Raw genomic sequence first — 144,179 nt, forward strand, 5'->3', positions numbered from 1 at the left:
GGAGAAAGGGCTCAAAGAAATTTAAAAGCCCAAATTCAAACACAAAAAGGATGTATTTTCAGTCACTTTCTAACTGAATAAGACCCAATAAGTTTTTCATTTCGGGTCAAGATTTTGCTTCTTTTTTTGAAGATACCAGAAATCCATGGAATAAAACCAAAGTCATCAAGCATTTCCAAAGAAAACCAGCCCAGAGAGAGGAGTAAGCAGATGTCTGTACAGAACCAACCACAGCACAACACAGAGGCCTGACACCAGAAAAAAACAACAGATGAACAAACAAGGCAAAGCCATTGACTTAGGGACAGGTCTAATGCACTATCCACACAGAAAAATTTTTACTGAGAAGCAGTTTACCTACAGAAGAATATCATTAATTTGCTTAAAGACAATCTATTCTAAAAGTATATGCGTATTTGTTGTAAGATCAATTCTTCTCATGTACCTGAAGACTTCAAATGATATTTGTACAATATGTAACTTGCAATTATTTTATTGGAATTGTTCCATGTTACCCAAATTTGATAAAAAAAAAACCCATTGTACAATTGTAAATGTTATAACAGTACATTAGATACTGTTCAATTACAAAATAAATTGTTTATATTATCCAAAATGTATGTATGATAATTTTCTTAAATGGTTAATTTTATATTTGCAAAAAAAAAGGATATCTTTATTAGAATTAGACTTATTTAAAAACCAATTTAGCTGGAAATTGGATTTAAGCTTTTAAATGAAAAATGGGATGTAATGGTACTCCTAAACATCAATCACTTCTCCATCCCAGAAGGGCTATAGGCTACTCCTATGCAATAACATTTCGAGTGTAATGATAAGGATTATAGTAGCCCTGGATTTTGTTGAAAATTAACAAGAAATAAGGACTATAGGGAACCCAACAGGATGATAACATTGGGTCGAGGGTTTGCTTGTATTTCTACAGATAATGGAAACATCTGGACACCCACAAAGCATATCACACCATATGACACAGGACCAGAAAGAGAAGCAGACAAACAACACAGATAATATCAATCACCAACAGACCAGATGCACTCAAGACACACTTGATAAGATGCTCACTGGTGACTACACACATGTCAAAGACTGACATTACATTTCTCTTAATTATGTTCACTATCATTACCCTGAAGGACACTTGTCATGCTGAAATCTATTGATCTAGTATACCTAAACCCCAATATTAAGAATGTTAACTTGTATGGACAAGCCCCCACTTATATATGTTAATGACACCAGATAGATCCCATACCCAATTTTATCCAAAGACATTATCATGGAATCAGAAGGGACTAGCTACAATTATTCAGGCACTACTGTATAATCTTCATTTTGTATGTCTACATTATGTACTGACCAAAGGAATTTATTTTGTATACATTGTAAAATTCAAACTTGGATTGTAAGAAATGCTACTGCTAACAATTATATAGCATTGGTATGGCTCTCATAGGAAAAGGGGATAGAATTTACCAACGACAACATAGGCCTAGTATCCTTGACAACAACAAAACAACAAACTGTGTTTAAATCAGGTAGAGACACAGCACAGGGATTTATCATGGACAGATTGTCCTGGTCAAACTCCTAGAAAGGTTGAGATGTCAGGTAGAATAAACTTTGAGATTTTTAATTGGGGACCTAAATTACTTAAATTGTCATCTACATCAATACCTATATAGCAATTATGTACCAACTATCATTAGTGTGGTTACCTGTAAACCTTACAGACATGGGCATCTACTCCAACTGTCCATTTTGTTCACAAAGCATTTACTATCATTATGCATCGCTCCAAATGCTTTATATTGACAATTATAGGAGCAATAGTTTCAATTATTGATATAATTACAGCAACAATTGTGTTGTCTAACTATACAAAACCAAGGTTTTCTACAAGAGGTTGTATCTAATTTCATCTGAACTTTGACACACACAACAAAGTCTTGACCTTGCTTTTAAGGATGAATTAGAAATTTTGAAAGATGCTGTATTTTGGCTAAGAAAAGAGGTTAAAGCTTTGCACACTAGAATTACTTATCCATGTCATTCATTTCAACCAAACAGGATATTGTATTACATCTTTAAAAATATAATAATGTTTAATATGGATGACAATCCATAGTAAAGCACATTAAAGGTGCTTGGGGACATCACAAAAGCACAATCGATATTATACATTTACGACAAGAAATTAATAAGTTAGACCAAATTGTATATGAGCAGGAAGCTGTAGAAATTGCTTCTAAATGGAAAGAAACTCAAGTTTCTATTAACCCCCCTGGCAGAATTAATTTTACAAACACTGGCAATGTCATATTCTTGGTTGTTATATTGATTGATTGATTTATACAGAAGAGGAGGTTTAAATAAGGCTTATATCAGAAATATGCAGCCAGAAGTTACAATATCACTTCATTCTCAATATTCTTGTTTAAAAAATGATATAGAGCAACAACCAATCAGAATGTAATATTTATGGGAATATTGGTACTTTTTATAATTCACATTAATTATAGTATTAATGTTTTTGTAAAGTTTTTCATGATGAAAAAATTTTGTACACTTATAATGTGAATCTTGGTCAACTTAAATTAGGGAAATAGAAATAATTTTTGAATGAAAATTCTTGTATTACATATTGGCTTAGCTAAAACAATGCCACATGAAATGTGAGCCATGAGTTTAAAATTTTGTATTAATTTTATTTTTATTTTCCTTGATTATTTTTTCAGATTATTTTCCCATACATTTTCTTTGAAGTACTAGAAGTACATTGAAAGCAGTATTAATATTATGATGCTGGAATATGAATTAACGATATCTATAAGCTTTACTATACATACTTACCAAAAATCTTGAGACTATAGGAACCTGCAAGAATTTGTTAAACCTCATGAGACTGATGTGAGTTATTGTGTCTGATTGCAGAAGAAGGGATTGCAATGGATACATTACACTTTGCCAGGAAGGCTAAGACATAGAGAGGCCTATAATCCATATGAGATGGATAAATATTGGTTGCTAAGGTTTGAGGTAAAAGGACACCATGTTTTGACACCATCAAACACAGCTGACCTGGTACCAAAGTTCCAATCAAATATCTATGTGGCCTGGCTTCAATATCCCAAAGAATATGCATGATCAGACCAAGGGAAAGGAGGGACTTCTCTTTCATCTCAAACTATAGGTCCTTTCTTTAGATTTTTTAAAAGTCTGGCAACTTCTTATAGTCCTGGCTGAACATGGGTAAAATGTTATACTAATGTATCTGTCCTAGAGGACTATGGGATTGATCATATTAATTCAGGATGACTAGTGAGTTAAGGTCAGTCATTTTTATTTTTATTATTGGTCTTACATGAATTTTTTTAAATTTAATTTTGCTATTTGATTTAGAATTCATTTTTACTTGATATTTTTGCTATAATTATTATTTTTGATATTTTGTTTAGTTTATAATTTCCTTTTACCATCATAAACTCTCATCTTAATTTTTAAACAAAAAAGGGGATATGTAGCATACCAGATATATTAACATCATGGAAGTATTATTAATGTATTGATCTTGTATCCTATGTATTCATTTACCAGACTCATGGTCATGTTACTTATTGATTATTGTATTGCCAAATCTTCAGTCCAAAGGACAAAAAGTATTCCTGAAAAGGACATTATTTGCCACAGGATCCTAGCTCATATGTTGTTAAACCACATTCCTTTTCAAGTCACATGTTTGATTAATCTCCTCCTCTTTTGATTATGTGATTGTCAATTGAGCCAATGTTAAAGACTATGCCCTGTCACTTGTTCCCACTCCACATTCCTAAACTCTCCAATAAAAGTTTGAGGGCATGTGTGGAGTCCTCTCTCAATTCCATCAGTGGAACATGGCAACAGGTAGCCTATATTTTTTAACTCCTTGTCTCTGCATCTTTATTCCTTTGTCTTTCTCTTTCTCTCCTCTATCCATTTTCCCTCAGTTTCCAAACTCCTTCTCAAGTGTCCACCCATGAGAATTTTAAGATGCAACTACAGGAGGTTACATTAATAATTACCCCCCAAAATTCAAAACAAACCTCAATGCTCAGAGGAAGAGAATCCATTGGGGGAAAAAAAACAACAGAAATTTCAAATTTAAATCTCTAAGAAACATTACAGTAGAGATTCAGAAAAATAGCAAAAAAGATTAAGTCTTTGAGGGAACAAAAGGAAAATATTATTGAATGCAGAGGAAAGAACAATTAGAAGACTTCTGAGAAATGAATGGGGAGTCACAGGCAGTATGCTAACTACTAGGGATACAAAGAAAGATAAAAGGTAGCCCCTGCATTTAAAAAATTTATAATTGAATAGAATAGAATATTAAATATAAATAAAAAATGAAATAAATAAGATAAAAATATTTTTTTTAAAAAAACAAGGTAAAAGAGGGGAGAGTGGGAAAGTGTCACCAGCTGCGAGGTATTTTATCAAAGGCGGAAACGGGGCAGATTTATAATAAAGGAACAAAGGGTGAAAAGGAATGGAGTCTTCTTTCTTCTATGCAGAGATGGTGCTGTTTAGCCAGAGGAGAGGAGGATGGATTTTGTCTTTTCCCCCTCAGTCCTGTCTGACTAGACCCCCCCTCACTATGGCTGCCTTCAACTTCTACTGCCAGGTTCTCTCAGATCTTTCTTCTGGAGGGAGAGAGACCACTTCTCTCCCCCCTCAATTCAGGCTGTCTTCTAATGAAACTGGAATCAGTTCTGGGTCCTAATAACTGAGTTTATTCAAGGGAGGCAAGAAAGGGACAGGGCTGATGAATGGTAAGGATTGAGAATCAGGAAAGAAAGGGGGAGAGGGGGTCCTATCTAATTAACACTCTCCACTCCCAAAGTTAAACAGCTCAGGTCTGATAAACTGAATGGGGTTCAGTAGAGAAACCCTGGTTTCTTGAGGGCATCCCCTCATTTTCCAATTTTTTGCCAACACAAAGAGCGCAGCTATGAACATTTTTGTACATGCCCTTTTCCTTAATATCTCTTTGGGGTACAAACCCAACAGTGCTATGGCTGGATAAAAGGGCAGACAATCTTTTATTGCCCTTTGGGCATAGTTCCAAATTGAACTCCAGAATGGTAGGATGAACTCACAACTCCACAAGCAATGAATTAATGTCTCAACTTTGCCACATCCCCTCCAGCATTCATTACTTTCCTTTGCTGTCATGTTAGCCAATGTGCTAGGTTTGAGGTGATACCTCAGAGTTGTTTTGATTTGCATTTCTCTGATTATAAGAGATTTAGAACACTTTAGCATGTGCTTTTTAATGGTTTTGATTTCATTAACTGAAAATTGCCTATTCATGTCCCTTGCTCATTTATCAGTTGGAGAATGGCTTGATTTTTTTGTACAACTCTTCATAATTTTGAGTAATTAGAACTTTGTCAGAGGTTTTTGTAATGTAGATTGTTTCCCAATTTGTTGCTTCCCTTCTAATTTTAGATGCATTAGTTTTGTTTGCACAAAAAAATTTTAATTTGATATAATCAAAATTATTTATTTTACATTTTGTGATTTTTTCCTACCTCTTGCTTGGTTTTAAAGTCTTTTCTTTCCCATAGATCTCACAAGTATACTATTCTGTGTTCGCCTTATACTTACTTATAGTTTCCTTCTTTATGTTCAGGTCATTCACCCATTCTGAGTTTATATTGGTGTAGTGTGTGAAATTTTGATCCAAACCTAATTTCTCCCATACTAACTTCCAATTTTCCCAGCAGTTTTTGTCAAATAGTGACTTTTGGTCCCAAAAACTAGGATCCTTGGGCTTATCATAGATTGTCTTGCTGAGGTCATTTACCCCAAGTCTATTCCACTGATCCTCCTTTCTGTCTCTTAGTCAGTACCAAATTGTTTTGATGACCACTGCCTTATAGTATAGTTTGAGATCTGGGACTACAAGTCCTCCTTCTTTTGCATTTTTTTCATTATTTCCTTGGATATCCTTGATCTTTTGTTCTTCCAAATGAACTTCGATAACAAAGTTCATTTGGAAGTTTTTTGCTAATTCAGTAAAAATGTTTTTTGGTAGTTGAAAGGGTATGGCACTAAATAGGTAAATTAATTTGGTTAGAATTGTCATTTTTATGATGTTATCTCGTCCCACCCATGAGCAATCATTGTTTTTCCAATTGTTTAGATCTAGTTTTAATTGTGTGGAGAGTGTCTTGTAGTTGTGTTCATTTAGTTCCTATGTTTGTCTCAGCAGATAGATTCCTAAGCATTTTATTTTGTCTAGGGTGATTTTAAATGGAATTTCTCTATCTAATTCTTGCTTCTGAAATGGTTTGGAGATATATAGAAATGCTAATGACTTATGCGAGTTTATTTTGTATGCTGCTACTTTGCTAAAATTGTTGACTGTTTCGACAAGCTTTTTGGTTGATTCTCTAGGATTCTTTAAGTAGACCATCATGTCATCCTCAAAGGGTGATAACTCAGTCTCCTACTTGCCTATTTTAAGGCCTTCAATTCCTTTTTCTTCTCTAGTTGCTATTGCTAGTGTTTCTAGTACAATGTTAAATAATCTGATCTTATTGGGAAGACTTATAGTTTATCCCCATTGCAGATGATGTTGGTTGATGGTTTTAGATATATACTGCTTTTTATTTTTAGGAAAGGCCCTTCTATTCCTATACTTTCTAGTGTTTTCAATAGGAATGAGTGTTGTATTTTGTCAAAGGCTTTTTCTGCATCTATTGACATAATCATGTGATTTTTGTCAGTTGGCTTGTTAATATGGTCAATTATGTGGATGGTTTTCCTAATGTTGAACCATCCTTGCATTCCTGGTATGAATCCTACCTCATCATAGTGAATAATACTTGTGATGACTTGCTGGAGTCTTTTTACTTGTATCCTGTTTAAGATTTTTGCAGCTATATACATTAAGGAGATTGGTCTATAGTTTTCTTTCTCTGTTGTTGACCCGACTGGCTTTGGGATCAGTACCAAATTTGTGTCTCAAAATGAATTTGGTAGAACTCTTTTTTGGCTTCTGTCAAATAGTTTGGGATTAGTTGTTCTTTGAATGTTTTATCAAATTTAATTTTGAATCCATCTGGATCTGGGGATTTTTTCTTAGGGAGTTCTTTGATGACTTGTTCAATTTCTTTTTCTGATATGGGGTTCTTTAGGCAATCTATTTCTTCCTCTGTTAGTCTAGGCAATTTTTATTTTTGTAAGTATTCATCCCTATCACCTAGATTGCCATATTTGTTGCCATATAATTGGGCATAACAGTTTTTAATGATTGCCTTAATTTCCTCTTCATTAGAGGTGTGCTTTTCATCTTGGATACTGTCAATATGGTTTTCTTCTTTCCTTTTTTTAGTTAGACTGACCAGTACTTTGTCTATTTTATTTGTTTTTTTTCAAAGTACCAGCTTCTAGTCTTATTTATTAAATGAATAGTTCTTTGACTTTCAATTTTGTTAATTTCTCCTTTGATTTTTAGGATCTCTAATTTAGTCTTCATCTGATGATTTTTAATTTGTTCACTTCCTAGTTTTTTAATTTGCATGTCCAATTCATTGACCTCTGTCCTCCCTTATTTATTAAAACACGAACTCAAGGATATGAATTTCCCCCTGAGTACTGCTTTGGCTGCATCTCATAGTTTTCAAAAGGATGTCTCATCATTGTCATTTTCTTCAATGAAGTTATTAATTGTTTCTATGATTTGTTCTTTGATTAACTGGTTTTGGAGAATCATATTGTTTAATTTCCATTTAATTTTTTATTTACCTCTCCATGTGCCCTTACTAATTATTATTTTCATTGCATTGTGATCTGAGAAGGTTGCATTTATTATTTCAGATCTTTTGCACTTGTTTGCAATGTTTTATGCACTAATACATGGTCAATTTTTGTAAATGTACCATGTGCTCCTGAAAAGAAGGTATATTCCTTTTTGTTCCTGTTTATTTTTCTCCATATATCTACTAACTCTAATTTTTCTAAGATTTCATCTACGTCTCTTACCTCTTTCTTATTTATTTTTTGGTTTGATTTATCTAGTTCAGATAGAGGAAGGTTCAAGTCTCCCACTAGTATAGTTTTTCTATCTATTTCATCCTTGAGCTCTCCTACTTTCTCCTTTAGAAATTTGGATGCTATGCCATTTGGTGCATATGTGTTGAGTACTGATATTTCCTCATTTTCTATACTGCCATTTATCAGAATGTAATTACCTTCTCTATCTCTTTTAACTAGATTTATTTTTACTTTGGCTTTGTCAGATATCATGATTGCGACTCCTGCCTTCTTTTCATGAGTTGATTCCCAATAGGTTTGGCTCCATCCTATTACTTTCACCCTATGAGTATCTACCTTCCTCATGTCTGTTTCTTGTAGACAGCATATAGTAGGGTTTTGGATTCTAATCCACTCTGTTATTCGCTTGCATTTTATAGGTGAGTTCATTCCATTCACATTCAGAGTTATGATTACTAACTGTGTATTTCCCAGTATTTTGATTTCTACTCCAAATCCGGCCTTTTCTTCTTTCACTTTTTCCTTCTACATCAATGTTTGATTTTAGTCAATCCCCCTGGTTCCCACCCTTATTTTACTTCCCTTTCTACCCCCCTCCCTTCTTATTCCCCCTCTTATTATCCCCTTATTCTGCAAAAGATTGCCTTGCAGTCTTTCTAAAACTACCCCCACCCTCTCCCTCCCTTGTATTGATTCCCTCTCCTCCATTCTATGTTTTACCCTTCTACTCCCCTATGAGGCACAAATCTATTCTCTGCCCCAGTGGATTGGATTGTTTTTCCCTCTTTGGGTCAATTTCAATGCACGTAACAGTTGAGTATTTACTATCTCCAACCTCTTTACCCTTATAGTATATTGATGTTATCCCCCCTCCCTCCATGAGCTCCATTGTTATATATAAATTTGCCCCCTTTGTTTTCTTTTCCCATTCCTTTTAGTATTAACCTCTTTTTTTAGCTCTAGTTGTATATATATACATATATATATATACATGTATATGTATTTATGCATACATATATCTATATACCTATTTATGTCTTGTCATTTCATCCTATATAGTTTGTCACTGTTCCCTTTAAGTGTAATTCTTCTAGCTGTCCAGGTGATAACTACAGTTTTTAAGAGTTACCAATGAACTCTTTTCTTATAGGGATATATATAATTTTAATTTGTTGAGTCTCTTTAAAAAGTGGGTTTTTTTTGTTTTGTTATGTTTTGTTTTATTTTGTTTTTTCTCTTTTTTCCCCTCTTTTTTAATTACCTTTTGATGATTCTATTGAATTCTGTGTTTGGCATCAAATTTTCTCTTCAGGTCTGGACTTTTCTTTACAAATTCTTGGAATTCTTCTATTTTGTTGAATGACCATACTTTCCCCTGTAAGAATATAATCAGTTTTGCTGGATAGTTGATTCTTGGTTGTAGACCTAGTCCCCTTGCTTTCTGAATTATCATGTTCCATGCCTTTCAGTCCTTCAGTGTGGATGCAGCCAGATTCTGTGTTATCCTCACTTTCATTCTGTGGTATCTGAATGACTTCTTAGCAGCTTGTAATATTTTTTTCCTTGCTCTGATAGTTCTTGAATTTGGCTATACCATTCCTGGGTGTTGTCAGTTTGGGATTAAGTACAGAAGGTGATCTATGCATTCTTTCAGGCTTCACTTTTCCCTCTTGTTCTTGAATACTGGGGCAGTTTTCTTGAATAATTTCCTTTAGTATTTTGTCCAGGCTTTTTCTTTTGTCATTGTCTTCTGGTAGACCAGTGATTCTTAAATTGTCTCTCCTCAAAAGATTTTCTAAATCCTCTGTTTTGTGAATGAGATGCTTCATATTATCCTCAATTTTTTCATTCTTTTGGTTTTGTTTTATAGTATCCTGCTGCCCTGTGAGGTCACTTAATTCTAATTGTTGTATTCTGGTTCTTAAAGACTGGATTTCATCCCTGGCTTTTTGGTCATCCCTCTCCTTCTGGTCTGATTTTCTTTGGAGGTCATCTTTCATTCTCTTTACCTCATCTCTCATCTCCTTTGCCTCATCTTTCATCTTCTTTTCCTCATATTTCATCTCCTTTGCCTCATTTTCAATCTGGTTGGTTTTGGCTTTCAAAACACTATTTTCTGTTTCCAGATGACTTATCTTAGTTTTTAAATTCTTTTCCCAATTGTCTTCAGCCTCTCTTAATTGTGTTTTGAATTGCATTTTGAGTTCTTCCAAAACCTGTATCCAATTTGCTGAGTTTTCTGTTTTATTACTTGCTTCCTCCTGTGTTTTGTTTGTTCTTGGTTTGTTTCCTGTGCAAAAGCTGTCAATTGTAATTTCTTTCTTCTTTTTCTGTTGTTTACTCATAATTACCCCCTTCTTTGCTCCCTGTATTTGTCTATGCTCTTGCTCCTCTCAATTTTTTGGTTTGGGGCTTTCTGTCAGTCTCCCCTCTTGGAACTTTGTCAGATCTCTCATTGCAGTCTCTGGTGGAGGAGTGTTAGAGTTTGAGCTTCCCTGTCCTCTGGAGACTTTTGATTGGGTTAAGTTCAGCTGGATTGGGCTGGCTATTCCCTGAGGCCAAAATCTCATGGAAGACTGGATCAATATGGAGGGTGTCAGCCATTCTTACCAGGCTGCCAGCTCTTCGCCTTTGTTCGAAGCTCTGAGCCCAGCACAGCCCCGCCCATAAGGTATACCCTCAAGGCCAGTGCCTTTGCCTTCCCAGAGGTTCCAGCTTCCACTGGAGGCTTAGCACTCTTGGCGGGGGGGGGGGTGTGTGAGGGGGGGTCCTGGGACCTTCCCTCTGCCTCCCCCCTAAGACTGAGTGTTCTCAGATTCTGGCTTTTGTGGGGCATACCTTTTGAAGTGAGTCTAGCAGGAGTGTTTCCCAGCTCTGTCTTATTGTTAGGTTTGATTTTCAGTTCCCTAGGAGCATTTTGTTTGTGATCGGTAAGGAAGGGTTTTCAGAGGACTGAACTATTGCTGCTCCTAAGCGGCCATCTTGACTCCACCTTTTCAGAGATCTTCTTTATGGACTGCTCGTCTCTCAAAGTACTTGTCCACTGGCTGGCTTTTGAGAGGATCTGGGATCAGGAATTCAGGGACAGAAAGATCACTGACTCTGAGATTCAGTCAGAGTCCAAAACCCTCTCCTTATGTAACCCCAGCTAGGAGTCAGTTTCAACTGCTGGGATCGGCTTTTCTTTTCTCTCTGCAAGGTTCCATGTTCCTTTCTACCCATACCCCCTTTACTGCTTGCAGGATTCTTATAGCTCTTCCAGGCTTATTCCTAAAGTTTCCTGATTTCTTTATCTTACAGCATAATGAATTCCAGGGCAGAGCAGTTAGGTAGAAATGTTAAGATGAGTTGCTTGATGCCCTCTTTAAATAAAGAATCTGAGAGGAACTACATCATTTCAACTTCTGTTTTTTTTCTTTTTCTCAGTCATACTAACAGGTTTCCTTAAAATAAAAATTTTATGTTTATGGCAACTCCTTTCCTAGTAACCTGAAATTGAAAACTTAGGCAGTTCCCACTTATTGGGGAATGACTAAATACACTATGGTACATGAATATAAGGGAACATCATTGTGCCAAGAGAAATGTTGAAATGACCAGTTTCAGAAGCACTATAAACAGATGCAGAACAAATTAAACAGAACTGGAAGAGCAATTTATACAATAAAAACAAAATTATAAAGAATAACAACTTCAAAAGGCTTTAAGAATTCTGATCAATGCAATGATAAATCAAGATTCCAAAGGACTAATGATGAAAAATACATCCTCTTTCTACAATAGAGGTGATGAATTTAAAGTTTAGAATGAGACTTAGAGAATTAGAGGTGGCCAATGTGGAAATTTGTTTTTCTAGACTCAGCATATTTGTTTGCTTGTTTTTTTTTTTTAATTGTTCAGTTGGTCAGGGGGAGAGGAGAGTGGAAATAAATTAAATAAACTAAATAAATTAAAAATACTTGTAATTTGTTTTAATAAATTTTTAAATTTCTGCATGTGAGGTTTGCTTTGCTGCTTTTCTTACTTCCCAAAATTTCATAGTTCTGGCATATTGTCTATAATACGGCTGAGGAGATTTCACTGCTCCGATCTTGGATATACCTGCAAGAGACCTACGATATTCATATTGCCTTTCCTGATGCTTCATTACAGGAGATGAAGTATAAACATATATCAAAAAAGAGGGGTAATCAAATCCCCCCGAGCTAATGTCTCTCCAGTGATCAATATATTTGGTCAACTATTAACTTAAACTATGTTTGCTTTCACTATAATCAAGTTTTCCCTTTTTCTAATACCTTGAGGCAGGGTAAGCAGCATTGTGATTAGCCCATTAGTATTGAATGTTGAAGGGTTATTAATAGTATAATGATTATCTATATGCGTATCTAGGGGCTAATTTCTGAGCACATTAACTATCTGGATAATTAAAAATATCTATCACTTGCTAGATAAATGAGTTGTTAGAAAGTAGAAATCATACAATTTATAATTTGTACCTAATCAAAGGGGTATCTATATATGAAAGCACTATTCTTTCATTCTCCACCATCATACACCTTTTTCCCCTTTCCTTTACATAGTTTCTTTTAATTTCTCATTCCCTTTATATATTCTCTTTCCATCTCTAACTCTCTTTTTAGTGGCATATCTAAATCTATCATTTCTATCACATTAAACTTTGAACATATATAACATAGAGTGCCCAATAATTTTGGAAGAAGAACTGTTTAGTAAATTTAGAAAAAAGATTCTTTGTGAATTTTTCTGTGTGATACAAACCTTTCCTGGATAATAGTCAAAAGTTCAAACTCTCAACCAAAAAAACAAAAAAAAACCTTTGAGATAATTGTCTTTTGAACAAAGTAGAGGAAAGAAAATTACATGCTTTTCCTCGCTACCTTATAACTGCTGAAATTTAAACTACTTTTGCACCAAATAGTGAATTCTCTCTCTCTCTCTCTCTCTCTCTCTCTCTCTCTCTCTCTCTCTCTCTCTCTCTCTCTCTCTCTCTCTCTCTCTTGATCTATCTATCTGTTTCTCTATCTATCTATCCATCCATCCATCTAGCTAGCTATCTGGGATTAGACAAAGCACAAGGACTTTGGTTATCTTATTTCAGGGAGAGACTGTGATAGTTGGTATGATATAAGCCAGCAGCAGGTAGAAACCAAAATCAGTCTGATGTCTTCGGATTAAAAGGGGTGGGTGGTTTCCATGGTTACCTCTGCCAGGCTGTTACTTTTAAAGACAATTTCTTCAAGTTATGCTGGGTCCTAAAGTCAGTCGTTTTCTCCAAATCACTCTGAGTCCCAAGTCAATAACTATAATTAGGCAAGGGCATTCATTTTTTTCCACTTAGAGGAGAGAATTATTTTTTAATGTTCCAAAGGGTGAAAGGATATTAAAGAAAAGATTGTAGACCAAGTGAGAAAAGACTGACAGTGTCTTCATTAAAGGAGAAAAGATTTGCCTTCATAGGTAGTGGTCTTCAATTTGATCAATTAATCAAGAAGAATTTAAGCACCTGTATGTATCAGGCACTGTGCTAAGTGCTGGAGATACAAATGCAAAAATCAAACAGACCTTGCCCTTGACATAAATGAGATATTTGTAAAGTATTTGGTATGGCGCCTGGTACAGTTAGTCTTACACATTCTCATCACCCACATAGTATGGCAAATCTAGCATATCAGTAATAGTTAGCAAGATAATTTACATAACTACATGTGCATTATACTATATGGTTGAGATAATTACCAGTGATTATGTTTTATATCAATTTATGTTGCTTGTGGCATGGGATTACAGAGGGAGAAATGCACATTGCATAATTTGAAGAAGCTTCAAATTGTTTCATTAAGGGGAAAATGTAGTATTCACATTTATAACTACTGCAAGGAGGTAAGTAAACTTGTTCTATTCTCTTGATGGGAATTTAACTGAGCTTGTGGCACTTTCTAAAATCACTTGAGATGGAGAAAATCCTAATTGTTAGACTCTTTTCCTTAAAAGGTAAAAAGAGTTAGAAATAAAGATCAAGAATCTTTCTGAGAGAGAAAAGTTATCTAAAAATACTGAGACATGAATTAGTATTAATCTATATCTAGTAATTGTTAGCAGTATGGAAACAGGCCCATTCCCAGATTTCACTATTTCAAGTTATAAAGCAGCTCAGGGGAGCTACTCTGATCTTTTGAGTATCACTTGAGTCCAAGATAGTGCATTCCACTAAACTATTACCTCAGTACCCAGCTAATAATAGAGAAAAATGGACCAGAATAAAAGAAAGTCCCAAAGAGCTCTTCTCATAATGTGCTTTAAAAATGGAAGACCAGAAGGCTGGAATGTTTTCAAAGACATCAGAAGCAATTAGTAATGCATAAAATCCATGTAGGAAAGCTAGGTGGCATGATGAATGGAAAAAAGGATTTGAAATCAGGAAGACTCATCTTCCTGAGTTCAAATCTGGACACAGATACTTAGTATCTGTATATGTGACCTTAGACACGTTATTAATCCTATTTGTGTCAGTTTAAACATTTATAAAAAATGAGTTAAAGAAAATGGCAAACTGTTCCAGTATCTTTGCCCAGAAAATCCCAAATGGGCTCACAAAGACTCAGACACAACTGCAACAACTGTACAACAAAGAGAAACCTTAGCAATTATATGTCAAGTTTTTTTAATCATTTTTCATTGTGAAGGAGAGAAACTCTGAGTTTTAAGTAGCTTATGATCCAAAGATTCATAGGCAAAAGATCAATGAAGCCAGAAGAAATGAATACTTCCGGACTATCCCATGTGAGGTCTGCATTTTTGGGTAGCAAGCAACTATAAATGCAATTTATCAAGGTCAAAACAAGGGTACAATAGAATGGATATAAGGAACTGCTGAAGGGAATTATTTGTGGGGAAAAATATTTTAATGGAAACATGATAATGTACAGACTATGGAAGCAAGGTGAGATATAAACCATCTTGAATAACCATAGTCAATGGAAAAAAAAAAACTGCCTGGAAAGTCTGCCAAAAAAGAAAAAAATGAGACCAGAAAGACAGACAGGAGACCAAGTACTTCAAAACTGATGGATGGACTCAAAAAAGAAAAGTGATGATGAGGTTCAAGAATATGAAAAAGACTAGAACAACTTTGGACAATGAAGACAGGAAAGGAGCATTTACCCAAATACCAAAAAAGCATAAGGAAGGTACAAAAAAAATCTGAAGTCTAAACCCATCTGAAAATAGAATTTCCATACTCATAGAAATATAAACTTAGAGTTAGACAGATCTCAGAGGCCACAATAGTCCAATCCCTAAGTTTTACAGATAAAGATACTGAGTCCCAGAGACATGAAGATATGCATCCAATGATATATCAACATTGTAAATCTTCTGACTAAAAATCTATTCCACTGGGCCATGATGATCAAATGCAAAAGAAAATAGTAATGTTGGAAAAATTCAAGCACTCTTTCTTGTTTTAGTTTACTCTTTAAAAGGCTCTTTTTTATTACTCTGATCCATCAAAAATAAATATTTCTTCTCTAATGTTTTCCTTTGAATTATTTTTACATGGTTATCTCTAATTCTTATTATAATAGTCCACAATTATATTTAATAATCAGTTGCATAGTTAAATGAATACACAAAGGCACCAGTTTTGGGGATGGACAATATTAACAAAAATAAGTTTTCATAAAGATAGGCAAAAATAAACATAAGTAGTTGATAGTCATAAGAGATTTCAGTGAGCAAAAATATAATAGAATTTTATAAGCTATCAAAGTGATGTCTAATAATGCTATAATCAAATTCTCTTGACAAAATTTCATCAAAGACATTAAAATTTTCAAGTAATATCAAGGAATCAAAATTCAAAATCCAAACTTAGACTTTTCTCACATTGTTGCTTTTTGTATACTCAGAAGCACACAGTGACCTGTACAGCAGCTGTCTTTGAGAGCACTATCAGTATACCTCAAACTGTTAAAAATAAGTTAAGTGGTAAAAGTTGCATATTTTCTCTCCTCTGGATCATCATGGTTGACCTTGATATATTTCAAGTTTCTGAATCACAGACAGTTCCAGAATTCTGTGTAACTGGTAAGATTCAGAGAATTCAAGAATAAGTTATACATTTTTAGGACATGCATTATTTCTTTTGAATAATTACAGTCCATTTATTAGTTGCCTCTCTCATAGAGTGTAAAACAGCATCTTAATGGTCTAAACAAAGTAATTCAAATTAAAAAGAAGGGCAATTTCTGTCCATACAACAAGAGAATAATATCAATAAGTTCTGGATCAAAACATAGTATCTAGGGTAGATGATTATCACATTATTGCACATATGACCAAACCAAATAAAATGAAAAAGTTTACAATCATTTAATTCATCATAAGGTATTGTTGGAGTCTTATTAATAATCCATTCTCCCTCCTACAAAATTCCTTTGTATTATCTTTAATTAATTACTTTACATTATGTAATTCATTGATCATTAATATGGCCATTGTTAAAAGTAGTTAGATGTTCTATTATAAGTAATAGTTACAACTTACTTGTATAGTGAGGCATTTTAGTATAGTAGGAAAAGAAGTGAAACTAAAATCACAGATCTTGAATTCAAATCCAAATTCTGCTACTTAATACTATCTTCTTATACTTGAGGAAATCACTTGCCTCCTTGGGGTTTGTTCCTTATTCATAAAAATTAGAGGACTGATTTGTTCCCTTTCAGCTCTAAATTTATGATGTTAGTCTAATACAGCTATAAAGTGAAATAGATTATGTCATTTGATCCCAAAAATAACCACCTCAGACATATGAAATATTATTATCGTTGTTTAGAGTCAAGGAAATAGAGACTCAGAGAGCTGCAGTGACTTGTCTAATGCCAGAAAGGTAATTAGAGACAAAGACTGGATTTGAACTCAGGTTTTCTTGTTCTAAGGCAAAGATACTTAACATAGCTTACATGAACCCTGAAGAGTTCATAGATGGTTTTCAAGAGAACCAGGAATTAGAATTTTTTTAAAAGAAATAAAAATGTGCATATAAAAACAATATTCTGAGAAAGAGTTCTCAGGCTTAACCAAAGATATCCATGATACACAACAAAAAGATTAAGATCCTTTCCCCTAGAGGTAAGTCCATACTGTAGTAGAGAAAATTTTGTACTTGGACTCCAAAAGATTGAAGTTCAAATCATAACTCAGATGTTTATTGCTGTCTTACCTTGAGAAAAAGAAAGAAAGAAAGAAAGAAAGAAAGAAAGAAGAAGAAAGAAAGAAAGAAAGAAAGAAAGAAAGAAAGAAAGAAAGAAAGAAAGAAAGAAAGAAAGAAAGAAAGAAAGAAAGAAGAAAGAAAGAAAGAAGAAGAAAGAAAGAAGAAGGAAGGAAGGAAGAAGGAAGGAAGGAAGGAAGGAAGGAAGGAAGGAAGGAAGGAAGGAAGGAAGGAAGGAAGGAAGGAAGGACGGAAGGAAGAAAGAAGGAAGGAAGAAGAAGAAAGGAAAGGAAAGAAGGAAGAAAGAAAGGAAGAAGAAAGAAAGAAAGGAAGAAAGAAAGAAAGAAGAAAGAAGAAGAAAGAAAGAAAGAAAGAAAGAAAGAAAGAAGAAAGAAAGAAAGAAAGAAAGAAAGAAAGAAAGAAAGAAAGAAAGAAAGAAAGAAAGAAAGAAGAAAGAAGGAAAGGAAAGAAAAGGAAAGAAAGAAGAAAGAAAGAAAGAAAGAGAAAGAAAGAAAGAAAGAAAGAAAGAAAGAAAGAAAGAAAGAAAGAAAGAAAGAAAGAAAGAAAGAAAGAAAGAAAGAAAGAAAGAAAGAAAGAAAGAAAGAAAGAAAGAAAGAAAGAAAGAAAGAAAGAAAGAAAGAAAGAAAGAAAGGAAGGAAGGAAGGAAGGAAGGAAGAAAGGAAGGAAGGAAGGAAGGAAGGAAGGAAGGAAGAAAGAAAGGAAGAAAGAAAGAAAGAAAGAAAGAAAGAAAGAAAGAAAGAAAGAAAGAAAGAAAGAAAGAAAGAAAGAAAGAAAGAAAGAAAGAAGAAAGAAAGAAGGAAGGAAGGAAGGAAGGAAGGAAGGAAGGAAGGAAGGAAGGAAGGAAGGAAGGAAGGAAGGAAGGAAGGAAGGAAGGAAGGAAGGAAGGAAGAGGAAGGAAGGAAGGAAGGAAGTTATCTGTATTTTTAAAAGTATGAAATTTAGGGACTTTGGGTATTTAACTCAAAATATTTTTCTTAATGCTTGGACCAATCCTCTGATTCATTCCCCTAATTATCTGTAAGACTTTTTATGTTTTCCAGTATCATTTAAGTTGATTATATCAATAGGTTATGAATCAGATTCTCTACTACTGGGTTAATATTGCAGCTACTGGATAATCTGGCATTGGACAACTGTTAAATTGATATTTTCATAGGCTGATTGCCATGTAATTCTTCATGTGCTCTCCTTTTATTCCTGCTTCTTTGCTACCACTAGTAAATAAATAGAAGGGCTTGGGGTAAATAGAATAGAATGATCTTTTTGAGGCATTATGGATAAAGTGCTGGACTTAGAAGTCAAGAATCATTGAATACAAATCCTGCCTCAGGCACTTCATAATTATGACCAGGCAAGTTGTAACTTCTGTCAGCCCCATTTTTCTCATCTTAAAAATTGAGATTAATAGTACTTATCTCCTAGGATTATTGTTAGAATCAAATTAAATGACATAAGTAAAAATGTTTAAATCTTAAAAGATTATATGTTATCCATGTTGAGTTTATTTCAGTTTATTGATCATCATGGTCAACATATTTATTTCCACTATTTGCTCAACCCTTTAGGCAACAATATTCTCTGCCAGCAGCTAGACTGATCTTCAGAAAACAAATGTAGTCCATCACCAGGTCTAGTCTGAAAGTAATTTGAATATGATTGAACTTGCCATGGCTTCTGCTCTAGAGGCATAGACATAAGATCCAGTTCTCCCACAATGAGGCAAAAGTAGAACTTTTGTGGAGAAAAATCACTTGTTTTGCTATAGAATCTATATTGACTCAGATGTGAATCTGTTTTCTTAATGCTCTTCTCTTGGAGTGTCACAGAGTCAACAGTGTTTTGTTTTGTTTTATTATACCTACATTTCTCTTGCTTTCTTCACTCACATTATATGTAGGTGTTTTTTTTTTTAATAAGAAGTATAGAAAAGCATAATTTAAACTAACAAAATATATTCTCAACACTATTATGTACATAAATTAAAGACTGAAATCTGTGTGGTTTAGAAAATATATATATAATTTTTTAATGAATTTTTTGTCTCCAGTATTTAAATATAATTTGAACATAGTTCTCTTGAATCAATAAGTGTCTATATGGATGGATGTAAATTGCACTGCACATTTATATTTTTGTGACTCCCTAAGCTAATTCTATATGCAAAAATATTAATACATGTTTAGGGGGTATATTGTTATTTAAAGGAATCATGGTAAATTAGAAAAATCAAGATTTTCATTCTGTTATAACGTTCAAAGTTTCTGTGAAAAAATGTGGTATATATCAATAAACCTACCCTACAAACAAGGCATCACTTAATCAGTGTGTTTGTATTAGTTACATAACTGGAATGGAAGAATTTCTTTCACACAACTTCTGAATTTACTTACAAAGGTTTCCCCATATTTGTTAAATCTATTACATTAAATTAATAGTACAATCTGTCTTTCTTCCAAACTTTAATATAAGTAAATTTTTTGTACTTCCCAATAGTGGCCAAACACTAAGATTTTTCACTTCTGAACAATTTGTGACTTTCTAGAGAATGATGAAATTGGAATTATTCTGGCTAGTTTACCTACCATGGCACATCACTGGACATTGGCAGAAAATAATCCTCTTTGATTTCTCACTTACAGTTCAGAGGCAAATCTTAGGAACCAGCAAGAGAGAGCCGTCTGGAAAGCTGGAAAAACATAGTCATTCTTATAACCTAAGGAAGCTAGAAAAGTGTTTTTTTTTTTTAATTTTGAAATACATAGAATTTTCCCCTGTAGAATAAGGATAGAATTTTTTTTTGATAATATACTCATAAGTTATCTTATTTAAAATATTTACTCATAACTAGAGGAATGTGGAAAGATACAACCTCCCTAAGGGAAAGCCTAAGTGTGGTAATAGCATTTCTATTGTAAAATCACTAGCATTTTATGGGCTATGGGGGGAAATTTTATATCTCTTTTTATCTATGTAAATCCAACTTGATTAAAGAATATGTTGGGGGATTTTTTCTTTAACAGTAGCCATATGATGCATTGGAAATGACAGTAGAAATAGGTCAACCTCTGATTCAGAAGACAAATCCTGACAGCACTGATGCTATAGGTGTGGCTGTTGGTAAGTCATTTCACTGCTCTTGTGACTCATTTGGTATTTATAAAATGAAGGGTTGGATGAGATGACCTCTATGGTCTCATCTAGCTCTAAATCTGTACCTAAATGATCCCACAAAGATTACATATGAAAATAAAGATTTTGTAATGAATAATTTTCCTCTCACCTAGAAAGAACTTTACTTCTTCCAAAGATAAACTTCCAAGATAAATTCATTTTCCTATAATTCAAAGAGCTAAAGTGTAGGATAATTTGATTTTGATTCCTTATTCACTACTTGTTAAATATGACCCAGAGTAGGGAAACTACCTATTAAGGAAATCACCTTATATTTTAAAATATTAATAAAAACATGATAATGTAATAGTTTCCATATCTACTATTTTAAATATTGAAGAACTTGTGCCTAGGGAATCCTCTGTCATTGATGCATTTAAATAAACAGGGAACATATCCTGGTATAATCATTTGAACCCCACAGACATTCCAAGGTCAATGGCTTTTAATCTTTTTAAGGTAAAAATGTTCCCTACTCAATCTCCTATTCACAATAGCATATTTCATAATTTCCCCTAGAGGTCAATACTTTATTTTCCCAGCAAAAGAATTATTCAAAATCACAAAGATAATAGTTGAATATTTATGCATATAACTTCACTACAAAACAATGAAGCACACTTAATGTCATACCAAACTACTTCCAGATTTTTAAGGCCTCCCTCACCCTTGAAAAAATTCAAGGCTTTTTAGAGAGAAATATCTTAGTTTACAGGAATTTCAGGGTTTTTTTCTTTTTTTTCTTTTATCTTGATACTTATTTCTTCATGTAGGCTTCAAAGACTGATTTACTTTGTAAATGTAAATTGAAGCCCATTCTCAAGTTTAATCTGTACTTAAAAGCAAGGATGGTTCTGGTCAATGTATTTGTATCCTGTGTCTAGCACAGGAACTGGCTCAGACCAGGCACTTGAAATATTTGTTAATTGGCTTTTGGGCAAGCAGTAGACATGAAAAATACAACTTGTTGTGGTGATTTTATTACCAAAGAAGAGCAAAATGGGTGAAAAGTACAGTCTTTTCTTGTTCTTTCATCGTGAAAGCTACACTGCATAATTCCACTGGATAATCTGGATAACTGTCATTCTACTACTTCATTCTATGTTTCATAGAACAAGACCAAAATGGACATTTTATAAGTGCCTTCATTTGTTTACATTTCAGGACATCAGAAATACCTTTTGTTCCCATACCAGCTCTGAATTAATATTTTAGTGAATTCAACAGTACATACTTAAAGACCAGAGATAGATTCTATCTATTTGGGTAAATAAGAATATATTGCCCTTATGGTAAACTAGATTCAAACCTATATCTGCCTATGTAGATATACATATATGGACACATATATATGTAATAATTCATGTGTATGTGTGTATACATGTTTGTGTATCTACATATGTAAATGAGGGGTGTATGGGGTGCTCAGGGAGGGGTAGTATCTCTGGTATGGAGGGCTTGTCGTGCCCTCCTAGGGCAGCTCTCCAGCCTCTGACCCCCACCTGACACCCAGCTCTCACTTGTGGCCCCCAGTAGCTGCTAGCATGTGGCAGCAGCCACACTCCAGGCAACAGCTTCGACAGGCCAGCTAAACCTTATGAGGGTATCCATAGGGTCATAGACCCCTGGTGAACTAAGGCTTTGCTCACCCAGCATGTGAAGACTGCTTCATCCAAACAGATGGAAGAAAACAATAAGAAGGTTCAATGGCTGAGAGGGCGACTCAACAAAGCACTGTGGAGTGCTTAGGGTGTGTTAGAGCACAAAAGACAACACGGCCATCCAATGCAGCTGAGGAAGTCTCCAGACGTAACAATTTTTCGTGCCACTGGACCCAGGCTTCCAATGCCAAGAGAGTGAGACTGTCTCCGTGCATCGACTTTTCCACTTAAATCTCCTTCACGCACAAGTATCTTTGTGCACACTCATCTATCCTAACCCCATCTACCCTCTTCAATACCTGTGGCGATGGGGGAGTGGCGACGCAACAGGGGGAGGTGACCACTGGCAGTTGTAGTCACGATCCTGCACGTAGGCGGCCCACGGACCAATGGTCACTGGGCCCTGTAGGGCAGCAGGGACTTTTGGCAGCATCCTGGGTGACTGAACAGCCCTCTCTAGGACAGCACTGCTCACCCTAATCAAGGGAGGGGACTAGAAAAGGTGTACCAAACATTGCCTGCCCTACAAACACCCGGACAGCACACCGCGGCTGGTGGGTCATCCCTTTAAGTGGTTGAAATCAAAGAAAAAATACAAAGAAACTCCTACCAGGAGCATGGAACATCAGGACATTACTTGACAGAGAGAATACCCCAAGACCTGAGAGAAGAATAGCAATAATCGGTAAAGAACTGGTGCGATATAACATCGACATCGCAGTCTTAAGCAAAACGCGCTTACCAGAAGAGGGATCACTCAGCGAACCCACCACTGGATACACCTTCTTCTGGAAAGGTAAAGCCTCAAATGAAGACAGAATCCACGGTGTTGGCCTGGCCATCAAGACCAGTTTGCTCAAACAGCTGCCAGACTTGCCTGTGGGCATTGGCGAGAGGCTCATGAAAAATCCGTTTGTCTCTCAGCAAAGACCAGTATGCCACAATCATCAGTGCATATGCCCCAACACTGACCAGCACAGAGGAGACCATCGAGCAGTTGTACTCTGACCTGAGTGTCGTCCTGCACTCAGTGCCCACAAACGACAAGCTGATACTACTGGGAGACTTCAACACCTGCGTTGGCCAGGACCATGAAAGATGGAAAGGAGTGCTCGGCAAACACGGCGTGGGCAAAATGAACAACAATGGCAACGATTTGAGCAAATGCTCAGAGTTCGAACTCACCATCATGAACACTGTTCAGAATGGCAAACAAATATAAAACAATGTGGATGCACCCACGATCAAAACAATGGCATCTCATTGACTACATCATTGTACGCCAGCGAGACATCCAGGATGTAAAGATCACCAGAGCCATGAGAGGAGCTGAATGCTGGACAGACCACCGATTGGTTAGAGCGACTCTTCAAATGCGCATGGCACCTCGCCATCCAAAAAGCACCCAGAGAGTTCGCGCATTTTACAACATGAGTCATCTTAGAGATCCATCTTATTTGCAAACATTCCAGTCCTGCCTGGACGACAAGCTGTCTGCCAAGGGACCACTCACTGGAAGCTCAACCGAGAAATGGAACCAGTTCAGAGACGCAGTGAAGGAAACATCAAAGGCAGTCCTAGGCCCAAAACAATGCAACCACCAGGACTGGTTCGCCGAGAACAACACTGCTATTGAAGACCTATTGAGCAAGAAGAACAAAGCCTTTATGGAGTGGCAAAATAACCCAAACTCTGCTCCTAAAAAGGACAGATTCAAGTCTCTCCAAGCCACAGCACAGCATGAGATCAGGAAGATGCAAGTCCAATGGTGGGAAAAAAAGGCAGAAGAAATCCAGCGGTTTGCTGATACAAAAAACTACAATTTTTCAGTGCCCTCAAGACTGTCTATGGGCCATTAAAACCCACCACCACTCCCTTGCCTATCCTCTGATGGTGACACTCTCATAAAAGATAAAAAAGGCATCAGCAACAGGTGGAAAGAACACTGCAGTCAGCTTCTCAACCTACCCTCTTCAGTCGACCAAAGCGCCCTTGGCCAGATCCCCCAAAACCGCACCATTGAACAAGTTGACGTCCCTCCTTCAATAGAGGAAGTCCAAAAAGCCATTAAACAAATGAGTGCAGGCAAGGCACCCAGTAAAGATGGGATCCCAACTGAGGTGTACAAGGCCTTAAATGGAAAGGCACTCCAGGCATTCCACATAGTGCTGACCAGCATATGGGAAGAGGAAGACATGCCCCCAGAACTCAGAGATGCCTCCATCGTAGCCCTATACAAGAAAAAAGGCTCACAAGCAGCCTGTGACAACTACAGAGGCATCTCACTATTCTCCACTGCTAGAAAGATCCTCGCCCATGTTATACTCAACAGACTCCTGTCATCTGTTTCAGAGCAGAACGTGCCTGAATCACAATGTGGCTTCCGACCAGATCTTAGCACCATCGACATGGTCTTCACGGTGAGGCAAATGCAGGAAAAATGCCTTGAGCAGAACCTGAGTCTCTACATTGTCTTCATAGACCTGACGAAGGTGTTCGACAGAGTGAACAGGGACGCATTGTGGGTGATCCTTAGCAAGCTCAGTTGCCCAGCAAAATTCGTCAAACTGATCCAGCTCTTTCATGTCCACATGACAGAGGAAGTCCTATCTGGTGGAGAGACTTCAGATCGCTTCAACATCTCCAATGGCATGAAACAAGGCTGTGTCCTTGCTCTGGTATTATTCAACCTATTTTTTACCCAGGTATTACGACATGCTGTGATGGATCTAGACCTGGGCGTCTACATCAAAAACTGACTGGATGGCTCACTATTTGACCTTCATCTCCTGACTGCAAAAACAAAGACAACAGAGAGACTCATCCTGGAAGCTCTCTTTGCAGATGACTGTGCTCTCATGGCCCACCAATAAAATCATCTCCAAACCATTGTGGACAGGTTCTCTACCGCAACAAAACTGTTTGGCCTGACTATCAGCCTCAGCAAAACAGAGGTGCTGTTCCAACCTGCACCAGGGAGGCCAACGAACCAGCCATGCATTATAATCGACGGCACGCAGCTTTCTAATGTCAACACTTTCAAGTACCTGGGCAGCACCATCGCCAATGACGAGTCCCTAGACCATGAGATGAATGCCAGGATCCAAAAGGCCAGCCAGGCACTCGGGCTGCTGCTCTCCAAAGTCCTCCAACACAGAGGTGTAAGCACTGCGACGAAGCTCAAAGTGTATAACGCAGGGTCCTCAGCTCGCTCCTGTACGGTTGTGAGACATGGACACTGTACCAGAAGCACATGAAACAGCTGGAGCAATTCTACCAACGCTCTCTCCGGTCAATCATGAGGATCTGATGGCAGGACTGAATCAGGAAGTCCTCAACAGAGCCAACTCCACCAGCATCGAAGTCATGGTCCTCAAAACCCAGCTACAATGGTCTGGACATGTCATCCGCATGGACCCACAGCGAATACCAACCTTTCCTTGATTGGTTTGGTCTTCATTGCTCAAAATTATACACATACTTTTACCTTGTATTCATATATACATACTCAAATATAACTGACCAGACATAGATATTCTTCAATGTATTTCTTTGCCATAGGGTAGATGTGGAGAGTCCTTTCTCCTTTCCTCTTTATAAAGTCTGGTGATATCCAGAGCATTCCTAAGATATCCCTTAAAGAGAAAGAGGAAGACTAGAGCTATGGAAGAGGATGGTAAAAAAGGCATTAAATTAATTAAAAACATGTTTTATATTGTTAAAGAACAATCTAAAAAAATCTGAGTTTTTATTTGTATTGTGGAATACACTCACACATGAATATATTTCATAGTACCAAGAGTCAGATTTCATGTATAAATAATCAAAAAGAAAGCCTTTCTGAGTATAAAAATTTAAATGCTGATTTGTTTTCAGGATATATTTTTTAAGATTCAGTACACACTATTAGTCTCAAAGACTTAGCCTGCTGTCAGGACTAGCAATTGTATTTGTATGGGGAGTAGAAAGAAAGGTGGTTTCGTGATTCTACTCAATATGGCATTTAATATAGTTCATGTAAATAGACATTTATTAAGCTCCAACTGTATTTAAATTAATAAAAAGCATGATGGATAGGGTATATGTATATGTGCTTATATTGGTGTTTTTATATATGCAAACATGGTAAAAGTATATATGCTTTTGTTTTGGAATCAGGAAGCCATGAATTCAAGTCCCAGACCTGCAATATAGTGGTTTTGTGTGCAGAAAAAGAGTTTAACCCTTTCAGTGACCTAACCAATTTCCTACACTCAAAGTTAGAGAGAAAGTAGAGATTTTCATTGGCATGAGGAAGCTGACTACACTGGTGAAACTAGTTTGGGAGTGGCGGGGTATGGGAGGTTGTTGTTCATTTGGTTTTTTAATATATTAAATGTTTACATCATTATGTTGAATGTGGAGAAAAATGAAAAATTACACATCTGCCTTCAAAAACCTGACTGTTTGTTTAACCAAGGGTCATCTCTGTACTTTACCTCCTTACCTGACACCTTCCTGCCTTGGAGATAATTCTCCCCTGATGCCCACTCTTAAGACTGATGAGTTTATAGTTGTATTAACATTGAATGAGGGACCCCAGGCAATGTCACTTTCTTCAGGCTCATATAACTCTCTGAACTTCATTTCCTTCAAAATAGCCTTGCCTTCTCTTTTCCCTGTCCTTTCTAGCTCCCTTTTTTGTTACTTTCCTCTATTAGGATATAAATTCCATGAGAATAGGCACTGTTTACTTACTTGCTATCTGTATTCCCCAAGCTTAGCATTGTGTCTGAAATATAGTAAGTATTTAATAAATACTTTGTTTATTTATCTTATTTATTTATTTTTATATATTTATATTTATTACTTTATTTTATTATTTTATGTTATATTATTTATCTTTATCAGTCTAATTTACCAGTCTAATACTAATTGGAATGTAAAAGACAGAAGAGGTACTAAAAAAAGAAGAGTTAAAAATAAAAATCAGTTCCTATGGGAAGAATTATGGAATAATTCATGGGGGAAGACCTTTGGTTTTAAAGGAATGGAAGGATTTGAAGAAGCAATTTGGAGAGGTGAGAAATAAAGAGCACTGCATGAACAAAGAGAGGGAGAAAGAAGGCAGAAGGAGATCTGGGAAGAATGAGATATTTCTACTTGGTTGAAAATGGAACAAATAAAGTTATGTGCAATAAAACTGCAAAAGGAGTTTGGTGCCAGACGTGGAGGGTCCTTGAATTCCAGGCTAAAGATTCTCTATCGTTATTATATACTTTGTCATTATTGTTATTGTTGTTCAGCCTGGTGGCATAAAAGACATGACAAAAGAAGGAGAGAGACTAGAATAACGGAAATGAGGATGGAGGTCACTAAATAAGCCTAAGAGACAAACAATAAGGACCAAATAGGGATGTTGGCAGTAGTATTGAAGAAAAAGAAAAGAAATGTGAGAAATAATGAAAATTGATAGGATTCAATGTATATAATGTATATAAGAGGGAGACACCAGAGTCCTAAGTAATACTGAAGTCGTTATCCTGCCCAGGAGAAAAGTGAAGACAGCTATTCTCCCATCACATCAGCCTTTGAGACAGAAAGAAAGGCTGCTGTTCCAGTATTTATCCTTTATTCTAGAAGTCCTCCCATAGATTCTCAAGAAGGGTTATAAAAGACCCAAAGCATACGCATTTGTGGAATAATCTATCATGTGGGCAAAATAAGATAGGTTTTCCCGATCCCAGTCAGTAATGAGTTTATGCCTGGAGACATGAAGATTGATAATCCTTAATTTCAACACAAGTAGTATAACCACAATCTGCCCACTGGTAGAAAAACTTAATCCCTCACCTATCTCTTCCACATAGCCCGGGGCACCACTGTCATTTAGCAACCTGCTCATTTCTAATTGCAGCCTTGATTAAGATAAAGAACATTGAGATATTTGCTATTGAACAAGATATCATTATCAAGTTATAAAGGCATTACTTTGCCTTCTGTACTAAAGGTCAGTATTTCTTTCATGTGATGAATCTCTACCTCTCTTGCTTCAGGGTCTCCACAAATTTTAAATATCTATGAACCTCTAAAGTTTTAATGTATGATTTCTAATTGCATAATGATTGAATGTCGTTGTGATTTATTTATGTAGTAAAAAGTTCAGAGGTGATTTCCTATACACCATGGATTGTAGCACCAAAATAACTCAGACCACTGGGGTATTTTACAAAGCAGTATGTCAGCCCTAACTAAATTTAACAAAAGAAAATATCCAGGATGCATTCTTATTCTGAAAACATTATGTCATCATCTACCCTATAAATATAGTTTAATGAAACATTAACCTTAAGTTAACTAATTTATCATGATTTGGGAAATTGATAAATTGTCCAACAATCAACATCAGTATCCTTTTTTTAAAACATAGAAATGCATTCAAATAAGTCACATCCCCCTCTATTAAATTGCATTTGTTGCATCTTCTGTTATTTTTGGATTCTAGTGGAAAGAACATCTGACTGGAAATCAGAAGGAGTTTAGTTAATACTGCTCTGGCATTCTCTATATGAACATGGGTAACTCACTGAAGCTCTCGGACCTGAATTTTCTAATCTATGAAATAAGAGATTTGGAAAGGTTGATTTCCAGGCCCTGTCCAAGCTCTAAAATGCTTTATTTTGTGAAATTTGGGTTTTTCAATGAATCTCTTGGGTCTTCTTTATACTCAGTTCACTAAATTGTGATTTTGAAGTTTGTCCTACTCCACCCTTCTAAAGAAGGATGATGTTATAGGAATAAAGAGAAGAAAGGGCTATGAACCTTTGAAGATATCTCTGAATGTTGCTTGCCACTTGGAATAACTGAAAGTATGTTAGGAGTAGAAAGAGCCAAAGAAGAAATTATTTAGTGATAGGCAATGCAGGGGTCTAAGACTTCTGAGGCCAAAGTGTACTTCAGAAGTTGTGACTCACTCTTGATGTCGCAGCTTTTAATCTCCTTGAGTACTCTCTGGTGATGACTAGTTATTGCCATCAACTTCATTCTGTCCTCTTTTCCAATGGAAAGAAAGTTTCCATAACTCTTACAAGAGACGGAGAAAATGGATGAAACCTGATATAGTAGGAAAAATATTGGCATCTGATGATCTAGATTTATATTTGGATTCTTCTAATCACCATCCATGTGACTTTGGGAGTATCCTCTGGCCTCTTCAGGATCTCAGTTGCTTCATCTGTAAAATTAGACAGTTGTACTGAAAAATAATCTTTTCCATATCCCTACTGCTTATCATACTGCCTGATTCACAGAAGATGTTTCATAAATGTTTGTTGATTGATTAAATATTATTATCCTTTTAACAATACATCAAGAAAATGCCAGGACAATCAATCAAAGCCATAATATGTTTCAATACTTATTTTTTAAAATATCTTTCCAATTAAGAATAATATAAAATTTTTATTTTATTTTAATGCTAAAACCTGAAAATCACAAAAGTAGGGGTGGGGAAAGAAAGTTGAACCTATAAGATAAAATCCAAATGTCTTGGACTTTTAGTTACTAATTTATTTTATATTTCCTTTATCAGTGTATACTTAGATAATTGCTTTGTTTTATTATTGTTAAAAATAAAACAAATATTAATTTCTAATCCAATCAAACATTTATTACAGAACTGCTATGTAGAAAGAATCATTCTAGGAACTAGAGATTCAAAAATAAAAATAAAGCAATTATTTCCTTCAAATAACTTTTATTCTATCAGGTAGAAATATGTTAAATGTGAAAGTAACTTATTCAAAAAATGCAAAGTAATGTGGGAAGGAGCCCTAGATTGTGGGGAAATTAAAAAAAAATACTTAAAGTAGACATTGGTGCTTGAGCTGGTTTTCTACAAAAAGAGATGGAAGTAAAATGTAAGTACATTCCAGACAGGGGGAACCATCAATGCTAAGACACAATGATAGAAGTCAAGAAGCCATTTAAAAGGCAAAGCAAGAATATCAGTGTAGCTAGACATTGAAATATGAAAGGAGAATAATCTATAACATGAGTGGAAAGGGATGTTAAGGTCAGTCAAGTTGTGAAGTACTTTAAAAAAGAAGTATATGGGTTTATATTTAATCCTATTAGCAACAAAGAGTCATTGAAGTTAATTGAGTAGGGAATTAATGCAGTTACATCCAGAATTAGGATAATCAAAATGCCCCCATAAAGATTGTAGGTGAGTATTTTAAACCAAATGAATGGTGTTCATTCCTAAAATGAACAGCATAAAGCAGTGCTATTGAAAAGAAAAGACACATCTAATAATGTACTTATCAGTTATCTATACCTACATAGAAATTTTATTCATCTAAAATAGAATTCAGTTCCATGACCAAGGAAAATGGTATTGAAGATAGAAGTGATTTTAAAATTATTCTTTGTCATTCCAGGGAAGGGAAATACATCTTATGAAATAGGTGTAGTGGCAGAATATCTAAATGTAATGTTAGAAGGATGAGCAGACTAAAGAGAAAGAAACACAGAGACAAAGACAGAGAGACAGAAGGATAGAGACAGACAGAGTGGGAGGGACAGAATCAGAGGAACAAAGAAACAGAAACAAAGGCAAAAAGACACAAAGGTAGAGAGACAGGAAAAGAGATAGAGACAAAGAGATAGAGAGACAGAAAGACAGATATAGACTGACAGTAGGAGAGACTAAAGGAATGTTAATGATGTGCAAGGCATACGTACATTTTGCAGACTGAATGAATAAAATTTGGTATATCTCACTATTTTTTTCCTACTCCTTAAAAGATTGCACTAAATGTTCCATTGACCTTTGCAAGAATTGCTTATTCTTCTCACATTTCTCTCCCAAGACCTTTTTTTGGGGGCTTTGGTATGGGGAAGTTCAGATATATATTACACTTTCTTTACTTTAACCTTTCACTTAAATGATTTTTCTCCCTTTTTTTTCTATCAGCTTCATCTCCTTTCTTTCCTAAGTATAGATCATAAAAAGGTCACACAGTCAAGTCATTCACTTTCTTTTTAATTTTCAAAGTTTATTTAATGTGCTTAGTGTGTTCCTTTAAACGTTAACATTTTAGTAATTTAATTGTACAACATATAATCACTTAAATGATATTGAATGATATAACAAAATTCTCTCCTTCATTATCATTCAGTCTCTTGCATATTTTAACCTTTATCTCTAATTCAATTATCACTAAATATACCTGGTTTAAATGTGTTCTGACTAGTTTTTTGGTTGTTCAAACTAGTCTTTATCCTTTACCAACCCAGAATTTCCAGGATGCTGGAAGATAGGTTAAGACTGACTCTAATTATGAAAATATCAGTTAAAAATGGTTGAGTCTCTGTACCATCTGATCAATCCAATGGTCCTTACACCAATTCTTCTAAATACTGAATTTTTTTTCCTGTTTACTACTTTGCAAAATTTTAAAAAATCTGGCATATTTACAAGAGACACTGTTTGCTATGCCTGCTAGTCTATCCTCTACTATCAAAGTAATTTTCTTAAAGTGAAGGTTTGACTATGTCAACACCACCCCAAATCAGTACAGTCTAACAAATCCTGGGATAACCTCTTGTATCATAATTAAAATCATTATTATACCTTTCTGCTCTTTCTCACTTACTTCACTATCTGCTTGTTATTTCTTGAACAAGGCATTTCATCCCATGACTCCAGGCAATTTCTCTGGCTGTCAAATGCTCTCCCTCTTCATCTCCACATACCTCCTGGCTTCTTGAATTTCTTTTAGGTTCCATTTAAAATCTTACTTTCTAAAAAGAGCCTTTTTTAATCACCCTTATTTCTAGTGCCTTCTCCCTGTTGACTATTCCCAATTTATCCCATATATGTCTTGTTTGTACATAGTTGTTTGTATATTATCTCATCCATTAGACTGACTTCCTTAAGAGCAGAGACTCTTTTACCCATACCCAGCACATTGTCCCATATAAAGCAGGTACTTAATAAATGTTTGTTGAAGGATTTTGTTAACTGGAAGAATTGATACTCTAGGTCTGTTTTAAAGGAGATTAGTTCTATGGATAAAAATATTCATTACCAAATTATTTACTCTTATGCATGCACCTTCAAATAATGCTTGGTTGATCTTTACATTGAACTGGTTATACCAATGATGTGCCTGGGTGATAGTGATCAGGAGCTTTTGTTTCTCTCCTTATAAGCACACCCAGGGTTACTGCCAATATCACATTATTACAAAATAATTTTGTATCAGGGTTATATCAGGCTAATGGAGTCCCATATTGAATAACTTTACAGATTTCAAGCAAGAAGAGGTCTTAAAGGTCATTTGGTCTAACCCATTCATTCTGTAGATGAGGAATTTGAAGCACAAAGGCATTCAATGTCTTGCCCAAGGTCAAAGATGCAGTAGGTGGCAGAGTCCAAATTTGAACCTATGACTTCTGTCTCCAGATCTGTCAACTTTGTATTATGTTGATGTTTCCCACACAGACAAAATGATAAGTAAAAACTTATAAGGGCTGGTTGTAAACATCTGAGCAAAAAAATGATATTTAATAGTGAAAAGAAATCAATGAGCTAAAATATGGTTTTTGCTTTGTTTTATTTTTATCTAATTTTCCTACAAGACAGACTGATCCGTGTATTAATTAGAATCTTGAACCCTTGGACTATGTTTCCCACAATTCCTTTTCCTTTTCATGTATGTGCATCATTACGTTGTTAGTATTTAGTTTCTGTTCTCTCAGCCCCTTCTCTCTTTTCCACGTGGAAAGCTAGTGAGCTCTCTTGGTTTCTCTAGCCTTTTACTTTCCCTTTGCTTCAAGTTAAATATTAATAAATATTATTAAGTATAGTACTTGGAGTATTGGATATTAATTTTTTAAATTTACATTAGTGATATTAAAGGCTGACATCATAGATGTGAAAGGGTTAAACCGACTGGCGTTTTAATGAAGCATGGTAGGAATAGATAAAAATCAGTTCAGGTCCTTCAGTCCAGTAATGTACTTATTGTTTAAACAAGGAAAGAGAAAGGAAGGCAAGGCAAGGGCAGAACTCCTAAGGACTAAAACTACTTAATACAATATCTCAATTGGCCCAAACATCTTCACAATAGTGAAAAAACTGATTCTTGGAGACACCAGTTAGTTTTTCTAAGCTTTTTTCTTTGTCCCAAGAAATGGCATGAGATAGGAGATGAAGGACAATGGTAAGAAAATAATTTAATTCATTAAATATTTGTAAAACTAAAAAATATGTAATGATACTCTGGTAGCCATAATAGTCAATAAAAAGCAAGGAAGTACGATGATCAACTGGATTCCATCTCCTTCCATGTTTGCAGGAAAAGTTTCTAAGAAAAGATTCAGATTTCATTTGTTACCAGCAGATAGTTTTGGAAAGGGTCTGCCCAAAGATTTTCATACTATCTTTTATTGGCTTCTCTCCTGCATGTGTATAATTCTTAATAGTCCTTGCTTTTTCTTTTCTTTTATTATAAAATGGAAATATTATGACATATTAATGTTTAGTTATGAGTTTAATTAAAATTTAAAATAATTATTAAGGAATATTAATTATTTACACAAAATGCATACCCATAAACAATAAATATAAAGCACAAACACATACAAATTCACTTGCATAACATTCATGAATAGCAAGATAGCAGTTTAGATGCTGTCAAAGACTCTAGAGCCGTATACATATGACTATCATTTCACTAAAGCTCCACCCCCACTGCCAAGTCTCAGAACTGTCCCCTATTTAAAACAACACATTCAGTATCAGGTTCAATCTCCAAAATAAATCCATGTTTTTTTTTCTTCTTTTAAAAATCTTCCCTTAAAGATAAATTTAATTTATTTATCTTTACTAAAGCTATAATTTAAACCTACAGTTTAATCAAATTAGCAAATGCACAGTAAAAGCAGAACCATTCATCAAAAGCAGCACAGAATACATATTTCTTTCAAATCAAATTACAATCTCCCTACCATCTCAGTCAGTAAGAAAATGCATTAGTATTTATTTTTCCTCAGGTTCAGCCTTCCAAACCAAGGACAAGGTCATGGAACCACATAGGCAGTCAGAGATAATCATAAATATCCTACTTCCCATCTACAGAATGCCCCTTGTGGTCTAGTTGGACATTACTGCTTCCTTCTTGACAAGAATTATCTTAAAATTGCTTTTTATTGTTTGCCTTGAACCACTTCACTCCATCTTTAAAATCTATCTGTTCTTCAGAGAAAGCATTATTAATGGTAGACAGAGTTAATGACCAATCATCTTTCTTCTGGAACCCAGTGGAAGGCAGATCCATGTGCCTATGTTTTCTCAACTGAAATTTCTCATCTCTTACACTTCCTATGTCCCTCCACTATCTACCATCATCTCTTTCTGTTTATTCATGAGATATTATCTCTCTTTCATTGCTTTGTATCTTAAGAGACAAAATAAATGAAAGGGTGGCAGCATGTACCAGTCTGGCAAATGACTTCCTTGGCAATAATTTCCGTTATTGGGACAGGAACTAGACCTTTAAATTTAGCATTCCTGATGAGAAACCTTCCTCTACCAAAGGAGATCAGTCTGTTCTCTGTAACTCTAAGTTTTAGAGAATTACCTAAATTACTGTAAGGTCAAGCATCTTGAGCAAACTAACTGGTAGGTATCAGACACAGGTCTTGAACCAAAGTTTCCCTGTGTTCATTGTTACCTCTCTTATCATTCTGTTATATCTCTTCTCTTTTGTTTTATATTACTTAACACTTAAAATCATAAAATGTGGTCCTATATTATCAAAGAATATCCAGAATTTCCCTACTCAGAGTGACTAAATAAAATACTTTTCTAGTGCTTACTCTTTATGCAACATAAATAAAAATGTTCCCTTCACTGGCATAAACCCAGGTGGTACACGTGAAGACAAAATGTTCATTTATATCATGGAATTCAAATAACATATAGGTTTCAAAATGAAAACAGAAAGATCTCTATCTTATTCCCCATAAATTGCATACGATACTAATTATATTTTGTGTTTATATACTGCTTTACCATTTTCATAGCATCACCACACACATAATCCCATTTAATTATCCTAAAAACAACCATAAAGGGGGAGCTAGGTAGCTCAGATAGCATAGATAATATGCAAGGCCTGGAGATGGGAAGACCTGGCTGCAAATCTGGACTCGAACACTTTCTATCCATATGACTGTGAGCAAATCACTTAACCCCAATTGCCTGGCCCATACTGCTCTTCTGCCTTAGAACCACTTCTTAATACCAATTCTAATATAGAAGGCAAGGACATTTTTAAAAAACATATGGTAGAAAGGGCAGAGCATATTTTAGATTTGGTTACTTTATCAGTCACTGTTTAGGGATTTCATCTTTCATCTGGTTTTTCAAACAAAAAAGATGACTAAGGTGATATAGAGGTCACTTCTAGAGATTTATGTGCATCTCATTTGTCAATTTCCTCTGGACCATTCTGTTCATTTAAAGCTCCTTTTGCTCTTATGCTTCTTACCTGGCTGCTTCATAAAAAAAAATACTGGGGATGGAAATCTACCTTATATCATGCTCAGTGAAGAGTGAAGCAATGAATTCATTGAGTCACCCTCAACTAGCTCTTTTTCATCCCTGAATGCACCTTTTCCTTTGTCATCATCAGCTCATTCTACTGATTTTCTAACAGGTTTCCTGCCTTTGGTACATTTAGAATTCCTTTTATTATTCATTTTGGTATCCCTTTAAAAGCCCTTTTCTTGGTCAATCTTCCAGTCTTTCCATTTTAAAAGATTCCTTTTTTTTCTGTACAATCCTGTCTTTTACCTCACCTGTTACCATACAGAGTTTTTGTAGGAGTGCTACCATTCGGTTCTATGGAAGGCTTTTTTCCCCTTGGATTTTCATTATGTTTTTCTAGGACTTCCACCAAGTTTTAAATAGATTTAGGATAACTGAATTATTTTTTACTTCTAGCTCTTCTATTCTACTTTCCCCTAGTTAATATGTACATTTTTATTTTCATAGCTGTTGTCCATAAACTTGAGCAATGCTTGACATAAACATTTTGGGGTTTTTTTTTTCTCCTTCTGAGATCTTAAACTTATGCTGTAATTGCTACTACATGAAGCAATGTGAACCATTTCCTATCCACTATATAGAATCAAGTCTCAGAATCTTCCTCTCCTTGTGCATATTAAAGCTTCTTATTCATTGAAGAAATCATTGTCTTTTTGAAAATAAACCTTACTTCCAAATAAAAAGTTACTTTAATGCTTGTGACATCTCCTTAAAGACTACCTTCCATTGACTCTATATTATCTTTATGTTGTTATATTCATACTATTTGACATTATAATTATGGAAAATGTGAGAAATAATTCAATCAAAATGGAAATAATTTTATCACTTCTAGGGATTTAGCTATAACCTTTCTCCCCATTAGAATATAAAATGCTAGAGGGCAGAAGCTCTCTTTGCTCTTTCCTTTGTATCTCCACTGTTTCTTAGAACAATATCTAAGGCATGATGAGAACTTAACAAATGCTTGATTGAATGATTGATTGAAGCTATTTCCAGTATTGATAAATGACTTATTTATGTAGTATTCCCAATTGTATTTAATATATTTACTCCAGTTTCATTTTCCTCATTAGGCATTTAACACAGCATCTTAATGTTTTAAGTATATTTATGATTCCAAAGTAAGTTGTAGTTAATTTAATACAAAGTAGATGCTTGATTTCATCAATATGGATATTCTCTTCAAAACCACAGACTGGAACTCATCCATATCTTTTCATTTTGTTCTTGTTTATTCAAGAATCCTTCCTAAGAGAGTCCTACCAGCATATTGGAGGACTTCCTTTGATGGGTGAGTCATATAGCAAGCACAAGAGATAACAAATCAGTGTCATAGGAGCAGATTATGGGGACCTTGAAAATAGGTCAAATCACATCATGTAAATAACAAAGTTATGAGGTAATCTGCCAAACCATCTCTACTTGACTTATATAGTCCTAGATTTTACATCCATCCCTTTGAGATATTAAATTTTTCTAGTGTCCATTATTTATATTGTTCATTTTCACAGTCAATATTCACTGGATATTTTCATAAGGGAATAAGAGGTACTAAGAGATTATTTTTTGAAATGCCTTCTTTTTGTTAAATTCTAAATCTTCGTTTCTGTGATTTATTGTATCTATTTCTAGATTCTCGATATATATAGTACAAGTCTAATTCCTGCTTCACATAACAAGTGTTCAAAAATTTGTGGGCAGCTATCATATGTCCCTACTATTTTTCCATACTAAGTACCCTATATTCTTTCAACCATCCCTCATATGGCATATTTCTATTTTTATTATCTTACAGATTGTATCCAAATTTGCTAACTCTCCTTTTAAAATAGGACACCTGGAATTGTCACAAATGTAATCTCATCAGTACCAAGTACAATAAGATCATTCTGTTAGCAGTCTGTACTTTGAATTTCTAAAAGATATATCTATGTTACACTGCTGACTCAATATAGGAATATTTCCCTAATCAGCTTTTCAGGTCAAAATAAATTGGCTTTTTGTTTAAATTGACTGAAAAATAGTCCTTAGGTTATGTGTAGCCACTGAGTTTTGTTGTTGTTTTACATCTTTCTACAGGGCAGTTCTTTAACTGGCATCCACAGAACTCTGTGCTAGGGATAATATCTAAACTCCTCCTTTCGCTCCTTCATGCAGGTAAGACTAATTTTTGTGACCTTCCTTTTTTCCTTGAGACAATCCACAAGAACAAATCTTTGTTGGCTCCATGGAGTAAATGATCAGACAATAGCCTAATAAAATAACCTTGGAACAAGACAGTCACAAAAATTTCTAGGCTCACTCTATGACCCTTGGCTGGTGGATCATAGGTAATTGAGGGAAGGAGCTTCATTTAGACAAAGCAACTCAAGATGTCCTCAGTGCTTATGTTTGTTGAAAAAGCTTTTCCTGATATGACTAAGTAAGTCTCTTTTTTATTAACTGATGAATGACCTACTTTTCTAATATTAAGCACTAATAAAACACTAGTTTGAATCATAAACAGCCCAGAATCCTCAAAAGTCCATGCATATATTTAAGGGGGTCCATGAATTTCAATAGTGAAAAAGAAAAAAGGGATCTTTATTTTCACTAATCTCTAACTGGAATGTCATATTTAGTTAAATTATTAATTTTAAAAAATCATTCTGAAAATAATGGTATAGTTTTCTGAAGTTTTAGCAAATCTCTACAATTATTTTTTCTACATAGAGGGTCTTTTTCTCTTTCTTTGATATCTTTAGGATCTAAAACTAGCAATGCCATAGCTGGATCAAAGGACACATAATATTTATCAAATTATTGTACATAATTCCAAATTTATTTCATGAATGGATAAACTTATTTATAGCTCCACCAATAAAGCATCAATGCAACTGTTTTTCCATAGCCCTTTTTTGTCAGTCTGAAGGATAAGAGGTAGAATTTCAAAATTCCTTCTGATTGTAGCAGGTGTTTTTGTGATATTCAACAAAAACAATGACAACAAACCTAGAAGCTAAGGGATTTCCCATCAGTTGAGGAATAGCTAAACAAATTATTGCATATAAATGTAATGGAATAGTATTGTGCCATAAGAGATAAAGGAAAAAGTTGAAGAGATATGGAGAGATTTAAATGAAATGAGGCAGAGTTGTTCTTCCTAGCGGGGTGATCCTGGGCAAGTCACTTAACCCCCACTGCCTTGCCCTTACCATTCTTCTGCCTTGGAACCAATACATAGTATTAATTCTGAGGTGGAAGGTAAGGAATTTTTAAAAGGGAGGCAGAATACTAGAATACTGTTATACTAGAATAAAAATGTACCTATTTACATCAAAAATTGTTTTTAAATCAACCAATTCTGAAAGACATAGGAATTCTGATCAACTAAGTCATCAACCACACTTTCAGAAAATTAAAAAAAAAATGCACTTCTTTTAGGTTTATCACACTGTCAAGAAAATCCAAGACACCAAAATGTTAAAGGCACCTGCTATAGATGAATATTGAGTGAATTATTGACAATCATAATTTCATGTTAGAACTTTGTAAATCTGAAATCTGGTTCCTGGAGAAAGATTCCTCCTGAATCTCAATGAAATACAGAGGTGCTGGGAAGAACATTGTGAAGGAACTGGTTCTCTTCACAGATTTCACAGAGATTTTCTAAAATTTAAATGTTTTATTAGAAGATTAACAGTCCGGTTAAGATGGCGGCTTAGAGAAAGCTGAAGTTCAGATCTCCAGAAAACCCTTCCCGACCGATCTCAAACTAGAAGCTCCTAAGGCGCCGAAATTCAAAACGATCAACAGCACAGAACCTGGGAACCCTCCTCCTGGACCTGGACCCGGTTCAAAAGGTACGGCTCCCCTTAAAAGCCAGAACCCGAGATCCCTCGGACCTCAGGGGTAGGAGCGCAGAGTCCAAGGCTCCCGGAAGCGGCAGCCGCGCCGGGCTCAGAGAGCAGGGTCTGAGGAACAACAACCCTCAGGGTCTTCTACCCAAGTCCTAGTCCGGGTGAAAGTTACTGCCTGGGGCCTCCGCTGCAGAGAGCTGGTCAAAACAACAGCAACCCTCAGGGCGGGCAAGACAGCCTCACGGGCTGGATCCTGCTATCCAAGTCTCAGTGGAAGTCTGTGCTCTCGGAGCTTGGGGAAGCGGCAGCCCATCCCCCCGCAGGCCGACGAAACAGCCTCACGGCCAGGGATTCTGAAGGCAACTTCCGGAAATCGAGCCAGGGGGAGAGTGTGGCCTCGTGGTCCGACCCTTCCATTCCAGTTCCAGTGAGGCATATTCAGTTTAACCCAGGGAACGCTCATAGAACCAACATCTGCCCAGGACTAAAGCCACTGATCACCAGACAAAGACAAGAAAAGCCAATCCTCCACGTTCAGAGATGACAAATTCCACAGAAGCACAGAAGCCCCAAAATACCAAGAAAAATAAGAAGAAAGGGGCGACTCTGGACACATTCTATGGAGCCAAAATACAAAATACAGAGCAGATAGAAGAAGATATACAAGAAAATTCTCCAAAATCTTCCAAAGGAAATAGAAACTCTCCAAAAACCCATGAAGAATTTGAATCAGAAAGGACCAAAAAGATGGAAGCCCTCTGGGAGGAAAAGTGGGAAATGATGCAAAAGAAATTCACGCATCTACAAAACCAGTTTGACCAAACTGTAAAAGAAAACCAGGCTTTAAAGCAAGAACTAATAAAGCAAAGCCAAAACACCAAGAAATTAGAAGAGAACATAAAATATCTCACCGACAAGGTGATAGATCTGGAAAACAGGGGGAGAAGAGAAAATTTAAGAATAATTGGACTCCCAGAAAAGCCAGAAATAAACACCAAACTGGACATGGTGATACAAGATATAATTAAAGAAAATTGCCCAGAGATTCTAGAACAAGGGGGCAATACAGCCACTGACAGAGCTCACAGAACACCTTCTACACTAAACCCCCAAAAGACAACTCCCAGGAATGTAATTGCCAAATTCCAAAGCTATCAAACAAAAGAAAAAATCCTACAGGAAGCCAGAAAAAGACAATTTAGATATAAAGGAATGCCAATCAGGGTCACACAAGACCTTGCAAGTTCTACGCTGAATGATCGTAAGGCATGGAACATGATCTTCAGAAAGGCAAGAGAGCTGGGTCTCCAACCAAGAATCAGCTACCCAGCAAAACTGACTATATACTTCCAAGGGAAAGTATGGGCATTCAACAAAATAGAAGACTTCCAACTTTTTGCAAAGAAAAGACCAGAGCTCTGTGGAAAGTTTGATACCGAAAATCAAAGAGCAAGGAATACCTGAAAAGGTAAATATTAAGGAAAGGGGAAAAATGTTATCTTCTTTTACTCAAACTCTCTTCTATAAGGACTACATTTATATCAACCTATGTATACTAATATGTGGGGAAAATGTAATGTATAAATAGGGGGTAAAGAAAGACCAAATAGAATAATGGTTCTCACACAAAGATTCACAGGGGAAGGGGAGGGGAAGAAAACTCCTATAAGAAGGAGAGGAAGAGGGGGGGGGGTTTACTTAAACCTCAATCTCAGGGAAATCAACTCTGAGAGGGAAAAACATCCAGATCCATTGGGATCTTGAATTCTATCTTACCCAACAAGGGTAAGGAGAAGGGAAAACCAAGGGGGGGAGGGGGAGAGGGAGAACAAAAAGGGAGGGAAAGAGAGGGGGGAGGGGGAGGGAACAAAAAGGGAGGGACTAAAAAGGGAAACATCAAGGGAGGGGACAAGGGGGACTGATTCAAAGTAAATCACTGGACTAAAAGGTAGAGCCGAAGAAGAAAAGGTTAGAATTAGGGAAGGCAATCAAAATGCCAGGGAGTCCACAAATGACAATCATAACTTTGAACGTGAATGGGATGAACTCACCCATAAAACGTAGACGAATAGCTGAATGGATTAGAATCCAAAACCCTACCATATGTTGTCTTCAAGAAACACACATGAGGCGGGTTGACACCCACAAGGTCAGAATTAAAGGATGGAGTAAGACCTTCTGGGCCTCAACTGATAGAAAGAAGGCAGGAGTGGTAATCATGATATCTGATAAAGCCAATGCAAAAATAGACCTGATCAAAAGGGATAGGGAAGGTAATTATATTTTGTTAAAAGGGACTCTAGACAATGAGGAAATATCATTAATCAACATGTATGCACCAAATAATATAGCACCCAAATTTCTAATGGAGAAACTAGGAGAATTGAAGGAAGAAATAGACAATAAAACCATACTAGTGGGAGACTTAAACCAACCATTATCAAATTTAGATAAATCAAATCAAAAAATAAATAAGAAAGAGGTAAAAGAAGTGAATGAAATCTTAGAAAAATTAGAATTAATAGACATATGGAGAAAAATAAATAGGGATAAAAAGGAATACACCTTCTTCTCAGCACCACATGGCACATTCACAAAAATTGACCATACATTAGGTCACAGAAACATAGCACACAAATGCAAAAAAGCAGAAATAATGAATGCAGCCTTCTCAGATCACAAGGCAATAAAAATAATGATTAGTAATGGTACATGGAAAACCAAATCTAAAACCAATTGGAAATTAAACAATATGATACTCCAAAACCGTTTAGCTAAAGAAGAAATCATAGAAACAATTAATAATTTCATCAAGGAAAATGACAATGGCGAAACATCCTTTCAAACCTTTTGGGATGCAGCCAAAGCGGTAATCAGAGGCAAATTCATATCCCTGAAAGCTCATATTAACAAACAAGGGAGAGCAGAGATCAATCAATTGGAAATGCAATTGAAAAAACTCGAAAGCGATCAAATTAAAAACCCCCAGCAGAAAACCAAATTAGAAATCCTAAAAATTAAGGGAGAAATTAATAAAATCGAAAGTGATAGAACTATTGATTTAATAAATAAGACAAGAAGCTGGTACTTTGAAAAAACAAACAAAATAGACAAAGTACTGGTCAATCTAATTAAAAAAAGGAAGGAAGAAAAGCAAATTCACAGCATTAAAGATGAAAAGGGGGACAGCACCTCCAATGAGGAGGAAATTAAGGCAATCATTAGAAATTACTTTGCCCAATTATATGGCAATAAATACACCAATTTAGGAGAAATGGATGAATATATACAAAAATACAAACTGCCTAGACTAACAGAAGAGGAAATAGAATTCTTAAATAATCCCATATCAGAAATTGAAATCCATCAAGCCATCAAAGAACTTCCTAAGAAAAAATCCCCAGGGCCTGATGGATTCACCTGTGAATTCTATCAAACATTCAGAGAACAATTAACCCCAATACTATACAAACTATTTGACATAATAAGCAAAGAGGGAGTTCTACCAAACTCCTTTTACGACACAAACATGGTACTGATTCCAAAACCAGGCAGGTCAAAAACAGAGAAAGAAAACTATAGACCAATCTCCCTAATGAATATAGATGCAAAAATTTTAAATAGGATACTAGCAAAAAGACTCCAGCAAGTGATCAGAAGGATCATTCACCATGATCAAGTAGGATTCATACCAGGGATGCAGGGCTGGTTCAACATTAGGAAAACCATCCACATAATTGACCACATCAACAAGCAAACTAGCAAGAACCACATGATTATCTCAATAGATGCAGAAAAAGCCTTTGATAAAATACAACACCCATTCCTATTAAAAACACTAGAAAGCATAGGAATAGAAGGGTCATTCCTAAAAATAATAAACAGTATATATCTAAAACCAACAGCTAATATCATCTGCAATGGGGATAAACTAGATGCATTCCCAATAAGATCAGGAGTGAAACAAGGATGCCCATTATCACCTCTACTATTTGACATTGTACTAGAAACACTAGCAGTAGCAATTAGAGAAGATAAAGAAATTGAAGGCATCAGAATAGGCAAGGAGGAGACCAAGTTATCACTCTTTGCAGATGACATGATGGTCTACTTAAAGAATCCTAGAGATTCAACCAAAAAGCTAATTGAAATAATCAACAACTTTAGCAAAGTTGCAGGATACAAAATAAACCCACATAAATCATCAGCTTTTCTATATATCTCCAACACAGCTCAGCAGCAAGAACTACAAAGAGAAATCCCATTCAAAATCACCTTAGACAAAATAAAATACCTAGGAATCTATCTCCCAAGACAAACACAGGAACTATATGAACACAACTACAAAACACTCGCCACACAACTAAAACTAGACTTGAACAATTGGAAAAACATTAACTGCTCATGGATAGGACGAGCCAATATAATAAAAATGACCATCCTACCCAAACTTATTTATCTATTTAGTGCCATACCCATTGAACTACCAAAATACTTCTTCACTGATTTAGAAAAAACCATAACAAAGTTCATTTGGAAGAACAAAAGATCAAGGATATCCAGGGAAATAATGAAAAAAAACACATATGATGGGGGCCTTGCAGTCCCAGACCTCAAACTATATTACAAAGCAGCAGTCATCAAAACAATTTGGTACTGGCTAAGAAACAGAAAGGAAGATCAGTGGAATAGACTGGGGGAAAACGACCTCAGCAAGACAGTATACGATAAACCCAAAGATCCCAGCTTTTGGGACAAAAATCCACTATTCGATAAAAACTGCTGGGAAAATTGGAAGACAGTGTGGGAGAGACTAGGAATAGATCAACACCTCACACCCTACACCAAGATAAATTCAAAATGGGTGAGTGACTTAAACATAAAGAAGGAAACCATAAGTAAATTGGGTAAACACAGAATAGTATACATGTCAGACCTTTGGGAGGGGAAAGGCTTTAAAACCAAGCAAGATATAGAAAGAATCACAAAATGTAAAATAAATAATTTTGACTACATCAAACTAAAAAGCTTTTGTACAAACAAAACCAATATAACTAAAATCAGAAGGGAAACAACAAATTGGGAAAAAATCTTCATAGAAACCTCTGACAAAGGTTTAATTACTCATATTTATAATGAGCTAAATCAATTGTACAAAAAATCAAGCCATTCTCCAATTGATAAATGGGCAAGGGAAATGGATAGGCAGTTCTCAGATAAAGAAATCAAAACTATTAACAAGCACATGAAGAAATGTTCCACATCTCTTATAATCAGAGAGATGCAAATCAAAACAACTCTGAGGTATCACCTCACACCTAGCAGATTGGCTAACATAACAGCAAAGGAAAGTAATGAATGCTGGAGGGGATGTGGCAAAGTAGGGACATTAATTCATTGCTGGTGGAGTTGTGAACTGATCCAACCATTCTGGAGGGCAATTTGGAACTATGCCCAAAGGGCGACAAAAGAATATCTACCCTTTGACCCAGCCATAGCACTGCTGGGTCTGTATCCCAAAGAGATAATGGACACAAAGACTTGTACAAAAATATTCATAGCTGCGCTCTTTGTGGTGGCCCAAAACTGGAAAACGAGGGGATGCCCATCAATTGGGGAATGGCTGAACAAACTGTGGTATATGTTGGTGATGGAATACTATTGTGCTCAAAGGAATAATAAAGTGGAGAAGTTCCATGGAGACTGGAACAACCTCCAGGAAGTGATGCAGAGCGAGAGGAGCAGAACCAGGAGAACATTGTACACAGAGACTAATACACTGTGGTATAATCGAACGTAATGGACTTCTCCATTAGGGGCGGTGTAATGTCCCTGAACAACTTTCAGGGATCCAGGAGAAAAAAAACACCATTCATAAGCAAAGGATAAACTATGGGAGTGGAAACACCGAGAAAAAGCAACTGCCTGAATACAGAGGTTGAGGGGACATGACAGAGGATAGACTTTAAATGAACACTCTAATGCAAATACTATCAACAAAGCAATGGGTTCAAATCAAGAAAACATCTAATGCCCAGTGGACTTACGCGTCGGCTATGGGGGGTGGGGGGGAGGAAAAGAAAATGATCTATGTCTTTAACGAATAATGCTTGGAAATGATCAAATAAAATATATTAAAAAAAAAAAAGAAGATTAACAAAGGATATTAACACAACCAAATAAACAATTATTCCTTTTATTTAAATTAATTCACTTTGACAAATAAATGTAATATAATTTAGTTACTTCCTATAATTATTATTAGAATTACTTGCCATTCACTTTTCTTCTTTGGTCAAAGTTAATGTGCATTTCATGCTTCTGATTCTGTTTTGCTCACTTGGAATTTTATCACATAGAATTTTAAAGATTTATTTATATTATTCATACTTAGAAATCTTTATTGTTTATGCTATTTCTTTCCATTACTATGTCATAATTTGTTTTTCAATTCCCCAATCACAACATCATAAATCTAAAACTAGAAGAGACTTCAGAAACAACTTGTCAAGTTTCTTCATTTTTCAGTTGAGGAAACTGAACTTATAGGAATATTAAGTACCAGATATGAAATCTGACTACTGAGGCAGTACTCTTTCAGTGTTTAATACTGTTTTTATTTGAAATTTAGGTTGTTTCCAAAATTTTGCCATGAAAATATTTGGACAAATAGTGGTTTAGGTCCATTTTAAATAAGGCTTTGGAGGCATATCTCAAAGAGTAAAATTACTATGTCAAAAGGTATGGATATTTTTTAACCATTTTGCATATACTGCCATATTTCTCTTGAATAAATTCTACAAGACTAAAATTACATCAGCAATGAATGTAGGTATTGCTTCTTCCATAATCCTATCATGCTTTAATTTCATTTCCTTTAGTTATTTTCTCCAATTTAATGAGGAGGAGATGATACCTCAAAGTTATTTTAATTTGCAGCTGTCTGATTATCAGTGAGGTTCAATGCATTTTGAAGTGATTATTAACAATTAGTATTTCCTCTTCTGAAAATTATAGGTCCTTATCCTTTTATCGGGTTCATATCCCTAATATTTAAGATTCAAATATTTGTAATGTTCTCAATAACTTTTTAAATAATTATATTCAATCTTCTTAGGAAAAATTACTTAGTTGCAAACTAGAAATGGGACTAAAATTCCAAAAAGTAATTGAAAATTCTCAGCAGAAAATGAAAGGGGTAAAGAGTCTATTTTTGTGGTCAGGGTATAATTTTTTGTGCTAATAAAAATAAATTTTAAGAGAAATTTCAAATATTAAATGTTAGATCAGTTTTAATAATAATAGCCTACATTTATATAACATTTTATGACTTATGAAGTATTTTCCTTCATTATAAAATTTAATTGTAGTTAATATTTATATAGTGCTTACTTTGTGCCAGGTATTATGACAAATTTTTATAATTATTATATTATTTTATATTTACAACAACCCAATGAGGTTGATGATATTATTGTACCCATTTTACACAGAAGGAAACTGAGGCAAATAGAGGTTAAAGGAGTTGTCCAAAGTCACACAACTATTAAGTGTCTGAGGCTGGATTTGAACTAAGGTCTTTCTGACTCCAGGTCTAGAGATCTAGCTACTTTTTCCTTAGATTCATTGATGAAATCTGAGCCAGGTTAGTGAGAAAATTATGACTCAGGAAAATTAAGGAATTTATCTCTGGTCAAGACAGGCATCAGAAAGAGAACTTAAAGAACCAAGGTTTTCTAAATAAAAATTTAATAATCTTTTCCCTTCTCTAGTCTACAATCTTTTTGGAAAAATTTTGAATATTATCACTATGGGCACATAACATGTACAGAAGGAGTGGAACAGTGGGAAGAGTGCCATATTTGGAGTCCAGGGACACAGGTTCAAATCCTGTCTCTACTACTTACTACTTCTGTGACTTTCAGCAAGTTATTTTACTTCTCTATGCCTCCATTTCCTTGGTTTGAAAGTGAAGCATTTAAAATAAATGACCTATAAGTCCCTTTTAACTATCTATAATCTTATTCTGAACTTAGTGTAGCTTTTAGATAATCAGACATTCAACCTTCAACAAACTGAGCATTCATAAAGCAATGTATATACTGTGATGGGCAATGCAAAAGATACAAAGTTTATCTGTATTTCTGTTATTGGTGTCATTGCTAGAATTAACAGCATTGTCACCCAGGATTAAATCTTCAGTTTCATTGGAACTATGCTTAAAAGGCTATAAAACTGTAAGTATTCTGTGACCTACCTATACTACTACTAAATTTGAACTCAAAGAAACCAAAGTAAAGGGGAAAGGACCTATTTATATGAAAATATTTACAGCAGCTCTTTTATGGTGGCAAAGAATTGGACACTGAGGTAAGGGATGCCCATCAGTTGGGGGATGGTTGAAGAAGATGCGGTATGTAATTGTGGTGGAATACTATTGTGCTAAAAGAAATGACAAGCAGGAAAACCTTGGAAGACTTATATGAACTGATACAAAGTGAAGTGAACAGAATCAGGAGAATTTATCTCCAGTAACAGCAAGATTATAAGTATGATCAACTGTGAAAGACTTAGCTTCTCTGATCAAGGCCATGATCTAAGAGTCAAAGACAATGCAAAGGACTCATGATAAAAAGTGCTATCTTCTCCAGATACTGATACTGAGCAACATATATAAGAACTTTAGCTTCAAGTTAGATGCTGTGTCCTACAGTCATATCATAATGAATCTTATTTACTGTTATTTCTACTGATCAAATCATATGCATTTCGGATGTTGAACAGTGTCAAGGACTTTAGTGTTAAAAAAAATTATTTTCTGGGGCTCCAGTATCTGTGGCAGCTGGGGAAGTAGAGGTCTTCAACATCTAGAGAAACTGGTCAAATGTTCAAAGGAGTTGGTTTCCCTGGATGATGGCTTTGGGATAATATTAATCAAAAGGCATTTCTCAGTTTATACCTCTGCTTCAAAATAACATTCTAACTCCAGCATCATTCTTGGATTAAAAATTAGCATGCTTATTTTTTATATATGCTTGATTAATATATTATGGGTATGATTCTATCTAAAGATACTAAAGTTCCACTTAAAACAAACCAGTCAACCTACCTACCAATCTATTTTCCATGTATTTGGCTGATTTTTCTTCCAGGATACTTAAGTAAAAAAGACCAAAAGAAAAGGAGCCTGAGCTATTGGAACTGAAGAATGAATATCTGGAGAATGAATGTAACTTTAAAAAAAACTAAAGGTATTAATAAAAGAAAAAGGAAGCTGCAAACTGATTTATATGGCCATATGATTGAATATTTTGAACTTGGTTAGACATCATGTGATGTTGGGCATTTAATTCCCCCCTTTAGCCATCTGTTAAACCATATTGTTTACAGTCATGTTTCTTGTGTTTAGTCTTGTTTTCTATGAAAGTTAATATGAAAATACTGCCTAAACATGTGGTGACAGATGTCAATCACTGAGGGTTTTCAGTCATTCTTTTCTAGGATCTCTGAAGGATAAGAATAGTATTTATTATCTGGCCTCTCTCACCATTTTTCCATGTGCACTTACTATAATAGAACTTGGTACTATCATGATATTTAAAGACATCCCTTTTCAATTTTACTTTAATAAGCATTTAATATTCATTATAGTATGGGCATTCTAATGTTTTCTGATAACACCATTTCACTAACAAGTGATGCAAACCTTTAAATGCTTACCAAAAAAAAAAAAAAGCCTTAAGAGCCTCATTAAACCCTGTGAATTCAGGAGCAACATTGATGTTGACAAATAATGTACCTGCTTGACTGGAATTTCTGATTAGGCATTTGCTGAGTAGGAAGCTCTTTGAAATTCTAAGCAAATAAAAGTTGAGAACTGACTTATGTAAATATTTCTACTGCATGATACCCTGCAAAAATATGATCATTTTAAGCCATTCCTTTAAATAAGTATTTCTTCTACAAAACATTCATTATGTCATTATTATGGAAACAAAACCTAATCGAAATTCAGCAAAATAAAGAATAGTTTATCTGAAAGGTTATGTCACCTTGATAAAGGGAGGTGAGTAGTTCTGCATTCCTTTTTTTTCCTTTTCCTGGTGTTTCTTTGAAATACATAACAATTTGAAAATGAAAACCTCAAATAGAAATGACTGCATCAATAATGCCTTATATTTGGAGAGCTTTACAATTGAGAATGTGCTTTCAAGTACTTTGGATCATTTAATTTCTATAACAACTCACTCTGCTTTTGAAGAAACAGTTGTTAACAGATTGAGTGATTTCTTCAAGGTCATAGAGGTATGGAGTCAAAGTTGTGACTCATATATGGATGTTCAGACTCCAAATTCTGTCTGCTTTTCTACTATTTAGTGCACAATATGGATTAAATCTAGACCTGTAGTCCAGTCCTTTTTTTGAATAGTGTTACATTTAAATTAGTTTCTCTACTAAAAGTATTATATTTTTAGAGGTTTATTAAAGATTATTAGAAATCAAGGATAAAGAAATACAAAATAAGAAGGCACATCCCTAGAGCACTAGCCCATTTAAAATTCACTTACTACATCTCTTGAGAGCCATGTGTGCTTAGAAGTGGAAGAGTGTGTGCTTAAAAGTGGAAGAAGAGAGCCCAAGTAGGCAGTACAGTCCTTTTAAATACAAATTTTGTTCTTGGCCCAGGTGGGGATTCTGGGAAATGCCAAGGACTTCTGGGGAGTGAAGTCTGGGGTTCAAAACTCCATTTTTATATTCCAATGTTTGATCCTTATTGGGAAAGGTTTCCCCAAAAAGGATCATGAAAACATAATCAACTTAAAGATTACAATAATTTAAGGATAAGAGGAAAAAAGAACAAACCCAATAATTACTAGACTCATTGACAAAAAAACAGTTCGGGGACAGTCCCCTTTGGCATTAAAGTATACATACAAATAAATGTTCAATAAACCACACCCAAAGTTCATTCTTGATCTTTTTGTGCAATTTGTGGTCTGGAGGCATCTTCATGGTGTCTTCTCCAAACAGTTCACTTTCTGGATTTGGAGAGGTACATGTTTCTTAACCTAAAATTCTTCTCAAAAGGAATTTAAACTTTGCAATTTAAAATAATAATATTTTTACATTCCCCCTTGAAGAGGGGGAATGAAAAATGCAGGGATCATTTAGGGATGCATGGCTGAGTTATGAGGTATATGAATCAATTGGCAAGAGAAATTAAAAAGACATCAGAAAAATCCAAATTAAAAAAAAAAGATAATTTCTAGATGAAAATATAGACTATCAAAGTCTTATTTGTAAAAATTCTAAGTAAAGTAAAAATAAATCTATAACAGGTCCTTGAATCAGGACCCAATTAAAATGATGTAAGCAAATAAGCATTTACCCAGTCAGTAGCCAGGACTACAAAAGTTTGCCACACTATGAAAGAGAAAAGGAGACTAGATTATAGGAGCCAGGTTAGGAGCCAAGTTTGGGATACCCGTCTGTAAGTATTTTCAGAGTGTGTATACAAGGAAGGCCTACGTCTTAACGTATGTTAAGCATCTCAACCTTGAGTCTTCACACTAGATTCAAGTCCTCTTTATTAGCTTAGAAGTACATCAATACTTCCTGGATTGGTTTATTTGTTGACCTGTGTGCTCTTTTGGCACAATTCAGGTTTAGCATTGCTTCTTTGGCCCTATGAAAAGGCTCTTTTGTATATCTTGTCCTGGAATCAGACAGAATCATTAAGCAAAGTCCCATATTTTTTTAAACAATTAGTGGCATCATTTTTATAGTCTCAAGCTTTGGGGGAATGCATTGACATTATAGCAAATGTATTTTAAACTTATATTATTGCAAAATCAAAAAGTTAAAGAAAATCTTAATACTGGTGACATTTGCTTCAAATATGAAAAGGAGAAAAAAACTGAAATAGTATTTTGCACATACAAGAAATTATAATAAAAAAGTTTTAAAAATAAAAATGTAGCTTATAATCATTGACACACTGTGTCGGCTAAGAAAATATAGAATATAAGGCTTTCTCACCAAAAATGAGATCCATTTCCTCTTCATACCTGGCCATGATCCACTGTGAGTTAATATTGAATTTTACAAGGTAACTGTTTTTTTTTTTTTACAAAAAACAGTAGTACAAATATGTAGGTAGGTATCAATATCACCAAAATTCTCAATAGTCCAGTAAATTACAATAACAAACAAACCCACTATCATATTTCACATACATTGCTATATGGCATTTTTTAAAAGCCTATGAACTGATGAATATTTGTCACAATTTTTACAAATGTAGCAAATCTTTCAACCTTGGTAAACATATTTAAACAAAATAAAACTTATTTTGGGTTTAGAACATCATCAAGAAATCTAGATATCATTCTGGTGGAAGTAAAGTGAGCTGAAGAGTTAAATAAGAGATGTTCCTCTTTAGGGGAGCCATCCAGGGGTACCCTGGGATTAACTTCCCAGCTTCCATTCACATTTTTCTAAATGTGGGAGGTGGGGGTTATAATTGTATTTCACTTCAGTTACTAAAATGAGCCTTATCTCCTGGTAGGGACAGGCAAAATGATCAGAGTTGTTGAAAAAAAAATTCTAAAAATCGTGTCTAAAGAACCCTTAAATCAATTTGAGATATTTAGCTCATTAAATTTTCCAAAGGTTGTTATACTATTGTAGCAATTTTCTGATGGAGTCCATCTATCCTCTATGTGACAATTTACAAAGTCAAAGCTAGAAAAGCTGTTTTTATATGGCCTTACTCAATAATATTTGTTCAGCACAGTTATAGGGGAAAAGCAACAGAATTTAACAGTAGTTAAAACCCAGTACATTAAAATGATTCAGTGTAACAGAATAGTATTGAATACATTAATATATGAACTTAAAATCACAAAGTTAAAGCTTAACCAAAACAATCAGTAAAATGCAATAGAACACAGAGATTTTTATAAAATATTGGAGTCTGAAAAGCCTTAAAAACATAACCTCCAGTCTCTTTAAAGTTCCTTGGGTTTTTGTTTTTTAAATTATCCATTTAGATGCCTATTGTCAGAAGGCAAAAAAACTGGTAAGGGGTAGGTAATGGAGGTTAAATGACCTGCCCAGGGCCACACTGCCAGGAAGTGTCTGAGGCCAGATTTTAACCCAGGACCTCCCATCTCTAGGCCTGGCTCTCAATCCACTGAGCCCCTAAGCTATGCCCCCCTCCCCCCACATAGTAAGGGTGGATTTTAGGAATGTCAAATTTGGCTAAAGAGTTGCAGGTAGTTAAATTTTTCCCCTGACTCTCAGGTGATTTAAATAAAAGTATCAATGCACTCAAAAGATATCCTTTTAAAGTAGTCATGCTTGTAAGTTCCTGTTTGAAAAGTCTCTTCCTTCTCCTCTTTCTCTCCCTCTGTGCCCCCTGCCCCTTGCCACATGGAGGCTAATCATAGCCTAAGGAAAAATAATCCCTGTTTTTTACCAACTGGTTTTTGATCCTGAAGAAATTGGGTCTGCTACCAGCAGCCTGGGTCCTGGGGCTGGGCCTGGGGCGATGAGCCATCTGGGTCAGAGGCCATAGTTGCTAGGACCACAGATCAGCTGGGCCAGGTGAGTGAGAGAGAGACCAGGAACTAGGAGCCGGGAGCTGGGAAGCAGGTGGGCAGGAGCAAAATGAGTCAAGAGGCTTGCTAAAAAGCCATGGATTAACATGCCTTAGAAATCATTATCTAGGCTATCTTTTTTTTTTTAATTGAGAGTTTTTCCCATTTGGTCACCATAAACTGTTACATTTAAATTAGTTTCTCTACTAAAAGTATTATATTTTTAGAGGCTTATTAAAGATTATTAGAAATCAAGGATGAAGAAATACAAAATAAGAAAGCATATGCCTAGAGCATTTAAAATTTATTTTTTAATTTTTTAATTTTTAAAAAATTTAAATTTTAAAAATTTAAAATTTTTAATTTTTTTATAAAAAAGCCCATTTAAAATTTATTTACTACATCTTGAGAGCTGTGTGTGCTTAGAAGTGGAAGGAGAAAGAGAGAGTGTGCTTAGAAGCGGAAGAAGAGAGCCCAAGTAGGCGATACAGTCAGTTTAAATACGAATTTTGCTCTCGGCCCAGGTGGGAGGAATTCTGGGAATTGCCAAGGACTTCTGGGGATTGAAGTCTGCAATAGTATTAGGGAAGGGAAATAAATAAGCATTTATATAGCACCTACTATATAATGGGCACTGTGGTAAGTGTATATTAAAAATATTATCTCCCCTGATCCTCACAACAATCCTGTAAGATAGGTGCTATTATTCCTATTTTATAGTTGAGGAATCTGAAGCAGACAGAAGTTAAATGACTTGTTCCATGTAACACAGATAGTAAGTGGCTAAATTTAGATTTGAATGCAGGTCTTCCTGACTCCAAAGCCAGAGATCTTTCCACTACACCATCTAGTTATGCCATCATTTGTCTCAGTTATATGATCATGGCTGAGTCTCCATAACCTCTTTGTGTAATTCAAGCAAGTAACTCTCTAAAAATACAAATTTCAGAGAATCTTTCCATGCATTAGTAGAGAGACTTTTTTTTTTATACTGAGGGTGCCCCATACCAATTAAATCACAAATCCTGTCCACAAAAGAAAATCCATAGTATTGACCTCATATGGTTGTTATGGAAATTAATTGAGATAATATATGAGAAACCTTAAACACTTAAAGCACCACATAAATGTCAGCTATTATGCAGTCTAATTTAAGAAACATTTATCAAGTGCTTGCTGTATAATCCTCACCATACTAGGTGCCTGAAACCAAGATAAAAATTGAACAGTCCCTGTTTACATTCTTATAGAAATTGATGTTATTTTGGAAGTTTTTGGTCCTTTTTTAAAAAAAAAAAAAAAGTCAACTTCCACACAGTATAATATAAAGGGAATATGCAAAAGAACTTGATCAAATATTCAAAATGCCATATGGTCTTATAGAATGACTCATCATCCTTATTCTTGCTTTAATTGTCAAAAAAATGTGTCAGTCTTTGATTAGTTTGACCAGACCACATGCATGTCAATCACTTGGCAATTAAGTGAATCATGAGTATCTTTATTCAGTTAACTTCTAGACTGAATTCACTTAGTCTTGTGGTTATGGTGGCCAGAGTAGATCAATTATTTAATTTGTTTTCTTTTGATAAACATAATTCAAAGCAATAGCTAAGCTACCAGTACCAGCATTTTCAATGCCTTGGAAGAAAAGTGCCTTGAGGGAAAAATGTATTTATTTATTTTAAAGATACACTATAATCAAGCTATGTGCTATGGCAAGGATACATGTTATTTTTTAAATGTCCTTCAAAATTTAAACTATGTATGTAATGAATATGAAGTTATATGATCATGAGCTGTGGATCTCAGAAGGATCACAATTACAGATAGTTCACAGAACAATGGAAAACCAATAGGTTGGAAAAAGAAGGGAGTAGAATATCATCAAAATTTACTTGCACACAGTGATATAAAATATATCATCCACAATGTATTTGCCTGGAAAAGGAAATGGGTTTTTTGCTCAAGTAATGAGAAAGACAATAAATGAAAAGATTAAGTGTTGGAGTGTTATACAGAAGAAAAAGAAAAAGAAAAAGAAGAGGTAGAGTAAATTCCAAGAGGAAGAATGAGGAGTTGGACTGTGTTATCTTCTTGAAGGATTTAGACAAAGACCTGGCAAAGAACTGCACAAAATGATAGCATATGAAAAGAAGGTAAGTTGAATATTGAAGAAGTGCCACACAGGGGAAAGTATTCAAGTATCTAAATATCTAACAATGATAATTAATTAAATTTAAGATAAGTATATCTAACTATGGCAAGGAACAAATTATAAAGAGAAATTGCTTCCTTTTATAATTTTTTTAAATAGCTAGGAAAATACATTAAATAAAAATGTTATGAAAATGTTAGCTTTCAAATGTTACCAAAAATAACATGCAAGTTAAAGGAAACTTTTCATTGAATACTTTTTTGCAGGTCATTGTTATACAAATATACTTCTCCTAAGATTGCAACAGCAGCCTTAAAGTATTATTGATTAAATATCAGCTTTTTTGGATTGAACATATGATACAAATGCCACATTCTAAAGTCTTCCAAATAGGTAAGCATGCTTTGTGTGAGAAACATATTTCTCAAATTTTATGGACTTTTTCTATTGTTTTTCCTAAGTAAAATGTAAATTAAAAGTATTAGGAAGTTCATTATTAAGGGAAGTCAGAATCTTTTCTAAAAAACAACAGCTAGGGAAAAAAAATCCTTGTTTGTTTTGATTAATTCTCTCTTATTAAACTACCTTAAAATTTGGTCTGTGTTAAGTGAATCATAGTAATACTGTTGTACAAACTAGGTAAAGAAAGACACAGGGAGAAAAAAGAAACAAAGCTTTAAAATAATGTAACAACAAAAAAGAGACAGAGAGGTAAATGAGAAGGGGGGCAGGTCATAAAGTGTTTAAATGCCTAACTGAGGACTTTTATCTAATATACCTAAGAGATCTTCAATGTAATTAGGAACCTCTAGACTTTATGGGGTAGTGTGGTGACATGATCAGGGCTACAATTTAAGAAAATCACTTTGGAAACTAATTGATTGGAGAGACTTGAGGCAAAAAAAAGCAGCTAGTAGCCTATTCAAATATTCCACAGTTAACAGGTGATGAAGTCCTGAGCTAGGGTCATGCCTATGTGAGTGGAGAGAAAGGCATATATGTGAGATGTAGGGAAATTAGAAATGAAGATTTTTGTGATTTTATGGAATTCATGGCATGACAGAGAACAAATTCTTCGGTATGGCTCTGATTTTTCAATCCTGAAGTGGGTGGGTGTTAGGAATACAGATGGGTTTTTTGGGGGGATAAGAATTCTGTTTTGGGCAAGTTTGAGATAGTGATTTCTCTAGGACTTCTGATTTAAAATGTCCAATAGGCAATTAGCTATTTACAAGTAGAGTTCAAGAGAGACTAGAAATAAAGATTTGAAAATCATAAGGCTGATAATTGAACCCATGAGAGCCAATGAACTCCATAGAAAAAATCTACTCAAAAGGTATTAAAATTATACTTACTGTACCATTTAGACAACATTAAACAATAAAACAATTAATAAGAGAATTGAATAGCCATTTCACCTTTTACCTTATTATTTTTTTTTAAATATTATTTTATTTGGTCGTTTTCATACATTATTCACTGGAAACAAAGATCGTTTTCTTTTCCTTCCCTCCCCCCCCCCCCCTGCCTTTCCCTCTCCCATAGCCGACGCATGATTCCACTGGTTATCACATTTGTTCTTGACTCGAACCCATTTCCCTGTTGTTGGAGTTTGCATTATAGTGTTCATTTGGAGTCTCTCCTCAGTCTTATCTCCTCCAACCCTGTAGTCAAGCAGTTGCTTTTCAGCGGTGTTTTTACTCCCACAGTTTATCCTCTGCTTGTGGGTAGTATTTTTTAGATCCCTGCAGATTGTTCAGGGAAATTGCATTGATACTAATGGAGAAGTCCATCACCTTCGATTGTACCACAATGTATCAGTCTCTGTGTATAATGTTCTCCTGGTTCTGCTCCTCTCGCGCTGCATCACTTCCTGGAGGTTGTTCCAGTCTCCATGGAACTTCTCCACTTTATTATTCCTTTTAGCACAATAGTATTCCATCACCAACATATACCACAATTTGTTCAGCCATTCTCCAATTGATGGGCATCCCCTCTTTTTCCAATTTTTGGCCACCACAAAGAGCGCAGCTATGAATATTTTTGTACAAGTCTTTTTGTCCATTATCTCTTTGGGGTACAAGCCCAGCAGTGCTATGGCTGGATCAAAGGGCAGACAGTCTTTTATCGCCCTTTGGACATAGTTCCAAATTGCCCTCCAGAATGGTTGGATCAATTCACAACTCCACCAGCAATGAATTAATGTCCCCATTTGCCACATCCCCTCCAGCATTCATTACTTTGCATATTACCTTATTATTATTAAGAACTATCTAAACAACTCCCTCAGAGAATCTATATTCTGGAAAACCAAGCTTAGGTGTATCATCTTCTCCTCCATGTGGGTGGTCATCTTCTCCTCCATGAATCATTGTAGTAATTTGTGTCAAGGAAGCTCATCCCTTCCCCCTTCCTGAGTAACTTTACATGTCCATCAAACATTCCTGACATACCACAGCTTTAGCTTGCTTCAAGATATGTTCTGTATGTCAATAAAAGTTAAGGTTTGGGGCAGACCAAGGTTTGGGGGAGACCAAGGAGAGAATGGGGGAGACCAATGAGAAAAGGGGAGAGATGGATGAGAAGACCATGAGGGAAGCCTGAGGAGAAAGGACAGGAGGTGAGTGCAGGAGGTGAGGGGGAAATGAGAGAGGAACTGGCAGGCTAGGCTCCATGTGGTCAGGTTACTTAGGAATGATTGTCTACCCTTCATAATAAACTTTATAAAATATATTCCTCTGGATAGCAAGAAATATTTTTTAATTTTAATTATTACAGTTGGCGGTCATAAGTCAGGGATTTTTTTTAGAACCTTAATTTTCTTCTGAGAGAAGTTTTGAGTCTTAGGTAAAGTTTAAGCTTAAAGATAGAAGCTGCTTCAGTTAGCTGGCCTGCCTTCAAATGCAAAAAGCCTTGACCAAGAGAAGATACCAGATCCGGACCAGATCACAATTGGATTGGTGAGAAAAACTCCTTCCCTGGTGGCTTCCCCTCTTCCCCCACCCCACCACACCCCATATTTTTTTTCATTCAGCTTGAATAGGGGTGAAGAGGGCCTTTTTGCCCATAAGGAATAGGGTGGGTTTTAGGACCCAACAGGAACTCCTGCTCTTTTATTTTCCACAGCAGGAAAGGTCCTAGAGTTCCTCCTTCCAACCTAGTGCAGTGCAGAGCTGGGGGACCCCTTGAACGGATCCTAGGGGTGCTTCCAGGCTGTGGAGTAGAGTTAGGGGCTCCCTGGGACAGTCCTGACACAGAACCTGGGACCCAAGCAGGGGAGCAACTGCTTTCCCCACGTGGCCACCCCCACACCCAGACCTGACCTGCTTTAAAACAAGGGGCATTAGGACCAAACAGATCTTTACCAGCCCAGTGGTTGCCTGACTTTCCCCACAGGCCTCTGTAGCAGGGACAAGCTCAGAGTCACTCATTAAATTAATTTTGAGGAGGCTTCCAGGCTGTGTATTAGGGCCCAAGGAACTCCCTCCTCCCCGGACTTAGAAAACAAGTGGCTGTTCCAGGGGAGGGGATTTAACTCCCATTTTTTTTCTCTCCCCCTCCCTCACCCTCAAACTTAGCTTGTAGACTACCTAGCTTCCTTTGCATGTCTAAGGCCACATTTTTACTTGGGAGGGCCCATCTTCATTAGCATTTTAAAAAGCACTGAAGTTACACTGCTTGTAACTACTGGTTCTTTAGCATATTAAAAGACAATTATTTTTGGCATTCTCTTTAGCTGACTACTTGCTTAGATAGGTCTACCCACAGGAGCCATCCACTATAGTGCCACCCACTGTTCAAAATTAAAACTGCAGGAAATGTTGTTGTTTTTTTTAATTCCTTTACTACTGCTACTAGTGATCTAAAATAATGCTATTAAATTGAATACATTTAAGTAAAGGGATTATTAATAGGAAAGATTAATAATATTGAATTTAAATTAAAACCAAATTACTAAATTTGAAAAAAGTCAACATTAAATCAAATTAATTACATGTAATACTAAGGAATAATTTTAGAACACAATAGTATTAATAATACTATTAATTACTAGTGGTTGTTATTGATTATTGATACTTGTTTATGGTTGTTAATTATTAATAACATAATCAATACTTTTAATAAATGCATACTGTTATTAATTATTAATAGCAACAATTATTAAGCTAAATACACATTCATTATTGATACTATTGCTGTGCTATAATTACTGTTTCCTTACATTAGCTTTTGTTGTTTTTGTTTTAAGCCTTCTTTTATTGCCTTCCACAATAACATTGAAGAACTTTGTGTTTCCATTTTTTTTAAGTTTTAGGGACTTTTCATTGTTTAAGCTACTAATTTAGCAATACTCATCATACTAGCTTAATTAGAACATACAAACTAGACAATATGGGAAATACTGCAACTCATCAAAGGAAATCAGGAAATATTCCTCCTGATTCAGCCCTGTATAAACTTTTAAATAACTGGAGTGATCCAAATTTGCCTAAGGAGAATTGGATGACAAAGAAAGAAGCTAGAAAGCTTTGTACGGCATGGATGGACATATCTTTTACCTGGCCAAAATATGGCTCTTTTGATTTCAAGATTTTAAAAGATTTGAAGTTAGCCATTAAAAACACAGAGTCCAAAGATTATAAATACTGGTACTTGTGGGCCTATTTTGTGGATAAATCCACTATTCCCTCCAGTAAGGAAACTTTGGAACCAAACCATTCTAGCTTAACTCCTTCAGTAAAATCTAGCAAGGAACATGCTCTGTCATCCCACTTGACCTGTGAGGAGGTTTCTCCTCATACTGACCCAAACCAGGACTTGAACCATTCAGTTCCTCTCCCTGTCACTCCTCCCATTCCCTTTCCTCCCACTCTCTACCCTCCTATGCCCACCCATCTCCCCTATCCCTACCCATACCATCCCTACTTTAATCCTTTTCTGTACCCTCCTTCCTACCCACTTTACTGTGACCCCTCTAGACCTCACCCATCCTACTCCTCTCCATCCCACCCCAACCCCTCCCCCATTCCTCTCCACCCTGCCCCTGCCCCTCTACCTCCCCACCTGTTGACCAGCTTCATTCCACCACCCCACCCCCTTCCCCTACCAGCCTCACTACAACCCACTCCACTGAACTCCAGAGTACAGGCCGAGCAGCAGTTGCTACAGATGATTCAAATAAAGGTCTTTTCCCTCTAAGAGTTGTCCCTACATATAACAAATGTGGAGATTTAGTAAACATTAGACATCATACACCCTTTTCTCCACAGGACATTGAGAGATTCAAAGAGAAAACACCTTCATATGAGGCTGAGTCTGTGGTGGTGATAAATAAGTTTGAAAGCATTTTTCGCACATATAATCCCACATGGCTTGATGTAGAAGATTTGCTCCAGGCCTTGCTGACAGAAAGGGAAAGGAATAAGATTCTTTCTCTTGTTAATCAGGCCCAAGGAGAGGAAACAGTTCATTGTCCAACTGAGGATCCCAAATGGGACCCAAATTCAGAGTCAGATTACTTACAACTATCCCAGGCTAGAAATGCATTGATAAAAGCTATGAAAGCATGTTCTGATAGGCCTGGTACATGGACTAAATTTGAAAATCTTAAACAAGAAGATAGTGAAAGTCCCGCCCATTTATGGATAGACTTATCGAGCTGGGAGGAAGATATATTGAGCTTGATCTGGATAGGGAACGGGACCTTAGACAAATCAGAATGCAATTTGTGAAAAATATTTGTAAGGTAGTTAGGAATTATTTTATGACTAGCTGTCCAAATTGGCCTACTATGGACCTTGATGAATTGAAAAGAGTAGCAGTTTATGCTTTTGAGGGACATAAGGAAAAGGAGAAGGAGGACACTGATTTAGTTGAAGCATTAAGGAAGGAAATAAAGGAATTAAAGTCTAAACAGGGTAAGAAGGATAAGGAGACTTCTACTTTAGTAGAGACATTGAGGAAGGAAATAAAAGAATTAACTGAAACAGTTGTGAAAGTAAAGCAAGGAGAGATCATAGCTCCTTTACAAGAATCCACAAATCAACCACTAACATGTTACTTTTGTGGGGAAATTGGTCATGTGATTATGAATTGTAAAAAGAAAAATCAGGAAAATAGGGATAGAAGTTTTAGGTATAGTAATATTGATAGGAGGAATAGTTACTTGAATGAAGCTAATCAAAATTCACACCCAAACACCTGTACTTGGTCTGGAAAATCCCCTCAGCATGGGAGACCCCAGAGGTGTGGGAAAAGGAATTGTGATGACTGATGGTATTTGGGAGGGGAAGGAACCTTAGAGTCTGGAAGTGAATTTTTAAGCCTTTTCAGACCTCATTGACTTATTGATGTTAACTGTTTTAGTTTGTTCCCCTCCCCAGAATGAAGATGTGTCTGTAACTCAATTCTAAATACATGATGTATGTAATTTATGAAAATTGAAATATTCTGTTAAATGGTTTTAAATTGCACCTCCACTAAGATTGTGCTGTAGAGGAATATCATTATAAAAGCCCATGGACAACATTTTGTTCTTTTTTTTGCCTTTGTTAATTGTCACATATATGATGTTGGATGAAGTCCATCAAATTGGTTTCAACCTGTATAACGGTTTTGGAGAATTTAATTGTCTAATAATTTAAATTGATTTTAATGAGTACTCAGACATGGTTTTTAGATATTTGGGAGCATCCCTACCTCTGACTCTATTTGCCTGCCTCTTGAATTGTTTGTAATAAGAGGTCTATGTGTAGATGAAGTAAAGTTAAATGTCACTGTTGTATTTTCCCATCTCTGCAATTATAAATGTAATGGATAATGTATCTGAAATGATTTTCACTTTTTAGTCCTTGGCTCCACATGAAAATGGGTGGGACATATTGGAGACAGTTCTGTTACACTGTTACAGTTTCATACCATGAGGGAGGGAGGTGCCCAAGTGGCTTAGTTACCTGTGATGTGTTATAATCTCATCCAGTAATAGGAAATTATTTTTCCTGTGAAGCCTAATAGCTTTGAAATGGATTTATTATATTTTGTAACTCTTCATCAAGTGTACAGAGGTTTTTTCTGGTTTTCTCTCCCACCAAATTTGGGAATTATGGTCATAATAGACTTTGTTAATAGTATCTTTGGCAAAGCTGAAAGATTGGCTAAATTTGTAGTATTTATGATTTCAAAGGTTTTTACATGTCATACAGCAAGTCATGTGAATCCTAATTATAGTGGGTTTGTTTGTTTATTGTAATTAATGGGCTCTTATCATTTGGGGGATTTTGGTACTTTTTAGAATCTGCATTAGTTGTGGTACTACTATTTATTTTTTAACATTATTTTATTTGGTCATTTCCAAGCATTATTCATTGGAGACAAAGATCATTTTCTCCCCCCTCCCTTTATCCCATAGCTGATGCGCGATTCCACTGGGTATCACAAGTGTTCTTGATTCCAACCAATTTCGATGTTGTTGGCTTTTGCATTAGAATGTTCATTTAGAGTCTCTCCTCAGTCATATCCCCTCAACCTCTGTACTCTAAGAGTTGGTTTTTCTCGGTGTTTTTACTCCCACAGTTTGTCCTCTGCTTGTGGATAGTGTTTTTTCTCCTAGATCCCTGCAGATTGTTCAGGGACATTGCATTGCCACTAATGGAGAAGTCCATTACGTTAGATTGTACCACAGTGTGTCAGTATCTGTGTACAATGTTTTCCTGGTTCTGATCCTTTCACTCTGCATTACTTCCTGGAGGTTGTTCCAGTCTCCATGGAACTCCTCCACTTTATTATTCCTTTTAGCACAATAGTATTCCATCACCAACATATACCACAATTTGTTCAGCCATTCTCCAACTGAAGGGCATCCCCTCATTTTCTAATTTTTGGCCACCACAAAGAGCACTGCTATGAATATTCTTGTACAAGTCTTTTTCCTTATTATCTCTTTGGGATACAAGCCCACCAGTGCTATGGCTGGATCATAGGGCAGACATTCTTTTCTCGCCCTTTGGGCATAGTTCCAAATTGCCCTCCAGAATGGTTGGATCAATTCACAACCCCACCAGCAGTGGATTAGTGTCCCTACTTTGCACATCCCCTCCAGCATTCATTACTTTCCTTTGCTATCATGTTAGTCAATCTGCTAGGTGCGAGGGGATACCTCAGAGTTGTTTTAATTTGCACCTCTCTGATTATAAGAGATTGAGAACACTTTCTCATGTGCCTATTAATAGTTTTGATTTCTTTATCTAAAAACTGCCTATTCATGTCCCATGCCCATTTATCAACTAGAGAATGGCTGATTTTTTGTACAATTGATTTAGAAATTTGTAAATTTGCATAATTAAACCTCTGTCAGAGGTTTTTATGAGGATTTTCCCCCAATTTGTTGCTTTCCTTCTGATTTTGGTTACATTGGTTTTGTTTGTACACAAACATTTTTAATTTGATGTAGTCTAAATTATTTATTTTGCATTTTGTGATTCTTTATAAGTCTTGCTTGCTTTTAAAATCTTTCCCTTCCCAAAGGTATGACATGTATACGATTCTGTGTTCACCTAATTTTCTTATAGTTTCCTTCTTTATGTTCAAGTCATTCAACCATTTTGAATTTATCTTGGTGTAGGGTGTGAGGTGTTGATCTAAACCTAATCTTTCCCACACTGTCTTCCAATTTTCCCAACAGTTTTTATGAAATAATGGATTTTTGTCCCAAATGCTGGGATCTTTGGGTTTGTCATGTACACTGGCTTCATGAGGTCACTTACCCCAAGTCTATTCCACTGATCCTCCTTTCTATCTTTTAGCCAATACCAAATTCTTTTGATGACTGCTGCTTTATAATATAGTCTGAGATGTGAGACTGCAAGGCCCCCTTCCTTTGTATTTTTTTTTCATTATTTCCCTGGATATCCTTGATCTTTTGTTATTCCAAATGAACTTTGTTATGTTTTTTTCTAAATCAGTAAAAAAAAAAATTTGGAAGTTCAATGGGTATGGCACTAAATAGATAAATAAGTTTGGGTAGGATGGTCATTTTTATTATATTGGCTCATCCTACCCATGAGCAGTTAATGTTTTTCCAAATGTTCAAGTCTAGTTTTAGTTGTGTGGAGAGTGTTTTGTAGTTGTGTTCATATAGTTCCTGTGTTTGTCTCAGGAGATAGATTCCTAAGTATTTTATTTTGCTTAAGGTGATTTTGAATGGGATTTCTCTTTCAAGTTCTTGCTGCTGAGCTGTGTTGGAAATATATAGAAATGCTGATGACTTATGCAGGTTTATTTTGTATCCTGCAACTTTGCTAAAGTTGTTGATTATTTTGATTAGCTTTTTGGTTGCTTCTCTAGGATTCTTTAAGTAGACCATCATGTCATCCACAAAGAGCAATAACCTGGTCTCCTCCTTGCCTATTTTGATGCCTTCAATTTCTTTTTCTTCTCTAATTGCTACTGCTAGTGTTTCTAGTACAATGTCAAATAATAGAGGTGATAATAGGCATCCTTGTTTCACTCCTGATCTTATTGGGAATGCATCTAGTTTATCCACATTGCAGATGATATTAGCTGATGGTTTTAGATATATACTGTTTATTATTTTTAGGAAATGCCCTTCTATTCCTCTAGTTTTTAGTGTTTTTTTTACATTATTTTATTTGTTAATTTCCAAACATTATTCATTGGAAACAAAGATCATTTTCTTTTCATCCCTCCTCCCCTTCCTCCACCTCTCCCATAGCCGATGAGAGATTCTGAGCTTTCTTCTTTAGGTATAACCTTTTAAACCAGTGATTTACTTTAGATCAGTCCCCCTAGTCCCCTCCCTTGATATGCTTCCCTTTCTAGCCCCTCCATTTTTATGTTCCCTTCTCTTACCCTCTCTCCTTCCTTCCCTTTTTATACTCCCTCCCCCCTCCTCCTCCTTAATTTTCCTTTCTCTCTTACCCTGTTGGATAAGATAGAATTCAGGATCCCAATGGATCTAGATGTTCTTCCCTCTCAGAGTTGATTTCACTGAGAGTAAGGTTTACTCCACACTCTCTTCCTCTCCTTCTCATATGAGAGTTCTTCCCCTCCTCTTCTCATGTGTATCTTTGTGTGGGAAATATTATTCTATTTCGTTCCCCCCCCCATTTCTTGAAGTAAATCTTAGTATCATCAACGATTACCCCCCTCCCTTTTTCTTTCGTTGCCCCCCCTTTCACCAAATCTTCTTGATACCCCAATCTCTCCCTATGCATGATTCTTCTAACTACTCTTATGATGCATACAATTTTTGAGAGTTACACAATACATTTTCCCCACATATTAATATATATAATTTGATATAAATGTGGTCCTTATAGAGAGAGTTTGACTCAAAGAAAAAGATAAGATTTTTCTCCTTTTCCCTTTCTTTCATATTTACCTTTTCATCTTTCTCTTACTTTCTGTGATTAGATATCAGATTTTCCACTAAGTTCTGGTCTTTTCTTAGCAAATACTTGGTAATCTTCTATTTTGTTGAATGCTCATACTTTCCCCTGGAAGTATATAGTCAGTTTTGATGGGTACTTGATTCTTGGTTGGAGACCCAGCTCTCTTGACTTTCTAAATATCATGTTCCATGCTTTGCGATCTCTTAGTGTGTTAGCCGCTAAGTTGTGTGTGATCCTTATGGGAGACCCCTTGTATCTGAAGCTCCTCTTCTTGTAGGATTTTCTCCTTAGCTTGGAAGCTCTTGAATTTGGTGATTACATTTCTGGGGGTTGTCTTTTGGGGATTTAGTATAAATGGTGTTCTATTAACCTTTTCTATTTCTATTTTCAGGCAGACCAATGATTCTCAGGTTGTCTCTCCTTCCTCTGTTTTCCTGGTCTGTCACCTTGTCAGTGAGATATTTTATGTTTTCTTCTAATTCATTAATTTTTTTGCTTTGCTTTATTAATCCTTGCTGTTTTTCAAGTTCACTATCTTCCAGTTGCTTATTTCTGGTCTTTAGGGACTGGATTTGTTTTTCAGCTTGTTCTACCCTTTTGTTAGAGACGTCCAGCTCTTTCTCCAATTGTGAAGTCTTGTCTATCAGACTGCTGATCTTTCTCCCATTTTTCTTTCCAGAAGATTTTCATCTTTTGGATAAGCTCCAATTTGAGTTCTTCCAGAGCTTGTGGATGATTTCCATTGGGGGGGGGGCATTTTTTTATTTTGTTTGGATTTCATCCTCTTTCTCTTCTTTTCCTTGGGTACTCCCGCAATAAAAGTTTTCAATAGTCACTTTTTTCCCTTTCTTCTTGGAGGCTTGATTTTGGGCCATGTGAGCCATCACTTTGGTGGTTATTTTTCCCTTTCCTTTTTGGTCCAAGGTCTGGATGATATGGGTGGGTTTTCTGTGGATTTAGGTTGCCTCAGACTAGTTCTTCCCAGCCTCTGAGGTTTGTTAGTGCGCCTGCGACTGTGCTCAGCACACCTGCCCCTGTGCTCTGTGATCTCTTCTCACCAGTGCACAGGAATCTTCTGTAAAACTTCTCTGAGGGATGGATCTCTAGTATTCCCTGTCAGTTTCCATGGAACCTTGCTTGACCAGGAAACCTGCTATTTATTGATAAATGTTATGAGACTTTGTTTAATGATTATGTCTGATTCCAGGAGAAGGGAACAAAAGAGTCACTATACAGTGCCAAGTAGAACGAGGTCAAAAACAGACCAAATCCAATCCAGGGAGGATTGTTGAACTTCTATGCCAATAGAAAAGGACTTGAACCTAGTGTGAGAATCAAGGTTGCAGAGCTTGATATATGTTAAGACACAGGACTTCCTTGAACCACACTACAGATCCAATACTTTGAGTCAAGTGCCTCAGGTTGACTATCAACCTGACTCCCCCTATCTCTGATAGTGATGGTACAATCAGACCAGGAAATGAATTTTCCCATTTGCTGCTGAAACTTAATCCTTTCTCTCTTATAGTTTGGCAATTTTCTGTAGTCCTGGCTACAAATGGGTAAATTTCTGTATTGCTGCTATTGTCCTATGGGCTTCTGAGACATAAGTCACTCTAATTATATAAGTCACTTTAATTGGTCCTTGCTGTGATTCAAGAACCTATTACAAGTTTATTATTTTTTACTCGGAATTTTATACATGAGATTTTTATTTTATTTTTTTATCATTTCTGTATTTCTTTTTTTTTTTACAGAATTTCATTAATTTTTACTTTTTTATTTCGGATTTTTTTGGGGGGTGGTTTGTTTTGTTTTTGTTTTCTTTGACAATTATTTCATATACCTCATAACTCAGTCATGTATCCCAGTGTGATTCTGGTGTTGGTCAACACCCTCCTCTTGGGGGGGGGGGTTGTATAATTATCCTAAAATGCAAGGTTTAAAATTTTTTTGGAGAAATTTCAGGAAAAGAAGCTTGCCAACATCCAAAATCAAGAAAGTGGATCCTTTTGGAGAAGGTGCTGTAAAGATGCCTGAAGAAGCTACAAATTGCATCAAAAGATCGAGAATGAACTTTGGGATATAGTGAACTGAATTGAAGGGGGTTGAATATACTTATTCTGAATGTAAACTCTTATGCCAAAGGGGACTGCCCCCCTAGTTGTCATTTTGTCAGTGCATTTATCAATCAGTCTTTTTTGTATTTTACTCCCATCTCTAACTATTGTAACTCCCTCTTAGAAAAATATAATATTGTATGTACTTTTAGCAAGAAGGTACTTAGAGTTGTAAGATAGTTATATTTAAATGACCCATTGGGGAGATGGGTCTCCCGAAGGATCATAGGGGATATTGTGCCAAGGAAAGAAACTCATCCCTTCCCCCTTCCTGAGTAACTTTACATGTCCATCAAACATTCCTGACATACCACAGCTGTGCCAGGTTTGCATCAGCTTGTGTCAGGATATGCTCTGTACATCAATAAAAGTTAAGGTTTGGTGCAGGACAGGGGAAACCAATGAGAGAACAGGGGAGACCAAGGAGGAAAGGGGAGAGATGGACAAGAAGACCATGAGGGAAGCCTAAGGAGAAAGGACAGTGCAGGAGATGAGGGGGAAATGAGAGAGGAACTGGCAGACTAGGCTCCATGTGGTCAGGTTACTTAGGAATGATTGTCTACCCTTCATAATAAACTTTATAAAATATATACCTCTGGATAGCAAGAAATATTATTTAATTTTAATTATTACATATTTCAGGGAAAAAAATGCAGAAAGTCTTAATTGAGGAAGCCAGAAAACTCCTCAACTTCTGAGACAACTATTTCTGAAAACTCTCTCTCTTATTATTATTGTTTGCTCATATATGCTCAAGGAAAGACACAAAGACCAATTTTAGGCTTTCCTAGGCAGCACATTTGTTTGAAACCATGTGAGTATTTGTCATAACTGCTTAGATAGGATTGAGGAGATGGTGAGGGAAAACGTACCTCCTTCCTATAAACTTCATTTCAGAGAATTCTAAGCCATGTTTAGTAGAGAAGAAAAAGAGATTGAAAACAGAAGAAACAGAAGTTATCTTTCCTTTTAACTGAAACTAAATTAGTGGTTCTTCCTCCTCAGTGAGAAATAAAAGAATTTCTTTTGTCATCTCAGATTATAAATTCTTTAGCCCTGATACACATGTATCATTACTATTGCATTTATATACCTAAACTAATTATTTCCTAAGACAGCTGACAGGACTGAGGAGACAGAAACTAAGCAAAGCTTTCTGATTTTGGTATTAGGAATCAGGACTGGGAAGTTCCTAGGATCTTGAGTCCTTGATTTAAAACATTCTCCACTCCATGAGTTGTCTTCTTTGCACTGAAAGATTAAGAGAAAATCATAAATGGAAATATCAAGTCTTCAGGTTTTGTGGAGGAAATTCATATAAGAAAATAATAAATTTAAAGCTTGAAGGAATCTTAAGGGGCACCTAATCCAAACCTTTCATTTTATAACTAGAAAAACTGAGGCCCATCTGCATCTGAAGTGCTGCCTGGTTTCAACTCAATGGAACAAGATGCTCTTACAGGAATACCTTATCATTTCTAATTTCATTACCTTCCTGCTAACTCAAATTTTGGATACTACCTCCCTCAGAATCAATTCACCTCTGGTTGGAGGGCTGGAGGGCAGGGTAATACATTACTTTCAAAGTCTTCCTTTATAGAGGGCAAAAATTAAACTCCCAGCTCTGTGTTTTCAGCTGCACAGAAAAAGATATTTCCTAGTGCCTCTCTCTTCTCTTAACCTGAATTCCAACTTCCTTTTGAACTCAGATCCCCTGACTCCAGAGTCAATGTTCTTGGATGACTTCTCTCCCTTCCCAATAGAAGAATATAGACTAAGAATTGAAAATGCTGTTTTCTATTATTCCTGCCCTCCCCACACACAAAAACTTCATTGTTTGGGTCCAAAATCTAGGACGCTAAAAGTAGTTTCCCAGTCCACTTTGTTACTCTTACTTCTTTGTACCACTAGGCTTCATGAAGAGATGACATAAGCAAAGTTTTTTAAAATAAAAAAGGATATTTATGAGATAGAGATGATAGAGGAAAAATTATAGGTATAAGATATAATCAGTACAAAGGTGGAGAGATAGGAAATGTATCATGTGTAGTTCAGAGGTAAAGAGAATAGATACCTCTAACTTTTACCTTTAGATTTTTAATTTCTGCCAGGAGGGGAAGTGGGAATTTGGGATCAGAGACCACCCATCTTCTCTCCTCAGAAAGACTAGGTGCCAGGTGAGAATTTTATCTATCTATTCCTTTATATATTAGACCAAGGAATGAGGTTTTCAGGTTAGAGCAAATGTTTGAATGCTATTCATTTTGGGAGAGAATTAAGAATATGAACTTTGTATCCAAGGCTTGACCACTTTCCCACCCAGTTGCACAATGAACACACATAGCCCTGAGTCAAGCAAATCTATATAATATTAGTAGCAAAATAGAAATCAGAAAAAGGCATACATACATCGATGCCAGTCAAGTTATTTCTTTTTTTTAAACCCTTATATATATACTGTATATTATATATATGTATATGTATATGTATGTATATGCATATGTATATGTATATATATGTGTATATATATACTGTGTATTGGCTCCAAGGCAGAAGAGTGGTAAGGGCTAGGCAATGGGGGTCAAGTGACTTGCCCAGGTTCACACAGCTGGGAAGTGGCTGAAGCCGGATTCGAACCTAGGACCTCCCACCTCTAGGCTTGGCTCTCAATCCACTGAGCTACCCAGCCGCTCAATCCACTGAGCATGGGGGCAACTGGGTAGCTCAGTGGATTGAGAGTAAGGCCTAGAGATGGGAGGTCCTAGTTTCAAATCTGGCTTCAGACACTTCCCAGCTGTGTGACTCTGGGCAAGTCACTTGACCCCCATTGCCTAGCCCTTACCACTCTTCTGCCTTGGAAACAATACACAGTATTGTTTCCAAGACAGAAGGTATGGGTTTAAAAAAAAAAGAAAGAAAGAAAAAGGCATACATAGCTCCAAGGTCAGATCTCTATCCAGAACAACCAGCACTTGCTGAAATATGGGCATTGGACTCATGGGGCTCCCTCTCAGAGATCCTCAAAGAGAATCAGAGAGATCAAAATTATTTCCATAATAATCCTAAAAAAAGTATTTGCTCATTAAAATATTCCTTCCATTTCCAATTACATATCTTTGTGATGCTGGCTTTCCTTCAAATTCTTCAACAGATACAGCATGTCATATCAGATTTAGTTCAAAACAGATGAGAAATTGGTTATTATTAATTCATAAATTAAAAAAATTTCAAAAAATACAGAAAGTGATACCACTGTCCTTATTATATTTGTTGTTGTTATGGAAAACATAACAATTTATCTTCAAAAAATTTCTTCATAATTAGCTTTGTCATTATCATTATTTTTCTTAAATATATTTATTTTACCTTCTAATATGTTAAATATCAAGAGATATGAGTCACATAATCAAAAGCTCTTTGGGGTCCTCAAAAACTTTTAAGAACATAAAAGAGTCCTGACTCCAAAAAGTTTGAAAAATACTGCTCTATACAACACTGTCTAGGGAAACTAAGACAAAATCTCAATAGTACCAACCCTCAAAGACCTTCTGCTATATCTATGAGATATTTATTACTCTAGCTACCTATTTAATAAGAGAGCTAGCCAATGATCCGAAGGCATATATGTGTGCACATATACATATACCTAGGCATGAATGTTCCAGGAACAACAAAATACATTTGCATGCTTTCTTTGTGGTGGCAAAGAACTAGAAGTCAAGGGATGCCCATTCATTGGGGAATGGCTAAACAAGTTGTGGCATATGATGTGGAATACTACTGCATCAAAAGAAATGAAGAACAGCTTAATTTTTTTAGTGTAAAGATTTATATGAAATTATAAAGAATGAAATGAGCAGAACCAAGAGAATACTATATACAATAACAGAAATACTGATTGAAGAATTTCTTATATCCACCTCCAGAGTAAGAGCTGATAAATAAAAACAAGCAAGAAATAGTTTTATATATACATATATCTTTTTGTCAAATGATTCCTTCTCTAGAGTAGGGAGAAGTTACCTGGGCATTTTAATGTCACAAACTAATTAATGAACTAACTTTTATATATATACTTGTATGTATATAGATATATAAACACATTTTTTTCTTTTTTTATATAAGACCTATTACTTTATCTGGATAGGAAATTAGGGATGAGAGATAGAAGGCAAAATCCCTCTACCAGTATGGATCAGTAACAGCTGTAACATATTCACAAAGAATTGCCTGAGGTACTGAGCAGTTAAATGGTATGCCTAGGGTCACACAGCTAATATGCATCGAAACCAAATTTTGAGCAAAAATCTTTCCGACACCAAGGCTGGCTCAGTGTCCTATCTATACTGTCTCTGAAATAAAAGCATGGAGATAGATTGTAACAGTGATTTCATTAGTATAGAGAACTCCCCAGATGAATCAACTCAATACTTAAATCAACACTATAATTTATTGTCTTAGATAGTTAACTAGAACATTGAGAGGTTAAATGGCTACATAATTCAGATCTTCCTGATTTTAAGTCCAGCTTTCTGTTCAAAGAACCAGGATAAGGTTTAGGGTTCACATGTTCAAATCTTTGAATGTCATTCTTTATCTCTATAGTCAATATTATCTGCCAATTTGAGGATTTAATAGGACAGACCTAGAGTTAGAAGTCAGTTTGCTGAATACAAGTTAGAAAAACATTCTATGAATGTAAATTAGACCCATTTGTAAATACATTAAAGTGGACTTAGTAATTATAGAAGTTATATTTCTTGCTCAAAATAAGCAACTATATGAATAAATATCCTAGAGAAAAAGGAGCCATACCTCCTAAATAATCTGACTTTCACCCAAGTAGTAGTTCCCACTGTAGTAATATCTGGCCCAAGGTTTGTTGTGCCAAAATCCATGCAAGTAGGTAAGGTTGATAAAAGAGATAACATAAAGAGGTCATGTATTAAAAATTAAATTTTATTCTATAGTTTAAGGAAAGTTACACTACCAGAAAATGAAATCCTGGCACATAGAAATTTGAAAATTAAATTTTAGCCACTTGGGAAATATGAAAAAAACAAAAAAAAAACCATAAGTGAGGATGTGAAAAAGTATTGGAAATAACTAATTAAAATTTATGGCATGTGACTGAATTAAAAATCATGTGAAATTCTAGAATTAATATAATCTATGGCTTCTGTGATAAAACAATAAATAAGCATAAAGAATAAGTATTCATGGTACAAATAATGTAGGAGAAGAGTATGACCTAAAAGCTTTTGTGAAAACAGTTTTGGAAAACTATTGCACCTGGAAAATATTATATGCACATATGTGATGTGTAAAATATGTCTCTTTATAGGAATGAATATACAAATATATGTATTATATATGTGATACTCACAATATCATCCACCCTTTCCCAATTGACCTGATCACATGCAAATTAGGATAGTTTTTCCTTAAAAGAAAAATCTTTTATAATTAATTGTCTCATGGGACCAAAGGTTCAGGCTACTAACAAAATTTCTTGGTCATTTGAATACAAAAAGCCCCAAGAATTTCCAGGTCTTCTCTAATGATCAGCTATTTGTCCACTATGGGATCCTCAGAAGTAGGAGATCTTTGCTTAGCTAAATCAATTCTTTAATGCACACCTTTCTTGAATATCCTTTCCCTATCATGGCTAAGTAAGTTTCCTTTTGTTAATTGATGAATGTCAATGAGTAATTGTGGTTAGCAGTTGTTTTAGCATTCTTATACATGATTTATATTATAGCTTTCTACTCCCCTTTAGAGATACACTATACATAAACCCAAACCAGATTTTTAGTAAATCTTTCCCACATTGTCAAGGTGGGGATATAAAGGACCAACAAGTTCAACAAAGAATTCAGAGCTTCCTTTGACAACATATGTATATGTGCATACACAAGTTATATACTTATATTTATATAAACGCATATTTTATTTCCTCTAATCTCTTTATCCCAGATAGTACCTCAAAGACAAATGACTAATCTTACATACTTTCCTCTGTAGTCTGTGAACTATATTCAAGTACACAGATGCCCTACCAATTTTTCATTTAAATTTTTTCATATCTCCCTTTCCTCTCTTTCTGTTGATACTAGGTAGGTTTTTTGTACTCTTTATTCACACCTGGCTTGTTAAAATGGGATCCTAGCTGTCTCCCTTTATACTAGAGACAAAAAGCAGAAGAGTAGGTACATGATGAAAAAAAGAATTATTATTGTATATTGTACAATGTAATTAGGGGATTAATGTTAACTTAAGATTCCCTTTGTAGAAAACAAATAAGGACTGAGGATAGTATTTTAAAATTTAGAAATTTTTGTTGTTTCAACTAGTGCCTATAGCTAAAAAGTTTTTCCTCTGTAATATAAACTTTTACTGACTCCCTCATTAGGGCCTTTGGAATATGATTGTGAATGGAAAGATGTTTCTATTAGCACTAAAATCAATGTTTTCATTATTCCAATTAATAAAGTAATATTCAAAGGGTGGAGGATAAAATTAAAAAATGAAAAACACATAATTTTCATACTTCCAAATACCTTATTATTTTCCTAAATTGTATGCCACTATCCTGAAATTTATTCTTAATGTGTTGAGATTTTTTCATTGGCATTTTTTCCATTAATATCCTTTGAATAACTCAAACTGCATTATAAAGATGATTTCATAGTAACTGTAGGCAGTCAGATTATTGGGTGCTCAAATAATTAACCCCATTTCGTGTTTTAGTCTAATAAAGTGAAAGTTATCTAGCTAGTTTAAAAAAAAAGCAAGTCAAAGCTGATGGTGGGATTAAAGTAATTAATCTTACTTCTAGCTCTGTGTATAGTTTCAGTTATTTTCACTCTAAACCATCATTTTCATGTAAATGTGCTTCACTAATTCCATTAGGAACCATAAATAGACCATTAAATCTTCCAAGAGAAATACTGTGATGGGAATTATTCTATCCTCTTGTATTTCTTTTAGATTAAGTAGGTTTATAACATATACTCTCAATTATCCATGATACTAGAAGATAAGAGGAAATCAAGTCTGAGGATCTCATTTTAAACACTAATTTAAATATTCCTAACAGTGACATCTTTTTTTCTTGAAAATTGACATATAGACAAATAGGACACTAATACCACTCTTTTTATTTTTAACATTTCCCATTTATTCTACACTGAAGACAATGCTAATAAATGCTGAACATTTTTTTAAAAATGAAAGTACTGTTACAATCTGAAAATATATCAATAACTAAGAATCAATCAAGGGTTGATTAGTATACTATATATCATGCTGGATTTAAAGTTATGAAGATATGAATTTGAATTAAAGTCCCAAATTTCTTGCTGTTTAACTTCAAGCATATTACCTAATCATTGTTTCAGCTCCAGTGTGGCATATGATTGTGATGGAATATTCTGAGATAAAAAAATGATCAACAGGTTAATTAAAAACAAACAAACATGAAAAGACCTACACGAAGTTAAGAATGAAATAACCAAGAGAACATTATATGCAGCAACAGAAATATTATTTGAAGAATTACTAGTGTATTTCCACCTCCAGAGAAATGATAAGTAGAAATAAACAAGATATAGTTTCATGTGTGTATATATATATGTAAATATATATCATTTTTATCAAATGATGCATTCTCTAATGTAGGGGAGGGAGGGAGCTACTTGAGTATTTTAATAAACAAATAAATTTAAATTAAAAAATAAAAGAATGAAATGTAACTTTAAAAATCTAGATAATAATAGGGTTGTTAAGATCAAATGAAATGTTGTAGATAAAGTGTTTTGCAAGCATTAAATTACTCTACAAATATTTATTATTATTAATGGCTTTAAAAAGTCATAGCTTTTTACTGAAGTCTGTATGATCTGTTTGTTTCTCTTTCAGAGAATTGACAAATAGGAACTGCATTTATAGTATTAACTCTAAGTTCCAATGCTAAAAATAGTCCATCTGAAGATTCCTTTGAAGATGTTTTATCCTATACAACTCTGATGCCAATGCCCTATATTCGCAAGCTAATAAATGTCAAAAATATCTCCTAGGAACTAGGAAATAAAATTTCTAAACCGCCTAGCACATCCATGTTGTCTTTGTCCTTACTCTCAACCAGTTCTATTTAGTAGCTATTAAATCTCCAATGGAACTCTATATGCTTATTATTTTGTGAGATATAAACATTCAGCAGTAGTATAAGTGATAGTGACTGTAATGAAGGAAGAAGAAGGAGGAGAAGAAGGAGAAGGAGGAAAAAATGAGGAAGAGAATGAAGAGAAAGAGATGGAGGAGGGAGACAAATAAGGAGCAAAGGAAGGAAGTCACAGTGACTAAGTAAACACAGGAGATAAGTTCTCCATGGATTTGGTTTCTTTGTGCTATCAAGAGTAGGAAAAAATAAAATTGTATCTAAAATCTAGTACATGAGGTTACAAATTCATCTCCTTTATGTTACTAATTCACATTTGCATAATGATTTAAGGTTTATAAGGCATGTTTCTTCACAACAATACTTTGACATAGGTAAAAGACATATTAACTATTATAGCTATTCTGTTTATGAGGAAACTAATAAGTACAATAAGTTATACAAAGTTATATGGTTAGTATATAGTGTAATTAGAACTTGAACTTAGGATTTCTGATTTTAAGTTGGGGACACTTTCTACTGCACCATATTTTCTCATGCTGCCAATTGCAGTAATTAATATTATATAAGTATGTGTGTATATATATATATATATATATATATATATATATATATATATGAATATATATCACTACCAAAAGAGATAATGTCTTATTTCCACATACTGAAAATTTTAGTCACAATTGTTTTCACTAAAACTATCCTTTGCATTTCACACCCAGAATCAAAAAGAATTGAATAAGTAAAGATTAATAAAATAAAGTATTTCTGAGAAAAACTAGACAGAGCTAGTCAAGGAACCTAAATGCAATGAATGGAATTTAGGATTTTGTATGATGAGAATTTTCCAAAGGGAATGAAAAATCTCTTCTACTTTTCAAACCACAGGGAATCTGTGGAAAGGCACAAAATGATGCTGCTCTATGAAGCAGGTTGTACTTGAAATGCTCAATAAGGCCATGTTTGATTGAAAACTAGGTTAGAGTCAGCCACTTAATCTTCAAGCATCTGTTGAGACACACACTGAGAGCACTTATGCCAACATTTGAAAATAGGGCATGCGTCTTCAATTACATTCCAGTTGTTCTTTACACTGTCTCTAAACAGAATAATATAGAAAGAACTCACAATGATGAAGTGTCTGCATGCAAAGCGGGGATGAGGGGATAAAAGTGTGGGAAAGGACACAAGATGTTAAACCTAGAGATGAAAAGGACTTCAGAGATCATCTATCCTAACCTCTCATTTTAGAGATGAGGAAACTGAGACCCAGGAAGTTTCAGATTTACCCAAGCTCGAATAAGTGATATTTGTAGGAAGCAAAGACGTGAATCCCGATTTGTTGACTCCCAAGCCTGTGGATACTCCATTGTGTCATGCTCAGCTCTTGACTTTTAATCATTATTTTACCTCCTGGTTTCCTTCACCTTCAGACTCTTCTTTGATATGAGAGTAATGATATGAAGGAAATAAATGGAGAAAAGAGAAGAGTAAATGTTCTTGAAATAGAGAAAGATAAATGGTAAATAAAATGTTTTTCTTAATAGAGTGGAAAGATTTTTGGGCTCAGAATCATGGCACCCAGGCTTTATTTATTAACTAGGTAAAGGCAATCAATTCAGTTGAATTAATATTTACATATACATACAAAAATATATACACACATGCCCACTTATTTGTAATATGTGATTGGCATATGTATATATTGATATTTATGTGATTAATAAATAGCATATATGCTTGGTTTCCTCTACAAAAAAACTGGAGATGCTATTAAAGCTTTCATTAACCCTATCTCACGGGGTTGTTAGGAGTTAAATGTTTTTTAAGGTATAAAGAGCTATTTTTATTACTATCAATTAGAATTTAATCTCATTGAGGGCAGAAACTGTTTAGCTTTTGGCCTTGTTTCTCCAATGCTTAGCACATAATATCACATAGGCACTTAAAAATACATACTGATTGACTAATTGACTGATTGGTCAGACATTCAGAGTTTCTGCTCTCCTGTTTCCTCATTTAGCTACTATTTTGATTCTTTCTCTAAATGTCAACTTGATAGCCTAAACACTCTTAGAGAGGGACAAAAATGATAAAGATGTAATTTCCCACCCCCCATTTGCAGAGTCAAGACAGCTATGGTTCAGTGGTCAGGGAACTAGCTTGGAGTCAGAAAGACTTGAGTTCAAATCCAGTCTCAGAACTCCCTAGCTGTGTGATTTTGGTTAAGTCACTTAACCTCTGTATGTGTGGCAAGCAGCTAGATGGCTCAGTGGATAGAATGCTGGACCTGGAGTCAGGAAGATCTGAATTCAAGTTCAAGATACTTCCTAGCTGTGTGACAAAAAGATCCACTAGAAAAGGAAATAGTAAATTATACCAAAAATATTAATATTAACTATTATTAATGTTATTTGAATTATATTAATGAATAATATGAATTAATATTGATATAAAGAGTTAGTCATAAGTTAATAACTGAATAACAAAAACTTTCAGAGGGTACTTTGGCATATAGTATGATGAGCTCCAGAAATCCAGGTTTAGGTCCTATCATTTTCTAGCTATCTAGGCATAGAGAAACCATTCAACCACTCTAAATCTCAACTTGCTCATCTTTAAAATGGGCATCATACTTCAATCCAATATTAAGAACCTACTGTGCTAGATTCTATGAATGCCAAGACAGAAGACCCTCAACAATTTACCTTGGGAGATATAGAATAAACATATAAAGACAAGTTAATTTGAGGAGAATTATGAAGACGAGGAAAGACTAAACTGAGTGAGATATGAATGATGATGATTTTAAAGAGGTTGAGGTGAGGAAGGAACACAATTTCAGGTATGTGGGACAGTATAGCAGAAACAGATCACCTCCATCTCTACAACAATAGCTACCACATGTCAGGAAGGTATCTCCATAGAGCAATGGGAATTTTTAACCTTCTACAATGGTATCCCATAGGTTGGTTCTTTTCTGCCATTATCAACAAGAAAATCACACCAATAATAATTCTACAAATGGCCTCCTCTTTCCCTTAAAGAGAAACCACACTGGTCAATGGATAAAGCAAGTGCCTTCCATACCATTTTTCATCTGCTGGTAAAAGCATCCTCATTTATTTTTAGGGAATTAGTAAATCTAAAACTCCATCACCAAGCCCAAACACAATTTATATTATCTGTTTGGTAGGCAAGAGTTCATAAACTATTTCAGTGGAACCTCTCCAAGTGGCTAAGCTTATAGGAAGACTCACTTTGTACTACTAACCACTTAGACTTCCCAGGAGGTCCAGCTAATATCTACCCCTCTTTGGGGACTCCATAAGGAAAATAATACATAATTTCAGCCTTCTTTAAAAGTCTCTCACTTTAATGGCCTATCCCTTTCTGTATATGGAGGTTGGTTTAAGACTCTCAACTTCAAGCAAAAAACTTGAATATTATTATCATCAGCTAAAAGATTTTATTTTTTACAGGCATATTCCTATTTATCATGATTATAATCAAGCAATCAAAAAATTAAGCAATAAAATTATAGTCTATTTTTACCTACATCAGGAAACAAAAGAACTTCCAAATAATTCCATTCCTTAGCCATGAAGCTTTCTAGAAGTGTTATCCAAACAAAAACTGGGGAAAAGGAAAATTTGACAATTAAAGGGAATCTGAACAAGGCAAGTTATAGATAACTTCTGATGTAGCAACAACTTCATAACCTGGAAAACTGTATATATAATGGAATAGAGAAGGTCTAAGGGGCAAGGGAAAGAAACTAGCATTTGTTAAGTGCCTACTAAGTGAGTGCTTTACAAATTTATTCTCATTTGATTTTATTATACTTACAATTGAAAAGTAATGCATATAAAATAGGCCATTTTTTAAAAAAAAACTGGATTATCTGGATAAATAGAAGATGTAAATAAAAGCTGAAGGGTCATTGTTCAGGGATGTCTTAGGACAACCCTGCAGGGGGAAAAGTTGTACAAGATGACCTCAAAGTTTTTTCTAGCTGTATGATTGCATGATTCTTTAAATGTTCCTATACTTTGCCTGCTATTTACTGTATTGACTTGACCTTTCCAAAGATAATTAATCATCTGTTCCAGATGATTACAGGAGTTAAAAGGCAAGAAAATCTGTATACCAAATATTTTCAGGTAGATGACTCCCTGGTGGGGGAACCCTTAAAGTACAAATAAAACAAAATCATTGTTTAATAGTGAAACATTAATAAACACTCATATCAGTAAGAGTATAAATTCTAAATAAAGCTTTAGCTAACCCATTTTATATATATATATATATATATATATATGTGTGTGTGTGTGTGTGTGTATATATAAACTCTACACAAATAACTTCCAAAAAATTCTTTATTATATCTCTATATCTTCCATTCTCTTTCATCTCTTTCCCTGCAATTTTTTATGCTTGAATGCTTGGAATTTAGATTCTCTCTCTCTCTCTCTCTCTCTCTCTCTCTCTCTCTCTCTCTCTCTCTCTCTCTCTCTCTCTCTCTCTCTCTCTCTCTCTCTCTCTCTTTCTCTCTCTCTCTCTCTCATATACTTACACTCAATCTATGTATTTGTCAGTAATACAATAGAGTTTTGGATTTAGGTTTCTTGGATCTAATCAATACTACTATTTAATGATTTTCTTTTATTGTATATTCAGTCCAAATGTGAGTTCTATGGAACTTGTCTTGCTGGAAAATTACAGTTCCAAATAAAGCTAGATTTGCAATAAACAGAATTAGAATCCACTTATTTAAAAAATACTAGGTCCTCCTAGCCTCCAAGAATATCTCCTGAAATGTGTCAGGTATCTAAAATTCTGCTCTTTATCATTCTATTCACTCCAGAAGACTTTTTTTTCCCTTGTCAGAAAGGGGTACTCTATTTAATATAAATACCTCTACTAGAGAATATATCACTAGGCATTGATTGCTTGAAAAACTGGGATAAACTGAAGATATTTAGTATGGAGAAAAGAAGACAATAGAAACATGGTCACCATCTTCAAAAATTTGGAACACTGTCATTTAGAAAGGGTTTTATATTATACGTAGCTTATTTTGTTTCTTTTTTTTTTCTATGCTAAGGAAAATTATCATTAGATTGGAAGATAATGATAGGATCTGAACTTGTGCTTTTATTATAGGGAACTCCCAGATGAGGAACTTCTCAAAAGAGAGAATCAATAATGGTAATAGTAGATAAGTACTAAGTTGGATCCTCATTGACCTTGATGAGTTCAGGTTATGAAATCCATTTAAAAGTACTGAAAGAATTACTGGATGTAATTAATGAGCTACTCTCAGCCATCTTTGGAAGATCATGGCAAGTAGGAAAGGTACAACAATATTGAAGATGCACCAAAAGATTTCCTAAATTAAAAGGCGGGGGTGGAAGTTGAGTCTACAAAGAGCAAACCACTTGGGTTCAAAAATATCAACTTTACAATTTCAAGTACAGGAAAATGTGAGTAGGCAATTTATCTGAGAAAAAGATATGGGATTTTAGGGAAGTAAAGAACAATATGAATCAATACTGTAATATAACATCAACAAAAAGCTAATGATTTCTTTAAATACTTTAAGAGAAGCATAGTATTCAAGACTAAAGAGATGACATTACATTCCCATGATATTCTGTCCATGTAAGACCATTTCTGGATTATTGTATTCAGATGTGTGTTGAAACCAGTTCCAATAGCCTGAAAAAGCTTATTATTAAATTGAGAGTAAGCATTTACATTTCAGAAACCATGAATTGCTAAAAGTGAGAGATTAATATATATTTTCATTGATTGTATAGAGTTAAGAAAGTGATCAAATTGCAGATTTACACTTAAAAGTGAATTGATATAATCTCCCCTCCCCAGAAGTAGTTGATAAACATTTACCATTAGGCCCTAGAATTTCTCTATATACCTTTCTTGAATTCAGCAGGAGTAATGTAGAAGGTTATGTGAATGAAGTCATCACCAGACTGTATAATATTTAATAATAATACCGGGGGGACTACTGGTTAAGCATGGTGGCAATCTAGACGTGAGTCGCTTCCTCTCCCCAGCACCCAAAGAAATAGACTACTGCAAAAGAACCTAAAAACCATCTTCAGAAGAAAGGAGGGACTCTACAGTAGGTCACAGCATTGAAGGTACATGGGGTTTGAGAATTTCCACCCTATAAGAAGGAGAAAAAGCTCACACCCAAATGTGAGAAGATCTACCCTCCCCCACCTCACCTATGGAGACAGAGACAGAACCAGCACGAAACAGAAACAGCAAGTGAGCGAAAGTCACCAATAGAGTGAGTAAGGGGCACCTCTAAGTCCTGGGAAGCTGACTAGGACTGCTGGGGATATACCCCCGGGAGCAGGTAAACCGGAAGCCTCTGTGCACTGGAGAGTGCAGACCATGAGAGCTCTAGCAAACAGCAAGGCTGCAGAGATTTGAGAGCTTGCCTCAGGCAAAAGACATGCTCCTTAACTCCACAAACAGAGAACCTGCCCATCTCACTCAGATTTCTGATGAAAAAGGAAAGGGAAAACCACCAAAGGGATAGCTCATTGTGCCCAAGACTAACCCTCCATGAAAAACAGGAAGAAGACAGTGACTCTTGAAAAATTTTACAGAGGGAAAACCCAGGCTACAGAGGAAAAAGAGGATGAAATTCAAACAAAATCAAAACCTTCACACACACACAAAAAAAAAATGGAAATTGTCCACAAGCTCTGGAAGAATTCAAATTGGAGCTTATCCAAAAGATGGAAACCTTCTGGCAAGAAAAATGTGAAATAATTCAAAGAGAGATCAACAGTCTGAGAGACAAGAACTGCCAATTGGAGAAATAGCTGGAAGGCACAAAAAGCAGGTCAGACCAAACTGAAAAGGAAAACCAGTCCTTAAAGACCAGAATTAGACAACTGGAAGACAATGATCTTGAAAAACAGCAAGAATTAATAAAGCAAAGTCAAAAGACTGACAAATTAGAAGAAAACATAAAATATCACACTGACAAGGTGACAGGTCAGGAAAACAGGGGAAGGAGGGACAATGTGAGAATCATTGGTCTACCTGAAAAACCAGAAATAAACAGAAACATTGACACCATACTACAAGAAATCATGCAAGAAAATTGCCCTGAAGTTCTTGAACAAGTTAGCAAAATAGATATTGAAAGAGTTCATAGAACACCCTCTATACTAAATACCCAAAAGACAAGTCCCAGGAATATAATTGCCAAATTCAAGAGGTTCCAAGCTAAGGAGAAAGTTTTACAAGAAGCCAAAAAGAGACAATTCAGATACCAAGGAGTACCAATCAGGATCAAGCAAGGCAGCTTCCACACTAAAAGACCCCAAGGCCTGGAACAAGATATTCAGAAAAGCAAGAGAACTGGGTCTTCAACCAAGAATCACCTAACCATTAACCTGACTATATACTTCCAGGGGAAAGTATGGGCATTCAAAAAATAGAAGATCTCCAAGTATTTGCTAAGAAAAGACCAGAACTCAGTGGAAAGTTTGATATTCAAACACAAAGAGCAAGAGAAGCATGAAAAGGTAAATATGAGAGAAAGGGAAAAGGAGAAAAATGTTTTTTTTTTATTTAAACTCTCTTCTATTAGGGCTACAATTAGCTCAAATTATATATATATATATATATATATATATATATACATATATATATATATGTATATATATTATATATAGAGAGAGAGACGTGTATATATATATATATAGAAGGCTATATATATTAATATATGGGGAAATGTTATTTGTAACTCTCAAAAATTGCATTCATTATTAGAGTAATTAGAAGAATCACTCATAGGGAAAGATTGGGGCATTAAGATGATATGGGAAAAAAAGAAAAAATGTGTGTGTGTGTGAATCGATGATGGTACCAAGAGATACTAGAAGAAATAGAAATAAATTCAATAGAATAATCTTTTTCACACAAAGATACACATGGGAAGGGAAGGGGAAGAATACTCTTATAAGAAGAAGACCTAATAGGTAATACTTAAACCTTACTCTCAGTGAAATCAGTTCTGAGAGGGAAGAGCATCTAAATCCATTGGGATCTTGAAGTCTATCTTATTCAACAATGTAAGGGAGAATGTAAAACTAAGGGGGGTAGGGGAGGGAGTACAAAAAGGGAGGGAAGGAGAGGGGGGAGGGAAATAAACAGACCTTAAAGAAACAAAAAAAAAAAACAAGAAGGGAACAAAAAGGAAGGGGTCAGAAAGGGAAGCATATCTAGGGAGAGGATTAGGGGGACTGATTAAAAGTAAATCACAGGTTTACAAGGATATAGCAAAAGAAGAAAGGTCAGAACTAGGGGAGGATATAAAAATACTAGGGAATTCATAAGTGAAAATCATAACTTTGAATGTGAATGGGATGAGCTCACCCATAAAATGTAGATGAATAGGAAAATGGATTAGAATCCAGAATCCTACCATATGTTGTCTACAAGAAACACACTTGAAGTGGGTAGATACTGACAAGGTCAGAATTAAAGTTTGGAGTAAGACCTTTTGGGCCTTAACTGACAGAAAGAAGGCAGGAGTTGCAATCATGATATCTGTCAAAGCCAAAGCAAAAAGTAGACCTGATTAAAAGGGATAGGGAAGGTGAATACATCCTGATAAAAGGGAGTACAGAAAATGAGGAAATATCACTAATCAACATGTATGCACCAAATGGTATAGCACCCAAATTTCTAATGGAGAAATTAGAAAAATTGAAGGAGTTAATAGATAATAAAACTATACTCCTGGGAGACCTGAACCTACCACTATCAAATTTAGATAAATCAAATTAAAAAATAAATAATAAAGAGGTAAAAGAGGTGAATGAAATCTTAGAAAAAATAGTTAATAGATATATGGAGAAAAATGAATAGGGACAAAAAGTAATACACCTTCTTTTCAGCAGCACATGGCACATTCACAAAGATTGACCATATACTATGTCATAAAAACATGGCCTACAAATGCAGAAAAGCAGAAATAATAAATGCAACCTTTTTGGATAATAAGGCAATAAAAATAATTATCAGTTAGGGTACATGGAGAGCCAAATCAAAAATTAATTGGAAATTAAATAATATGATTCTCCAAAATTGTTTAAAGAACAAATCATAGAAACAATGAATAATTTCATTGAAAAAAATGACAATGGTGAGACATCCTTTCAAACCTTATGGGATTCAGCCAAAGCAGTACTAAGAGGAAAATGTATATCCTTGAGTTCATATATTAACAAATCAGGAGGGCAGAGATCAATGAATTGGACATGCAAATAAAAAAAAAACTTGAAAGCGAACAAATTAACAACCCCCAGGAGAAAACCAAACTAGAGATCCTAAAAACTAAGGGAGAAATTAATAAAATTGAAAGTGAGAGAATTATTGAAGTAATAATAAATAAGATTAGAAGCTGGTATTTTGAAAAGACAAGGAAAATAGGGAAAGTACTGGTCAATCTAATTTAAAAAAGGAAAGAAGAAAAGCAATTAATAGTATCATAGATGAAAAGGGGGACCTCACCGCCAATGAAGAGGAAATTAAGGCAATCATTAAAAACTACTTTGCCCAACTATATGGCAATAAATATACCAACCTAGGTGATATGGATGAATATTTACAAAAATATAAATTATCTAGACTAACAGAAGAAGAAATAGAATTCTTAAGTAATCCCATTTCAGAAAAAGAAATTCAACAGGCCATCAAAGAACTCCCTAAGAAAAAACCACTAGGGCCTGATGGATTTACAAGTGAATTCTATCAAACATTCAAAGAACAGTTAATTCCAATACTATACAAACTATGTGACATAATAAGCAAAGAGCGAGTCCTAGAAAATTCCTCTTATGGCACAAATATGGTACTGATTCCAAAGCCAGGCAGGTCAAAAATGGAGAAAGAAAACTACAGATGTTACAGATGTTAATGAATATAGATGCAAAAATCTTAAATAGGACACTAGCAAAAAGACTCCAGCAAGTGATCAGAAGGGTTATTCACTATTAGCAGGTAGGATTCATACCAGGAATGCAAGGATTCTTTAATATTAGGAAAATCATCCACATAATTGACCATATCAACATGCAAACCAACAAAAATCACATGATTATCTTAATAGATGCAGAAAAAAACCTTTGATAAAATACAACACTGTTTCTATTGAAAACACTAGAAACTATAGGAATAGAAGAGTCTATCCTAAAAATAATAAACAGTATCTATCTAAAACCATCAGCAAACATCATCTGCAATGTGGATAAACTAGATGCATTTCCAATAAGATCAGGAGTGAAACAAGGATGCCCATTATCACCTCTATTATTTGACATTGTACTAGAAACACTAGCAGTAGCAATTAGAGAAGAAAAAGAAATTGAAGGCATCAAAATAGGCAAGGAGGAGACCAGGTTATTGCTCTTTGTGGATGACATGATGGTCTACTTAAAGAATCCTAGAGAAGCAACCAAAAAGCTAGTCAAAATAATCAACAACTTTAGCAAAGTTGCAGGATACAAAATAAACCTGCATAAGTCATCAGCATTTCTATATATTTCCAACATAGCTCAGCAGCAGGAATTAGAAAGAGAAATCCCATTCAAAATCAACTTAGACAATATAAAATACTTAGGAATCTATGTCCCGAGACAAACACAGTATGAACACAACTACAAAACACTCTCCACACAACTAAAACTAGACTCGAGCAATTGGAAAAACATTAACTGCTCATGAGTAGGATGACCTAACATAGTAAAAATGACCTTCCTACCCAAACTTATCTATTTATTTAGTGCCATACCCATTGAACTTCTAAAAAACTTTTTTATGGAATTAGAAAAAACCATAACAAAGCTCTTTTGGAAGAACAAAAGATCAAGGATATCCAGGGAAATAATGGGGAAAAAAATGCAAAGGAATGCGGCCTTGCAGTACCAGATCTCAAAATATACTATAAAGCAGTGGTCATCAAAACAATTTGGTACTGGCTAAGAGACAAAAGAGGATCAGTGGAATAAACTTGGGGTAAATGACCTCAGCAAAACAGTCTATGACAAATCCAAAGATCCTAGCTTTGCAACAAAAATCCACTATTTGATAAAAACTGCTGGGGAAATTGGAAGACAGTAAGGGAGAGATTAGATTTGGATCAACATCTCACACCCTACACCAAGATAAAATCAGAATGGGTGAATGACCTGAACAGAAAGAAGGAAATTATAAGTAAATTAGGTGAACACAGAGTAGTATACATGTCAGATCTTTGGGAAGGGAAAGATTTTAAAACGAAACAAGACTTTGAAAGAATCACAAAATATAAAATAAATAATTTTGACTACATGAAATTAGAAAGTTTTTGTACAAACAAATCCAATGTAACCAAAATCAGAAGGGAAATAACAAACTGGGAAACAATCTTCATAACAAAAACCTCTGACAAATTTACAAAGAGCTAAATCAATTGTACAAAATTCAAGCCATTCTCCAATTGATAAATGGGCAAAGAACATGAATAGGCAATTTTAAGTCAAAGAAATCAAAACCATTAATAAGCACATGAAAAAAGTGCTCTAAATCTCTTATAAATCAGAGAGGTGCAAATCAAAATAACTCTGAGTATCATCTCACACCTAGAAGATTGGCTAACATGACAGCAGAGGAAAGTAATGAATGCTGGAGGGGATGTGACAAAGTCCAAACATTAATTCATTACTGGTGGAGTTGTGAATTGATCCAACCTTTCTGGAGGGCAATTTGGAACTATGCCCAAAGGGCGCTAAACTACCTTTTGACCCAGCCATACCACTGCTGGGTTTGTACCCCAAAGAGATAATAAGGAAAAAGACTTGTATAAGAATATTTATAGCTGCACTCTTTGTGGTGGCAAAAAATTGGAAAACGAGGAGATGCCCTTCAATTGGAGAATGGCTGAACATATTGTGGTATATATTGGTGATGGAATACTACTGTGCTAAAAGGAATAATAAAGTGGAGGAATTCCATGGACACTGGAACAATCTCTAGGAAGTGATGCAGAACGAAAAGAGCAGAACCAGGAGAAAATTGTACACAGAGACTGTACACTGAGGTACTATCGAATGTAATGGACTCCTCCATTGGTGGTAATGCATTGATCCTGAACAACTCAGAGGGTTATAGGAGAAGAAATAGTATCCAAATCCAGAGGAAAAGCTGTGGGAGCAAAAACATTAAAGAAAAACAACTGCTTAATGACATGGGTCAAAGGGGATATGATTGGAAATATAGAATTTAAATGAACATCCTAGTGCAAATACCAACAACATGGAAAGGGGTTCTGATCAAAAATACATGCGATACCCAATGAAACCATTCATCAGCTACGGGAGGGGTTGTGGGGCGGGAAGGAGGAATAGAAAATGATTTTTGTAACCAACCATTTTTGAAACTGATGAAAAAATAAATAAAATTTATTTCTCAAAATAAATATTAATAATACTGATGTTTACATAGCACTTTAGATTTTCCAGTATTTTACATGCATTAACTCATTTGAGTCTCACAAGACCCTTGGTGTTGTATAATCTCTGACACTAGGTCTTGAACCCTTTTTACTGATGTATGTTAAAAGAACATGAATCTCTTTAACTAAATACCAACTGTTTTAGAAATTAAGCAGAATAATTATAATATGATTTAATTATACAAATTAAGTATTCATGTTGAAAAGACAAAGGCAATTTTCTTCTTAAAAAGTGACAAGCTGGGAATAATGAAATGAAAAATCTAATTATAAAAGAGTAATTTCTTGAAAAATATTAGGTCATATGAAAAGCCACAAAACTACTTTTCTGCACTTAGTGTTTTTAACACTTCTCTCCCTCCTGGTATCTATCAGACTTTCCATCAATGTTAATTTAAAGTAAAAGCTTATCTGATAAACAGTAACTATCAAATTGTACAAATTGTGATGACTGGAATCTTAAAAATAAAAAGAGCTTGTAGAAAATGTCTAATATCACAATTAGAAGCAAATGGAATTTCCCAAATTTAAGGAAAAATACAGATTTACACAAAGATTCTTAACATTTTTGTGTATTAGAGGCCACTTTTGGCAATCTGATGAAGCCTCATATTTCTCTTGCTTGCTACCTGCATTCAAATTTGAAGGAAATGCTATGTTTCAATTAGAGGTCAGTAAAAATACTCAATTAAAACCTAACCTCAAATATTTAAAAATTATGTGATCCTGGACTGGTCACTTAATGTCTGTCTTTCTATAACATAGTGATAATAATAGCATCTATCTCCAAGAACTGGTCTAAGGATAAAATGAGGTAATATATTCATAAAATTCTTTGCAAAAAGTATAATAATATATAAATGATAGACATTACTTAAAAACAAAAAATATCAATCCCTTAAAACAAATATGCTTAACAAAACAAAGCAAATTTCTACAAAGTAAAGGAAGTAGAACCATGAGAACAATGTACACATTAACAAAAATAACGTACTATAATCAACTCTGAGTGATTTAATTATCATCAGTAATGCAAAGATCCAAAATGTCCTCAAGGGACTCATGATAAGAAAGTTTATCTACCACCAAAGAAGCAACTGATGGAGTCTGATAGTGGATTGAAGCATATCATTCTTCACCTTATTTCTTTCATGAATTTTTCTCTAGTATAAGCAATATGTGTCTTGTTTTCTATTATCATTAAAATGAAATATGTATTGCATGATAGCACATATACAACCAATATTATATATTTCCCATTGTTTCAGGGAGAGGTGATGGATGTGAGGGAGAGAGAAAATATTGCCTGCAAAATGTCAGAAAATGATTATTAAAATTATATTTGCATTTAGAAAAGAAGAAATTAAGAGTTTGAGCCATTGAAAACAGTTGAAATGCATATGTTAAGAATAATATTTTGGAGCATTCAAAAATGCTTCATAGAAATTTTTTAATGTGTGGGCATATAACCACCTTTGAAGGCAAAAGAACCTACTTTTTAAGGATTTCTTTTAAGACAATATTTCTGTATACTTGAGGTCATAGAATGATTGGTATTATTTACTGTGTTTATATAATATATTTTATATATATAATAAAGATGTGTGAGAAATTCTGATTGACACAACACTCAAAAACAGAAAGGCAGAAATTGTTGTTCTGAAAATTATTTAGCAATACTTTTTGTAGCTATCTCACATTAATTTCCAATATATCCCTCTCCCCCCCCAAAGAACCATTCCTTGTAACAATAATTTTTTTTAGAGAAAAGTAAAATCAATTTTGCAAAATTATCTAATACAGAGATGTCAAATATGTCCTAGGTGGCCTAATGCATTTTCCAAATGCATTTGGAAAATATTTAACAAAATAAGGGGAAATACAACAAAATATAGGTAACATATTTTTAAAAGAGGTAAAATATATAGCATATAAAATTCTTACATATCAATTAGGTATCCCTTTTTCTATTTGAGTTTGACACCATTGATCTAAAACATCAACTGTATCTAATAGTATATGAACTAATGTATAAAAATCTTTTTTACCAACCTTGAAGTGATGTATAAATAATCACTTTATTATTATGTTTGATATTAGTTCTAGAACTATAAGGGAATCCTATATTTCATCTAATCTTTCCCTTTTATGGATATAGACATTGAAGCCAAGAGAGGATAAGTGATTTTCCTAAGCAAAGCTAGGAATTGAATCCTAGGTCTTTTGACTCAAAATCCAGTCCCTTTAGAGAGGCAATAAGATATAGTTTCTAGAGAGCAGGCATCTAAGGAAGAAAGACCTATAATTCAAGTCTCACTTCTAATATCACTGTCTAAAGGCAAATACCTTCACCTCTTAGTGATCTAAGCAACTCTTTTGTTGAGTAAGTTGAAAAGAAGGAGCTGCTATGTAAAGGTAAAAGGAATTTCCTCATCTATAAGTTCTGTATATTATTTTAACTTACAGGTCAAATTCTTTACCCTATTTCTATAACTGCACATTTTCTCAAATCTTCACAACCCATGCTTCTTCACTATAACCAAACAACTTTCAGTTGATATGTATTCTTTTTACTTTCATAATTGTGGTTACTGGATATATTATTTTCCTGGTTATTTCTGCTTCATTTATTCTTCATCAATTCTTATAGTTCAACCTATGATTCTCTATACTCTTCATATTCATCATTTTTTAATTTTGTAATAGTATTCCATTATATTCATGTATTCAAGTGCTATTATAAATATTCTAACATATGTTGAAATTTATTTCTGCCTTTGATCTTTTGGGGATATAAGTCTAAGAGTGGAGTCTCTATATCATCAATTATGGAAATTTGTTTTTTTAATAATTCTGAATTTCTTTCTAGAATGGTTAAATCAGTTAATATCTCCACAAATGATATATTATTACCTATCTTTTTGCCACCTTCCATTGTTGACTATTTGTAAGTTTTGCTATTTTTACTAATTTTGGGGGTGTGAAGTAAAATCTCAAAGTTATTTTGATTTTTGTTTTATTATTTGGAGCAAAATTACATGTGGTTGTTGATAATATGAAAATTTTCCTTTGCTAATATTCTTTCCATCTAATATTGTACCTTGTCATTGCTATAGTTTGAAGATAAACTTAGAATTTTGTATTTAGTTTTATTAGTCTGCAGTCAGTGAGACAGTATTCTTATGGGCTATTGAACTGATGTCAAGAAGATCTTGGTTCAAATCTCACCTCTCACTGTGTAAACATGAATGAATCACTTTACTTCTCTCTGTAGTTTTTTAACATTTAATCTACTTAAACATGAGTTTTCACAAAAATGAAATCACATATATTTAAAATAGTGATTATTAAATGTTAGGGAACTGTCAGGAGGCTTCATAGAGAAAGCCGAGGTGAACAAAGGGACACTATAAATTTTAGTTATAATGTTTACTACTGCCTGAATCCAATCAATATGACTTTTAACACCTGATTATACAGGTAGAAGCCTTGACCATCTTAATGGTCAATTGCACCAATTTTCTATCTCAACTGCCTGGAGACCTATTTTACCCTTTTTGTTGCTGTTACCTTGTTTTTGTTGTTGTTACCTAGGGATTATCTGAATAAAAGGGACTACTCTAATTAACCTTATGGAAAATTTGGTCTCAATCAAGTCAATGACAATCAAGTCAAGACAATGAACAAAAGAGTTCCTTACTCCCATTGACAAACATTAAAAGGATATAAACAGGCAATTATTCTCAAATGGAGAAATTAAAACTATCTTTAATCGTATGAAAAAATTCTCCAAATCACTATTAATTACAGAAATGCAAATTAAGATAACTCTGAGCTACTACTTCACATTTATCAGACTGGTTAATCTGACCAAAAAAAAAAGGAAAATGATAAATGTTGGAGAGGATTTAGGAAATTTGGGACACTAATACAATGTTGATGGAGTTGTGAACTAATGCAATCATTCTGTAACAGCAACCTGGAACCATACCCAAACCAAAAAAGGGCAAATGAAACTGCATTTGCTTTGATCTAGCAATATCACCACTAGGTCTGTAACCTCAAAAGATCAAACTGTAGCTCTCTTTCCTGCAGCAAATAATTAGAAATTGAAGGAATGCCCATCATTTGAGGAATGGCTGAACATGTTGTGGTATATGACTGTAGTGAAGGCCTGTCCAGTTGCTTCTCCTAATTTTTCTTTGTTTCCTCTGTCTTGCTTCCTGAAAGACGAAGAATTATATTTTTCTAAATAAGGTAAAAAGTAGGGCTACCTATTTCAGTAGCAGAGTTCTAACATTCCGTCAATACCCAACTTGCCCTGTTGGAATTGCTTGTTTTTTTATGACCGAGGGGAAGATATGCCTCAGTTCAGAAACTCAAAATTAGATTCCCCTCTAATTGGGGAGGGCCTGCAATAGTACAGCTGGACCAAATTGGATTTTGTAATCCAGGAGGGACTAAATTTGTAAAATTACCAAATAAACACCCCCAAAACTGTAAGACTTGCATGAACTCATGCAAAGTACAGTAAATAGAGCCAGGAAAATTGTGCACAGTAAAAAAAAAAAGTATGATGATCAACTTTGAATGACTTAACTATTATCAATGCAAATCAATTAGCAATGCAAGGATCCAGGACAACTCCAATTGACTTATCAAAAATGCCTATCAATATCTTAGAAGGAACTGAAGGCATTTGAATATAGATTAAAGTATACCATCCTTTCCTTTATTTACTTCATGAATTTTTCTCTACTATAAGCAATGTCTTCTTTTACAATATGATAAACACAGAAATATATGTTGTATAATAATATATATACAACCTATATCATATTATTCCCCATTTGAAAGGGATGGGAAGAGAACATGAATTGTAAAATGGCAGAAAAGAATTATTTAAAAATTGTATTAATATGGAAAAAATTATACAGATAAAAAAATTAATGACTATTACTGTAATTTCACAGGGTCTCCATGGAAACATAAGATTATCCCCATTTTTGATAAAATGTATTTTTTGGTCTCATTGTGGTTCTCATTGCCCTAATGTTCCTATAATTCATATGCAGGCATTATGCAGACTACTCTTGGCATAATCACGACAGGATTAAGGGCCTCCAGTTCAAGGTCATGCTATTATTCAGTGCAAAAAAGAGAAGGGGGGAAAGAGTCTTACAATAAATTGAAACATGAACATAAAGTCAAACAGCAATTTAATAATAGTGGCTTCTGGCTTATAGGTAGAGACCTTTTGCATCCCTAGGTAGCTAATAGGGATGCATGTGTTCAAGGTCATACACAATCAATATGCAATTATTTTATTTATTTCTTTTTTAATTTCTTTTTTAATTTAATTAATTAAGAATATTTTTCCATGGTTACATGATTCATGTTCTTTTCCCTCCCCTACTCCCTTCCCCCTCCTGTAGACAATATGCAATTTAACTGGGTTTTATAAATATCATTGATCAAGACTTATTTACATATTATTGATATTTGCATTAGGGTGATTATTTAGAGTCAATATCCCCTATCATATCCCCATTGAATAATGTGATCAAGCAGTTGTTTTTCTTCTGTGTTTCTGTTCCCATAGTTCTTTCTATGGATGTGGATAGCATTCTTTTCACAAGCCACTCAGGATCAATATGCAATTGTAACTCCCATTTCCTCCCACTCTGACCACCAGTAAAAGATTTGGTAGGAACCTGGAGGTCTGGCAAAGCTGAAAGCAAAAATCTGGGATCTTGCATTCATAAGCATTCACTAAAGAGGGTAAAAGCAGTTTGGTTAGTAGTGGGATGCTAAATAGATGTTGGCTATGCCTGAGGAGAAATCCTGAAGATTCAAGGTCAAAGGTCCATCTGAAAAAAGTGCCTTTAGTCATTCCTTAAGACTAACTGCATGCAAAAATTCTCCAGCTGGTTACAAAGTCTTAGCACATGAACATTTCTAATCCACAGTCCCATGTCAGGGGACTGAAAACCCAGAGTCCTTTGTTCATAGATAGTATTGCTGAAAAAAAAAAAGAATTTTTGAAAGACTGTATACAAAAAAAAGAGGATGAATAGGAATTCTCTCTTAGTTTCAACTATTATATTACTTGCTGTCTAAACCTAACCAGTCAACAGAATTATCAATACATGATCAGCAAAGTAATACCTATGGCTTGAACTAGCAAATCAGCAGGAACACTTCATGAATAATATAGGACTCTAGGAATGGTTTGCATAAAATGGACCACCTAAGTCATTTTTTTAAAGAATCTATACAGATCAATTCAGTGGTACCAGAAGATTCCTCTATAGACTGCCATGTTGCAAGGTCTAAAATGGAATTTCCCATTGTTGCTGAAAATGTGAATTTATCACTATTAAATATTAGTTCTTTTTGTTACCAAATTGTTCTCATTATTTTAAATCTCTTTCAATTTAATCTTAGACCTTCTTCTAAAAGTTTTAGTGATCTATTGATCTAGATAACATTTAATTAAGAGAAAAGTATCATATTTTTAAAATTCTATTTTTTAAGCTCCTCTTAAGATTTCAATACTAGCAAATCAGAGAATCACAGAGTAGGAAAGGAAGGACATCAGATTTTTTCCCAACTTTTACCTGGACAAGAAGTCCTTCTACAGCATGCAAGGAGTATTCAAATTTATCTTTGATGACTTCCAATAAGAGAATATCTAATAATTCTTAGAGCAGCCCATTGTACATCTGGGTGGCACTAGCTTTTATGGAGTTTTGCCTTATATCAAGTCTTTATATCTGCTTTTATAAATTGTTTGAAAGATACAAATAACTCTCACTTATTGAATACCATTCTCTGTATGTTTTTGTTCATTTTTTATGGATGATAGATAAGATCTATGGTATGAAGTTGATACCACTTGAATATGAACTATGGATAAACATCAAAGACAACTATTTTTATATTAATGATACCATTGAACAGCTCTCTGATACAAATTGTTAACTGGGACTTAAGGGAATCAAACATCTTCCCTTTTATAAAAGGGAATAATTATCCTGCCTGACCACATTGCAAAGATATGTCTAGATAGCTTTTACAGAGCTTTTTGGGAAACTTGGCCATTTCCTTTAATAAGATCTCTGAAAGGCCACAAGATTTTTAGGTTTCTATTTCAGAAGACTGTCATTATTTACTGTTCCTATTGGGGAGGACTAAAGGGAGCTATTAATCTTATATGTATTTTCCAGGACAATCATTTTTTTTTCCTAGGCGGGCATTTTGGTTCTTTGAGAGATTGTGTGTGAATTCCTTAGTAGTCTTTGAAAAGATTTTTGCGCACTGCTACATTTTCCTTCTTTTTTTAAATTAAAATTTAGATGATTTTCCAATATACCAGAATGAACTTTATATATTGCCTACTCAGAATTTGACAATTCCTTGGTAGACCACATGGAGAGAGTTGGTAAATGTATGCAGGTCACTCCTAGAGAACTCTCTGAGTTTTATTTAGAAAATCTTTTTACCCTGTGTCCTAGTTTCAAGAATGCCTATGGAAACATTTGCTTTAGTTTTTGAGTTCTGCATTCATTTTTGTGGCCCAGCTAATAATATCTCATTGCTCTGTTGGAAATGGTTTATTCCTCTTTCTGGTGGAGTTTGTATCTATTTGAGATTTTTTTTTTCTTTTTCTTGCTAACACTATTTCAGACTTGAGTCAGTGATGTCCAACTCACCTGCCTATCTCTCTATTGTTATATCTTCACTTCTCACTCAAAATACTTAAAAGAGAAATGCTCCTTACTGACTTTCTACCATTGTGAGCAACTAGTACCATAAACTAATTAGACAATCCTAATTAGAGATTTTTGTACCCAGGCCAAGTATCATAAATTAAGTCCAAGGCAAAGAGCACACATTGTAAAGTCAGTTAAAAGAGAATGGTCAGGAGTATAAGGCCAAGATCCTGGAACATTGAGGCAAAGCCAAAGCGGAGGGAATGGAACATACATAGCAAAGTAGGTAAGAGAAAGAGTTCATCCCAGCCTAGCATCTGGTAGTTTCTTATTTTAACTAATTATTCTTGCTAACTATGCCTAAGATCTGTTGTTTCAATGCTGCCGACATATTACAAGTTGTGGGTACCTTCTGAATTTGGTGCCCACTATATTCAGCATGTTGGGGCAAAGCCCCAAATGCTCTTACATAGTTATAAATTTGATGAACCAGATAAGGTACAGAAATTCCCTGTGAGTTGTCTTGGACACAAAATTTATAAAATATTGGACACAATTCCCTGCCCATGGTAGGCACCTGTGGAATCAATAACAATAATAATAACTATTATTATTATAATCACAACATTTATATAATGCCTTAAAGTTTACAAAAATTTTTGAAAATATTATCTTATTTTATTCTCACAATAACCTTAGAAGGTAGGTGCTATTATTCTCTTCCTTTTAGAGATGAGGAAACTAAGATTGACAGGAGTTAAGTAATTTTCCAAGAGTCACACTTGTAAATATCTGAAGTTACATTTGAACTCAGGTCTTCCTGACTCCCCCTGAAGTGTTTTAATTTTTTTTGCTACCTAGCTGCATTATCAAGATTTTCAGATGCAACTCTTCATAGGTAGTACCCCTCACTAAAGTCAGCTCTTAAAGGGAACATTAGACCAGTGGAGGAAGCAGCAGCACATCTACAGGGCAGCTAGTCTTCTTGCAAAACACTGCAGCAGTGCTGAGAAGGCCATCTCCTATTAGAAGACATCTACCCATCTATGAGTGATGGGAGGTAAGGTGTGTCTATTGGCATAAGTGGCAGCATGATTTCCATCTTGGCTTAGAATTATGATTTGGGTTAGTTTTAAGAATGTTTATAGCCCTAGACTGGGATTTAGGAAGACCTGAATTCAAATCTGGCCTCAGATATGTAACTTACTGTGTGACCCTGGAAAAGTCACTAAACCTGTTTGCCTCAATTTCCTTGTCTGTAGCTTAAGGATAATAATAGCACCTACCTCACAGATTTGTTGTGTGAATAAAATAAATAGTTCACTGTAAAGTGCCTAGGATAGCACCTGGCACAAAGACAATGCCATATCAATGATAGTTATTATTATTTACTATTATTATTACTAAAAATCTTTTACAAATATTATTTCATTTGGTACCCACAACTATCCCAGGGAGCATATATAATATATTAACTTTAATACTTTAATGTTATCTAATCAATATGAGTATCCCATCGATGGTTCAAATTGCAATTCATCCATAGTTTCTAACTCCATTCAATTCTTCTCTATATTTTCTTATAAATCATCCACATGAAGTCTGTCCAACCTATTTGAACCCTTCCTTTAATTTTTCTGAACTTAGATGGAAAACAATGTAACACCAATTTTTTGCTACTCTTCATTTCTCTTTTTTCCCTAGCTTTAGATATAGACATATATCTATAGCTAGATAAAGAGATAGACAGATAGGCAGAGATTATGACATGTTTTCTACTACTTATATCTTCATTTGTGCTACATCACCTGTTATGTAGCACTGAACTTTATTTGGTACCAAGATTATTATTGTCTCCTTTTTGCATATTTTCAAATTGACACAGAGTAATGGCAAATGACTTGTCCATGGTCACAATTAATAAGTACTAGATATGTGATTTATAAGCAGGGCTACTCTGATTTCAAAACCGGAGTTCACCTGGAAAAGGAGAACTATGCTATTGGTTGCATTACTATAATGAATGAATCATAAATTATATAGTGAAGTTCTATATTGTGAAGCCCAATTCATGAAATTAAAAGGAGATTAATAAAGAATTCCCATTCTTATTTTTGTAATAATAGTTTTAATGATAGGTCTAATCTTCAGTCTGCACTTACTGATATTTATTTTCCTCAATCATCATTACCAGAACCAGTAATAATAATGAGCATTTATATATCACTTTAGAGCTAGCAATTTGCTGTACATATATATTAATATGATCCATTCAATAATCCTATGAATAAATACTTCTATTAAGCCCATTTTGCAGATGAGGAAACAGAACAAGAGGCTAAATGCCTTCCTACAGTCACACAGCTAGTGAATGTCTTGCTAGAGGGTGTCTGCCCTGGTTCTTAAGACAGAGAAAGAGACAAAGACAGAGAGTTGATAGTAAATGGTAGACAACAGAATGATAGGAAAGGAAGGAAGGAAGGAAGGAAGGAAGGAAGGAAGGAAGGAAGGAAGGAAGGAAGGAAGGAAGGAAGCAAGGAAGCAAGGAAGCAAGGAAGCAAGGAAGCAAGGAAGCAAGGAAGCAAGGAAGCAAGGAAGCAAGGAAGCAAGATATATAGATAGATGGATAGGTGAATGGATGGATGGATGGATGGATGGATGGATGGATGGATGGATGGATGGATGGATAGATGGATGGATGGATGGATGGATGGATGGATGGATGGATGGATGGATGGATGGTTGGATATCATATGTAAGACATTTTTCCAAAGACTGAAAATTTACATTTCAAAATAAATGATTGATAGGAAGAGGATGCAGTAGAGAAAAATAAGAAATGAGTAATGCCAATCAAAAACTACCTGTGTATCAAGTGCAGGTGCTCACACTATATCTGTCAGGGAAGAGCTTCCCAGATCCCTACTTTAAACTATCTTTAGCCCAAGGAATATAAATAAGCAGCTCAGTGTATCTCAATGAGATTCCAAACTGTCTCATGAGAACTAGAACATTTGCTCATCTTAGTGTTTCCTCAGAGGATATATTTTATATTACCCATGTTACTCAGGCCTAAAATAAATGGAAAGATATTGTTGTTTTGTCTCACTTTTTAAAAAAGTGGAATGTGCTCCTAGAGGTCAAAAAAGAAGATAGGACCATATTTTTTTTTCTTAGAAGAGTATATTCTGCCTTTTTCAAAAGAAAATACTATATTCTCATTCTGTTTGGGGGTAAGTCTACTACATCTAAGTGCCCTCAATTTCACTTCACCTTATACACTGGATATATTCTCACTCTGGACTCATTCATGTATCATCTGCCCAGTAAACTCAACCACCACCCTCATCCTAGCTTTCCATTACAGGAATATAATCAAATTGATACTGACATTGCTACTAGAAACAAATTTGTTGGTGGACTTACCTATGACTCTGTTTATATTCCCCCTGGCTTTAAAAATCAAAATATTCTTCATTGGTACTAGTCAGAAAACATACAAGCTCCTCAGAACTGGAACTGTTACAGATTTTTTTTTATATTCCTAACACTTATCACACATAGTAAATAGCATAAAGTAAATGTTTGGTCAATGCTTATTCATTCATTCACTCATTCATTCTTTTGTTCATTTATATATTCATTCCTTTAATCCTTCATTCATTCATTTACTCATATTTTTATATTAATAATTTTAGAATACTCACAAGAGACTCCTTTGCATTTGTCCATTATATCTCAAGATTTAGATTTAAATATTTCTCTGTTGATACATATTTTATGAAAACCCATGAAACAGAGCATGTGGAATACTCTTTATGATTACTTGGAATTTATTTCTTTAAATGAGGTTATTTGAACAAATTGCAATTTACTATTATCCTGGTTAGGCTAAGAGGAGAGGAGAAAAGCAGACCCAAAAGGGTTAAAATGAGTAGAGATATATACAGACTGATGACTGTATATGTAAAATGCATATATATGCATGTAAATATATATGGATACACAGATAGGCATATAGATATACCTACATACACAAACCCCAAACTCAAAATAGTTCACTATATGCTTCTTTGTTCTATCCCTATTCATCTGCTTTGTTATTGGTGTTTTGTTCAGTTGTTTTAGTCGTGTCCAGCTCTTCATGACCTCATAGACATATATATACACATGTATATATGTTGTATCTAAAAAGTACATATACATGTAAATGTATATGTGGATATATGTCTATAGGTAGGTTGCCAAGATAACTCAAAACCCACCAATCACCTTCCAAATAACCACAGAAGAACAAAAACACCTCAAGACAAATTTTGAATGACAAACAAAATGATCACAAAAAAAAACCTGGAAAGACTTCTAGTGTAAGCAATATGTGACATTTCACAACAGGTTGAATGTGGAAATATGTATTATATAATAATATTTGTTCAGCCTATTTCAGAACTCTCAAGACAAGTTGAAAATACTATAAGCAGGTAGGAAAAAAACCCAAAACAATACAAATATTGAGGAATGTAAACCTCAAAATTCCTTAGACTTATAAATGTTGGAAATTTCACCATTGGGATATTTCATACTTGGAAAATTTCTTACTGATAGTCTATTGGAATGGGAACTCCATTGGCATGGGAGGTTCCTTCTCTTCCCTTCTTAAGATTACTTTAGGACAGAAACCCTTTGCTGAACAATGGAAAGGACTTTGACCTATGCTTGAGCATAGAACAGGAATTTCTTTGAGTCTTGATTGATTTTAGAATTGATACAATGGAGATACTCCACCCTATTCAGTCCTAACAGGATTGAGTAAGGGCTGCAGCCTAGATCAAAATTTAATTATTCCAATCTCTACCATACTCAAGTTAACAGGATTTAGAAAGGGCTGGAACAAAGGAGTAAAGATTTAATCATTTGAAAATATGACCTTCAACAGACATGTGCAAAAGCCAGAAACCTCTGGGCGGTCCTGGGTTAAGCGAGAGCCTCCATTGACAGGGAAATTGATGAAGAGTGATTGGTAGATGTGAGGACTGAGGGGAGGCAACTTGGATGGTGTCCTTAAAGATAGGAGGGTCTGGAGACTCGGGGGAGAGGATTGAGTTTTTTGGTCGGTGTGGTTCCTGGGCTCTGAGGAAGCTTGCTCGGAAGGAAGCTGAAGGTGGGGGCCTCTGAGACTGTTTCTCCATTTTGGACACGTGAGTGAAAGGGACTGATCTCTTTTCTTTGCCCCAGCTATCTAAGGGCTTGGGCCTTTTGGCCCAGCCTAAACAGAAGGGGTATTTAAGCCCTATTCCCTTCTCTCCCCTTTCTCTCTCTATATATATCTCTAATTCCTTTCTTGCTCCTATTGTAATTAAACTCCAAAAAAAGGCTGACGGCTGACTTGAGTTTTCATTTAGGAATTACATAGCTGATTCCTTGGCGACCTTAAATTAATATATATCAGTCTTTTAAAGTGATTCCCTTGTAACAGGAACCACAACCAGGATTACACACAACTTAACAGCTTCTACATTAAAGAATCAGAAGGCTTAGAATATGATATTCCATAAAGCAAAAGATCTATGTTTCCAAGTAAAAATCACCTACACAAAGAAACTGAACATAATACTCCAGGGGAAGAAAGAGATATTTAATGAAATAGAGAATTTCTAGGCATTTCTGATAAAATGAAAGTGATTACTAGAATACTTAAGGTGTCTATGGTACAACCAGAGATTCCCCACTCAGACACAGCAGGGATCTGACCACTGACCAGGGAAGGACTTTAGAGGTCCATGCAGATATTTGCTCTATTCTAGGCTGCAGCACTAGGAGAGGAAGAGAGAGGAGGCAGCAAACACCATTGATATGCCAGGTGGCTCTGATTGGAGCATCTAAGGTCAGTCACAGCCTAAGGTTTGGGCCAGGGGAAGCAGGGATTGAACCCAGCCCTTGATTATAGAAACTGGAAGAACTAAACAGGGACCAGGAAATAACAAACATAAAAAACCCTCAAACTTGAGTCACTGATCCTCATACCCTGGGAACCCTGGGACTTTAGAATGAAGCTTATAGTTAAGTCTATTAGCCTAGTTCCTGAAATTTAAATAAAAGAAATGAGTAAGCAAAAAAGAGAAAGAACCAAACTGTTGATATTATTATGGGGACAGAGAAGATAGGTTCAAATATTAAAAATTATGACATATTTCAAAAAAATACTTTTTTAAAGGCAAGGATCCAAGATAATTCCAAGGGACTCGTGCCAAAAAAAGATATCCACAACCAGAGAAGGAATGGAGGGAACCTGAATGTACATTCAGATATATCATTTTCCTCTATAGTACTATTCTTGAAATGCAGAAAACTTTAATTCAAATTTGGCCTCAATTAATTACTAGGTGAGAAAGACGCTACTGGTGCCCAAGCTAAAGCTGATCTGCCAGAGAAACTGCTCTGAGGAGAGGCATGATAAGAAGGTCTAAGAAGAGGGAGATGACAGCACCAGGAAATATCCCCAGACATTAGACCATTGCATCATGAGATTCTGTGTCCTTGGATATAACAGACAGGATGCTGGGAGTTGGGTCACCCATCTTTTTCATGTCTCCCTCATTGAAGTGGTGCACTTCACAAGTGAGTTCAAACACCCAGTTCAATTATTGGAACCGTGATTTATTAATTAAAGACCAAATAAAAAATCTACCAGCTGGGACAGACTTCCCTAACAGAAGACTGTCCTGATCTAAAATTTGTAACAGTTCATATAGGGTTACAAAGTTATTTCTTTTTACACATAGGTTCTTAATCAAGTAAACCTTATCACTGACACAGGAATGTGGGGTCTGAGATGAGGAGACAATCCTCAGATTTATGAGTGGGCTGTTATTTAGGAGCTGTATACTTTCACATCCATTAACCATCTTACTTCCATCCTGACCTCTTTGATAGTCCTGAAATTCCTCTTTGTCTCCTGCCCCTTTCTAATTCACATCCCTCAAGCTAATTAGAGACTGGCCTGCTGTCTGCATAAACAACTCAACCTCCTCGGGAGAGAAGCCAGGTGTATTCCCTAAAAAATGTTGTCAGGGTTTTTTATCTGTTGCATCTATTTCAATTTTTCTATCTCACCCTTTTTAAACTACTTCACTCATGGGCAATTATTATTTTTTAAGAACCTTATGCCAGAATAGAAGTGCTCTCTGAATGCATTTGTCATTTTTGCACACATCATGTAAACAAACACCCAAGCATCATAGTTAGACCCTCCATGAAATGTAGGGTACCTTCATATTCTTATGTATTTTAGTGAGTCAGTCCTGAAATATATGAATATCATATCTGGAATGATTCTTTGGGAAGCCCAGGAAACTGTCTCCTCAAGAATCAGTGGTGAGTTTAAGAATATTAATGTCTAATATATAGAATTATTTCTATTTCTGAAGCTCTGAATTAAGGTTCAGACTTATCCCTCACTCTAGGGATATCAGAGAAATGCAACACCCTGGAGAATTTTCTATCTATCTAACCATCAGATTTCAAGTTTCTATCTGTCTAACCATCTCAGACCTGCTTCAGAAATGAATTCTTGAATTTCTAATTAAAAATCATTACAATAGTCAATTCTGATTGGGCAGAACTTGATTCTCTCCCTCTCCCTGAGTCATAGAGGGACATGAGACCTGTATGTGGCTAATCAACATCCATCAGGGGATGGGAAGGAGTCTTGGAATGTACAAGGGAGGGGCTGAATAATGAGCCCCCCCAAATTTTCTATTTATGGATCTAGACAAAATGCCTTTCTGTTTTTTATTGCTAGGAAGGATTTCTGGCAAATTAATTTACTAATTAGTACTGACCTAATCAATAAATTGATTGTTTTACCCAGAAAAAAATATATTTAGATAGAGAGATATCTATATTTATCTTCCTATCTAACCATCTAAATATATACTGTGAGAGATATGTGTACATAGAGATATATACCTATAAATACATATGTAGATGAATATAGACATATACAAATATAGATAGCATTTGAAATAAAAGGAAATGGACTAGTAAACTACCGGGGCATCCTTCTGAAACTAAATGCTCTGACAAATAGATACATGTAATGAAGTATCACAGGATTTTGCAAATACATAGAATATTAAAGGTAGGAGGTCCAAACAAATTTTTTTTTCCAAATACCATTATACAGTTGAAAAATGTGAAATCCCCAAAAGAGCAGTCACTTGCTCAAAGACACATTATTAGTATATAGCAAAATTAGTTCTTTATCCAAAACTTCAAATTAGTTCTCTATTCAGATGGGACTACAGAAATTCTTAAGTCAAACATTGAGTCCCAGAAGGGTTAAATTAATTTCCCAAGTTCATACAGATAGTATCAGAGAAGGAATTTGAACCCCGGTTCTCTGATTTCAAGTCCATTCATTTTCCCTCTTACTATGTTGTCTTTTCTATTAGAAAACAGAGATTTGTATAGATATTTAATAGAAGAAACAAAAGTAGTTTTCTTCTCATCTGTTAAAGAACAAAATTTTAAGTTCTGTACTTTATTTGCACAGATTTTAATAGCACTATACCTTTGGAAAAGACCTTAATGAATTGCTCTGTTTTCAAAATGGTCTCACCTAATGGCCAATCTTCTGTTGTGAAATGTCTCCAAATTAGCTAGACTGATCCTCAAAGAGCACACATGCAGGCCATTTCTGGGCCTATATGTGAAGCTTGGAAAGACATACCAGAGCTTAGACTCTGCTATCCCTGGTTTTCTAGAATTCAGAGTGAAGTAGGAATAATGTCCTAATCACATCTCCCTTGCAAATCAGGCTAATTTTTTTCTTAAAGTGTATTCAATCTTCCATTCTTGGTTGGGTTAGAAGACTAAAGGCTCACACTACTGACACCACCTCTGTCCTGGTACACTGTGAAGCTTGGTTGGTGAATAACAATAACTCTCAGGCAAGAGAGTTTTATTGAGTAGAATTAACTTGAGACATCCTCAAAGCTTCTCTTTATTTCATATCTTTCTCCTGTTGTGTCTAAGTAAATCTCCTTTTGTTAAATGTTTGATGACCTATCAGTATCTCATTTTGGTCCAGTATCAAACATATAATTAGGAGATTGGTTTGAATCCAGTCCATCCCGGAATAAAGTGTTACAGGCATGCTACAATGAGACAAAGGCATAAGCCTCTACTGGGAGTTTTACTTTTAAAAAAAAAAAAAAACCAGGAATAATAGTTCTTTCAATGCTGTGCAAATGTCCAAAACACCATGACCAATTTCACGTGTGACAGTCAGGATGTTTTTGACAGCTGATAAAGGCTTGAAGATTGTTGGCAATAGCAACTGCTGATTTCGATTGGATGTCTTCATACTACCTGGAGAGCTAATGGAAAAGCTGCTGGGTCACATCCAAGGAGCTGACACAGGGATATGGAGAAGTTACAAGTCACCAGTGTTACAGGGTGTCTTTGTGAATTCTGGATGTCTGATCCCCTGGTAGCTTAATTAACATAATGGAAATGTAGGATTTATTCTGTGCTGGTTAAGTGGTTTTAAAAGGACTGATTATATGCTTCTCTCCTTGGAGCATTAATTTAGCCTTGAAATTCTTCAGGGCACCAAGGGGACATGGCTAAATGGAACTGCGAAGTGGGCTGCTGAGGTTCTCCTGAGGAGAGGAGATGTAATTTCAAAGTATTTCAAAGTATTTGAAATATTAATGCTACAATAGTCCATTGCCCGGGTTTTTTTAAATATTGACAACATAGTTTGTTCTCCTATCTTGCTAAAAAAATAAGCAATAAGTAAATTAAAAGTGATACAACACTCAGTGATAGGTGTTTGGGGAACTCTTGGCTAGCATGTGATGCTAAATTGGTGCTCTGATTTTGTTTGCTGTAGTAGCTGCATCGATGATGCAAAATAGTTTTGTTTATTCTCATAATTCAAGGTTCTTAAGCCAATTTCCTTGACTATATCATATTTGTCTTGATAGCACAAATATCCTGTTCTAAAACCATGAAAGTTAAGCAGTGTCTTGGATGATTAAAGGGAAAGATCTACACAATTTTTCCCCTTCTTTTTGAAAAGATCAAAGCTGGAAATACTGCTTATGATATGAATTCCTAAAGAGGGTGAGTGTACAAAATTTGTCTAAACATAAGCCCTAAATTTCCCCTGACATTTGACTTGTATTAAAACTAAGTGTGTCTATAATTAGTGATATTTTTCAGTACATATGTAGGGGTATTTTTTCATTTACTTCAAAGAGATTTCCCTGAAGGGATGTATCCTATATTCATCTTGGCATATATTCATAACAAAAATATATACTAACATATAGTAATCTTTTCAGGATAATGAATATAAATTATTTTTCTAATATTTTATCTATGGTGCCATCTAAAATTTATCTAATGGTGAAAATTTACCAAAAATGGAGTTAAGTGGTATTAAATATGATTTTCAAACACAGAGGCAACATGATGTACTGGAAAGATGGCTAGGCTCAGAATCAAGAAGATGTGTACTCAAATTCTCTATCATCCTGTATCTATATGGCCATGGACAAATTTCTTTCTAAACCTCAGTTTCCAAATCTACTAACTGGGAGAAATAATAACTGCAGCACCTTCCTTAAAGGGCTGTTGTGTAGATTGATTTAGGCAAGAGACGTAAAGCACTTTGTAAACCTTTAGACATTATATAAAGGTCAACAAATGCTATTTTTCTAGGCTCATCTACTTGTCTAGGTCTTGTCTTATATCTCTTAATTCCCTAAGAAATATGGCAACATCATATAATGTATATAAAAATATACTAAGCCTTTTTCATTGCCAATCAGTTAAAATTCTGCTTAATAAATATAGATAATTCATTCTTATTTATAAGTAAAATGTTATTTCCTAAAACTATTTTGATAATTTTGCATAAATTAAAATGATTATAGTACTCAAACCAGTTACTATCAGTATATTTAGGTGAGTCAATGAATTCCATATTTAAGAATGGACTGAAATAAGTTTCCCAGCTGGTTTCTCTTATCTAGACGATGTGGAAAGGCAGAATGCAGGGCATCTTAGGATTCAAATAATGAAGAATGAAAGCAAAGTGCTTTTAGCTGTCAGATGTGTTAAGTCCAAAAAGTACTGGAGCAACTATCTAGCATTTCCTAGGAATAGAAGTTTAATTTCCCTGAATATAGAAGTTGTTGAAAGGGGATATTCTGAAAGGTAAATTAGTCAATTAGCATTTATTAAAAACCTAATTTGAATCAGAGGCTCTGAGCTAAACTCTGGGGATACAAAGAAAGGCAAAGATAATATAAAACAAAACAAATCAACAAAGAGTCTAATAAAGGAGCTCAGAAATGAAATGTAAACAAAAGAAAACAAATGTGGAATAAGGCACCTGTGCAAAAGATATTGCTAGATTTCATTTAAAAGACATTGAAATTATCATATACTCATGAGACTGATCTGCAGATACTAGCCTCTTTGAATTCACTCCTAATAAATTGCTCCGAGGCTCAACAGTAACATTAATATAAACTTTAAAAGTCTGTTTGGGCAGAGGAGTTTTCATAAGTGACCTAAATAGACAAACAGGCTATGACTAGCGCAGTGCCTGGCACAGTGTAGGTGCTTCATGAATGTTCATTGAACAAATGGATTATGGATGAAAATTAAGCTGATCAGTGTTTGGCTACCCTTCTTTTAAAATTTGCAAAATAACATGACAATTGAATAAAATAAGCCACTTGGTACTCAGGGTTTATTTCATTTAGGGATGTATATCTTTTTTTTAATCCTTACTTTCTCTCTTAGAATCAATACTGTGTATTGGTTCCAAGGCAGAAGAATGGTAAGGGCTAGGAAATGAGGGTTAAGTGACTTGCCTGGGGTCACAGGACTAGGATGTCATACTTGAACCCAGGACCTCCTGACTCTAGGTATGACTCTCAGTCCACTGAGTTATCTAGCTGCCCAAGGAATGTCTATCTTTCAACTGTATTTTTAAAATATTTCTTGAGATCAGAATAATTTTACCTCAAAATAAAATGCATCTGACATAAGGAATTACTTCTATTTTGTACAATGGGAACTAAAGCATAGGGAAGCACTACAAATTTTCTCCAGATCTTAATTTTAATTCTTTGGTCTTATGTAATTGATAAACATGAACAAATATGAGAAAGAATTGTAAGAGGTAATGAATAATGACATTATACACAACTACTATAGATTTCATACTTGAAGAATAACTTGTGACCTTTGCCTCCAGAGCATGAGCTGAAAAATGAAAACATGAAAGATATACTTTATCTATACATTTCTACCTCCCAGATGATGCCTTCTATGATGCAGAGAGGGGTGAGAAGAACTGAGACATTTGTAAATAAAGTCTATTAATATTTTTTAATATGGAAGTGAAAAAATGAACATTAACAAATATGAACATTTATATACAATGAAGAATAATAAATGAGGATTGCATATGAAACTATGAATCTCTCTTTCCTAAATTTTGTATTTTTAAGTATAAAAGAAATTGATCATGTAAGATAATAAAATTGCTTTATTTTCTGCAAGGCCCTTTCAACTTCCTTCTTTTGCCTTTGCATTTTTTAAAAATAGTCAAATGACTTTTTTTCCTTTCTTCTCTTTTCTTTGGAAAGGCAAGAGGCATTATTATAACTAGCTCTGCTATACACATCTCAATTCTTCCAGCCATAACTCCTACAAATCCTCTCGTAAGAAATACCAATAAAACAAAATAATCTCAAATGTTGGTGATGTGTATTTATGTAAAATCTTGTTTATCATCCACCTTCTTGAGCTGTGGTTACATAAAATTTTTTTTCAATTCTGGACTTGTTCATTTACTATTCTTTTTTTCTACTTTAAACATTATTTTATTTGGTCATTTTAAAACAATATTCCTTGGAAACAAAGATCATTTTCTTTTCCTCCCCTCCACCCACAACCCATCCCCTAGCCCACTGGGTATCATGTGTCCTTGATTCAAACCCATTTCCATGTTGTTGGTATTTGTATTAGGGTGTTCATTTAGAGTCTCTCCTCATTCCTGTCCCTTCCACCTCTGTAGGCAAACGGTTGTTTTTCTCAGTGTTTTTACTCCCACAATTTGTCCTTTGCTTGTGTATACTGTTTTTTTTTTCTTCTAGATCCCTGCAGAATGTTTAGGGACATTATATTGACACTAATGGAGAAGTCCATTACGTTCTATTGTACTACAGTGTTTCAGTCTCTGTGTACAATGTTTTCCTGGTTCTGATCCTTTCTCTCTGCACTTCCTGGAGGTTGTTCCAGTCTCCATGGAATTCCTCCACTTTATTATTCCTGTTTGGACAATAGTTTTCCATCACCAACATATACCACAATTTGTTAAGCCATTCCCCAATTGATGGGCATCCCCTCATTTTCCAATTTTTGACCACAACAAAGAGCGCAGCCATGAACATTCTTGTACAAATCTTTTTCCTTATTATCTCTTTGGGGTACAAACCCAGCAGTGCTATGGCTGGATCAAAGGGCAGATAGTCTTTTATCGCCCTTTGGGCATAGTTCCAAATTGCCCTCCAGAATGGTTGGATCAATTCATAACTCCACCAACAATGAATTAGTGTCCCTACTTTGCCACATCCCCTCCAGCATTCATTACTTTCCATAGCTGTTATGTTAGCCAATCTGCTAAGTGTGAGGTGATACCTCAGAGTTGTTTTGATTTGCATCTCTCTGATTATAAGAGATGTAGAACACTTTTTCAGTGCTTATTAATAGTTTTGATTTCTATGGCTGAGAACTGCCTATTCATGTCTCTTGCCCATTTATCAATTGGAGAATGACTTGATTTTTTGTACAATTGATTTAGCTCTTTGTAAATTTGAGTAATTAAACCTTTGTCAGAGGTTTTTATGAAGATTGTTTCCCAATTTGTTGCTATCCTTCTGATTTTAGCTACATTGGTTTTGTTTCTACAAAAACTTTTTTAATTTGACGTAGTCAAAATTATTTATTTTATATTTTGTGACTCTTTCTAAGTCTTGCTTGCTTTTAAAATCTTTACCTTCCCAAAGGACTGACAGGTATACTATTCTGTGTTCACCCAATTTACTTATAGTTTACTTCTTTATGTTCAAGTCGTTCACACATTCTGAATTTATCTTGGTGTTGGATGTGCCATTCTGTTATTCTCTTGCATTTTATGGGTGAGTTAATTCCATTCACATTCAGAGTTATGATTACTAGCTGTGTATTTCCCAGCATTTTGATTTCTGCTTCTTTACCTGCCTTTTCTTCTTTCACTATTTCCTTCTACACCAGTGTTTGCTTTTGAACAGTCCACCTTGTTCCCACCCTTATTTTACTTCCTTTTCTAACCCCTCCTTTCTTATTCCCCCCCTTATTTTCCCTGTAGTCTTTCTAAAATTAACCCCCCACTCCCTCCCTCTCTTGTACTGCTTCCCTCCCCACCAGACTGTTTGTTACTCTTCTACTCCCCTATAGGGTGCAAATCTATTCTCTGCCCCCAATGGATTGGATTGTTTGAGTCACTTTCAAAGCACGTAAAAGTTGAGTATTTTCTTTCTCTGACCTCCTTACCCTTCCAGTGTATTGATGTTCTCCCCCCTCCCACCATGAGCTTCTTTATGACATATAAAATTTACCCCCATTTTTTTCTTTTCCCATTTCTTTTAATATTAACTTATTTTTAAGCTCTAGTTATATATATATATATATTCATACTCATGCATATGTATTTTTGCATGCATATATCTATATACCTATTTATGCCTTGTCCTTTCATCCTATACAGCTTGTTGCTGTTCCCTCTAAGTATACTTCTTTTTGCTGCCCAGGTAATAACAACAGTTTTTAAGAGTTACCAATGACCTCTTTTCTTATAGGGACACATATCATTTTAACTTATTGAGTCTCTTAAAAATTTTTTTTGTTTTTCTTTTTCCCCCACTTTTTTAATTACCTTTTGATGATTCTCTTGAGTTCTGTGCTTGGACATCAAATTTTCTGTTCAAGTCTGATCTTTTCTTAAGAATTCTTGAAATTCTTCTATTTTGTCGAATGACCATGCTTTCCCCTGTAAGAATATAGTCAGTTTTGCTGGGTAGTTGATTCTTGGTTGTAGACCTAGTTCCCTTGCTTTCCAGAATATCATATTCCATGCCTTTCTTTTTTTCAGTGTGGATGAAGCCAGATCCTGAGTTATCCTCACTGTGGTTCCTTGGTATCTTAATGACTTCTTGGCCACTTGTAATATCTTTTCTTTGGTCTGATAGTTCTTGAATTTGGCTATAACATTCCTGGGTGTTGTCAGTTGGGGATTAAGTACAGGAGGTGATCTGTGAATTCTATCAATCTCCACTTTTCCCTCTTGTTCAAGGATTTCAGGGCAGATTTCTTTAATAATTTCCTGTAATATAATGTCCAGGCTTTTTCTTTTCTCATGGTCTTCTGGTAGGCTAATAATTCTTAAATTGTCTCTCCTTGAACGATTTTCTAAATCCTCTGTTTTGTGAATGAGATGCTTCATATTTTCCTCAATTTTTTTATTCTTTTGGTTTTGTTTTATAGTGTCCTGCTCCCTTGTGAGGTCACTCGATTCTAGTTGTTGTATTCTGGTTCTTAAAGACTGGATTTCATCCTTAGATGTCCCTATCCACTGCCCTCCCCATACTAATGAACTGTTGCAGAAAGATGCCAAAAACCTACACTTCATCAAGAAGATCAAGAATGAACTTTGGATGTGATTGATTGGACTGAACTTTTGATTGAACATTTATTGTAACATTTATGCCAAAAGGGACTGCCCCTAATTTGGCTTTCTGTCAATGCGCCTAGCAAACATTGGTTTTGCTTTCTTTTCTTTTCTATTTCCTCTCTCACTATTCTAATTTCTCTTAGAAAATTGAATATTGTGTATATCTTTAGTTAGAAGTGAATTTAGAACTACAAAATGATTATGTTAAATGATCAATGGGGAGACTAGTCTCCCAATGATCATCAGGGGGGATTGTAAACCTCAAAATTCCTTAGACTTATAAATGTTGGAAATTTCACCATTGGGAAATTTCATACTTGGAAAATTTCTTACTGATAGTCTATTGGAATGGGAACCCCATTGGCATGGGAGGTTCTTTCTCTTCCCTTCTTAAGATTACTTTAGGACAGAAACCCTTTGCTGAACAATGGAAAGGACTTTGACCTATGCTTAAGCATAGAACAGGAATTTCTTTGAGTCTTGATTGATTTTAGAATTGATACAATGGAGATACTTGGAATAAATCTCCACCCTATTCAGTCCTAATAGGATTGAGTAAGGGCTGCAGCCTAGATCAAAATTTAATTATTCCAATCTCTACCATACTCAAGTTAACAGGATTTAGAAAGGGCTGTAACAAAGGAGTAAAGATTTAATCATTTGAAAAATATGACCTTCAACAGACATGTGCAAAAGCCAGAAACCTCTGGGCGGTCCTGGGTTAAGCGAGAGCCTCCATTGACAGGGAAATTGATGAAGAGTGATTGGTAGATGTGAGGACTGAGGGGAGGCAACTTGGATGGTGTCGTTAAAGATAGGAGGATCTGGAGACTGAGGGATGGGGGAGTTTTTGATCGGTGTGGTTCCTGGGCTCTGAGGAAGCTTGCTCTGAAGGAAGCTGAAGGTGGGGGCCTCTGAGACTGTTTCTCCATTTTGGACACGTGAGTGAAAGGGACTGATCTCTTTTCTTTGCCCCAGCTATCTAAGGGCTTGGGCCTTTTGGCCCAGCCTAAACAGAAGGGGTATTTAAGCCCTATTCCCTTCTCTCCCCTTTCTCTCTCTATATATATCTCTAATTCCTTTCTTGCTCCTATTGTAATTAAACTCCAAAAAAGGCTGACGGCTGACTTGAGTTTTTCATTTAGGAATTACATAGCTGATTCCTTGGCGACCTTAAATTAATATATATCAGTCTTTTAAAGTGATTCCCTTGTAACAGATTTTGATCGTCCTTTTCCTATTGGTCGGATTTTCTTTGGAGGTCATCTTTCATCTTCTTCACTTCATCTTTCATCTGCTTTGCCTCATCTTTCATCTCCTTTGCCTCATTTTCCAGCTGGTTGATTTTGGCTTTCAAGACACTATTTTCTGTTTCCAGATGACTTATCTCAGTTTTTAAGTTCTTTTCCCAATTGTCTTCAGCCTCTCTTAATTGTGTTTTGAATTGCATTTTGAGTTCTTCCAAAGCCTGTGTCCAATTCGCTGGGATTTCTGATTTTTCCTTTGCTGGGTCCTCCCCCTCTGTTTCATTCTCTCTTTGCTCATTACCTGTGCAAAAGCTGTCTATTGTAATTTCTTTCTTCTTTTTCTGTTGTTTGCTCTAGTTTACTCCTTCTTTGCTCCCCGTATTTGGCTATGCTCTTGCTCTTCTCATTTTGTTTTGGTTTTGGGGCTGTCAGTCTCCCCTCTTGGAGCTTTGTCAGATCTCTTGGTACAGTCTCTAGGTGAGGAATGTTAGCTTCCCTGTCCTCTGGAGGCTTTTGATTGGATTGAGTTCAACTGGGTCGGTCTGTATGTGGTATGAAGCTCTGAGGCTCTGAAGACTCCTGGAAGGCTGGGCCGCCCCTGCTCTCTCCAGTTATCTCCAGCTGCTTCTCTGCTGTTGGCAAGTGCCTTTGTCCGCCTCCTTAAAGTCTGAGGAGTTCTGATGGGATTAGGTTTAACTGGATTGGTCTGGATGTGCCCTGAGGCAATGGTGAGACTGGAGCCAGATGGAGGGACCCAGACATGACCCATTTCACCCTGTCTTCCTCCCCACTGTCCAAGCTGGATGCTCCGAGCCTGGCACCCCACTGCTCACAAGGTAGAGCCTGCAAACCAGCACTTTTGCCCACTCAGAGGTTCCTGCTGCTGCTGAGGGCTCAGCCCTCTGGGTTGTGGGGGAGGGGTCCTGGGACCTACCCTCTGCTTTCCCCTTAGCCCTGAGTATTCTCGGATTCTGGCTTTTGGGGGGCATACCTTTTGATTTGAGTCCAGAAGGAGGGTTCCTCACTTCTGTCCTGTTGTTCAGAATGAATTTCGGTGCCCTAGGAGCATTCAGTCTGTATCGGTTAATGAAGGGTCTTCCACGAGGTCTTAACTTTTGCTGCTTCCTAAGATGCCATCTTGATACTGCCCCAAGAAATAGAATTCTTAAATAATCCCATATCAGAAAATAAAATCCAACAGGCCATCAAAAAAATCCCTATGAAAAAATCCCCAGGACCAGAGGATTCACAAGTGAATTCTATCAAACATTCAAAGAACAGCTAATCACAATACTATACAAACTATTTGACATAATAAGCAAAGAGAGAGTTCTACCAAACTCCTTTTATGACACAAACATGGTACTGATTCCAAAACCAGGCATGTCAAAAACAAAGAAAGAAAATTATAGACCAATCTCCCTAATGAATATAGGTGCAAAAATCTTAAATAGGATACTAGCAAAAACACTTCAGCAAGTGATCAGAAGGGTCATCCACCATGATCAACTAGGATTTATACCAGGGATGCAGGACTGGTTCAACATTAGGAAAACCATCAACATAATTGACCATATCACCAAGAAAACCAACAAAAATCACATGATTATTTCAATAGATGCAGAAAAAGCCTTTGATAAAACACAACACACATTCCTATTAAAAACACTAGAAAGCATAGGAATTAAAGGGTCGTTCCTAAAAATAATAAACAGTATATATCTAAAACAATCAACTAACATCACCTGCAATGGGCATAAACTAGATGCATTCCCAATAAGATCAGGAGTGAAACAAGGATGCCCATTATCACCACTATTATTTGACATTGTACTAAAAACACTAGTGGTAGCAATTAAAGAAGATAAAGGAATTGAAGGCATCAAAATAGGCAAGGAGGAGACCAATTTATCACTCTTTGCAGATGACATGATGGTCTACTTAAAGAATCCTAAAGAACCAACCAAAAAGCTAATTGAAATAATCAACAATTTTAGTAAAGTTAGAGGAGACAAAATAAACCCACATAAGTCATCAGCATTTCTATATATTTCCAACACAACTCAGCAGCAAAACTAGAAAGAGAAATCCCATTCAAAATCACCTTAGACAAAATAAAATACCTAGGAATCTATCTCCTGAGACAAACACAGGAACTATATGAACACAACTACAAAACACTCTCCACACAACTAAAACTAGACTTGAACAATTGGAAAAACATTAACTGCTCATGGATAGGACGAGCCAATATAATAAAAATGACCATCCTACCCAAACTTATTTATCTATTTAGTGCTATACCCATTGAACTCCCAAAAAATTTCTTTACTGATTTAAAAAAAACATAACAAAGTTCATTTGGAATAACAAAAGATCAAGGATATCCAGGGAAATAATGACAAAAAAATACAAAGGAAGTGGGCCTTGCAGTCTGTAAACCTTAAAATTTCTTAGACTTATAAATGTTGGAAATTTCACCATTGGGAAATTTCATACTTGGAAAATTTCTTACTGATAGTGTATTGGAATGTGAACCCCATTGGCATGGGAGGTTCCTTCTCTTCCCTTCTTAAGATTACTTTAGGACAGAAACCTTTTGCTGAACAATGGAAAGGGCTTTGACCTATGCTTAAGCACAGAACAGGAATTTCTTTGAGTCATGATTGATTTTAGAATTGATACAATAGAGATACTTGGAATGACATAATCAGGTCTTGGAAAATACAATTTCCACCCCACTCAGTCCTAACAGGATTTAGGAAGGGCTGCAGCATAAATCAAAATTTAATTATTTGAGAATATGACCTCCAACAGACATGTGCAAAGCCACAGACCTCTGGGTGGTCCTGGGTTAAGCTAGAGCCACCATTGGCACAGGGAAGACATGGACAGTGATTGGTAGATGTGAGAACTGAGGGGAGGGAACTTGGATGGTTTCCTTAAAGATAGAGGGGTCTGAGGACTGAGGGGGTGGTTGGAGAGTTTTGGCTCTGAGTGGTTGGAGAGGTGCTCTGAGAAGCTTGCTCTGAAGGAAGCTGAAGGTGGGGGCCTCTGAGACTGTTTCTCCATTTTGGTCACGTGAGTAATAGGGACTGATCTCTTTTCTTTGCACCAGCTATCTAAGGGCTTGGGCCCTTTGGCCCAGCCTAAACAGAAGGGGTATTTAAGCCCTATTCCCTTCTCTCCCCTTTCTCTCTCCCCCTCTCTCTCTATCTCTAATTCCTTTCTTCCTCCTGTCTATAATTAAACTCTATAAAAGGTTGACGGTTGACTTGAGTTTTCATTTAGGAATTACATAGCTGAATTCCTTGGCGATCTTAAATTAATATATATCAGTCTTTTAAAAGTGATTTCCTTGTCACAAGTCCCAGATCTCAAACTATATTACAAAGCAGCAGTCATCAAACAATTTGGTACTGGCTAAGAGACAGAAAGGAGGATCAGTGGAATATACTTGGGGCATGTGACCTCAGCAAGACAGTATATTATAAACCCAAAGGTCCCAGCTTTTGGGACAAAAATCCACTATTCGATAAAAACTACTGGAAAAATTGGAAGACATTGTGGGAGAGATTAGGTTTGGATCAACACCTCACACCCTGTACCAAGATAAATTCAAAATGGGTGAATGACTTGAACATAAAGAAGTAAACTATAAGTAAATTAGGCAAACACAGAATAGTATACGTCAGATCTTTGGGAAGGGAGACTTTAAAACCAAACAAGACATAGAAAGAGTCACAAAATGTAAAATAAATAATTTGGACCACATCAAATTAAAAAGTTTTTGTACAAACAAAACCAATGTAACTAAAATCAGAATGGAAGCAACAAATTGGGGAGCAATCTTCATAAAAATCTCTGACAAAGGTTTAATTACTCAAATTTACAAAAAGCTAAATCAATTGTACAAAAAATCAAGCCATTCTCCAATTGATAAATGGGTAAGGGACATGAATAGGCAGTTTTCAGATAAAGAAATCAAAACTATTAATAAGCACATGAAAGAGTGTTCTACATCTCTTATAATCAGAGAGATGCAAATCAAAACAACTCTGAGGTATCACCTTACACCTAGCAGATTGGCTAACATGACAGCAGAGGAAAGTAGTGAATTCTGGAGGGGACATGGCAAAATAGGGACATTAATTCATTGTTGGTGGAGTTATGAATTGATCCAACCATTCTGGAGGGCAATTTGGAACTATGCCCAAAGGGCGATAAAAGACTATCTGCCCTTTGATCCAGCCATAGCACTGCTGGGTTTGTACCCCAAAGAGATAATAAGGAAAAAGATTTGTACAAGAATGTTCATGGCTGCGCTCTTTGTTGTGGTCAAAAATTGGAAAATGAGGGGATGCCCATCAATTGGGGAATGGCTTAACAAATTGTGGTATATGTTGGTGATGGAAAACTATTGTCCAAACAGGAATAATAAAGTGGAGGAATTCCATGGAGAATGGAACAACCTCCAGGAAGTGATGCAGAGCGAGAGGAGCACAACCAGGAAAACATTGTACACAGAGACTGATACACTGTGGTACATTAAATCGAACGTAATTGACTTCTCCATTAGTGGCAATGCAATGTCCCTGAACAATCTGCAGGGATCTAGGTGAAAAATACTATCCACAAGCAGAAGGTAAACTGTGGTAGTAAAAACACCAAGGAAAAGCAACTGCTTGACTATATGGGTTGAGGGTTATATGACTGAGGAGAGACTCTAAATGATCACTCTAATGCAAATACAAACATGGAAATGGGTTCTAATCAAGAACACATGTGATACCCAGTGGAATCACACATCAGCTATGGGAGAGGTGGGGAGGGGGGGAGGAAAAGAAAATGATTTTTGTCTCCAATGAATAATGTTTGGAAATGATCAAATAAAAAAACTAAAAACAACAAAAAAACCAACAAAAAAGAAAATACAGAATAACTAACAGAGAAAGATAGAGTGTGTAGGTAGAGAAGTGATAATATCATAAGTTCCTTGAGGTCAGGGACTTTCTTTTGCCTCTTTTTGTGTCCCCAGAGCTTAGCATAGTGCCTGGCATATAGCAGGAACTTAATAAATGTTTATTAATTGATAAAAAAAAAAGAATTCTATTTCTTCTTCTGTTAGTCTAGGCAATTTATATTTTTGTAAATATTCATCAATATCACCTAAGTTGGTATATTTATTGCCATATAGTTGGGAAAATTAGTTTTTCATGATTTCCTTAATTTCTTCTTCATTGGAGGTGAGGTCCCTCTTTTCATTTTTGGTGCTGTTAATTTGCCTTTCTTCTTTCCTTTTTTTTAATTAGATTGACCAGTACTTTGTCTATCTTGTTTGTTTTTTCAAAGTACCAGCTTCTAGTTTTGTTTATTAGTTCAATAGTTCTATCACTTTCGATTTAATTAATTTTTAGGATCTCTAGTTTGATTTTCTCCTGGGGGCTTTTAATTTGTTTGCTTTCAAGTTTTTTTATTTGCATTTCCAATTCATTGATCTCTGCCCTCCCTAGTTTGTTAATATATGCATTCAGGGATATGAATTTTCCTCTGATTACTGTAAAGATTAAAATTTAGGGGAGATGGGGAGACTGAGGCAGGTAGAAATTAGTTTCTCTCTGCAAGGAGTATTATATTTTTTAGAGGTTTATTAAAGGTTAAAGATTAAAAATATACAAGTAAGAAACATGTGCCTAGGCCAGAGGCCTAGACAAAATAACCTCACATCACGCAAGAGACACTCCTGCTGCAAAACGGCCGTCCAAAAGCCCCTCAAAAGCCTTTTCCTCAGTTTAAATCCCTTCTCGATCTCGGCCCAGGTGAGATTACAAGGCATTCTGGGGAAGTGGAGCAAAGGCTCATGGGGATTGTAGTCCTGTATTCGAGTCTATTTTTTTACATTCCCCCGTATGATCATTTTGGAAAAATTAATTTTTCCCCAAAAGGATCATAAAAACATAATAAACTTAAAAGATTGCAATAGTGTGAGGATAAGAGAAAAAAGAATAAAACCAATAATTGCTGAACACATTGACAAAAAGCCATTAGGGGGCAGTCCCCTTTGGCATAAAAGTATACATACAAATAAATGTTCAATCAACCACACCCAAAGTTCAATTTTGTGCAACTTGTGGTCTGGAGGCTTCTTCATGGTGGCTTCTCCAACAGTTCAGTTCTGGATTCAGAGAGGTAGCATCTTCTTTACCTAAAATTCTTCTCAAAAGGAATTTAAACTTTGCAATTTAAATAATGATTTTTTTTTTTACATTCCCCCGTGTTGTGGGTGATTGAAAGATTCAGAATCAGTTAGGGATGCATGGCTGAGGTATGAGGTATATGAATCAATTGGCAAGAGATATTAAAAAGACATCAGAAAATTCAAAAGAAAAGAAAAATTTCTGGATGAAAATATAGACTATCAAAGTCTTATATGTAAAAATTCCAAGTAGAAGAAAAATAAATCTATAACAGGTCCTTCAATCAGGGCCCAATCAAAATGATCTAAGTAATGATGCATTTACCCAGTCAGTGCCAGGACTACAGAAAGGTACCACACTATGAGAGGCAGAAAAAGGGACCAGATTATAGAAGCCAAGTAGGAGCCAAGGTTTTGGGGATACTCATCTTTGAGTATCTTCAGAGTGAGTGTAGATACAAGGAAAGCCTATGTCTTAACACATGTTAAACATAGTAACCTTGAGTCTTCACACTAGGTTCAAGACCTTTGTATTGGCCTAGAAGTGCATCAATCCATCCTAGATTGGCCTTTCTTTGGCCCCATGAAATGGCTCTTGTGTGTAGCTCTTGTCCTGGAATCAGACAGAATCATTAAGCAAAGTCCCATAATTTATTTAAATAATTAGTGGAATCATTTTCATAGTCACAAGCTTTTTAGGGCATGCATTAGAAAATGTATCTTAAACTTGTAGCACTGAAAATCAAAAGGTTAAAGAAAATCTTAATACTGGTGACATGTGCTTCAAATATAAAAAGGAGAGAAAAAGTAATAATAAAAAAACTGAAAAAGTATATTGCACATGCAAGAAAAATATAATAATAAAAGAGCTTTAAAAATTCAAAAATATAGCTTATAACCATTGACACTCTGTGTCAGTTAAGAAAATATAAAATACAAGACTTTCTCACCAAAAAATGAGATCCATTACCTCTTTGTATCTGGCCATGATCACTGTGAGTAGGAGGCAAATGAATTGAACAAAGTTAACAATTTTTTCATCTTTAAAAATACAGTAGTACAAATATATAGATATCAAAATCCCCAAAATTCTCAATAGCCCAATTAATTACAATAGCAAACAAACACACTTTCATATTTCACATAAGTTGCTATATGACATTTTTAAAACCTATGAATTGATGGACATTTGTCACAATTTTTACAAACGTAGCAATCTTTCAACCTTGGTATTTAAACATATTTTTTTTTAAACAAAGTAAAACTCATCTTGGGTTTAGAACATAATCAAGAAATCTATATATCATTCTGGTAGAAGTAAAATAGTGAGCTGAAGAGCATAAATAAAGGGGTGCTCCTTTTTCTTGGAGGCTTATAGGGATACAAATGCCCTGAGATTAACTGCCCAACTTCCATTCACATGTGGGAAGGTTGGGGGTTTATAAAATGTATTTCACTTTAGCTAATAGGCCTTACCTTGTGGTAGGGGCAGGCAAAAATATTTGTTAAAAATTCCAAAAATCATATTTAAAAAACCCTTAAAATCAAATCATTTGAGGTATTTAGCACATTAAAATTCCAAAGGTTGTTAATACAATTATAACCAGTTCTGAAGTCCATCTATCCTCAGCAAAATAGAAAAAGGCTGTTTTTTCATATATGGGCTTATTCACAATAATATTTGTTCAACACAGTTATAGGGGAAAAACAACAGAATTTTAAAACTCAGTACATTCAAAATAAATTCAATCAACCTTCAGTTCAAGCAGAATAATATTGAATCCAGTAATATATGAACTTAAAATCACAAAGTTAAACCTTAAACAAAACAATGCAATAGAATACAACGATTTTTTTATAAACCATTGGAGTCTGAAATGCCTTAGAATATAGCCTTTAGTCTCTTCAAAGTTCCTTGGGGATTTTTTTTGTTTGTTTGTTTGTTTTTAATTATCCATTTAAATGTCTATTGTCCGAAGGTAGAGTAGTAAAGGCTAGGCTACGGGGTTCAAGGGATCCGTCCAGGGCCCCATAGCTGGAAAGCATCAGAGGCCAGATTTTAACTAGAGACCTCCCGTCTCTGGGCCTGGCTTCCAGTTCGCTGGGCCACCCATTTTCAAATTCAAAGTTGAATCTTTGGTCTGAGTCTGCTCCCAGACAGGCAGGTAAAATCAATGAAATTGCCAGAAGAGTAAAAAATCCTTTTAAACAGCCCATTGCTTTTTAGGTTTCTGTTTGAAAAGTCTGTTTCTTCTCTCTAGTCTTTTCTCTCTTTGCCCTCTCTGATCCCGCAGTGGCCAATACCCCCAGCCACGTGGAGGCTTAGCCTAAGGGAAAATTACCCGTTCTCCTTTCCTTCCGGTCTCTCCCCTCCGCCCACGTGGCCAATACTGTTACCAGCTGGTCGCAATGAGTCCTGAGCGATCTGCTCCAAGGATCTGGGTGATGAGCTGGCTGGGGTCACGCTCTTGGGTCTGGGGCGCAGAAATAGGCAGGCAGCGGGCCTGTGAGAGGCCAGGAGCTGGAGCGGCTGCGGGGGTGGGCAAGGCTGGGACCAGGTACCAGGTGAGGACAATCAGGGCTGCAGGCTGAGGCAGGAAGCGGCGGGACCGAGCCAGGTGGGGTGGGCAGCAGGTCCGGAGCCTGTAGCAGCTTTGCGAGGGTAGAAAACCTTGGCCAGAGAGATATGGCTCAAAAAAAATTTTCTAGGCACTAGCTATTAAAACTGAATTTAAGATCAGAAAAGAAATCAGAAGATTGAGGTTTTTTTATCCCTTCGTGGTTGCCATTTGTAAAGATTAAAATTTAGGGGAAATGGGGAGACTGAGGCAGGTAGAAATTAGTTTCTCTCTGCAAGGAGTATTATATTTTTTAGAGGTTTATTAAAGGTTAAAGATTAAAAATATACAAGTAAGAAACATGTGCCTAGGCCAGAGGCCTAGACAAAATAACCTCACATCACGCAAGAGACACTCCTGCTGCAAAACGGCCGTCCAAAAGCCCCTCAAAAGCCTTTTCCTCAGTTTAAATCCCTTCTCGATCTCGGCCCAGGTGAGATTACAAGGCATTCTGGGGAAGTGGAGCAAAGGCTCATGGGGATTGTAGTCCTGTATTCGAGTCTATTTTTTACATTACTGCTTTGGCTGTATCCCATAAGATTTGAAGGATGTCTCACCATTGTAATTTTCCTCGATGAAATTATTAATTGTTTCTATGATTTGTTCTCTAACTAACCAATTTTGGAGTATCATATTATTTAATTTCCAATTAATTTTTCATTTGACTCTCCATGTATCCTTACTGATCATTATTTTTATTGACTTATGATCTGAAAAGTTTACATTTATTATTTCTGCTTTTCTGCATTTGAGTGCCATGTTTCTGTAACCTAGTGTATGATCAATCTTTGTGAATGTCCCATGTGGTGCTGAGATGAAGGTGTATTCCTTTTTGTCCCTTTTTATTTTTTCTCCATATGTCTATTAACTCTAATTATTCTAAGATTTCATTCACATCTTTTACCTCTTTCTTATTTATTTTTTATTTGATTTATCTAAATTTGATACCGGTTGGTTCAAGTCTCCCACTAATATGTTTATACTGTCTATTTCTTCCTTCAATTCTCCTAGTTTCTCCATTTGAAATTTGGGTGCTATACCATTTGGTGCATGCATGTTGATTAGTGATATTTCCTCATTGTCTATACTCTCTTTCAACAAAATATATTTACCTTCCCTATCCCTTTTAATCAGGTCTATTTTTGCTTTGTGTTTGTCATATATCATGATTGCAACTCCTCCCTTCTTTCTATCCGTTGATGCCCCAAAGGTCTTACTCCATCCTTTAATTCTAACCTTGTGAGTATCAACCTGCCTCATATGTGTTTCTTGAAGACAACATATGGTAGGGTTTGAGGTTCTAATCCAATCTGCTATTTGTCTACGTTTTATGGGTGAGTTCATCCCATTCACATTCAAAGTTATGATTGTCACTTGTGGATTCCCTGGCATTTTGATATCCTCCCATAATTCTGACCTTTCTTCTTTAGGTATAACCTTTTAAACCAGTGATTTACTTTAGATCAGTCCCCCTAGTCCCCTCCCTTGATATGCTTCCCCTTCTAGCCCCTCCCATTTTTGTTCCCTTCACCTCCCCCCTCTCCTTCCCTCCCTTTTTATACTCCCTCCCGCTCCCCCTACCCCTCCTTAATTTCCCCTTCTCTCTTACCCTGTTGGATAAGATAGAATTCAAGATCCCAATGGATCTAGATGTTCTTCCCTCTCAGAGTTGATTTCATTGAGAGTAAGGTTTAAGTAATACCACTTTGTGCTCTCTTCCTCTCCTTCTCATATGAGAATTCTTCCACCTTCCCATGTGTATCTTTGTGTGGGAAAGATTATTCTATTTAGTTCCCCCCCTCTATTTCTTGAAGTTAATCTTAGTATCATCAATGATTACCCCGCTCTCTTTTTCTTTCTTTCCCCCCCTTTCACCAAATCGTCTTGATGCCCCAATCTTTCCCTATGCATGATTCTTCTTACTACTCTAATGATGCATACAATTTTTGAGAGTTACACAATACATTTTCCCCACATATTAATATATATAATTTGATATAAATGTAGTCCTTATAGAAGAGAGTTTGAATAAATGAAAAAGATGAGATTTTTCTCCTTTTCCCTTTCCTCCATATTTACCTTTTCATGTTTCTCTTGCTCTCTGTGTTTGGATGTCAAATTTTCCACTACGTTCTGGTCTTTTATTAGCAAATACTTGAAAATCTTCTATTTTGTTGAATGCCCATACTTTCCCCTGGAAGTATATAGTCAGTTTTGATGGGTAGTTGATTCTTGGTTGGAGACCCAGCTCTCTTGCCTTTCTAAATATCGTGATCCATACTTTGTGGTCTCTTAGTGTGTTTCATGCTAAATCATGTGTGATGCTTATGGGGACTCCTCTATATCTGAAGCCCCTCTTCTTGGCTTCTTGTAAGATTTTCTCCTTAGCTTGGAAGCTCTTGAATTTGGCGATTACATTCCTGGGGGTTGTCTTTTGGGGATTTAGTAGAGAGGGTGTTCTATGAACCCTTTCTATTTCTGTTTTACAAGATCACTGTCTTCCAGTTTCTTAATTCTAGTCTTTAGAGACTGGTTTTGCTTTTCAGCTTGGTCTGCCATTCTGTTAGAGGCTTCCAGATCTTTCTCCAATTGTGAGGTCTTCTCTCTCAGGCTGCTGACCTCTTTCTGAATTTTTTCCCATTTTTCTTGCCAGAAGGTTTACATCTTTTGGATAATCTCCAAATCGAGTCCTTCCTGAGCTTGTGGATAATTTCCATTTTCGGGGCATGTTTTGATTTTATTGAATTTCATCCTCTTTCTCTTCTTTCCCTTGAGTATTCCCTCCATAAAAGTTTTCAATAGTCACCTTTTTCCCCTTTCTTCTTAGAGGATTGCTGTTGGGTAGTGTGAGCCATCCCATTGGTGGTTTTTTCCCCTTTCCTTTTTGGTCCGAGGTCTGGGTGATATGGGAGGGTTTTCTGTGGATTTAAGTTGCCTCATACTAGTTCTTCCCAGCCTCCAACGTTTGTTAGCACACCCACCCTCATGCTCTGTGGTCTCTTCTCACTGGTGTGTAGGAATCTCCTGTAAAACTTCTCTGAGAGTAGATCTCTGGTAGCCCCTGTCAGTTTCCAAAGAGCCTGGTGTGACCCCACCATACACACTTCAGCAAGGAGTGGCACTTCACCCTTCAGCCGTTTCTACAGTTTCTCTCGAGACTCCACACTGTTCGCAGTTTGCAGGGGTCCCAAGGTCTACGTGCTCTCCTGTGCACAGGGTTCTCCAGTGAAGACGCCATGAGAGGCCATTCCCTAGCAGTCCTTAGATCCCAAGGACCCTGGTGTGCCCTCCCCAGAAGGAGACATTCCTCACTCACTCCCTGTCCTAGTGAGAGCTCTGAGCCCCTATTCTGGTTCCATGGGGGAGGAGGGGGAAGGGCAGCTCAGTTCACGTTTTTGTGCAAGGTTTTTCTCCTTCTTATAGTGTGGCAAGGTTCAAACCCCATGTACCTTCGTTTCTGTGGGGTACTGGAGATTCGCTCCTTTCTTCCAAAGATGATTTTTATGCTCTTTTGAAGTAGTCTATTTCGTTCAGTGCCGGGGAGAGGAAGCGATTCACGTCTAGATTGCAGCCATGTTTACCCAGATGTCCCAGTTATATAAATTTTGATGAGATCTTGTAAGGGGAGAAGGTTTTTTTTTAAATATAAAAGGTTGAACTGGATTATTTAAAATAGGGTCACCAGGAATTTAAGTAATTCCAAAGAGATTTATTTACAATTTATTTACAAAATATAGAAAGAATGAAGTAAGAAAATCAGAGAGAGCATAGGGTAAGATATTTAGTCTATGCACTAAGTATTTTGCAGTAAGTATTTTGCTCCAATCTCTGGCTCAACCCAGGCAGAGCTTAGCAGGAGAAGCTTCAGCTTTGAGCTGAGGACCTAGGGATGCAGGGAGCCTCTCTCAAGACGATGGGTCTCTCCTCAGGCTTATCTCTTCAGAAAATCCAGGAAAGGAGTCAAATCTTTTCATTTACCACATGTCAGTCCAAAGGGAGAGATTCAAAGACAGTCTCACCAGGAACAGGGTCTCAGGTCCATTCAGCAGGTTCTTCATCAGCCTCCAACTCAAACTCCAGAAGAAGACAAAGTCATTCCAGGAAGTTGCAACTCCCTTTTAAAGACAGTTTCTTTTGTGTCACTTCCTGTACCTTCTTCTACTTTAATATCTACCAATTATAGTTGAAGCTTTGCTCATGACTGCCCAGGGTGCTGTCAATCTGAGACCGCTCCCACTTAATGATTAGTGGGATGTTTACCCTTTTGGTGATTAAATCTAAAAATGGGCAGGAGAGTTAATTAATTTCATTTTCACTATCAGAGGAAAGTTAATTTTAATATGAATCTATTACACCTAGGTCATATATATATTTGTAGGTCCTCTTTGTATATGATTTGAGATTTGAGCACATAAGTATTATTTTCCAGAAAGTGTTATCCATATTTCTCAGGAGTTTTTGTTGAACAATGTAGTCTTTATACCCCTAGTCAGGTGATTTTTAGATTTTCCCCATCTTTCTTAGTCTAGCACCCAGGAATGTATAAACCCACACTACACTGGCATGTGCTAGTAAATGACAAATCAGAAATAAATGACTGTCCCCTGGGCTGTCCTAAGCCAAGCTTGAGCCACAATTGGCACATGTGAGATCCAGGAAGTGATGTAGAGAACTGCCCTTGGAATTCTCGTCATTTCCTGTGGAGATGGTCGGGCACCAATTCAATCCTGGAATTCGAGCCTGGAGGAGCTTCCTCAGACAGCTTCCTTGAGACAGTCACGTGGTGAGTGATAAGACTTTTCCCTTGGCTCTCAGGGGAAGGCCGCCCTTGGCCAAGGCCTTGAACTCCTGCCTGACTCCTGAGTAGTTTAAATTAACTCTTTCCCCCTCTCTCTCTTTCTTAATACCTTCCTCCTATTATAATTCACCAGAAAGTTCCATTCTGACTTGAGTTTTTCATTTAGGATTTAAAAAATTAAATCCTTGGTGATCAATAATTTTTGCATTCAGTCTCAACCCTAAATTTAACCCTTACAGTCTGGTTAATCCATGAAGGTTGTGATGAGTGCCCTCAAAAATTCCCTGAATTTTCTTTTCTCTTTCTCTACTTCCTCCGCAAGTCAGTCTTTTTAACAGTTAACTCACCTTCAAAACACACCTGCTAGAGCAGGGGAGTATAAAACAATTTTTTTCTCTTCTCTTTTCTCCTTAAAATAGCCATTTTTCTTTTTAACCTTAAGCATCAGGGCACTGGGGTCTTAGCTGGGGAACCTGTTTATAGTGGTAGTAGTAGTCTCTCAGTAACCAAGGATGACGATTGTCTTTGTGCATTTTCATCTATGATAGATGAGTGTGCACAAAGGACACTTGATCGAGAAGGAGATTTAAGTGGAAAAGTCGATGCACAGAGACAGTTCCACTCTCTCGGCGTTGGAAGCCTGGGTCCAGTGGCACAAAAAGTCATTACACCTGGAGACTTCCTCAGCTGCATTGAATGGCCGTGTTGTCTTTTGTGCTTCAACATGCCCTAAGCACTCCACAGTGCTTTGCTGCATCGCCATCTCAGCTGTTGAACCTTCTTATCGGTCTCTTCCGTCTGTTCAGCCGAAGTAGTCTTCACATGCTGGGTGAGCAAAACCCTAGTTCACCAGGGGTCTACGACCCAATGGCTACTCTCACAAGGTTTAGCCAGTCTGTTGAAGCCATTGCCTGGGGTGTGGTCACTGCTGCATGCTAGCAGCTACTAGGAGGCACAAGTGAGAGCTGTGTGTCAGGTGAGGGTCAGAGGCTGGAGAGCTGCCATAGAAGGGCATGACAAGCCCTCCATACCAGAGATACTACCCCTCCCTGAACACCCCAAACACCCCAATCTATTTATAAATAGGGAACAAACAACCAAATTAGCTGACTCTTGCTAATTAGCAGTGAGGAAACTCTGGGAAAAGGAGCCCTTGCTTTGATTTCTCACAACAAAAATGGCTAGATCACCAGAGTAAAGGTAGTGAGTCAGCTTAAAGCCCATTTTCCTGCTTTTCAGCCTCTCTAATTTTAAAAATTTAAGTGGGCTTTGCTCAAAGAGGATAGCATATGGTCCTAGCAGTTTAGCCTGAGGGCTAAGAGGAGATCACTTGTGACCTCTCCCAAACTTAGTTTTAAAAGGAGCCTCAGGCTCAGGCAGAAGGCTTTGTTTTCATCTGCCTTTTCACTTGTGACCCCCTCCTGGAACTTTTAAAGGGAGCCTCAGCCTCAGGTAAAAGGCTTTGTTTTGTCTTCCTTTACATGCTGAAGACCTGAATAGATTAGAGCTCTGCATAAGCACACACCCAAAAGCCTAGCCAAAAGAAAAGAAAGAAAGTTTACAACAAAATAAGACCCTTGGCAGTAGAGCCATCTACTGACAAAAGGCAAAATTACAGGCAAAAAATGTGGTTACAGCCCAATCACAACTTACTTAACAACTGGCTTATCAGCTCCATGACCAAATTTGGAAATGTATTATTCCTTATCTCTGAAATGGCTCATCCCAGAGGACTTATGCCTATGTCTAATCACTTCACTTCTCCTTGTGTAGCATACCAGGCATGTTAGCATCTTGGAAGTATAATTGATGTATTGATATTGTATCCTGTATATTCATTTACCAGACACATGGTCAGATCACTTGATGTTCATTGTATAGAAAGGGACAGTCCAAAGGACTAGCTTAAAGGACTAGCAAATTCCTGGGCTGGGCATTGACAGCCACAGTGTCCTAGCTCGGACTACATTCATTTATAAAGGGCAGGTTGGATTAATCTCCTCTTCTTTGATTCTGTCATTGTCAATTCAACCAATGTCAAAACCTATATCATGTCACATATTCATTAATCACCTCCCACTTGACATTCCTAAGGTCCCCAATAAAGGCTGGGGAACATGTGCGAGCCTACTTTTCTCCTCTTCTCTTACACCTCTTGCTCTCACAGCCCTTGCTCTTGCTCTTGCTCTTGCTCCTTGCACCTCTTAATCTTGCTATGGCTTATAATGGCCTCCTCATGTCTGACTGATTGACACAGGGCAGCTACCCCTCACATCTCCCATAAATCTCTTGACCACCTGGTCCATGGGGGATGTCCAGGAATTCTCAGCTCCATACAGGTGCTCTTGTTTCTCATACTTATAATTTCTCCACTTGCTTTCTCTTACTAGTGAGGTAATTACGGAGCTCACAACTCCCCAGGTGTTTTAACTTGTGTTCTCTGAGTCTTTATTCCTGCATCTCTTGCCCTGACTGCTTTATCTATCTCACATCCATATTCCTCTAGCCTCCATTCTCCTTCTCCGGTCACCACCCACAGTTAAATTATATAGGAATGACTGGTGGATCCTATACCTCGGGACTTTAATTGTTGGAGCTGCAATATTGTATTAAATTTTCTCCAAGAGAGCCCTGGAAAATACCATACATAAGAATTCCCAACCAAACCAACCAATTGTTCCTTCTATTATTCAACAATAAGTGGAACACAATACCCGGCTTGAGCTTTCAGAGGAAAGTATGGAGGAGATCATAGCTTCTACACAAAGCATTAAAAGAGTCTTAAGGACATCCCATAACAGGAGTGATTTATCTCTCCATACTCCATCAGAATCAGAATCCCTGTCCTACCCTGCTCTACTCAATTTGACTTCTAGTTCTCAAATCACCCCTCCCATACCCAACCCATTCCTCCTCCTGCCCTGCCCCTTTAACCCTATCCCCTCCACTTACCCATGCCCCCTGCCCCCTCAACCCATGTTCTTCCCCCTACCCATACCTCCTACCCTGCCCCCTCAGCTCATGTCCCTCCACCTACCCATGCCTCCTGCCCTTCCCCTTCAGATCTAGCCACTATCCCTGCCCCCTCAGCCCTAGCCCTAACCCCTGCCTATGATGCTTCCATCCCGAATCCCCTTGCCCTGGCTACCCAACCCACCCATGCTACCTGCCCTGCCCACACTACCTTAATCCCCCAACTTTTAATCATCCCATCCATTCCTCTTCTCGTACCTACCCCCATTGAAAATGGAGCAAGAAGCCTAGAAACAGGAACACTAGATAATTCAGATATAAGTTTATTTTCATTAAAGGAAGTACCCACTATTAATAAAAATGGGGACTTGACAGCTATAAGACACCATACACCTTTTAATCCTGAAGGTTTAAATAAATTCAAGGAAGATCTTCCATCATTTGAGGAAGAACCAATATTAATTATAAAAAAAATTGGAGAACATATTCAGAACTTTTGACCCCATTTGGATGGATGTTGAAAATTTGTTAGAAAAATTTCTGACAAAGAGAGAGGAAAATAATGTCATCTCTCTGGCTAATCAGAAGTGAGGTAAAGGAACACACCATTGGCCAACTGAAAATCCACACATGAACCCCAATGTTGAACTAGATCACACAAAATTAAACCAGGCCAAAGAAGCATTATTGACAGACATGACAGTTTCCTCTGATAAACCTGAAAAATGATCAAAATTTGAAAGAACCTGATAAGAAATTAATGAGACACCCTCCCAGTTTATGAACAGACTTATTGACATAGGAAATACATATATGGACCTTGATTTGTCCAGGGAAAGGGAAATTAGACAAATAAACAGGAAATTCATTAAGAATTGTTGTTCGGTAGTAAAAGACTACTTTAAACCTAGCTGTCCTGATTGGGACACTATGGACCTCAAAGAATTGAGGAGAGTGCAAAAAGACCGGAGGAACACAATAAGTCAGTGGAAGACTTAATGAAAGAAATTAAAAAGTTAAAAGGACAACTGAAAAATAAAGGAGAGACCATAGCCCCTTTGCAGGAATCCAAAGATAAATAATTAACATGTTTTTTTCTGTAGGAAGAGAGGCCATGCAATGATGGTCTGTAGGAGCTGGCTATGGGAAAAAAGAAATAATAACAACTTTAGAAATAATAACTATAGGAACCATAATGCCAATCAAAATAATGACAGTGCTCCAAATAAGAAAAATGATAATACCCAATACAATGCCCAACAACAATATATAAAAAAATGGAGCTTATTCACACTATAGTAGTAGTCTCTCGGTAACCAAGGATGATGATTGTCTTTGTGAGTTTTCATCTATGGTGTATAGATGAGTATGCACAAAGACACTTGTGCGTGAAGGAGATTTAAGTGGAAAAGTCGATGCACAGAGACAGTTCCACTCTCTTGGTGTTGGAAGCCTGGGTCCATTGGAACGAAAAATCATTACACCTGGAGACTTCCTCAGCTGCATTGGAAGCTGTGTTGTCCTTTGTGCTCCAACATGCCCTAAGCACTCCACAGTGCTTTGCTGCATCGCCATCTCAGCTGTTGAACCTTCTTATTGGTTTCTTCCGTCTGTTCAGCCGAAGCAGTCTTCACATGCTGGGTGAGCAAAGCCTTGGTTCACCAGGGGTCGACAACCTGATGGCTACCCTCACAAGGTTTAGCCGGCCTGTCGAAGCCATTGCCTGGGGTGTGGCCACTGCTGCATGCTAGAAGCTACTAGGAAGCACAAGTGAGAGCTGTGTGTCAGGCGAGGGTCAGAGGCTGGAGAGCTGCCCTAAGAGGGCACGACAAGCCCTCCATACCAGAGATACTACTCCTCCCTGAGCACCCCATACACTCTGGGTGAAAACCCCCAAGAGTGTGGGGGATCCCAAAAAAACTACCCAAGCATCTTAATGAAGGTGTGATGGGGGGGGTGAAGACCTTGGAATCAAATAGTGAAACCTTTGATTTTTCAAACCCTGATATTTTAATGCCAATAATCCCTATACACTCCCCCTCACACACATAGTAAGGAACCTCATGTGACTTTAAAGGTGGGAAATTCATACTATGATTGTCTTTTGGACACTGGGGCATCTAGGTCAGTTTTGGTAAGCAAACCAGATGCAAAAGTGACTCTATTGGCTTTCCAAATGTAGTAGGTGTATCAGTAATACCATTAAAGGTCCCAAAACTTTCTCCTCACATGGTATGCGTGGGACCCATAACAATTGAACATTCTTTTCTTTTAATTCCTGGATCCCCCACAAACTTGCTGGGGAGGGATTTACTATGCAAACTATAAGTCACAATAATTTGTACCCCAGATGGTTCTATGTCCTTGGAAGTGCCTGAGGAATCCTTAAATTTACTCTCTGTACTTCTCTCAGAGAGCCAGGAGGCAAAAGCCTCCCACCTTTGAAATACCTACAGATATACTAGAGTCTCTTTGGGCCAAATCTTCTTCTGATGTAGGTTTACTTAAATCAGCTGTTCTTTTGCAAATTACAACTAAATTCAGCCCAGCTCCTTCCATACATCAGTATCCTCTCTCAAAGGAGGCAATAGATGGCATTACCCCAGTAATACACTCATTGATCTGAACAGGGCATCATAATTTCCTATAAATATGAATACAACATGCTCATCTTGCCCATTAAAAAAACAAAAAAGGAGGCCCAATGGCAAGCAACTCTAGAGATTTGTACAGGATTTGAGGGCTGTAAACAATCACGTTATAAGGAGACAGTTTCCAACATCTATACTATTATTCCCTCTATTCCTAGTACAGCTACATACTTTACAGTAGTGGGCTTGTGCTCAGCCTTCTTTTCTATACCCATATATGAGAACTCTAGGCATATCTTTGCTTTCACCTGGAAGAGCTTAAAAATATGTGGAGTCATCTGCCACAAGTTTTCATAGAAAGCCCAAGTTTATTTGCACAAACTTTGAGCCAAGATATTGATAATATAAAATTTAAAAACAGCAAATTAATCAAATACATAGACGATCTACTCTTCACTTCAACAAATGCAGAAGCATGTCAGGAAGATAGTAAACACTTTCTTTTGGAATTACACAAAGAAGGAATAAGATTTCGAAGGATAGTGTTCAGTGGTGTCTCCACAAAGTAGAATATTTGGGATTCATTCTGACAGCTGGTGCCCATTCTATTTCTCCCAAGCGAATTGAAAATATTCAAAATTTGAGGGCCCCTACCACTAAGAAACAGTTAAGATCAATTCTGGGAGCAACAGGATTTTGCAGACAATGGATCCCTTGCTATGGTCAAATTACTAAGCCACTTATAACACTAACAAGAAATTCAGTCCCTGAACCACTTAAATTAGAGCCAGAACACCTGTCAGCTCTATCAGTCCTAAAACAGGCTATCCTGTATACCTTTGCTCTAGGCATCCCAGATTACAACAAGCCATTTTCTTTGTATGTACATGAGCAAAGAGGGGTAGCTTCAGGTGTTTTAACTCAGATGTTGGGACCTTCTCAGGTCCCAGTTGCTCATTATTCATCCCAGGTGGACCCAGTAGCTTCAGGAGCACCACCATGTCTTAGAGGCATAGCTGCTACAGCCTTACTAGTGACAAAAACTGTTGATCTAGTATTGGGATGCCCATTAACAATTATGTGCCCACATGAGGTAGAAGCATTGTTGCTAAGACATAGAACACAGGCATTTTCTGATCAGCGAATTACAAGGTTTGAAATAACCTTGTTAAACAATGAAAATATTACTCTAAAATGCTGTACAACCCTTAACCCTGTCACCTTGCTTCCATATTTTTCAACCTCAGGAGAACCATTATACAGTTGTGAAGCACTAGTGTCCATGGAAGAAAAGCCTCAAGATGATCTCTTGGACACTCGCTTAAACAACTCAGATCTGGTCTTATTTACTAATGGTTCTTCTTTTATGAGGGATGGCATATGCCATAATGGAATTTTTGTAGTCAAAGAATTTGCCCCTGAGTGGTCAGCTTCACTGCCCTCTAACATAAGTGCTCAAGGGGAAGAACTTATAGCTCTGAAACATGCCTGTATAATTGCCAAGGGTAAAAAGGCAACAATTTATATGGATTCTAGATATGCTTTTGGCATTTGTCACTCGGCCGGGATGCTATGGTTCCAGAGAGGATTTTTAACCTCAGCTGGAAAATCTATAGATAATGCAGAAATTATTAATGAAATTCCTTCTGTTCTCCAGCTGCCTGAAGACCTAGCTGTAGTTCATTGCTCTGCCCATATAGGTGGCACTAACCCTGTCTCTAGGGGAAATAACCAGGCAGATACTGCTGCAAAGTTAGCAGCCATAGAAGAGCCTGAATTTATTTTAACATTAACAACCACTGATGACTTAAATTTATCACCTCCATATAATGAAAAGGAAGTGGAAAAATAGAAACAAAAATTCAAAGCACAACAGATTGAGTATGGGTGTCATCTGCTCCCTAGAAGTTTTTATCACCAAATTTGCCAATCTGTTCATAAAAATGGTCACTTTGGTACCCAGGGCATTGTGGACTCTGTTAAGAGAGTATAGATAGCCCCTGGTATAACTACCATAGCCTCTAAAATGTGTTCAGCCTGATCTACCTGCCAAGCATATAACCAACACACCTTTCATGGCAAAGCCTTTGGTGGGCTTACACACCTTTTGAGCACCTGCAGATATAGTTCATAACAATGCCAAAGGCCAGACATTATAAATTTTGTCTAGTCATAGTAGACCAACTGACCAGATGGTCAGAAGCATTTCCTACAGCTCGAGCCACAGCGGCTTTTGTTGCTAAGATGCTTTTAAGAGAGATTATTCCTGTTTTGGCCTGCTAACACATATTGATTCAGATAGATGAAGTCATTTTACTGATTCTGTTCTAAATCATATATATTCTTGCTTGGGGATAACTTCCAAATTCTATGTTCCATATCATCCCCACAGCTCAGGCCCAATTGAAAGAATGAACAGAGAACTTAAAAGTATGATTGGCAAATTATGCACTGAGACACATTTTTAAATGGCCTGAAATTCTCCCTCTGGCGCTATTTCATCTTAGAAGCAGTCCCAGGAGAGACCTACACATCTCTCCATTTGAGATGCTTCTTGGACATCCCCCTATACAGACTAAGCCTTTCTCCCCAGCATATACATCACTATTAGGGTGAGATACTACTATTGTTTCCTATATACAGGAATTACAGCACAAACTGCCTGAACTCCATGAATCTGGAGCTGCAGTACAAGCCAAAAGACTAGACTTTTCACTTCATGACCTGAACCCAGGAGACAAGGTATATATAAAGAACTTCTAGCAGAGAGGAGCAACTCAGCCTTCCTGGGAAGGCCATTCCAAAGATTGTTAACTACTCCAACATTTATAAAAATTGGAGAGAAGGACTCTTGGATTCATTGCTCACATGTAAAGAGAGCATCTTCTATTGAAACTGATTGACTGTAATCTATACATTCATTGGAGATAATAATCCATTGACAAGTGGATGCCTTTTTTTTTTAACACATTAAATTCCTAAATTTTTTCTTGTCTTTTCTCTTTTTCCTTATTTTATTATAGCCTTTCTTTTATTTTGATTAGAATATTTTATTTTCCTTTTTCTCATTTCTCATACTTAAGGTACATACAATCAATATTAATTTTTATTCTACAATAATATAAGTTTAAATATATATATATATATATATATATATATATATAGATATATATATACTTGCTATAGTATTAATGCATACCCAAACAGCTTTAGACTGTGGGAACCTGCCATTTCTTGATAATTGTTATGGGACTGTGATTAATGTTTGTTTCTGATTCTAGGAAACGGGATCAAAAAAGAAGCACAGACTTAACCTGAATAATGCCAAAATAGCACACAGGTCAAAAAAAAAGAAAAAGAAAAAAATCAATACAGGTAGGATTGATGCACTTCTAAGCCAATACAAAGGACTTGAACCTAGTGTGAGACTCGAGGCTGCGGCCCTTGATATACGTTAAGACATATCCACACTCTTTGTGAAAATACTTCCTTGTATCCACACTCTTTGTGAAAATACTTACAGACAAGTACCAAAGTTTGGCTATCATCCTGGCTCCCTCTATCCCTGAAAATGAAGGTAAAATCAGACCAGGGAATGACACTTCCCTATCAAAATAAAAATCTGGTCCTTTTTTCTCTCCCATAGTATGGCAACTTCCTGTAGCCTTAGCTGCAAATGGGTAAGTGAAATATTACTGCATTCTGTCCTACAGACTTGTGGGATTAGAAATTACTATAACTGGACCCTAATACAAGGGCCTATTAGAAATTTATTCTTGCTTACTCAAAATTTTGAATACATAGATTTTTGATATTTTTGATACTGATTTTGAATTCTTCCTTAATTTTTTTAATTTTTCTTCCATTATTTTTGTTGTTGTTATTGTTGTTTTTATTCTTTTGATGATTGACTCACATGCCTCATAACTAAACTTTGCATTCTGAACTGAAGTGGGTGTTTCTCAACACCTTCTTCAGGGGGAATTGTATTTTCTTAAAATCCAAGATTTAAATTTTTTTGTTCAAGAAAGATCTTCAGGGAAGAAGCTTGGTAATTCCTAAAATCCAGAGAATTAACTGTTTACAGAAAAATACCTAAACTCTTACACTACAGGAAGATCCAGAATGAACCTTGGGGTGCAGTTGATTTAACTGAAGGTTGATTGAACATTTATTTTGAATGTAAACTCTTATGCCAAAAAGGGACTGCCCCCTAATTGGTTTTTGTCAATGTGCCCAGCAAAACATTGGTTTTGCTGTCTCTTTCTCTTCTATTTCCCCTTATCTCTAACTATTGTAGTTTTCCTCGTACAGGATAAAGTTTTGTATACATCTGCAGTTAGATATTTTTGGGGTGCAGGATGCTTATGTTTAGTGATCAATTGGGGAGACCAATCATCATCAGGGGGGATTGTGATTTTTAGATTTTCCCCATCTTGCTTAGTCTAGTACCTAGGAATGTACAACCCACACTACATTGACATGTGCTAGCAAATGACAAATCAATAACAACTGACTGTTACCTGGGCTGTCCTAAGCCAAGTTTGAGCCACAACTGGTACATGTGAGACCCAGGAAGTGATGTAGAGAACTGCCTTTGGAGTTCTTGTCACTTCCTGTGGAGAGGGCCGGGAACCAGTTCGATCCTGGAATTCGAGCCTGGAGGAGCTCCCTCAGACAGCTTCCTTGAGATGGTCACGTGGTGAGTGATAATACTGACTCTCTTTTCCCTTGGCTCTCAGGAGAAGGCCACCCTTGGCCATGGCCTTGAACTCCTCCCTGGCTCAGCCTGAGCCTGAGTAGTTTAAATTAACTCTTTTCCTCTCCTCTCTCTCTCTCTCTGTCTCTCTGTCTCTGTCTCTGTCTCTGTCTCTGTCTCTCTCTCTGTCTCTCTCTCTCTCTCTCTCTCTCTCTCTCTCTCTCTCTCTCTCTCTCTCTCTTTCTCTTAATATCTTCCTCCTATTATAATTAAATCACCATAAAGTTCCATTCTGACTTGAGTGTTTCATTTAGGATTTAAAAAATTAAATCCTTGGCAACCAATAATTTTTACATTCAGTCTCAACCCTAAATGTAACCCTTACAGTCAGTGTCTGTGGGTTTCTTGGACACCATATTGTTATTTGTTTCTTAATTTTTTGTTTCTCTCTGCCCTGTTCCATTGATCAACTTTTCTTTTCTTAAACCAATATCATATACCTTAATACTTTCTAAAAGGGAAGCAGGATATAGACTTCTCTTTTCACTGTTTTCTTGTTTTGTTTTTGCATATTATGTACCCCTTTCTGTGATTACATCAACTGAACTAGATGACATTTATTTAGTTTACTTGGTTTTCTTTTTTTTCTTTTAGTCTGTCCAACTCTGTGATCCCTTTTAGAATTTTCTTAGCAAAGGTACTAGAATGGTTGGCCATTTCCTTCTCCAACTCATTTTATAAAGGAGGAAACTGAGGCAAACAAGGTTAAGTGATTTGTCCAGGTTAATACCACTAATATGTAAATGAGACTAGATTTGAATTAAAGAATATGAAGTTTTCTGCCTCCAGGCTCAGCAGTCTAACCACTGTGACATCAAGCTACCTGAAGAGAGATGGCCCCTCTCTAATGGGTCAAATATCCTTTTATAGTTGCTATACTGTAGCTACTATTCTATGTCACTCTTCTCCCCTTCAATGGACTCCCATCTCAATTCCCTGTTTTGATCAATGTAACAAAGCTTAATGAATATTAAATATTTTGTGTTTGAGCTTTTATTCTCAAGATCCTCACCATAAATTGGTGTAGCAGTCCACCCCTAGTTATGGGCAAGGGAAACAGTTGGTATGTACAGATTGTCTTAGAAGAGAGCATGCTCGGTCTTGAGCATGCTCAGTATTGCACATGGCTGGGAAAGCCTCTGACCCTTGACCCCAGTTTCCCCCAGTTTAGGCGGGAACAATTGGAAAAATATTAAAGTCACCCACAACAACAAAGATGAATAGATGAACTAATATTTGTAATCATGGGCTTCCATGTATTTTTCTCTTTCTCTCCATATAAATACACATGTGTATGTGTGTACATATACATGTATATGCATATATGTGGGGTTATGAATATGAATATATATGCATATCATATAGATGTGTATAATATTATTTATCCTTGGAAACACTTCCTGAAACATTTCATCCATATCCTGTTCAATGACTGAGTCCCATTCAGTCCCTAAGTTTCCATCAGTGTATCAAGATTCTTTTCTTAGTTTAAAAGTGTCCAATTAATGCATTGCTGGTGGAGTTGTGAATTGATCCAACCATTCTGGAGGGAAATTTGGAGCTATGCCCAAATGGTGCTAAAAGATTATCTGCTCTTTGATCCAGCCATAGCACTCTGAGGTAGACCTCACACCGAGAAGATTGGCTAACATGACAGCAAAGGAAAGTAATAAATGTTGGAGTAGACGTGGCAAAATTGGGACATTATATGCATTGCTGGTGGAGTGGTGAATTGATCCAATCATTCTGGAAGGCAATTTGGAACTATGCCCAAAGGGCACTAAAAGACTGACTACCGTTTGATCCAGCCATAGCACTGCTGGGTTTGTACCACAAAGAGCTAAAAAGGAAAAATACATGTACCAGAATATTCATAGCTATGCTCTATGTGGTGGCAAAAAATTGGAAAATGAGAGGATACCCTTCAATTAGGGAATGGCTGAACAAATTGTGGTATATGTTGGTGAGGGACTACTATTGTGCTCAAAGGAATAATAAAGTGCAGAAATTCCATGGGAACTGGAACAACCTCCAGGAAGTGATGCAGAGCTACAGGAGAAGAACCAGGAGAACAATGTACACAGAGACTGATACACTGTGGTACAATCGAATGTAATGGACTTCTCCATTTAATGGCAATGCAGTGATCCTGAACAACTTGGAGAAAAAACACTATCTACATTCAGAGGAAAAACTGTGGGAGTAGAAACACAGAAGAAAAACAACTGCTTGAATACATGGGTTGAGGGGATATGACTGGGGAGGTAGACTCTAAATGAACATCCTAATTGAAACACCAACAAAATGGAAATAGGTTCTGTTCAAGGACACAAGTAATACCCAATGAAAATGCAAGTGGGCTATGGGAAGGATGGGTGGAGGGGAGGGAGGGAAATAATGTGATTATTGTAACCAAGGAATAATGTTATAAATTGACTAAATAAATTAATTTTTAAAAATAAATAAATAAATAAAAATGAAATGTCCATACCTATTGACAAGTGATTTGCTTTTTACCTTTTAGAACAAGTTTATATTGTTCTGGATCACTTTCATGATTAGGAAGTACATTGAGGTATTTTAATTTCATGGATATTAATCTTTAATCATTTATGTTGACATGTAACAAGATGTGTGTCATTTATCTTTCTCCATCATCCTCTTCTGTTTCTTCAAAAATAATTTTAGTGATTGAGTATATTAATTTCTGATTTCCTCAATTGTTATTATTGTTGATCCTTTCATTTCTTCCATAATTTTTTTCGACAATGATAATATACCTTGGAAATTTGGAACGTCTGAGAAATGACTGATGGCAACAGCTCCAGACTGTGATTGTCCATTAATTTCACATTGCCTTGAGAAAATATTTGAGCTGCAAGTTCCTAAAGAATATATAGTCACAATGAAATTCATAGATATGTGAAGACTGTTTTGGGTTCCCTTCAGTTAATATAAAAGTATTTTAAAAGAGCATATGAATGGATCTAGAAAAGATGTATAAGTCTGAAAGTTAACCAAATGGCTACAGAACTTAATTTTTTAATCCTACATTATCAAAATAAGATTTATTGCAAACAACCTCAATATATGGATATTTGTAAATTATCTACATACAGAGATAATATATTAATGAAAATAATTTTAAACTGTTTCATTTAGTAATCAGTATTACTTTATAATCCATCCTATTCTCTACTTTGCCAAACCTCATGTTTTAGTCTAACTAAAAAAATAGTCTCTTACTGTCTGGGTGTAGGGTGGAGTGGTAACAGCAATTGCTTTGTAAATTTGTTTCTGGTCAAGATTACTAGAGGTAGTTAAGGCCCATAAAACAATGAGCATTTCTTAATTGTCAGAGAGGGACATGATCTGCCACACCTGAAGGCCAATCTACTTTCCCCAGCTGCAGTCAATTAGAAGGCTTTTCAACTACCTTGACCCCCTCTCTCCTTTCCATTTTTTAAATATGGTCTTGTCCTTGTCTCTGACTTACTGAGAATTCCAGTCTGACCCCTTTTATTAAGAGCTATGTGAATTATTGTTAATAAGATGTAATCGTGCCATGGAGAAAATGGTGCCACAATTTCTGTCAGTGTCATTTTACTCAACACATAACATTAATAATGTATTTTCTCCACTATGAAGGATATACCAAGATAATTACTAAAAATGAGATACAGATGAAATAAATATTTTTAATTATTTATTAAAAGTATGAAAATTGTTGCTTTCATAAAATTATGATTAATATTTATTGTGATTTAGAATGTTTCATTTTTTTAAATAATGTTATGATAAAGGAGTTTTGAAGCTCTGGTTCTAGATTCTATTTATTTCATTACTTGTTTTTAATATACTTATAAAAGCTGCCTCACAAAGACAAAATACTTAATAAAATATGGTATCTATATTTCAGTTCCTTCTACCAATTATGCAAAAGTTTTTATTGAAACTTGGCTTATAAATACCCATAATTCTTGCTGTCAATCAGTTCTTGCAAACTAAAAACTTGATTAAAAAAAACTTGGGGTTTTTTTTGTTTGTTTTATTTAACAAAAGGGTTCAAAACTCATTGAAATTTCTCATTTGGAAAAATTGTAAATATGTTAGAAAATTATTTGTCCAAGTTGGGGTTTCTTTTAAGTATACATATGTGAAAGTTCTTTTCTTAATAAGTGACATAATTATAACTAACAAAAATTTAGTTTCTTAAGTCTTGCTAATTGTTACCCTTATTAGCTAATATTTAAATGCACACTATACATATAAAGTTTATTTTTAATGATAGTAGATAATAGGTTCATATTTTAATAACATTGGTCATTTAGAATTTGGGGGTTGATTTCTGTTTGATCTTATCTCATAGTCCTTTTTCTCTTATGTCATCCTGAAAATAAAGAGGACTACCAAAGTAACAACCAGAGTTTTTAATTAAGATGGAGGAACTACAATTTAGAGTCACCTCACATCATGGGAGATTATTGGAGTGCCCATTCTGAGACAGAAAGAGTAAGTTTCAGTAAACTTTAATAGGGAAGAATGATGAGAAGTGGCAGCAGTGGAGAGCACTGACTAAAATTTGGTGAGCTCTAAAGCTCTAGATTTGTTTAAGTGGCTCCTGGAAGGAGTGATGAGATCAAAGTGATTAAAATGTGATCAAATCAAAGACTCTTGATTAGTAAGTTTCCAGAAATATCAAAGACTTGCTCCACGCATGTAGCTAATCAATCAAAAAACTTTTAAGCATCTACTATGTACTAAGCTCTAGAGATATGTAGACAAAAATATTAAACAACCCCCATATATTATGATATTATCTATGTGACCTGAGTCATTAATCTTTCTAGGTCTCAATTTCTTCAGGTGAAATAGAAATTACAATACAGTATTGAATAAACAAAGGCCAGAATTAGTCAAAAGGGAGTGATGTTTCATTTTAAGAGATGTTATGGTTTAGCCTAAATTTATAGGCAGCTCTTTCTAAATAATTTATCAAGAGACTCATAAATACAGCTCCAATTTTGGGCTTGTTTTGCTTTGTTTCCTTCCCTAACTTAATCAGGAAGAATATCAAATTCTGTGCTTTCTCATCATGACTATGTGAAGAGGCTTATTAGATAAATTCATCCTTGGATGAATTTGGTACATTATTTTATTGGGTATAATTATTATGTAACATGATTTAAATTATGTTACAATAACACATGAGTACCAGAAAAAGGAAGAATGATCTCAGAATAAATGAAGTATAAAACTTCTATACTTGTTTTATTTTGTTTTACTTTTGCTTTACATGGATCATTAAAACAATTTCATTCACTTGCCAAATTGCTTATCTCCAGTTGGATTATAGTACTCAAGAACAAAAAGTCACTAGTAACTACTTAATCTTAATGGAAGAATCATATTTCCAGGCCAAGTTTAGTGCCCAAGGAGATGTGAAATATCCCACCACAGGAAGGCAGCACAGGGTGAGGCTTCTGGGTGTTGGACAATTCCTAATACTTTCACTCCAAGAAAAAAAAAAAATCTTGGTTACTGCTCCAAATCGTCAACGGATCCATTCTTTAATTGAAGTCAGAAATCCGTCCAGTGGTGCAGATTTTTAACACATCCAACCATGATCTTGTACAGTTTTTCTCTGTGTCTTCCCACAAGTCCTTCATAGAATATCTTCCAAATAAATAGGAAATCTTTATCTAGTTTTCTTTTAACATTTCAGGGGTACCAGAATAGCACTCAGACTGTCTTATCTATTATCTCTTTATTCTGCCTATATGACCCAACTACCTATTTTTCTTCTCATATATTTTTAATGATAGTTTTTCATTATTTCTTAAAAGTGATACATGGTAGTAATAGACTTCCAAATAATTTAAGACTACTATGATAGTGTTTTTCCATTGCTTTGGGTCTCCCAACAATTATTATTTTTAAGAGATTGTGCTATCATAAGGCATCATCAGAATATCAGTGTTTTTTTAAAAAAAAAGAGTCTATATGTGCGAGAACCTGGGATCATTTAAAATACTACAAAGTTTCAGCAAAGTAGTCCTAGTTATTCCCTTCCTATTACTCAATTCAGTGAACTAAGCTCATTGTCCATCATCAAAGTTCTTTTCTCAGGGTCTTCATTCACTTATCTGTGAAATGGAGATGGCGATTTAGTAACCTTTGTGGTCTCATCTAGATCTAAATCAATAATCCTAATGTGCTATAGCCTACATTCTGGAAGCTTCATAATTTGTCTCAAACTAACCTTCCTAAAGTTTCCTTCAGGCAAATTCCAACAAAATTGATCTTCATGCTTTTCTATGAATTGGGTGTTAAATTGCCTACTTCTGTGCCTTTACACAGGCTATCTGACATACTTGAAGTGCATTCCTTCTTCTATATCTTAGAATTCTTAAAACCTTTCAAGGTTCATTTTTGGTACCATCTCCCGGAGAAGGTTTACCTGAATCACCTAGATCACCTAGATTCCTCTTCAAATTATTTTGTGAAAATAGGATTAACTCTCCCCTTGCCTATTTTTGGCTAAACAAATCAAGAACTCAAAGCACCCTTACTTAAAGCTCACACTTCCAAAGGCTAATGCCACCCACCCTGGGCAGTGCTAGGCAAATTGAAAGACTGTGATTGGTTCCTGTAAAGTGGGGAAGGGACAGAAGGTGATGTGGAGAAAGGACTATAAAAAGTTCTGAACTTCCTGTCCAAGAGACTTCTCTTTTGAACTTCTTCATATAGTCAATATTCATATTTTTTTGATTTTACAATTGAACAAGTTTAAAATATCCATTTCTTCTAATATCAATATTTACCCAAAAGCATTAGACTATGGAAACCTTCCACTGATTGATAAAAAAAAAGGTGGG

This window comes from Monodelphis domestica, chromosome 8, assembly GCF_027887165.1.
Source record: "Monodelphis domestica isolate mMonDom1 chromosome 8, mMonDom1.pri, whole genome shotgun sequence".
NCBI lineage: Eukaryota > Metazoa > Chordata > Mammalia > Didelphimorphia > Didelphidae > Monodelphis > Monodelphis domestica.